The sequence below is a fragment of the Dendrobates tinctorius genome, unplaced genomic scaffold (genome assembly GCF_039654945.1).
Source record: "Dendrobates tinctorius isolate UK_male_01 unplaced genomic scaffold, ASM3965494v1 ptg000143l, whole genome shotgun sequence".
Taxonomy (NCBI): Eukaryota; Metazoa; Chordata; class Amphibia; order Anura; family Dendrobatidae; genus Dendrobates; species Dendrobates tinctorius.
In genome coordinates this window covers 44505739-44649917 of record NW_027361810.1, presented here as the reverse complement: position 1 = coordinate 44649917, position 144179 = coordinate 44505739, and the positions used below count along the sequence as shown (strand labels likewise).

Genomic DNA, 144179 nt, shown 5'->3' with positions numbered 1-144179 from the left:
TTTGTTTACTATTCTGCAGATACCGATCATTACTGATCTATTCCAATTTTCTACAATTACTTCATTCTGGACTGTCAGATTGAAGGAGGGTCCCGTCTCATTTTTTTTTTCCTTAATCACTTGTAAATGCATGTGATGTATTTAATTTGTAGTTGCATATATTTTTGTTTTCTTATCATCAGATTTATTGAACACAGAAGAACCTTGAAATATCAGCCAACTACAGTCTTCCATGGTTAATATACAGTGTGCAACCTTTCTTTGTGATTGACAGAACTTTAATTGAAGGTTAAATTAGTTACATTTCTAGAGACCCATTAACCAAAGACAGCTAGTCTATTAGAGTAATGGAATGAAGGCTTAGTTTATTGGAAAGCCATGAATAACATTAGATTATCTGTCTTGTTAATGCTGTTTTATGTCAAGGATATCCATGAATCCCCATGAAAAGAACCATGTGTTTGCAATATATGTTATGTTTGTATCCATAAAATGGCTATTCCCATCTCGTACATTTATGACATATTCGCAAGATGCAGGTACACATAGTAGATGCAGGTCACACTAATACACTAATGGGATTCATTCCACTTTTTGAACATGGGGCCCCATTGCATGCTGCTGTCAGTGGAGAGGCGGTCAGAATTCCCTGTCATTTGAGTTCCCATACAAATGATTAATAATTCCGGTCATCTCTCCATTGGCATTGTGCGCCATGACCCCATCAGTCAGATATATACGGGTCCCATCTTTGGAACACGCACCTATTGCAAATTTATGACATATTCGATGGATACAGAACATCTCTCACCCTGGAGGACCCATGATATCAGACAGATCACTGTTGCAGAGCTATATTCACTTCTTCCTTGGTGCAAGCGTTCTCCATACAATCATCTAAATAAAAAATAATTTTGACTTCAGTAAAATGCTGTTAGCACTGCAGCCTTTCAGCGCTGGAGTCCTGGGTTCAAATGCCACCAAGGACAACATCTGCAAGGCGTTTGTATGTTCTTCCCGTGTTCGCGTGGGTTTCCTCGGGGGACTCTGGTTTCCCCCCACATTATAAAGACATACTGATAGGGGATTTAGATTGTGAGCCCCATTGGGGACTGCGATGAAAATGTGTGCAAACTGTAAAGCGCTGCGGAATATGTTGGCGTTATATAAATAGATTATTATTAAAAGCGGGTAAACATCACAGTCTCAGATAAGTCGGACTACATTTTTATTCATGTATATTTTATAAAATTTCTGGGTTCACTCTTTATGACAAACTGCATTTCATTCACTGCTGCCCTAATTGCATCATTGTTTCTCTACCCATCTGCTCTGTAGGATGTCTGCTCTTTATGACAAATGGCTGACTTCTCTATAAAGGCAGCTGGCTTGTGGTCTGCTTACCAGACCAGTAAACAATGGCAATAAATACACCAACCACTGTAATAATCACGTTTCTCACAGCTGTGAATATGAAACGCAGAAAAAATTCTTAACGTAAAACTGCTAACAATGGCAACAGCGATTTAAAGTGTAAATGGGGTTCCTTTAGACAACCTCAATATTGCTCACATATCTTGGCTCACTTTTTAAGGTTGCCATAGACAATAAGGACCCCAAATACATTAAAATGAAGTCTTCTAAATTTGGTGATTTTTGGCAGGACTGGTGAACTATCCTACGGTATGTCTATGGTAATGTCCTAACTCCCCCCTGACAAATGATGTCAAGGAAAAGAAGTATTGGGTATGTTGAATTTCATCATCTCTTGTTTTTGTTCTCAGGGAAGACAAGCCATCTCCAAAAGTGTCTGGGAGCAGCTTACTCTCCTCACCCCATTAATAAAACAAATCCATGCTCAGAAGAACCAAACATGCAAGTGTATGACAGAGAATAGCTGAAGAGATTAACTAGCAATCTAAAGCGCTTTAATTCAAGTTATTTGAAGTCTAACTGTCATTTTATAAAGGCACCCTCTCTCTGTTGGAATCCCTCAAGACTCAGTCCTAGAACCCCTACTCTTCTCCATCTATACTCTTGGCCTCGGACAACTTGGGTCGCCCTCCCAGGGCTGTGGGGTACTCGGTACCGGGCCGGTCTCTCAGAGGCAATTGTCACAGCAGCGGTGACCCGGTCCGTGGCCCTGGGCGCCCATGTAAAAGGGATTGAGTTGGGAATAAAGTTTATAAGTGATTCGTGACGCCACCTGTGGTGTTCGGCAAGGGAGGTGTTAAGCCGACGCTGCAGACAGATCCTCTGGGACTGATGGTATGGCGCAGCAAAGATGTTATAGCTCCCCACAGGTGAAGCTGTAGTCCCAGGGCAGTGTAGATAAGCGTTGCAGGAATGGTGCAGTGTAGGCACAGAGATGTAGTGGTGCCAGGTGTGTGGCGCAGGAATGAGTGGAGGACACCAGAGCATGTAGTTCCAAAGCTTTACTCACAGTGTGTTGTACAAACAGGTGCCTGCTTCCGTGCCATGTCCTCCGGGTTAGGGACTCAGTCAACCTCCAGGCCAGATGGAATACTCCTCGCCAACACTCCGCAAACATGTGCCTTTCTGAACGTCTCCTCTTATAGCGCCTTTAAATGAAGTACTCCTAGTACTGAGTTACACTGGAGTTCCTCCTGTCCGATGTTCTTATGAACTCTACTTGTACGGCAGACAGCTGTAACCTGCTTCGGGGACTCCTTGCTACTAAGTCCCGGCTCACTATCCAGTTGCTGTTGTGCCCCCAAGTCTTGTGTGGGAATAAAGTGGTCACTACTTCTATTCCTCCGGTGTCTGCTGCAGGACCATTAGTATCCAAACAACCTCGGAGACCGGGCCCCGGCCTTGTGCTTAGAACTTCTAGGAAGGATTCTCTTCTAACCCACATCCTCTGTTCTCTTTTACTCCTCACGTTCCGTACTAATATTTCTTTCTATGGAGAATCAGACTTTCAGTCTATGTCGCTCTCTCTCTCTTCCATTCCTGTGCCAGCAGACCCAGGTCACTGGGCTCTGCTGCAGCACTTCCATCCATCTATCCCTCTCTCTGGGGATCTTCTTCTCTCTCCAACTCAACAACAATTGTGACTCAGTCAGACTGACTAAATCCTCAACTCTTCCCGCTCTCTTTAATGTAACTAAGCTCCACCCACCACCCAGCACGTTTCGTGTTCCAAGCAGGGAGCCACCAAGGGGTGCTACGCTACACTCCAAGCAGGGAGCCGCCGAAGGTGCTTTGCTACACTACTTTGTGGTGTGTGGTGCAGGTGTTGGAGTGTGGTCAGGAGCCTCCACCTTACCTGGATGGTGGGGCACCACACCTCAGGAGGAGGTGTAGTACTTCTGTGGCGACTGAGCCTCAGGGGCGCCACAAACTTATAAAGTCCCATGGCTTCCAGTACCACTTATATGCTGATGACACTCAGATCTATCTCTCTGGCCCAGATATCACCTCTCTGCTGTTTAGAATCCCGAGTGTCTATCAGCTATATCCTCCTTCTTCTCCTCTCGCTTCAACAAGCTCAATATGGACAAATCTGAACTCATTATCTTTCCTCCATCTTAAGTATCTTCCCTACCTGTTCTACCTATCATTATAAATGACATCACACTTTCCCCATACCGGAAATCCGCTGCCTCAGAGTAACCTTTGACTCTGTTTTGTCCTTCAAACCACACATCCAAGTTCTTGCCACCTCCTGTCATCTACAGATCAAAAATAATTCCAGAATCCATCCTTTCCTCAACCCTCAATCTACTAAAATGTGTCATGATACTAATGCTAGTGGACCTGCACTTCTGAGGTTAATGTTTTGATCTCAGTGCAGACTCTTACCTGCACACCTGGGACTTATTATGGTGGCCTCTCATTGGTTCTGGGAAAGCTTCTTAAAGCCTCAGGAAGCTCCCATCCTTGTCAGTTATACTTTCGCCCTTGGCATAGTGTGGTGACCCCTGAGTGTGTTTGTGCTGTGTTCTGGTTGCTTGATACTCTGTGTATGACTCGGTCTGTTCTCTGGATATTGCTTGTTGGATTCTGCTTGGTACCTTCTATGTCTGTTTGGTTTTGACCCCTGCTTGGCCCCGACTATCCGTTCTGTCTTGTCCCTGGTACTTTTCTGCTATCTCTGTGTATGACCTTCGTTTTGCCTGACTGAGTATTTCTGTTTAGTGTCCTGCCATCTCTGGAAGCAGGATGCTAAGCCCCGCCCCCTGCAGTCACATGACCGTAGGTCCTTCACTGCTTGCTAAACTTCAGCGTCCCCAGGTCCTGTTTGTACTTTCCGGCTGTACCTGACCCTGGGCCCCCCTACAGTGCGGGTGAGTCCCTGCTCAGTGGAGGCTGCACGCCGGCGTTGACAGGACCCTGACAAAATGCTTGTGCATGCCCTAATCATCTCCCACCTCAACTACTACAATATCCACCTCTGTGGCCTACCTGCTAACACTCTCACACCTTTCCAGTCCATCCTTAACTGCTGCCCGACTAATTAATCTCTCTCCTCTGCTTCTCCCCTCTACAAATTCCTTCACTTGCTCCCTTCAAAGCTGTCCATAATTGTCTCCTTTGCACATCTCCGAACTAATCTCCCAATATCTTCTCTCATGTAATCTCCGGTTCTCCCAAGACCTCCTTCTCTCCTCCACACTTATTTGTTTGTCGCTCAATCGCCACCAAGACTCCTCCCGAATATCCCCCATCTCTGGAATTCTGTGTCCCAACACGTCCGATTATCCACCACATTCAGATCCTTTAGACGGAACCTGAAATCTCATCTCTTCAAGAAAGCTTACAGCCTACAATGACCCTGCAACTGCAACCCCCATCCTACTGTCTCCTTCCCCACCATCCTGTAGAATATAAGTCCGCAAGGGCAGGGTCCTCTTCCCTCTGTACCAGTCTATCATTGTTAGTATGTTTACTGTAAGTTATATCTGTATTTTGTATGTAACCCCTTCTCATGTACAGCACCAAGGAATCAATGCTACATGTATATAAAATAATAATAATAATAATAATGTATTTTAACGGCGCTGCATGGTGTTGCTGATCAATAGAGTCCGAGTCCTAAGACCCCCAACAAGTGGTCAAAACACCAATTTGAAGTGAACAGCTCCTGCTTGAGCTAAACGCACAGAGCGGTGAACGGGTATAAGTCTATAGGTCCGTACACTAGTCTGTGAGAATGAATGTGCAGACCCATAGACCCCATTGCTCTTAGGAACATTGAGTACTGCAGAAATTGTTTTGCAACCTTGGCCAGATCTGTGCCTTGCCACAATTCTGTCTCTGAGCTCCTTGGCCAGTTCCTTTGACCTCATGATACTCATTTGGTCTGACACGCACTGTGAGCTGTGAGGTCTTATACAGACAGGTGTCGCCTTTACAAATCAAGTCCTATCAGTTTAATTAAACACAGCTGGACTCCAGTGAAGGAGTAGAACCATCTCAAGGAGGATCACAAGGAAATGGATAGCATGTGACTTAAATATGAGTGTCTGAGCATAGAGTCTGAATACTTATGACCATGTGATATTTCAGTTTTTCTTTTTTAATAAATTTGCAAAAATTTCTACGTTTCTGGGGTTTTTTTCAGTAAGATGGGGTGCAGAGTGTACATTAATGAAAAAAATGAACTTTTTTTAATTTACCAAATGGCTGCAATGAAACAAAGAGTGAAAAATTTAAAGGGGTCTGAAAACTTTCCATATCCACTGTAAGGAAGGTTTCAGATTTTCAAGAAAAAATAAATAAATTACTCAATGTCAGAAGTGTATACGAAATTAATGGCAATAAAGTAACCTGGTTGTGTGAAACTTTGCATAAAAAGAAGCCTGAAGTTATGATAAAAGCTACGCTATGAGTCATCGGGGTGGGGTCCTATGCACGTAGATACCTTAGCTGGGAGGAGTAAGAAACAAGTGTTCTTACAAGGAATCCATGCCCTGACAGACACAAGCAAGGCTCACTCTGACACATAACAATATGCGTGTGCTTGCAGGCTCACGTCAAAGCAATAGACCTATCAAACATTAAGTCTCCCGTCAGCCAGTTCCTGTCCAGGATATGTACGGCATGTGGATGCATGATTACCGAGACCACAGCCCTGTCAACTGTGACTAATGATTGCAAACGCTGGGGAAGAAATGATATAACATAGATCAGCACTTCTATGACCATGATTTTAACCCTAAAAACTGGATTTTAAAACATGTTGAATTTATTCGAAAATATTAAACTAAAAAGAAAGGGATTCAGTAAAAGACCTACCAACATTAGCATACACCCTGTCCCCTGCCTGTATTTTTCATAATTTTGTACAAATAGTGTTTAAAATGTATTTAAGGGGAAACCCCATTATACATGCTTACTAGAGCAGATGGTTGAAATGAAGGAGAATCTTCCTCTAATAATGAAGCGCTATCGGTATGGTAGACGTACTGTGGGTCGCTTGTAATATTACATTTATAGCTGTGCATTTAGAGCTATTTGTCCTGGGTTTTTGAAGTTATACCCACTTACAGTCAAGCTTACTGTAATTTAAAAGAGGAGATCAACATGAGAAAACCCCTTTAAGTGGCAGTAGTAGTAGTCCTGGGATGTGCATTTGCTAAACCATAGGTCACGGTTAGCAGCCAAGACTAAAGCAGAGGTGGAATCACTAGGTGGCACATGGAACTGCGATGAACAGCAGAGATGAATATGTTGAACAGCAGGTGGAAGAGACAGCTGGAACTTTTAGATGAAGCAGAGCCGCATCTACAGATAGCAGAATTGAGCAAGCCATCAAGTACCTTCTTGCAGGACTGCAGTATCACCAATGGTGGACGTATCCTTGATGCAACAATGGTCCAAGAAGGAAAGGGGGCCCACATCCAACTCCAGAGCAGGTGAAATTTTGCATTCTGATAAATTATTGGACTGCAAAAGGCCCATATGTTGTTCTTGCACAGAGGCCCTCTTCTGTCCTTGTCCACCAGTGAGCAGCACACAGAAATAGCAGAGACAAGTATTTTGGCAAATACCTTGAATCAGCAGAGTTACAGATGCAGACAGCACTAGGTATAGCTGAAATTAGTTGGTAATCAGGTATCTGGAGTCTGCAGAGTTGCAGGTGCAGACAGCACCGTAAATAGAAGCGCTGAGCTGGTAATAGATGCTGATTGCTGCATAGTATCAAGATCAGCTGAAACAATAAGGCATCTGGATGAAACATAGTCAATTAGGAAGTGTTGCTTAACTCCTGGAAAGCCCATGGTGTCTGGCGCAACAGCAGAGGTTGCGGCAACCTGTGGTCCCAATATCCAGAAGATATCCCGCATCCAGCAAGGCCCGAACCCAGGCTGTATCCTTTACCACTGGGGTTCTTGCGGACTGCAGACTGGAAAGCCAGGATTCAGGAATTGGTGAGTGAGTGCAAATCCCCTTCTGGAGCTGTTGAGGGGAGTACCCTTGTGTGCCAAAAACAGGAACATACAGTGGGGAAAGCATCAAGAGGAAGCATTCCTAGCCCTGAAGAAGGCTTTGACGGAGGCCCCTGTGCTGGCTTATGCTGACTTCTTGCAGCCGTTGATCTTACACACTGATGAGAGTCTACAGGAACTCAGAGCAGTGATATCCCAGATGCAGGACGGAAAAGAGAGCGTCATAACATATGCCAGTCAGTCTTTACATGACTCGGAGAAAAATCCAGAAAACTACAGTTCATTCAAGCTGGAGCTGTTGGCGCTGGTGTGGGCAATGACTGAGGTTTGCGGAGTATCTTGCTGGTTCAGAAGTTCATGTACTTACGGATAACAATCCGTTGGCTCATCTAGAGACTGCCAAGTTAGGGGCTCTACTTTCGGTAGCCTGGATGGCCAAGTTCCGATACAGAATCTCCTACAAGAGAGGAGCTGAGAATGTTCATGCTGATGCCCTTTCTCGATTGAATTATCGCAAACCAGCGCCCAGTCAGGATGAAGAGCTGGAGGCCGTGGAAGTCCTGGATTTTGGAGAGACTGCCAGGACAGTGGCAGCTATGCGGGAAACTGGTCAGGAAGAGGCCCGTGTGAATTTGCTGGAACAGCTCTGCGATGAGTGGGTCCGAATACAGCAGGAAGATCAGGAGATAGCCCAGTTGAGATGGTGGGCTGTGTCTAGACAGGGGCCTAGCCAAAGCGAGAGGAGATCTGCCTCCCCTGAGATGCTGAAGATGCTGCGTCAGTGGGAAAGTGTCACGAAGTGACTTGCCCTGTGTGACGCGACCAGCCGGCCGGTAAATAAAACAACAAGACAATCAAGGTGACACCGGGGACACAATTACAACGGTGGGCCCTACAATAGGGAACGGGGACTTGGACACCTCCTGCCCTCTCCTGAGGCTGTGTCCCTGAACACTCCTCACGTTCAGTATACAGGTTCTTTCAACCTGTCGCCGACCAGGATACCTCAGTCCCTCACTAGCCCTGCACCTATCCCTTGCTAGGGAACTGGCTAGTGCGGACACTGGTCCCACCGCTGTACTAATATAACACCAGGGAAAATAACGAACAGGGAAAAACAAACAACTTAGCTTTCTCTGTTGCCAATGCTCCTGAGGCAACAGAGTAAGGATCCGATCAGCATCCAGCAGCAACTCCACTGCTCCAGATAAGCTGAACCCCCTCTCCACCAGGTAGGTCCAGTAACAGCTTTCTCTGTTGCCAATGCTCCTAAGGCAACAGAGTAAGGATCCGATCAGCAACCAGCAGCAACTCCACTGCTCCAGATAAGCTGAACACTCCTCACCACCAGGTAGGTCCAGTCTTCAGCAAGGTTGGTTAGCAAATGAACAATATCACCAACAGTGATCCAGAGCACCTGACAACCTTTTATAGGAAAGAGAGGGGGTGGTAACACCTGATGGCTAATTTAAACGTGTAGTAACCCCAGCGGCCACCGGGGGCAAAACCCATTAGCAGAGCAACTAAGGTTGCAGTAACACCGGCAGCCACCGGGGGCAAAAACTAATATTAAGCCAGAGGCTTGAAAGAAAAAAAAGGTTATATATATGAGCCCAATCTGCCACAGATCCAAAATGGATCGTGACAGAAAGACTACGGTTGCGGGATGGTATCCTGTACGGAAAATTGTTCCTCCAATCAGAACTCAGCCTTGCATGGCAGATGGTTATTTCCTCATCCCTGGTAGACCAGGTGGCTACAGAAGCGCTTGAAAAAGGAGCGCACTTTGGGCGCAAAACACCTTCCAGTGGTTGCAGTACCTGGTTTATCATCCCAATCTGAGGAACGTCATGGAAAGGGTCTGTCAGCAGTGCCGGAGTTGTGAACTGGTCAAACCACTGTAACAACAGGCCCCCATAGAGACGGTGAAGTCTTCTGGCCCTATGGACCTACTGGCCATAGATTACCTGACAATTGGACCAGCGCACAAAGGCTATGAGCACTGTTTAGTGATGAAAGACCAATTTAATAAGTTTGCCATAGTGACACCAACACGGGACCAGACTGCCGCATCTGCTGCTCACGCAATCTGCAAATACTTCATTCAGGTGTACGGGTGCCCCAAATGCATCCATTCCGATCAGGTGGCCTGCTTCCTCGGAAAGGTGATGGAGGAGCTGCACCACCTGTACAAGATCAATAAGTCCCGGACAACTCCTTATCATCCACAGGGAAATGAGCTTGTGAGAGATTTAACCGCACCTTGATCCAAATGCTGAGGACTCTGGAAGAGGAACAGAAGGTCTGTTGGACTGAGTATGTCCCTGAATTGGTGTGGGTATATAACAATCGGAAACACAGCACCACTGGTTTCACACTCTACTCTCTGTTCTTTGGGCGGTACAGGAAGGAGTTGGCAGAGTTGGAGTTGGAGCCCAAGGAGGACTACCCACGGACGGGGGCGTACTCCTGGGTTCGAGAACACCGTCGTCAGCTGCGAACTATCCATCGGCTAGTGCAGAATCGGCTGCGGGAGTTGGAACATCCTCAAGTCACTCCTCAAAGGGGGACAGCTCTGCGGCTTGGAGACCGAATCCTGGTGAGGGAAAAGCACCCACACACCAAATTGGAGTGCCGGTGGGAGAAAAGGCCATACAGGGTGAAACAGTGACTTGGCAGCAAGGGTCCCGTCTACGAGGTCCAGCCGGAAATGGACGAAGGGGCCCCTACTTGCACGCTGCATCGGAATATGCTGCATCCTTGATTGTCTCGAGATCCTGAACCAGTTCTATTGGTCCCAGTGCCTCCACCAGCCGTACCAGTGGTTAATGTTGATGTTGAAGACAAGGAAGACATCCAATTTCCCCCAGTGAACCCGGAAGCAGGGCTGGTGCCTGAAACTACGGAGTCACCCTCCCAGGGCTGTGGGAGGACTCAGTACCGGGCCGGTGTCAGGGGAATGTTTCACAGCAGCGGTGACCCGGTCCGTGGCCCTGGGCGCCCAAGTAATGGGGGAATGTAGTTAATGGAATGGAATAGTTCGTGACGCCACCTGTGGTGCTCGGCAAGGGAGATGTTAAGCCGACGCTGCAGACAGATCCGCTGGGACTGATGGTATGGTGCAGCAAAAATGTATTAGCTCCCCACAGGTGAAGCTATAGCCCCAGGGCAGTGTAGATGTGGTTGGCACGGGGATGTAGCAGTGCCGGGAATGTAGGAAGCAGACAAGACACAGCGGGGTGCAATTTCTGTACCTTTACTTGATAACTGCAGTCCAGGGTCCTGATTACAGATGGTAACGGAGCAGGCTAGCCTGGACACAACTCAGAGATTCCCTCTCAGCAGACGGGCTGTGCAGTCTCCTTCCCTAGCACTTATTTGAATGAAGTACTCCAATTACAGAGTTACACTGATGTTCCTCCTGTCAGATGTTCCCAAGAACCTAACTTGCATGGTAGACAGCTGTAGCCTCTCTCATGGACTCCTCGCTCTTGAGTCCTGGCTCACTATCCAAACTGCTGTTGTGCCTCAAGTCTTAGATGGGAGTAGGGCATTTACAGCCTCCTACTCCTCTGGTATCTGTTGTAGGACCATTAGTATCCGTACAACCGTGGAGACCAGGCACCAGTTCATGCCCTCACTGTGAGGGAGCTCTCCTTTCCCAGCTCAGCCTCCAGCTTCTCTCTCCATGTCTGCACACTTCACCCTCCGCAGACTAACTGATCACTCCTTCTTCTTGGCCCTCAGAGAGCACTCCTCCCCTTAATCCCGGTTCGGAGTTCCCCCTGCTGGCCTGGAGTGGAATTGCGTTGCATGCATAGATTGACTGCGAGAGAGACCCATCATTGCCTCCAAGCCTGGCATTACCCTCCCCTGGAGGAAGGCAAAGCCACTGTGGCGGCCATACTCCTGGGGGCGCCACATTCCCCCCTAGTGCAAGTCACCACTCCTGGGCTGAACAAAACATGAATAACATATAAACAGTTACAATAATAATTGTACAAGATTTAAAAAATGGAAAAGTTACAAAAACCAAGTGCTCTAAAAATTGTCCTATGATGACAAGTCCAAGCATCAATGTCCATGGTCCATTCCTGGGCAAATGGTGAAATATTTACAAGGAAAGTTTTTGACCACACACAAGTCCTGTGGTTCAGTGTCCATAAAACAAATTCCAAAGGAAACTCTTACAGGTTACCTGTAGGCACAAAACTTAAGAACAGTTACATATATACATACACAATTTCAACATTTACATTTATTTTGCTATATGCGATATCTAAGGGGTGGTATACCTTGTGTACTGCGGGTAGACCTGCGTAAGACTGGCATAGTGGGTAATGTACTAGATACACTACTGGGGGTTCTATGTAACACAGGGATACTAGATTGTCTGTGAACTCTGGCAGGGCGAGGGTTCTCTGACTCCACTGCTGGTGTGGCATCTGCTACCCTATTTTCCTGATTCTCTTGAGTCACATCTTCCTGTGCTACCAATTGGGGAAACAGCAACACTGGCACCACTATAGCATCGTTCACTTTAGTCCAATTTGCAGGGAATTCCCCAAGCACTGTGCTGACCTTCTCTTCTTCCACTATGGGCTGGATGTTATCTGGTTCTTCTTTTCTTTCTTTTAACTGGTCAGGGGATAACTTCAAATGATCCCTCGATACCGCTGCTGAGGTCTCTCCTCCATCTTTACTTACAAGGCATACCTTAGCATTATCAAAATTTGAGGGCAGAATGGTATAAGGTTCAGCTTCCCACTGATCATCTAATTTGTGCAATCTTCTCTTTCTTTTCAAGACTTGCTCTCCCGGCGACAAAGGAACGGCAGGTGCATTTTGATTGTAAAGCTTCTCCTGCTTTTGTCTTGCCTGGGCCAAACTCCTCTCCACACATTCTTGAACTCTTCTGTACTGTTGCTGCCTCTCCATGTCCCAATCAGCCTCTGGGGACGCCACTTCAGGTGTCAGGACTCCCATGTCTAAGTCAATAGGCAGCTTACCAGGTCTTGCTCTAATTAAATAGGCTGGGGTACAGTTGGTAGAGTTCACGGGAATATGGTTGTAGAGGTCTACCAGATCGGGCAACTTCTCTGGCCACAGATTCCTCTCCTCCAAGGGCAAAGTCTTCAGGAGATCCATCACTACCTGGTTCATCTTCTCGCACATGCCATTGGTCTGTGGGTGATACGGCGTTGTCCGGATCTTCTTACAACCATACAGGTTACAGAATTCTTGGAACACTTCTGCCTCGAAAGCGGGACCTTGATCTGTAAGCACTCTCTCTGGGTACCCATGTGGTCTACAGAAGTGCTGCTGGAACGCTCTGGCTGCTGTCCTGGCGGTCTGATCTTTGACAGACACAACTACCAGGAATCTTGAGTAGTGGTCCACAATGGTAAGAGCCTGACTGGCTTGGAACCAGCTTCACATGGTCCAAGGCTACCAACTCAAGGGGCTGTTTGGTGATGATTGGCTGTAGAGGAGCTCTCTGGCTGTCCCGATCCTTTCTGCACAGGTTACATTGTCCACATTCCCGGCACCACCTCTCAATGGCTTTCGTCATACCAGCCCAGTAGAACCTCTCTCGGAGCAATACTTCCAACTTCTTCCATCCGAAGTGTCCAGCTCCATTGTGGTATGCTTCCAGGACCATTGATGCCTCTCTCTTTGGGACTTTCCCCTGCCAAACCAGCTCATGAGTGCGGGCATTGATACTCCTCCGACACAGCTTCCCTCCATAAATGAACAGCCCGCCTCTCTCCTTCCACAACTGCTGAGTTTCTTCAGGAGCATTCGACTCTGGACGTGAGTCAGCTCGTGTCAGCAGCTCCTTCACCAGGCAGACTGCAGGGTCACTATCTTGCGTTTCTGCCCAATCATGATGGGGCAATGGGTTCAGGGTGACCTCCTTCAAGCCAAACCGTCTGTTTCTCACTCTTTGAGCACACTGGGCCGCAAGTGGCTGGTGGAAGGGAGGTAGCTCTATCTCTTCAAGAGCCTCAGGGTCTTCTCCGGCATCTGGTAGGTTAGGCATTCTGGACAGCGCATCAACATTGGCATTCTTGTGACCTGCCCGGTACTTGATGGCAAACTCATAGTTCGATAGCCGAGCCATCCATCGCTGTTCCAGTGCACCTAGTTTTGCAGTATCCAAATGCGTCAACAGGTTGTTGTCCGTGAAGGTAGTGAACTTGGCAGAGGCTAGGTAATGTTTGAACCGTTCGGTAACAGCCCAGACTATGGCAAGGAACTCCAGCTTGAAAGAACTGTAATTATCAGGGTTCCTTTCAGTGGGGCGCAGCTTCCTGCTGGCATAGGAGATCACTCTTTCTTTCCCATTCTGTACCTGCGACAGTACTGCTCCTAGTCCCACGTTGCTGGCATCTGTGTACAGCACAAAGGGTTTGCCATAATCTGGGTAGGCCAGAACTTTGTCTCGTGTGAGAGCCATCTTCAATCTGGTGAAGGACCTTTCCAACTCTTCAGTCCACTCAAAGGTGGAATTTTTCTGTTTGGTCTTCTTGGACTGCCCCAGCAGGAGATTTTGCATAGGGGTGGCTATTTCAGTAAAGCCCTTGATGAATCTTCGGTAGTAGCCTACCAGTCCAAGGAATTGGCGTACTTCATGAAGGTTGCTGGGCTTCAGCCAGTCCCGGATGACTGTGACCTTGTCAGGATCTGGTGCCACACCTTCTGCACTGACCACATGACCGAGGTACTGCACCTTGGGCTTCAGGAGGTGATACTTGGAGGGCTTCACCTTCAGGTCAAAATTGGACAAAGCTTCAAACACTTCAGCCAGGTGTTCCAGATGATCTTCATAGGTTTTGGAGAAAACAATGACATCATCCAGGTACAACAGGACCGTCTCAAAGTTCATGTGTCCCAGGCAGCACTCCATCAGCCGTTGAAATGTTCCTGGGGCAGTGCAGAGCCCAAATGGCATATAATTGAACTCACAGAGACCCATTGGAGTGGTAAATGCTGTTTTTTCCTTATCTGCCTCTGCCACGGGAACCTGCCAATACCCACTGGTGAGATCCAAGGTGGAAAAGTTATTAGCAGTTTTAAGTGCAGCTAAGGACTCTTCAATTCTAGGTAATGGGTAGGCATCTTTATGTGTAATGCTGTTAATTTTCCTGTAATCAACACACATTCTCATGGTACCATCCTTTTTCTTTACAAACACTATTGGAGCTGCCCAGGGGCTACAACTGTCTCTGATGACCCCTGCCTCCTTCACCTCAACATACTCTAAGCACACTGGTATTGTGTTGGGGGTATAGGTCTGTACCTCTCCTTTATGGGTGGATGGTCTCCCGTGGGGATATGATGTTGAACCCCCTTTGCCTGCCCAAAATCTAGTGGGTGTTTGCTGAATAGCCGCTCATACTATTGTGCCACTCTGTAAACCCCATTTTTCTGGTATGAAGGTGTAGAGTCAGTTCCCACCTGCAGTTGCTGACACCACTCCTCTGGCTGCTTCACAGAGCCATTGTCCTCCACCTGATCGGATGAGACCAAGGGTTCTGCTGCCTGTAAAGAGTTGTTATTAACGGTGAGCGGCTTAGCAACTGTGGCGTACCGAGGTATTGTGGCTTCCTCTTCCCCACAATTCAAAAGGCGTACAGGTACTCTCCCCTTTCGTACGTCAACCACCCCTCTGGCTGTCAGGACAGTGGGCCTGCTCTCGGAGTATACTGATTCTACCAACGCCTGGTAATCTCTCCCTCTAAAACCTATAGCTACCCGACATCAAACCAACATTTCACATCTGGGGGGTATTGCAATGGGGAAAGCATCACTCACTCTGACGCTGCCAATCTCTCCACCAGAGAGTTCTACCTGTTGCCTTTGCATCAGGGCTCGGATCTCCTTCTGCAGGACTCGTTGTTCTCCGGAACCAGCAGTCTCAGCCACCTGTTGCAACAAGACAATAACCTCGGACAGACAGTTTTCAATTACATTTGTACCAAGAGTCATCATGGGATTACATTCACGTCAGTCAATATCAACAACTATTAAACCTTGTGACTTTAGCTCTACCCGCCCCACTTTGACAGTAATTTCTTTACATCCTATCTGCGGTAAAGACTGACCATTACTAGCAACTACTGTCAGTTCATCAGTTGGGCCACGGGTAAGCTCTGAATCAGCCCAATATCTCTAGTACAGAATGTACGGCATCGTGGTCACCTGGGAGCCAGTGTCCAGCAAAGCGTTCATGGGGCTGCCGTCAATCACCACAGGAAGGATCGGTCTCCCTCCCACATACTTGGCTCTCCAGTTCCTTGGGCCTGGGCATCCTATTCCTGGGGGTTGGCCCTCTGCCCCAGGGGTTGCTCGTTTAAAGGACAATATCTTGCAAGATGACCGGCCTTGTAGCAGCGACGACAGATGGGATGTCCGTCCTGGTCATAGCGATCGTTGTTCCTTCCTCGAAGTGGCGGGGCTCTCCTCCTCCGGAGCCACGGGACATCGTCTGGACTGGAAGCAAGCTGGATCTTTTCTTTGGAGGACACTTGCAGGGACTGCATGGTTTTCGTAAGTGCAGCCATCCCTTTGGTCAACTCCTGGACCTGAAGACGCAGCTCCTCAGTTGGATCTTTATCCAGAGTCTGTGCATCAGCCTCCACAGAGATGGAAGGGAAAGATGTTGCTTCCTGATGGTAGGTGATCGCTGGGCGCCTAGGGGGCGCTGGACGGCTGTCAGTGGACTCCTGCAGTACCCGAATAGCCCTGTCCTTAAAATCAGCAAAGTCCAGATCAGTGTTTTGCAGGGTTATAATACGCAACTGTCCTCTGTGGGTACTGGATAGGAGTCCTTCAAGTAACTGCTCCTTTAACAGTTTATCTTCCTCCTTTACACTGTCAGGATCAACTTGCTTAACTGCTCGCAGCGCCTCCTGCAGGTTGAGAGCGTAATCCCTGATACTGTCCTGCGCCTTCTGTTTACAGCCAAAGAACCTCATCTTGATTTCAGTTGCAGTGCGAGTGTCAAAGGTGCTTCTCAGCTTGGCCAGGATCTTTGCAACAGTCTCTTTATTAGTGTCCTGCCAGGCTTTCACCTCTCTCTGTGCTGCACCCGTTAGCTGTCCAATCAGGATATTCACTTTCTGGCTTTCAGACAGAGGGTATACTTTAAAAAAACGGCACAGTCTCTCTTTAAATTCACTCAGGGTATGCGACTCACCCGAGTACTGCGGTAGCCAGGTCGCTCCCGGTATGTAGGGCATAGACAGCGGCATTATGGAGACGCTGCGGCGGGCGCTCCTCCTGGAGGTGCTGCGGGGTTGGCAACGGTGCCTGCCACTGCATCGCCATTTGGCGCAGACATCTTCTCCCCCCCTAGTTAATGTTAGCCAGGGCCGGGGGTTATGTGAGCTCACCGGCGGCCGCTTCACAGGCCCGACGCTCCGGGCTGTAGGCCTCAGCTCCTCCTCCTCTCACGCGCTGTCCTCTCTTCCCGCGCGGCACTTCACTTCTTCGCGCTCTGTGGCAGGCTCCGCCCACGAAGGCCTGCCCCTTCTTCCCAAAGCGCGCCAAGCAGCGCGGCAATGGCGGCAATTGGCGCCAATCTTGACACACAGTCGATGGCACACAGGACCCGGTGGTACCGGGCTCCGTAATCCTGTTCGTGACGCCAAGTTGGGTCGACCCTCCCAGGGCTGTGGGGTACTCGGTACCGGGACGGTGTCAGGGGAATGTGTCACAGCAGCGGTGACCCGGTCTGTGGCCCTGGGCGCCCAAGTAATGGGGGAATGTAGTTAATGGAATGGAATAGTTCGTGATGCCACCTGTGGTGCTCGGCAAGGGAGTTGTTAAACCGACGCTGCAGACAGATCCGCTGTGACTGATGGTATGGTGCAGCAAAGATGTAATAGCTCCCCACAGGTGAAGCTATAGTCCCAGGGCAGTGTAGATGTAGTTGGCACGGGGATGTAGCAGTGCCGGGAGCGTAGGAAGCAGACAAGACACAGCGGGGTGCAATTTCTGTACCTTTACTTGATAACTGCAGTCCAGGGTCCTGATTACAGATGGTAATGGAGCAGGCTAGCCTGAAAGCAACTCAGGGATTCTCTCTCAGCAGACGGGCTGTGCAGTCTCCTTCCCTAGCGCTTATTTGAATGAAGTACTCCAAGTACAGAGTTACACTGAAGTTCCTCCTGTCAGATGTTCCCAAGAACCTTACTTGCACAGCAGACAGCTGTAGCCTCTCTCATGGACTCCTCGCTCTTGAGTCCTGGCTCACTATCCAAACTGCTGTTGTGCCTCAAGTCTTAGACGGGAGTAGGGCATTTACAGCCTCCTACTCCTCTGGTATCTGTTGTAGGACAGTTAGTATCCGTACAACCATGGAGACCAGGCTCCAGTTCATGCGCTCACTGTGAAGGAGCTCTCCTTTCCCAGCTCAACCTCCAGCTTCTCTCTCCACGTCTGCACACTTCACCCTCCGCAGACTAACTGATCACTCCTTCCTCTTGGCTCTCAGAGAGCACTCCTCCCCTTAATCCTGGTTCGGAGTTCCCCCTGCTGGCCTGGAGTGGAACTGTGTTGCATGCATAGATTGACTGCGAGAGAGACCCATCATTGCCTCCAAGCCTGGCATTACCCTCCCCTGGAGGAAGGCAAAGCCACTGTGGCGGCCATACTCCTGGGGTCGCCACACTACCAATATGCCAGGAGTGGCCCTGACTCCTGTTCTCCCCACAGAAGCTGACACCGCTGCCCCTGCTGAATTGAGATGCTCTGAATGCTCAACGGCTGGTGTACCCCCCCGTTCGATACAATCAGAATGAGTTCATCTGGCAGCTTGTGCAGGGATTGGGAGATTGTCAACAGGAACTTCAGAAACTCTCGCCCGTGGAATGGCGAGCGAAAAGAGAGGGGGAATGTAAGGGGGAGAAGCACAGAAAGAGTCGGAGGGGGGTTGCCTCCTCTGCTCTGTGTCCAGAACCATTGAGCTGTACAGCAGGTTTCCCGGGAGGAAGACTTTCAGAACGGGACAGAAAACTAGATGGGCTGAGAGCGGGAAAGCCGCGCACGCAGCGCTCAGATCAGTGTGTGCAGGAGACAGAGCAGGACGAGGCTGCACGCAGGAGTGGAGAGAAAACTCCCAGCCAGAGATCTAAGACAGGAGGACAGGACATAGATATTGCTGCCCATGAGTACGTGGAAGTGGAGTCCTCAGTGAGTAGCGAAGTGTGCCCTACAGACCGTGCAGAGACAGCTACCTGCGCGCGCAGCCCCGGTACCCGCGGTGGTAGCACAGAGCCCCTGATTCCTGCTGAAAGACTTATAGAGACACTGAGCACCGTACCTACAGAGAGACTGTTAGTTTTGAAGCAAAGACTCAGAGCAGGGGAGACCCAGGCTGCCTTGTGTTCCCCCTGCCTTTCCTATAACCCGCGAGACCCCTGATGTGGGTCAATAGAGACTGCAGAGCCTACAAAGACTAGAGAGATGACAAGTGCCGCTGCTGACGGCGCCGGCGTTGGAGAAGATGGCTCTACAAGCAAGCTCTCATCAGATCAGACTGATAAGTTCCAAGAACATCCGTTCATGACTGTTATTCTTTTTGACTGTCTGATATACTGCTTTAAAACCAGTTTAACCCCCACTACTTTTCTCCTTGCGAGGAGTATCTAATCCCTGTAAATATAACCCTTTAACTTTTTGATCTGTCTCAGTTCCTTGGTAACATACTCATTACCTGCACGTGTATTACAGGTAGATAAATACACCTTGAAGGTGCTTGATGGGCAGACATTATTTGGCCAAATTTTGTGCAAAGCGTCTCATTAATTTTTTCCTAATATTCAAAAGCAGTATTGCTAGTCATATTTCATATATTTCACATTGACATGCTTTAGCACAATAGAGTGCAATCCTTTTTTGTATATTGTATATGGTGGTAGCTGCTCCCGGTATGCACCTATTCAGACTACATTAGTTTGATTGTGCCAGTCAGTTTTTTGTTGTTTGTGTGTTTTAATATATTCACCTGCCACCACTTATTTTGGGATCCAGTGCCATTCTGCTCCTCGTCTCAGTGACCTTATTGTAATTCCAACTAGCCGGCTCCTCAGAAGTGGCTTTTACAATGTAACCCAATGGAGCCTAGTACTAACGCTACTTGGGCTTGCATTGTAAAAGCCACTTCAAAGTGCAGTGCCTTTATGAGATGTTTTTCCTAAAGGTATGTGGCCGTGATTTTTTATCACCATGCAAACTAAAGAGCCAACGTAGACTAAGGGCCCCATCACACACAGCGATATCGCCAGCGAGATTGCTGATTTTGTGACGCCACAGCGATCTCGCCAGTGATATCGCTGTGTGTGACATGTATCAGCGACCGGCCCCCCTGCCGGGTATCGTTGATCGTGCAGGATCGTCCTGGGCCGTTCTTTGATCGTTGGTTTCCCGCTGGCCAGCGCGCATCGCTGCGTGTGGCAGCGGGAGAGCAACGATCAGCGACGTTGCACGCTGGTTTCCAATGTAAAGAGCGGGTATCTAGGAGCCACGCGGTCACCAACGATCAGCTAACAATGTCCCAGTGATCCCATCCACGTTGGATTATTGGTGGGATCGCTAGGACATTGTTACATGTAACGGGGCCCTAAGAGTGGTCACCACTGGACACACACCATGGTACAGCAAGGGCTAGCAATTTGTCCTTCCAGTTATGTGTGTACTCATTGCTTAGGTAATGTCAGAGTCCAATTCACCTCATTTTATACCTTCTTAGGCTAGTTTCACACTAGCGTATTTGCTCGCAGCGCACGGCGCCGAAAAGCCCCACCCCCTGTCGCGCCCCCTCCGGTCATCTCCTCCTACTATCGCACATCGCTGCATGCGATCTGCGCACCCTATCTTTAGCATAGGGTGCGCAGACCGTGCGCTGGCCGTGCACTAGTAGGATTTTGTGTGCGCTGCGCCCTTTTGGTGGTGCGCCGAGCGCACCAAAATGCAACATGGTGCGTTCGGCGCACATCGGTGCACCGTCAAAAGGGAGCAGGAACTTTTTCCTGAAGGTATGTGGCACTTAGATTAGTCGCCAAGCAATATGAAGAGCCAATTTAGACCAAGAGTGGCCACCACTGGACACTTACCATGGTGAATGGAGGACTAGCAATTTCTCCCTCCAGTTGTGTGAGTGTGGCGCCCCTGAGGGTTCAGTCGCCACAGAGGTACTGCACCTCCTCCTGAGGTGTGGTGCCCCACCATCCAGGTAAGGTGGAGACTCCTGACCATGCTCCAACACCTGCACCCCACACCACAAAGTAGTGTAGCAAAGCACCTTCGGCGGCTTCCTGCTTGGAGTATAGCATAGCACCCCTTGGTGGCTCCCTGCTTGGAACACGAAACGTGCTGGGAGGTGGGTGGAGTTTAGCTCACCTAAAAGAGCGGGAAGAGTTGAGTTCAGGCAGTCAATCCTTGCACTCAGTCAGAGAGTGAGGATGTAGACAGACGGAGTGTGAGACAGAGAAGATCCCCGGGAGAGGGATGGAAGGAGGAAGTGCTGCAGCAGACCACAGTGATCTGGGTCTGCTGGCACAGGAAAGAGACAGAGAAAGGAAGCTTGATTCTCCATTGGTAAGAAGGATTAGCACGGAACGTGAGGAGAATAAGAGAACAAGGACCAGGGTTAGAGGAGAACCCTTTTCAAGTTCTAAGCGCAAGGCCGGGGTCCGGTCCCCGAGGTTGTACGGATACTAATGGTCCTGCAGCAGACACCGGAGGAATAGAAGTAGTGACCACTTTATTCCCACACAAGACTTGGGGGCACAACAGCAACATATTAGTGAGCCGGGACTTTGTAGCAAGGAGTCCCCGAAGCAAGGCTACAGCTGTCTGCCGTACAAGTAGAGTTCATAGGAACTTCTGACAGGAGGCACTCCAGTGTAACTCAGTACTGAGAGTACTTCATTCTTAGGTGCTATAAGAGGAGATGTTCAGAAAAGGCACATATGTTGGCGGAGTGTTGGAAAGGAGTACTTCATCTTGTCTGGAAGTTGGCTGAGCTCCTGACCCGGAGGACACGGCACGGATGCGGGCACCTGTACCTGCAACACACTGTGAGTAAAGCTTTGGAACTACATGCCCTGGTGTCCTCCACTTATTCCAACACCAACCTGCCCAGCACTGCTACATCTCTTGCGCCTGACACTACACCATCTAAGTGTCACTTCACCTACACTGCTCTGGGACTACAGCCCTGCCTGTGGAGGGCTATAACATCACTGCTGCACCACACCATCTGTCCCAGAGGATCTGTCTGTAGCGTCGGCTTACATCTCTATTGCCAAACACCACAGGTGGCGTCACAAATCACTTATAAACTTTCACCACCATCAGCACACTGAAACAACAACCCCCCTTTGCAATGGAGCCCCATGGCCATGGACCGGGTCACTGCTGCCGTGACGACCCCCGTTGAGAAGATCAACCGGCCCGGTACCGAGTACCCCACGGCCCTGGTGAGTGAGGGCGCTCCATGAGTACTCATTGCTTAGGGAGTGTCAGAGTCCAATTCTCCTTTCTAAGAAGGTTCGCTGCATGTCATCTCTGTGACCAAAGAATATTAATCTGGTGTTACTGTATTACTGCTGTTCCAAGTTGCAAGCATGTGGTACCTACTGTATGTGTCTGTGTATAGTCAGAAAAGAATTTCAGTCGTGGTCTAATAACTGCAAGGACTGACGGAGGAGTTGGACAAAGGTAAACAAGTGGCTGCAGAACGGTTGGTAAATGTCGGCCACTGATGACTGAGGCCTCACTCCTGGTTTGGTCCTTGTTGAACATCTTTCATCTGTTTTTACTTTTACACAAGACCCTGTGTCTTCTGTATTCTGTGGCTCTGTGTCCCGGTCTTCAGTCTTCTCTCTACAGTATGTTGTGTAGGACGTACTGTATACAATGCTAGTGCCCCCATCACAGAATGAGCCCTATAACAATTGTAATGTATTTGGGTACCGGAGCTGACATTATGACCTCTGCTCTCTGTGTATGGAGGCCCCTATACTTCCCGGTCTAGTTGTGGAATATTCAGGGTAGTAGTGATCACTCCCATCATCGTCACAGTGTAAAGTGAAATCCAGGAATAAAACACTCAATACAATATATATATATCGAATTTTTTTTTTTTATTGGAATAGCAATAAACAACATTGTAATGAAAATATTACTGGCCCTTTAAAAAATTAAACTATGGTCACAATGACTCTCAGATTGGCCCCGATGGAGACCACAGAACGAGCTGCGGTCATTGGGGACCACCTGAGAGTCACTGGGACCTAAAGATCCAGAGGAAGGCAAAGAAAACCCCCCAAAGAGTTCTGCTTCAGGGGGGAAAAAAATTCCTTCCTGACCCCATTGCTGGCGATCGGATATTTCCCTGGATCTCGTGTCCTGCTGCATATTGCTGTATATAACATCGGCTTACGTCATGTGAATAGCGGCCAAATAGCTGTTGGCTGAGCGCTCGTCCTATATGATAAGATCTGTGATGGAGGCTCCTAATAGGGCTTCCAACGAAGAGGTGAAATCGGCCAAATGTGTATAAGAACTGGCGAGTGATGAAGGAGACAACGGCTGGTAGGTAATAAATTATTATCTGTCTTTACAGGAAGGTTTTAATTAACTCTATAGGATGTTACCATTGGTAGAAAAAAACACAGAGCTTCACTTTTTCCTTGCCGCTCCAGCTCTGGATCTTCAGCACTTCCTATGGTCTATTTTGACAGGCGGCAGCGGTGACGGCTCAACTACAGCACAATTAATTGCTGCAGCCAATCACTGAGCTTCGAAGCTCTGCCGGCATGGGCCACTGAGCCAAGTGATTGGATGCAGAACTGCAGTCATGACGTCACCCCTGATGCCAGTGAATAAAGATCAGAGGCAGCAGTGAAGAGTCAGAACTGGAGCTGCAGGAGGTAGTGAAGCTTCATGTGTTATTATCACACATTACAGTAAAACCCCTTTAACCTCTTCAGGACCAGGCAATTTTTTCGTTTTTGCGCTTCCGCGTTTTCCTTCCCTTATTCCAATGGCCATAAGGGCTTGTCTTTTGCACCCGAACCGATGTTTATACTGATATTATTTTGGGATATATACAATGTTTTAATCATCTGTCATCACGTTTTTTTCTCTTGTTGCAATGGCGCAAAGACTGTAGTTCTGGAATTTTATTTTATTTTCTAGTTAGGCTGTTTACCGATATAACTAATTTATATTGTGATAGATCTGACTTTTACAAACGCAGCAATATCACATATGTGTATTTTTTATTTTTTAGATTTATAAATTTTAAATGGGGGAAAACGGGTGATTTGAGCTTTTATTTTTCTCATATTTTTTAAAAATTTTTTTTACTTTTCACTGTATTTGTTAGTCCCCTTAGGGGACTTTTACCTGCGAAGATCTGATTGCTTGTGCTACATACAGCATTGCTATATATAGCAGAAATCACGATCTCCAATAAACAGCAGCCACAGGCAACATTCACAGTAGTACGGTGGTGACAGTCACAGGGAACCCTGCGATCACGTCACAGGTGCGCCAATGAGGCGATAGAATGGTGCGTCCCCCTGCCAGCGAGCATTAAATGCAGCTGTCAAAAATTGACTGTGGCATTTAACAGGTTAACACCGGTGTGTGACCCGCCGCTGTTAGAGGCACATGATGGCTGAATAACACAGCCATCATCTGCCCATAAAGATGGGGTTCGGCGTGCGAGCCTGCGTGAAAGGTGGGGAGCCAAGTTATGACGGACATAGTCCAGCATAAGATGTTAGGGGATAAGATGCTTTTCTTAGATAAAGCGTGATTGTCACTAACTGTACTTTCTAGACTACAGGACACAATTTTTAACAACAGAAATCTTGCTAAATACTGTGTGTGTCTTATAGACCAGAGGCAGCGGCCGATCATGTATGCTTATCATGTATCTGCAACTGCCGCAGCAGATTTCAGCTGTAGGTGTGCCAGATGTCGGACCCCACCGATCTCATACTGACGATCAATCTTACAGATAGGTAATCGATTCAAGTCCCATATATCCCCATTAAGGGAACTGGTAATTAAAGGGATGGGAGGCACCGGACCCGGATCTACGACGCCCATTGGACCAGACCGCAACCAGGTGAGTATAATACAACTTGTTTTTCTTATGTTACAGGTTAGATCGGGGCTTATATACAGCATTCTAGAATGCTGTAGATAAGCCCAAATGGCAGTGGCCGCAGCTTATAGCTGAAAAACGAGGTGACAGGTTCCCTTTAAGTCACCACCAAGGTGGCGGGAGATTAGGGGCCTGAAATTAAGTGACAGGTTACCTTTAATACATACATGAACACTCACATACATATACACACAAACGCGCACACATGCAGACTCACCTCAACACACAACATACATACACACACACAACATACATAAACAAACAACATACACACAGAACATATACACACACCTCAACACACAACATACATACATACACACAGCACACAGCTTACATACATAGACATACAACACACAACAAACACACAGACATACATACACACACAACATACTCACAGACACACACACTCACCTTAACACATAAACACAGGTGCACACACCCCTTCAGTGCTGCAGTGCTTGGCACACAAACACACACCCCATTTTGTGCACAAAACAGCCCTTCAGTGCAGGGGTCACACACACAGCCCTTCAGTGCAGGGGTCACACACACAGCCCTTCAGTGCCGCATTTCAGGGGACATGTACACCTCAACACACACACACACAAACATATACCAGTATACTCACTTCAACACACACTCACCTCAACACACACACGCATAAACACACGCGTACACACCCCTTCAGTGCTGCAGTGTTGGAGACACAAACACACACCCCATTAGTGCAGAGACACACAAAGTGTTACATAGCCACTTATTGCTGGAGTCACAGACACACCCCTTCAGTCCTAGGGCCATACACACTGCTCTTTAATGCTGCATTTCAGGGGACATGTACACGTGTGCCCACATGCACACATGCACGCCCACCACACGCACGCACACAAAGGCACAGACACATGCACGCCCTCCTACCCCCTATGTTGGACCAAAAAAAGTCTTCTCACTTGATACTTACAGGTCCTATGATTCTTACTCCACCAATCTCAGACCAGCCTGGGGAAGGTCATGAAGAAGGAAAAAATGCAGATAATAATCATCTGGAGAAATCATGATGCTGATGAGGACGCCGTCCATACAGCGCACACTGCAGATCTCTTCTGGCCCTGCTGTGCTGTCTGTGCTGTGCATAATGCTGTGCAGCGAGTCCTCCTCCCTCTCCTCTGTGACCGGATCCTCAGCGTTCAGGGAAGCGTTCATACCTGGACAATCTGACACAATGCTGGGGATGTCTGCATATAAGCAGAACATACATTTCCCAATCATGACTTATGGATATGGGACGGACCCCCACTCCATCTTAAAACCACCATAACTACAGTAAACCTAGGCACTAGAATAATTACACAACACATTATTTTGGTTGTAAAAATGGCTACAGCTTTATTTAAATCACAGGATTAAAACAATCACAGTAGGAGTCAGGTGAAGTGCTAGTACATTGGGATTCACAAGTTCTGTGATATCCTAGCTGTCTGACATACAGAACCAGGACAGACAGCCATAAAGGGGCGGCACGCACTGGCTTGCCATTCAATCAGAGCCAGTAAACTTTCAGGGCACCAATGACCCTATTATCCTCACTCCTGTGCTTAACCACTGTGCCCGCCCCTGATTGACTTTACCATTACAACGTCCTTGAGGCTGGCCACCAAAGCTGAGCCTGTTCACCACCATGAGGTTTTACATCCTCTATTAGTTAAAATGAGTCCACCTTAACTTGTCTGCAACTTCCACCTGACTCCTAAAACGCAAAGCTGTGACGGGTTATAAATTCACATTTGACACCTTTTTTTTTTTTTAATAAATCACTTTAGTAAACTTATAAACTAGAAGTCCCTGCAAAAGCATTAAGGGGACTAACTTGGCAAACCTCCGACTCACAAAGAGTCATCATACAGCGCCCAGGAGAGGAAAAACCCCCTGTGGAGGAAACCTCTAGGGAACCATGGCTGAAGTATGGCCCTTCCCTTGGGCTTAGAAGGTTAATGATGTTAACTCTTTATAGCCATGATAAAATTGAACCTGGAACAAAATATACAATGGTAAGTTCAAAAATACAATAAAACATTCATCATACAAGCAATAATTAAAACAAATCATTACAATGTAGCAATAAAGTGTTGCCCACGTCAGGTATCAGCATTCGGGGGGATTGTGTATTGTAAGATATAGATAATTTGGTCTGTGGGAAAAAAGTAATCTGTCGCTGGTGAATAAAATCTATTGTGAAGTCCACTTTTTGTGTATGCATTGCTCAAGTCTTTAATGTACTGCAGAGAATTCCCATGACACATTGTGAAATGTTAAACCCTAGTGTGAAATCAGTGCTCAGGCCCCTGCAGGTGTTATCCGTCACACAATATCCAAAACACAGCTCTGTGTAAAGCAGAAGGGAAAACTATCTGTTCTCAGGAGACGAAAAATGTGTTGTGTCTTTTTTTTTGTTATTATGTTTGCTATAATGGAAATGTAATATTACAATATTGTAAATTATTAGCTCATATTTTCATTTCTGACATGCAGGTAGAAAAAAAATAACCTTATGAGCATGCTTATTTTGAACTGATATTACGGTAAGTGGTTACTAGTTAAGGCTAAATGTAAAGCCATGACTATATCGATTCAAGATGCGTAGGCTCATAAGGCTATATTTTCTGTGATTAAAAATCGCTATTACACAAAATATTGATTTCAGAACTCTTCCTGAGTTAAAACATTAGTGTTGTTTTTTTCAAAATGATTATAAACTTGTTTTCTTAGCATTATTTGAGGTCTGAAATCACTGGGTTTTTTTTAATTTTGACCATTTTTGTTTGTCAGAAAAAAAATACAAAATTTATTGCTTGGAAATTCGGAGACATGTTGTCAAAAGTTTATAGACTAAAAGAACAATTTACATTTTACCCAAAAATATACCTGAAGAGAAAAATCAGACAAACTGAACATTTGAAAGTGGTCTCTTAATTTTTACCTGCGCTGTATATGTACAGTTGTGGCCAAAAGTATTGACACCCCTGCAATTCTGTCAGATAATACTCAGTTTCTTCCTGAAAATGATTGCAAACACAAATTCTTTGGTATTATTATCTTCATTTAATTTGTCTTAAATGAAAAAACACAAAAAGAATTGTCCTAAAGCCAAATTGGATATAATTCCACACCAAACATAAAAAAGAGGGTGGACAAAAGTATTGGCACTGTTCGAAAAATCATGTGCTGCTTCTCTAATTTGTGTAATTAACAGCACCTGTAACTTACCTGTGGCACCTAACAGGTGTTGGCAATAACTAAATCACACTTGCAGCCAGTTGACATGGATTAAAGTTGACTCAACCTCTGTCCTGTGTCCTTGTGTGCACCACATTGAGCATGGAGAAAAGAAAGAAGACCAAAGAATTGTCTGAGGACTTGAGAAACCAAATTGTGAGGAAGCATGAGCAATCTGTCCATCTCCAAAGACCTGAATGTTCCTGTGTCTACCGTGCGCAGTGTCATCAAGAAGTTTAAAGCCCATGGCACTGTGGCTAATCTCCCTAGATGTGGACGGAAAAGAAAAATTGACAAGAGATTTCAACGCAAGATTGTGCGGATGTTGGATAAAGAACCTCGACTAACATCCAAACAAGTTCAAGCTGCCCTGCAGTCCGAGGGTACAACAGTGTCAACCCGTACTATCCGTCGGCATCTGAATTAAAAGGGACTGCATGGTAGGAGACCCAGGAAGACCCCACTTCTTACCCCGAGACATAAAAAAGCCAGGCTGGAGTTTGCCAAAACTTACCTGAAAAAGCCTAAAACGTTTTGGAGGAATGTTCTCTGGTCAGATGAGACAAAAGTAGAGCTTTTTGGGCAAAGGCATCAACATAGAGTTTACAGGAGAAAAAAGAGGCATTCAAAGAAAAGAACACGGTCCCTACTGTCAAACATGGCGGAGGTTCCCTGATGTTTTGGGGTTGCTTTGCTGCCTCTGGCACTGGACTGCTTGACCATGTGCATGGCATTATGAAGTCTGAAGACTACTAACAAATTTTGCAGCATAATGTAGGGCCCAGTGTGAGAAAGTTGAGTCTCCCTCAGAGGTCATGGGTCTTCCAGCAGGACAATGACCCAAAACACACTTCAAAAAGCACTAGAAAATGGTTTGAGAGAAAGCACTGGAGACTTCTAAGGTGGCCAGCAATGAGTCCAGACCTGAATCCCATAGAACACTTGTGGAGAGATCTAAAAATGGCAGTTTGGAGAAGGCACCCTTCTAATATCAGGGACCTGGAGCAGTTTGCCAAAGAAGAATGGTCTAAAATTCCAGCAGAGCATTGTAAGAAACTCATTGATGGTTACTGGAAGCGGTTGGTCGCAGTTATTTTGGCTAAAGGTTGTGCAACCAAGTATTAGGCTGAGGGTGCGAATACTTTTCTCTGGCCCATTTTTGGAGTTTTGTGTGAAATGATCAATGTTTTGCTTTTTGCTTCATTCTCTTTTGTGTTTTTTTCATTTAAGACAAATTAAATGAAGATAATAATACCAAAGAATTTGTGTTTGCAATCATTTTCAGGAAGAAACTGAGTTTTATCTGACAGAATTGCAGGGGTGTCAATACTTTTGGCCACAACTGTATATATATATATGTAAAAGAAGGAAAAAGATGCGGCACTCACCCAGATTTGCAGTGCAGTGTTTCTTTAATCAACCATTAAAGGTCACACAATAAAGGATGGGCAGATAACATGAGGCATGCGGGGAAAAGACGGACAACAGCCGTTTCGCGTACACAGACGCTTCAACAGGTCCAGGTGTGCAATTACGTGATGTCATTTCCTTAAATAGGTCTATGACTAACAACAGGTGAACATTTAAAAAAAAAAACATGAATGGACATTTTCAATTAAAAACAAGTAACATAATTACATCTTTATGCTGACTGCACGAACAATTACAAGAAATTTTTTCAAAAGAAGTGTATAAAGATCCTTACAAAAAATTCTTTTCTTTGCAGAAAAATTTTTTCACAAAAGGAATTTTTTTACAAAAAATATTTTTCTCTTTACAAAAAAATAGACAGATCCAACCTATCATTCAGTCCTAAAGGACCCTGCGCTTTAGATTTAATTATCCATTTGACTTCGTGTCTCATCAACAATTTATTATGATTACCACCTTGTGGTGGAAATGTTACAATTTCTAAACCAGCAAAGCGTAATAATTCAGGGTTGGAATTGTGTTTTTCTTGCATATGTTTTATTAAGCGCAAAGACCCTTTTCCTGTACTAATCGAATGATAATGTTCACGAAATCTTGCTGCAAGTGATCTAATAGTTTTTCCTATGTAAAAAAATATATAAATAATATAATATATATAAATAATAAATATACATGTACACACACACGGCTCTTGGTTTGCACTGAGGAGGGGCAGCAACCCAAAATACTTCACTGCAAACTGAGATTTTGGTTTAGCTTTTATCCAATAAGATATATAATAAATGTGCTGAAATAGAAGACTTTTTTTTTAGCAATTGTGGCATAATTCTCATAAATATAACATAATAAATCTCTCGCACTGCGTAAAAGGGGTTTGTCAAATTAATTTCTTTTGCTACAAATGTTTTAAAGCAAAAATAAACTATACTCCCCTTTTCTTAGCGCTGGAGATCCAACGCTGACACCCCAGTGATGCTCCCAGTCTTTACAAGGCAGTCAGCATGTAACAACTACAACCAATCAATGGCCGCAGCGATCCCTTGCCGTACTGGTGACATCATGACTCCCATCATTGAGCAGTGATGCCTGTAGTATGGAACACGAATACTGTGCTCACATATCGACAGCAGCAGTCACATCAACTGGGAAAATGGCCAAACAGCATTGCCAGTGAAAAAGAGTATAGTAATGTGTCCTATATTCACAGCTGTTTAATAATGTGACTCTCCAGTCCCGGGGCTTGTCACTCTTTATGAACCTCCCATAGGGTGGGTTATGTGATGTTGAGGAGAAAGGTAATTTTATAATATGTGCCATGTCGGCTCGATTCGCTTAAATTGTGCTGATTCCTAATTACAGATCACTGGATGCAAGAAGCAGTGTCAGCAACTTCAGGCACCATGACTGCTGCCTCGACCGGACTAGTGGCCGATGGTACAGCTGAATACAACTATTTTTAAGCTTTATTTTCAGGAAATAATTACCGGTAAAAGGAAAATTACACTTTTGCAACCATTTTTGTATAATTTATATTATTCCATCTAAAATGAAAACTAAAGCTACTTGGTAAATAAACTTAAAATCTTCCAAAAATGTTTTTTTTTTATCATGATTTGCAGTGGCTGTGCTGCTCTGGTTTTTGTTTTTAAGTATTGCAGTGTTTGATAAATTTAGTGCGTTTCCACATATACAGTGACCCTTCTGTCCAGTGGTGATTTTACACTTTGTATGCCAACCACTCTCTACACTTCCTACTGTAGGGAGTTTACGACTTTTTAAAAAAGTTGCAATTCATAAATTATATATTGGAGACTGTCAAATTCAAGTCACGTGCGTTGTGGTCCGTGCTTGGATCATGATGTAGGAAAGTCTGAATTCGGCCTTATTTGCATCATTAACCATTGTTTATTGCTAACTCCAACCCTTTTCCCCACATTACTCCCATTTTTTAAATGTGGCCAGAGGTGTATAAATTAACAAAACATTTTATGATTAAAAAAGAAGTGCACCAAAATGTGAAACTTTTAATGGAAAACAATGGCCATAAAGGCATTGATAAGCTAACTAATATGTCTCTATGGTTACAGACTACAAGCAAACTGTCACAGGTTTAACCGACCGAGAGGGGGCAGAAGACCGCAGTGTTTGGTTTCATGTACTCCTGCACTGATTAGAAGTACTTAACCTTCATATTAAACAGGGCAGGTTTCTGCTAGCAGTGCAGGGGTTAATCTGTTCGGTTGAGAGCTAATGGATTTTTACTGCTTTGATGGTCTCAGCTGTTCAATGTTTGTCACTCCCCTCTGCTATATATACTCACCTCTGACAATCAAGGATTGCCAGTGTTAGTTTCATACTGCCTGGTTCTGTAGTTGGAGCTGTTGATTGTTTGAGTGGGCGTTTGGAGTGTTGCTCAAAAGACTGTTTATTGGTGATTTGTATATTTACATATCCTCATCCTCTCCTATTTGTTTTTTCCTTCTTTTACTTCCCAGTGTTTCACTCTGTTGTTTGTGAGTGCATATTTGTATGATTATTACTTTCATTTATCTCTGTACATCTTGTTTGTCTAGTTTGTGAATTCTTATACACTGCAACTCACCACTTCCTTGGGTTAGGGCGGGGACAGATAAGGGCTGATTTAGGACCTCAGCAAGGTACGTGGCCCCAGCATCTTTACCATCAGAAGAAATCCGGGGAGCAGGGATAGCTATGTCGCCCCTAGATTTAAGGAACTGAAGGAGCTCTTAGCCCTGGGATATCCTGTAACAGTGATGTGATACAAACTGTACTGTAGTCAGCTACTGTAGTCAGGCTTAACATCTTACTGGAATGTTATGGCACACAGAATTATTGAATGTTCCAGTCTAGGTTACTCAAATTTGGAACCCTGGACTATACAGCTGCAATACTGTTGTGAATGGTAAGTTTACATCAAGTTGGTAAAAAAAAATAGAAAAGCAGAGAGAAGGTTAAGTAACATTACATCTTATCTGTTAAATATCAATCAAGTGATGTAATGACATTACTCTCTGTTCAATCTGATGCTTTACAACCTTGTACTTGAGAGTCATTAACAGGATATGTTTTGAGAATGGCGAAGGACAAGTAAGTCAGACATTAGATCAGCTGTCCTCCTGATCCTATCACTAATGTCTATGCTGAGAGAAGAAAAGGAGGATTATTACAAAGTTCTAGATTGTGAAGATATGAGAATATTCCTAGGCAGATCGGTGAATCAGCATTGCTTAGACATTTAAACTTGGAATTGATATACATCAATGACCTCAACTTATAGCAGTCTATCATACAGAATTTTTAAAAACATTCTCTATGGAAAATGTCCTAAACTACCACATCTAGAATATGGTGTATATGGGCCACGAAATTCACAAATGTGCCACAAACCAATGCAACAAACAATTATTTATAAAGAGTTAGAGAAAGAGGGATAAAAGCGATGTGAAGTTTCTGAGCATGATTTATGAGTCTTGACTCCTTTTTTAGAATATATGATTAATCTGCGTAAAATTTCAATCGCTGCTTCACTTTAACCACCTACTATAAACGACCCACGGGAAGTGTGGACTCTAAATCCGCAGAAACATCAATATAGCAGTACCAGTTCAGATCTTCCATAGTAACTGTTCCCTGAGAAGTCAAGTTGCTTTGTTGCAGCTTCCGTCTTATCTTTTCCAGGCTACATGGCACTCAGTGAGAAGTAATGGGTAGGTGATGCTAGACAGGATTATTCTGAGTCTGGCTAGAAAGTTCTAAAGTATTTTACTCCAACATTCCAATCCCGTTCTATTCTATGTTGACCTAAAGGTAGGTACATATTGGCCATCATAGATTTTGCTAGGACCAGCCCAAAGAGAGAGATCTAGTCTAAGTAGAGTTGGATATGTTGGATTTTCCACTCTGTATCCTTGTCTAGCAAAGATCACTCTGCTGTCAGAGGATCTGGCAGTAGCCATCTCCTTCCACCCTCTGAAAAAAACATGTACGTTGGGCCAAGTATGCATTTGAGCAATTGTTGCATTTGAAAGACAGCTATCGTACCTGCACAAGGGTGTTAAATGGGATGTCTGGTCACAAAATATAGATTACCTATCCATGTGATAAGTCTTCAATATCAGATCTGCTCTAATCCAACTCCTTGCACCCACAACGACCAGTTACTACAAGTCCAGTGGTGGAAAGATATAAAAACATTGAATGGAGCTGCAATACCCAGCTTCATTCAATGTGTAGTTGCCACAGCTAAGAACTGCAAAGCAGCTCCTATTATCGAGGCAGCCACATTTAGTGTGTGTACATGCAGCCATTGCTGGACCTTGTAACAACCGATCAGTGGATCTCCACTAATCTGATATTCTAACTATGGGTCGTTGTTATCTTGTGACTAGTGATGAGCAAGTATATTCGTTGATCAGGTTTTCCCGAGTATGCTCTGGTGTCCTCCGAGTATTTTGGCGTGCTCAGAGATTTCGTTTTTGTGGACGTAGCTGCATAATTTGCAGCTGCTAGACAGCCTGAATACATGTGGACATGTGGAGATTGCCTGTTTATTAGGGAATCCCCACATGTATTCAGGCTGTCTAGCAGCTGCAAATTATGCAGCTACGTCCACAAAAACTAAATCTCCGAGCATGCAAAAATACTCGGCGGACACCTGAGCATGTGTAATAACGTGCAGGAGGGATATATGTCACCACGGAGCAGACAGACCAACAGTGAAAGGGGAGGTTTATTTACAGGGAGTAAAACTGGTAAACATACAGTATAACAGAGAAAATGCTGTAGCAGGTTATATCAGGAATTGGAGAAGTATAAGTGGTGCAAACAACAAGAAGTTTTTCTCTTATGGGGAAGAAACTTATCAGTTCCTGGAGATCTTGATTGCAGAGATCACTCTTCTCCCACGTAGGCACCGAGGCACAAGCGGTGCTTGATGTCCTCTGTCTCTGGTGTCCTGGGTATAGTCCAACTGTAGTATGGGGGGGTTAACGTGGGAGCCCAAGGGGTATGAGGATGCCGCTATCCTCCTGTGCTTAAGGTCCTTGTCTCTGCTGTTAGGATTGAGTCACCGTAGGAGGCAAAAACAGAAATGCTAGCTAAGTCCAGAAAACCAGAGAAGTTGGCAGCTATCGGATTGCAGACCCCTGAACCCATCAACACAACTAACAGTAGCCGTGGGGGGTTCCTACGATGCCCTAGACCCCTCGATCACAGCCGGAGAATTAAATAGGCCTAAAGAAAGAAAGGAGAAATCTAAACTGCCCCAGAGCAGACCCCAAAGCAATAGGCAGCCCCCAACATATAATGACGGTGAAGCAAGATGAAAATACTAACACAGACAGAAAGACAGACTGAGCAAAGAGGGGCCCAAGCTAACTAAATAGAAAAGGACAGGAAGGCTGCTGTCTGCAATCCGTGAAAAACCCTATGAAAATAAGAGCCAACAGACTGACAGTGAAAAAGGCCCTGAAGATGCTAGGCTTCAAAAAAGCTATGTCAGTACTCAGGAATATACTGAAGACAGAGCTACAGGCAAAAGGAGATTCAGCTCACCCCAGCAGGGAATGGCAGAATACTGAAAAGCAAGGAAAACAAAAAACAAAACAAAAAGCTAACAGGCAAAACAGAAACGTAGCTTTAGAGGAGCAGGAATCAGACTGGTGTCCCAGAAGTCCACAGAGAAACCACCCGCATGGCAGAAGGGCGTCGGCAGCCTTATATCCAGTCCGTGACTCCACTCAGCCAGTCATCCTCATTAGACTCAGGTGCCTGATAATCAGGCTCATTACCTTCCTTTACCAGAATAGGGAGTTCACCAGATCCCAGTGATGAAGGGGAAAATGAACTCACAACACTCTGCTATGACAGCGTTGTTCTCCTGCCTGGGTCAGGTATTCTGCCTCCCACAGTCTCTCCTTGCAGGTCAGCGTCTCGTTACTGAAATCCCCTTGGTCACAGGGGAGCATCTCAGCATATGTTCCAGTCTCTCTGCTGGGGGGGCGTCTTGTCGAGGGACGCGGTCTGTCGGTGGGGAAGGGTCTCCTCAAGAAGGGGGGTCAACAGAGTCCCTGGCAGTGTGGTGCCAGGCTTCAAGTACTCACTGCCCTTTACCCGTGTCTGCGGTCTCTCAGTCTCCAGACACTGCACCCGTCTCCTCTCTGCCCTGCGTCAGCATCCTCCTGCTTCACCTCTCTGCGCTGCTCCGCTGGAAGTGCGCGCAGATCTCCCGCTCTCAGTCCTGACCTCTTCCTGTTCCTGAACACTGAGCCGTCTCCTAAAGCATCCCCCGGGGAACCTAATGCCCTGCTCGATGGTACCGGGCATGGAGCCAGGAAGGCAACTTCCCCTCGGCTCCCTCGGTGCTTCACCCCCTTACACATGCTCGGCAAAACCCGAGCATACCCGCTCATTAGACTTGTCACCAAACAACATGTGCAAGATGATACTGATAGGATTTAAGATGGATCCACTTTTCAAATGATTTCTTGTGCTAGAAAAATCCCAAAATAAACAGTAGATGCTCAATACACAATGCTCCATCAGGTACTATGTGCCTGAACTATTCTTTTGTAGAAGCATTGTTCATATACACACAGTGCAATGGAGTATGTCAAGGTTTTTTTTCCCTTACGAATTTAGGAAAAATGCTTTCGGAGGTTCTCTTCATCAGGTATATGATATATAAAATAGTGATCATGAGGGCAGACATTTTTCTGGACTATCTCCTTACTTACCATTGAAGTCCGCCCATGAAGGAGGCGCTACGATGTTCTGAGCTGTACTGTGATTGGCTTAAAGGCAACAAAGTCAACATAAATGTTAAATATTAGTAGAATTTACATAATAAACATGACCGTGATAACAGCGCCAGGAGCGAGCATGGCTTCTGCATGCGGTACTACCGCAATGTTTATTTTGCTTATATGATATGAACTACAGTACATACAACCAATAGTATCACAAATATCACATAGCATAAGCACAAAGAGGGCAGTTGGGTCATACAAATGCAAAAAAAAGTTTCTAAGGCAATCTGCTAGGTGTTGTGCTGTTGCAAATTCAAGATCGAATGTTCTATTAATTTCACTAGATGGATCACTTCTTATTTTATATGCTGATGTTGCATCCATATGTGGTGCCCCTGAGGGTTCAGTCGCCACAGAGGTACTGCACCTCCTCCTGAGGTGTGGTACCCCACCATCCAGGTAAGGTGGAGACACCTGACCACGCTCCAACACCTGCACTCCACACAACAAAGTAGTGTAGCAAAGCACCTTCGGCGGCTCCCTGCTTGGAGTATAGCATAGCACCCCTTGGTGGCTCCCTGCTTAGAACACGAAACTTGCTGGGAGGTGGGTGGAGTTTAGTTTACACAAAAGATCGGGAAGAGTTGAGTGAGTCATTCAGTTCAGTCAGCCATTCATTCAGTCAGTGAGTGAGGATGTAGAAGGACAGAGAGTGAGACAGAGAAGATCCCTGGAAGAGGGATGGAAAAAGGAAGTGCTGCAGCAGGCCACAGTGATTTGGGTCTGCTGGCACAGGAAAGAGACAGAGAAAGGAAGCTTGATTCTCCATTGGGAAGAAGGATTAGAACGGAACGTAAGGAGAATAGGAGAACTAAGGAACAGGGTTGGAAGAGAGAACCCTTCCCAAGTTCACAGCGCAAGGCCGGGGTCCGGTCCCCGAGGTTGTATGGATACTAATGGTCCTGCAGCAGACACCGGAGGAATAGAAGTAGTGACCACTTTATTCCCACACAAGACTTAGGGGCACAACAGCAACATAAGAGTGAGCCGGGACTTAGTAGCAAGGAGTCCCCGAAGCAGGCTACAGATGTCTGCCGTACAAGTAGAGTTCATAGGAACATCTGACAGGAGGAACTCCAGTGTAACTCAGTACTAGGAGTACTTCATTCAAAGGCGCTATAAGAGGAGACGTTCAGAAAAGGCACATATGTTGGCGGAGTGATGGAAAGGAGTACTTCATCTTGCCTGGAGGTTGGCTGAGCTCCTCACCCGGAGGACACGGCACGGATACAGGCACCTGTACCTGCAACAGACTGTGAGTAAAGCTTTGGAACTGCATGCCCTGGTGTCCTCCACTTATTCCTGCGCCAAACCGCCCAGCACTGCTACATCCCTTGCGCCTGACACTACACTGTTATGATTGAGTCACCGTAGGAGGCAAAAATAGAAATGCTAGCTAAGTCCAGAAAACCAGAGAAGTTGGCAGCTATCGGATTGCAGACCCCTGAACCTATCAACACAACTAGCAGTAGCCGTGGGGGGCTCCTACGATGCCCTAGGCCCCTCGATCACAGCCGGAGGACTACATAGCCTAAAGACAGAAAGGGAAATCTAAACTGCCCCAGAGCAGACCCCAAAGCAAAAGGCAGCCCCCCACATATAATGACGGTGAAGCAAGAAGAAAGAACAAAACACAGACAGAAAGATAGACAGAGCAAAGATGGGGCCCAAGCTAGCTTAGATAGGAAAGGACAGGAAGGCTGCTGTCTGCAATCCGTAAAAAACCCTATGAAAATAAGAGCCAACAAACTGACAGTAAAAAAGGCCCTGAAGACGCTAGGCTTCAAAAAGGCTATGTCAGTACTCAGGAATATTCTGAAGATAGAGCAACAGGCAAAAGGAGATTCAGCTCACCCCAGCAGGGAATGGCAGAATCCAGAAAAACAAGGAAAAACAAAACACTAATGCAAAAAGGCAAAGCAGAAATCTTAGCTTTAGATGAGCAGGAATCAGACTGGTTTCCTAGAAGTCCACAGAGAAATCACCCGCAGGCTAGAAGGGCGTCGGCAGCCTTATAGCCAGTCATTAACTCCACTCAGCCAGTCATCATCATCAGCCCCAGGTGTTTGACAATCAGGCTCACTACCTTTCTTCACCAGAAGAGGGAGTTCCTCGGGCCTCAGTAGTGAAGGGGAAAATGAACTCACAACAGTACCTCCCCCTTAAGGAGGGGTCACCGAACCCTCAACCACGCCACTAGGGCGATCAGGGTGAGCCCGATGAAAGGCACGCACCAATCTTTTGGCATGAATATCAGAGGCAGAGACCCAGGAATTATCCTCCTGACCATAACCCTTCCACTTAACCAAATACTGGAGTCTCCGTCTAGCCAGACGGGAATCCAGTACTTTCTCTACCTCATATTCCATGTTACCTTCAACCAATACAGGGTCTGGAGGTGCAACCCCCGGAACAACAGGTTCAACAAACCTCTTCAGCAAAGATTTATGGAACACATTATGGATTTTAAATGTGACAGGAAGAGCCAAACGAAAAGAGACCGGATTAATAATCTCCAAAATCTTGTAAGGTCCAATAAATCTAGGCTTAAACTTAGGAGAAGCAATATTTTTTGATGATAACCACACCATATCACCAACCTTAAACTGGGGACCAATGGTCCTATGTCGGTTGGAAAACCGCTGGGCCTTTTCCTGGGAGAGAGATAACTTATCCACCACTTGGTCCCATATCTGGTGCATTCTCTCCACCACAGTGTCAACACCTGGGCAGGCAGAGGGCTCCACCTGCCCTGAAGAAAATCGAGGATGAAACCCAAAGTTACAAAAAAAAGGTGACATCAAAGTGGCAGAACTAGCTCTATTATTTAAAGCAAATTCGGCCAAGGGCAAAAATGAAACCCAATCATCCTGATCAGCAGAAATAAAACATCTCAAATATGACTCCAAGGTCTGGTTTGTTCTCTCTGTCTGCCCATTGGTCTGAGGGTGAAAAGCAGAGGAGAAGGACAACTGAATTCCCAGCTTGGAACAGAAAGTTCTCCAAAATCTAGACACAAACTGGACTCCTCTGTCAGATACAATGTTCTCAGGAATCCCGTGCAAGCGATCCACCTGTTGTAAAAACAGGGGCACCAATTCAGAGGAAGACGGCAACTTAGGGAGTGGTACAAGATGAACCATCTTAGAGAACCAATCACAAATCACCCAAATAAACGTCATCCTTTGAGAGACAGGCATATCAGAGATGAAATCCATTGAAATATGGGTCCATGGCCTCTTGGGGACAGGCAAAGGCATCAACAACCCACTAGAGCGAGAACACGATTTAGACCGGGAGCACGTCCCACAGGACTGCACAAAATTCCTGACATCACGAGACAAGGAGGGCCACCAAAAAGACCAACTCACCAGATCCCTAGTACCAAAAATACCTGGATGACCAGCCAAAGCAGAGCAATGAACTTCAGACATCACTCTCTTCTTCCACTGGTCAGGAACATACAACTTTCCACTGGGACAACGCTCAGGTTTGTCCTCCTGGAACTCTTCCAGAGCACGTCTCAAATCGGGCAAGATGGCAGAAAGAACTACCCCTTCGCCTAAGATGGTAGCAGGCTTGGTCACCACAGGAGAATCAGCAAAGAAGCTCCTAGAGAGGGCATCAGCCTTGATATTCTTAGTTCCAGGAAGAAAAGAAACCACAAAATCAAAACGTGTAAAAAACAAGGCCCACCTAGCCTGTCTAGGGTTCAAGCGCTTAGCCGACTCTAGATAAATCAAATTCTTGTGGTCAGTGAGGACCACGACTTGATGCTTAGCTCCCTCCAACCAATGTCTCCACTCCTCAAATGCCCATTTCATGGCTAACAGTTCCCGATTCCCCACATCATAGTTACGTTCAGATGGGGAGAACTTTCGGGAAAAGAAAGCACAGGGATTCATTTTAGATGTTACAGGATCCTTTTGGGACAAAACAGCTCCTGCACCAATCTCAGAAGCATCCACCTCTACCTGGAACGGAAGTGAGACATCAGGTTGCCGCAAAACCGGGGCGGAGGTGAATCTTCGCTTCAGCTCCTGAAAGGAAGAAACAGCCTCCGGAGACCAATTTAACACATCAGCACCCTTCTTAGTCAAATCAGTCAATGGCTTGGTAATACTAGAAAATTTTGCTATAAATTTCCGATAAAAATTAGCAAAACCCAAAAACTTCTGGAGGGCCTTCAAAGAAGTGGGCTGAACCCAATCGTAAATGGCCTGTACCTTGGCCGGGTCCATTTCAATAGTTGACGGGGACAAAATAAATCCCAAAAAAGAAATCCTCTGTACTCCAAAAAGGCATTTAGATCCTTTGACATACAGGGAATTCTCCCTCAAGATCCGGAACACAGTCCGAATATGTTCCACATGAGAATCCCAATCCTTGGAGAAGATCAAAATATCATCCAGATAGATAATCAAAAATTTATCGACAAAATCTTGGAAAATATCGTTCATGAAGCACTGGAAGACAGAAGGGGCATTAGTGAGCCCAAAGGCATCACCAGGTACTCAAAATGTCCCTCCGGAGTATTAAACGCCGTCTTCCATTCATCCCCATGCTTAATGCGAATAAAATTATACACCCCCCTGAGGTCAAGCTTGGTAAACCAGCAAGCACCTTTAACTCTGGAGAATAGATCAGAAATCAGGGGTAACGGATACTGATATTTAACAGTAATTTTGTTGAGAGCACGATAATCAATACAAGGTCTTAATGATCCATCCTTTTTGGCTACAAAAAAAAAAAGGCACCTAAGGGTGACGAGGATGGTCTAATATGACCCTTCTCCAACGCCTCCTTAATATCGGATCGCATAGCCTCGTGCTCGGGTACAGATAAATTGAAGAGCCGACCCTTGGGAAATTTACACCCCGGGCTCAGTTCAATTGCACAGTCATAACTCCTATGAGGAGGCAGAGACGCAGACTCATTCCCATTAAATACATCATAAAAGTCCGCCAAATAATCAGGAACATCATGCGACTGAGGAGAGGTGGAAAACACCGGAGCCTCACTAAAGGCACACCGACAACCCCAACTCACCACAGACACAGATTTCCAATCCAAAACTGGATTATGAATTTGTAGCCAGGGAAACCCCAGAACAATAGTATCATGCAGATTATGTAACACCAAAAACCTGCAATTTTCTTGATGGTCTGGGGCGACCCGCATTACCACCTGGGTCCAAAACTGAGGTTTATTTTTAGCCAAAGGAGTAGCATCAATCCCCCTCAAAGGAATAGGCGTCTGCAGAGGTGTCATCGGAAACCCACAACGTTTAGCAAAATCCAAGTCCATTAGGTTTAGAGCTGCTCCCGAATCCACAAAAGCCTTGGCGAAAAATGTGGACAGGGAGCAGATCAGAGTAATAGCCAGAAGAAACTTAGGTTGAACACCACCAACAGAAAACATGTGTGCAATGCGCTTCTCGCGTTTAGGACAGACAGAAATAATATGCGAGGCATCTCCACAGAAAAAACACAACTTATTACGCCTTCTGAACTCCTGACGCTGCTCTCTGGAAAAAACTCTATCATATTGCATAGGTTCAGACATCTGTTCAACAGGTGGCAACACCTCTCGTGCAGCTCTGCGTTCGCGCAAACGCCGATCAACCTGAATGGCTAAAGACATAGAATCGTCAAGACCAGATGGAACAGGAAATCCCACCATAGTATCTTTTACGGCTTCTGACAACCCCTTCCGAAAAAGAGCAGCCAAGGCATTATCATTCCAGGTAGTAAGTACTGCCCACTTTCGGAATTTTTGACAGTACAATTCTGCAGAATCACGACCCTGGTTCAATGCCAGCAGGGTCTTTTCAGCCTGATCAATGGCATTAGGTTCGTCATACAACAACCCCAAGGCCTGAAAAAATGCGTTCACATTAGTCAGAATAGGATCATCTGGTTTCAAAGAAAACGCCCAATCCTGGGGATCGCCACGCAGCAAAGAGATGACAATTTTAACCTGCTGCGCGGAGCTCCCTGACGAGTTAGGCCTCTTTCACACATCCGGTTTTTGTCATCCGGCACGATGCGGCGAAATTTTTAATAACCGGATCCAGCACCGGATCCGGTTTTGTCCCATAAGCTTTCATGGGCGCCGCATCGTGCCGGATGGTTATGCGTCGTGTCCGGTTGTTGCCGGACACGGCATAAATTAGCCATCCGGCATCTGCAAAAAACGTTCCCTGCAACGTTTTTTGTCAGCGCCGGACCGGCTTTTTCCACAGCGCATGCCCGGACTCTGTGAATGTTAACCCCACAAGTGCCCGGCGAGAGAGAGATCTCTCTCTGTCACCCGGACACTTGTGAGAGATCTCTCTCGCCGGGCACTTGTGGGGTTAACACTCACAGTGTCTGGGTGAGAGAGAGAGATCTCTCTGTGGGGTTAACCCCACAAGTGCCCGGCAAGAGAGAGAGATTCTCTTGCCTGGACACTAAGTGTTAACCCCCCATGTCTCTCTCTCTCCACCCCCCTCCCCTCTCCTCCCCTCCCCTCTCCTATCCTCTCCTCCCCTCACCTCCCTTTCAGCAGCTGTCTCATTGGCTGCCTCTGTCCACCTCGTCCTGCGGCTCCTTTAATAATGTCCGAGCCGTATCGTCTCGCCGCACACACATCCGGTGTCACGGCTGCAGGCCGGATCTGGCGGCCCGGCTTTTCGTCGCACGCCGCCGGACCCCACACACCGGATGTGTGAAAGTAGCCTTAGGCTTCAAGGCAAAAAATAATTTACAATTATTTTTGAAATTCAAAAATTTAGACCAATCCCCAAAAAATACATCAGGTGTAGGAATCTTTGGTTCAGCAGCATGTGAATGAGCAAGGTAGGCGGAAATTCCCCGCACTTCCGCAGCGAGCTGCTCCACACTATCAGACAATTGCTTTATCTCCATTGAGAGAAAAAAAAAAATTCCCCCTACGGCCTCAGAGATATAGAGGAAAAAATACACTCACTGGCCACTTTATTAGGTACACCATGCTAGTAACGGGTTGGACCCCCTTTTGCCTTCAGAACTGCCTCAATTCTTCGTGGCAGAGATTCAACAAGGTGCTGGAAGCATTCCTCAGAGATTTTGGACCATATTGACATGATGGCATCACACAGTTGGCGCAGATTTGTCGGCTGCACATCCCTGATGCGAATCTCCCGTTCCACCACATCCCAAAGATGCTCTATTGGATTGAGATCTGGTGACTGAGGAGGCCATTTGAGTACAGTGAACTCATTGTCATGTTCAAGAAACCAATCTGAGATGATTCGAGCTTTATGACATGGCGCATTATCCTGCTGAAAGTAGCCATCAGATGCCTGTTCTTAGCTGAGAGGAGTGGTACCCAGTGTGGTCTTCTGCTGCTGTAGCCCATCTGCCTCAAAGTTCGACGCACTGTGCGTTCAGAGATGCTCTTCTGCCTACCTTGGTTGTAACGGGTGGCAATTTGAGTCACTGTTGCCTTTCTATCAGCTCGAACCAGTATGCCCATTCTCCTCTGACCTCTGGCATCAACAAGGCATTTCCGGCCACAGAACTGCCGCTCACTGGATTTTTTTTCTTTTTCGGACCATTCTCTGTAAACCCTAGAGATGGTTGTGCGTGAAAATCCCAGTAGATCAGCAGTTTCTGAAATACTCAGACCAGCCCTTCTGGCACCAACAATCATGCCACGTTCAAAGGCACTCAAATCACCTTTCTTCCCCATACTGATGCTCGGTTTGAACTGCAGGAGATTGTCTTGACCATGTCTACATGCCTAAATGCACTGAGTTGCCGCCATGTGATTGGCTGATTAGAAATTAAGTCTTAACACACAGTTGGACAGGTGTACCTAATAAAGTGGCCAGTGAGTGTATACACACCCTTCTTTTTTTTTTTTTTTTTTTTTTTTTTTTATACAATTTTTTCCTGCAATTGAGTACCCTAGGATCTGCGGTATGGCGGGTGATTCTGTTATGATTGAGTCACCGTAGGAGGCAAAAATAGAAATGCTAGCTAAGTCCAGAAAACCAGAGAAGTTGGCAGCTATCGGTTTGCAGACCCCTGAACCTATCAACACAACTAGCAGTAGCCGTGGGGGGCTCCTACGATGCCCTAGGCCCCTCGATCACAGCCGGAGGACTACATAGCCTAAAGACAGAAAGGGAAATCTAAACTGCCCCAGAGCAGACCCCAAAGCAAAAGGCAGCCCCCCACATATAATGACGGTGAAGCAAGAAGAAAGAACAAAACACAGACAGAAAGATAGACAGAGCAAAGATGGGGCCCAAGCTAGCTTAGATAGGAAAGGACAGGAAGGCTGCTGTCTGCAATCCGTAAAAAACCCTATGAAAATAAGAGCCAACAAACTGACAGTAAAAAAGGCCCTGAAGACGCTAGGCTTCAAAAAGGCTATGTCAGTACTCAGGAATATTCTGAAGACAGAGCAACGGGCAAAAGGAGATTCAGCTCACCCCAGCAGGGAATGGCAGAATCCAGAAAAACAAGGAAAAACAAAACACTAATGCAAAAAGGCAAAGCAGAAATCTTAGCTTTAGATGAGCAGGAATCAGACTGGTTTCCTAGAAGTCCACAGAGAAATCACCCGCAGGCCAGAAGGGCATCGGCAGCCTTATATCCAGTTATTAACTCCACTCAGCCAGTCATCATCATCAGCCCCAGGTGTTTGACAATCAGGCTCACTACCTTTCTTCACCAGAAGAGGGAGTTCCTCGGGCCTCAGTAGTGAAGGGGAAAATGAACTCACAACACTACACCATTTAAGTGTCACTTCATCTACACTGCCCTGGGACTACAGCCCTGCCTGTGGAGGGCTATAACATCATTGCTGCACCACACCATCTGTCCCAGAGTATCTGTCTGCAGCGTCGGCTTACATCTCCATTGCCGAACACCACAGGTTACGTCACGAATCATTCATAAACTTTCCCCTTTTACAATGGGCGCCCAGGGCCACGGGCCGGGTTCCAGCTACTGTGACATCTCCCATTGAAGCTCATCGGGCCCGGTACCGAGTACCCCCACAGCCCTGGGAGGGCGACCCATTTTTGGCGTCACGAACAGGATGATGAATCCCGGTGCCACCAGGTTCTGTGTGCCGACGATTTATTGGACTTAAAAGTTTGTGGAAATGTGCAGAAGACCCAATTTGATAGACTGTAAAATGAATGCTAAAAATGGCCGCCAGCGCGGAGAAGAGGGGCGTTATAATAATATGGGTGGTCCTAAGAAAAGACCGCAAACTGTCCTGGGCCTCCCCTGTCTGAACTTCTATGCGACTGCAACATGGCCCACCCCCCGAGGGGTTCGTATACTGGCATGGTATGGAGGAGTAGGAAAAAGACGCCCCCCCCAGAAGGAGGGGCGGGAGTTGGTGGCGGGAAAAGAGGCCAGACAGGAAGAGAAAGGAGAGAACGGCATGATGGAAGGAGAGAGGAGGCCTGAAGAGCGAAGGGAGGTTAAGTTGAATCTCCCAGGCGCAATGGCTGAAGGCTCCAATGTGGCTTCCCATCTAGACTGTCAACAGCTGGAGGATGAGATTGCCTGGCTGACTCATGAACTGCGGCTGAAGCAGGAGGCGCTCTGGAGGAAGAAGTGGCAGCCCGCCCTGTAGGGGCCTACACCCGCGGTACCCCAGTCACCGGTACCCACCATTGCTGCACCGGATCTCCCCCAGGCAAACCCTGTGGAGCCTGCAGCCGCTGCAATACCACCGGCAGCATCCATCACCACCGCCCCGCTGTCACCGCCGCTGTGTGAGGCCCGTCCGGAGGAGTTATCTGAGGGCCTGTGGCCTGAAGCGGAGGAAGCTGAGCCCCAACCTGGACCTAGCGCGGCCGCGCAGGTCCCACCGGAGATCCCCGCGGACCTGGAGCCGCCATCTGCTCCACCACCACCGGCATCCGGTCCGGCTACCCCTCTGGATACCCCTGCAGCTGCCCACCGTCTCAGGCCTGCACCGGAACCACAACACCACCAGGTGGCACCAGGTATGCCCGTTGCCCCAGAAGCCAGGGAAGCCACTGGGTGCCCGCCAGCTACAGCGGCCGGACAGGTAGTGCTGGACTTGGTCTGGGACTGGGATACTAGTTTACGGGGGGAAACACCTGAACCCCTAACAGTGGTGCCGCGGTCCACGGTGAGCAGGGGCCGTCGCGGGAAGAGGTGGAGGAGGAAAAGGAGTCCTATTGCCAGCAGACCCTCTGTCAGCTGGCAGCGGAGCATAGGGAGAGAGAACAGAAGAGGCTGGCAGCGCTGGGGCCTGACCTGGACCGTAAGGAGAAGGTCCGTGCGGGACATTATGGTCCCCGGGATTCAGCAGGATGGGGTCGGGTCCTCAATGTTAATCAAGAACGGTGGTTTGGGTTCATAGCAGACCCCCAGAGGATCTCTGACCTATTTTTAAGCCGGAGGGATGTTGAGTCTCACCTCCGGAGGGGACACCCAGCGTGTGACCTCCAGCCAGGGGAATATGTCACCTTTACCCGGCATGAGGGGCTACGCGGCTGGTACGCCCTACATATACGGCATATACCGGAAGACTTATTGGCAACTTATCGGAGGGAGAAAGCATGTGTTCCCCCGGCAGAAAAACCTCCCACAGTAGGTACCAAAACTGTGTTTGTGCCCACACCAGTGGCTCAGGCTACGTCGGTACCAATCCAGCATCCCTTGGTACAAGTCACCACCCCTGCTGTCCCTCAGGCAGCAGCCATGTCAGCTGAATACAGGCAGTTCATCAACCCACCAGGAGGTGGACACCCAGAGCATCTTCCCTGGAAGCAGCCTAAACAATCAGCCTTCAGTACCCCAGGAGGGGCCCACCAACATTAAAGATGAATAACTAACTTTGTTACCCAGGAAGGTATTTGCACCGTTGTGCCCCATTGTTTACAATTATGTTCCAGTTTTCTTCAGTTTGCCTAGTTACGTTGGCAGCATTTATTATGAAAATCTGAACTATGGTGATCATGAACTTGGAGTGAATCACAAACTGTCATTGTAAATAGTTTGCACCTCTTTAGGTGCCCTCTCTTGGTTTTACATAGCTCTTTTATGGATAAGAACTACCTCATCGTGGAGCCTGGCTCCTACCAAAAGGACACTGCAAGAGATCCCGGCTGGGAGTGGTGTCCAGCACTTACAAGAATTATTGAAGTTTTGATGTGAAGTATTTTATAATGTGCTTTATGAAAGTATTAATAGAGAATAGCTTTTATAGAGAATCTAATTAATGTTTTAATAAAGAAATGTGAATAAAGATGAAGATTTGAAAAATGCAGGTGACGAACCAGGCATCAACGGTTGTCACTTAAGATTAATAAAAGAAAGTAGAAAATGTGTAAGAAAAAGTGATAATGCTTGAAATAGCACTTTAAATTAGGTAGCATCACTTTAAAGATAGTTAAAATTGCTTGCGAAGTTCAAGAGACAGTGACTCTCATATTCAGAAGATTAGATAAGAACTGTTTGTTTTGCATTACAAAAATTTTGCATGTTCCTGTATTTGTCAACTTCTGTTTTCTTGCAGCCCGCGGACTTGCTGTGTTTAACGGGGGAGTATGTGGTGCCCCTGAGGGTTCAGTCGCCACAGAGGAACTGCACCTCCTCCTGAGGTGTGGTACCCCACCATCCAGGTAAGGTGGAGACACCTGACCATGCTCCAACACCTGCACCCCACACCACAAAGTTGTGTAGCAAAGCACCTTCGGCGGCTCCCTGCTTGGAGTATAGCATAGCACCCCTTGGTGGCTCCCTGCTTAGAACACGAAACGTGCTGGGAGGTGGGTGGATTTTAGTTTACACATAAGAGCGGGAAGAGTTGAGTGAGTCATTCAGTTCAGTCAGTCATTCATTCAGTCAGTGAGTGAGGATGTAGAAGGACAGAGAGTGAGACAAAGAAGATCCCCGGGAGAGGGATGGAAGAAGGAAGTGCTGCAGCAGGCCACAGTGATCTGGGTCTGCTGGCACAAGAAAGAGACAGAGAAAGGAAGCTTGATTCTCCATTGGGAAGAAGGATTAGAACGGAACGTAAGGAGAATAGGAGAACTAAGGAACAGGGTTGGAAGAGAGAACCCTTCCCAAGTTCACAGAGCAAGGCCGGGGTCCGGTCCCCGAGGTTGTATGGATACTAATGGTCCTGCAGCAGACACCGGAGGAATAGAAGTAGTGACCACTTTATTCCCACACGAGACTTGGGGGCACAACAGCAACATAAGAGTGAGCCGGAGTCCCCGAAGCAGGCTACAGCTGTCTGCCGTACAAGTAGAGTTCATAGGAACATCTGACAGGAGGAACTCCAGTGTAACTCAGTACTAGGAGTACTTCATTCAAAGGCGCTATAAGAGGAGACATTCAGAAAAGGCACATATGTTGGCGGAGTGATGGAAAGGAGTACTTCATCTTGCCTGGAAGTTGGCTGAGCTCCTGACCCGGAGGACATGGCACGGATACAGGCACCTGTACCTGCAACAGACTGTGAGTAAAGCTTTGGAACTGCATGCCCTGGTGTCCTCCACTTATTCCTGTGCCAAACCACCCAGCACTGCTACATCCCTTGCGCCTGACACTACACCATCTAAGTGTCACTTCATCTACACTGCCCTGGGACTACAGCCCTGCCTGTGGAGGGCTATAACATCATTGCTGCACCACACCATCTGTCCCAGAGTATCTGTCTGCAGCGTCGGCTTACATCTCCATTGCCGAACACCACAGTTGGCGTCACGAATCATTCATAAACTTTCCCATTTTACAATGGGCGCCCAGGGCCACGGGCCGGGTCCCAGCTACCGTGACATCTCCTATTGAAGCTCATCGGGCCCGGTACCGAGTACCCCCACAGCCCTGGGAGGGCGACCCACATACATAGGTCAATATAACCAGATGTCATACAGAAGTCTTCAGTGCATTTCATTCTCTAAAAGCTTTTCTACTAGGAGAGGCCAGATTAACACATGCCGATGTTGAAATAAATGTCTTATTCTGAGCCAAGCCAAAAGATTAAGGCCAGTTCAGGATCTTCTTTATACACATTTTGAAAAGAATTGTAAAAAAAAACAGTGCCATGAATCTAAAACATTTTAGGTGTTTTTTTTTATTTTGGAAAGTTTTGTGCACTAATTTTTTACTAGTGTTTTGACGTTACAGTGGGTACAGAAAGTATTCAGACCCCTTTAAATTTTTCACTCTTTGTTTCATTGCAACCATTTGGTAAATTCAAAAAAGTTCATTATTTTCTCGTTAATATACACTCTGCACCCCATCTTGACAGGAAAAAAAACAGAACTGTAGAAATTTTCGCAAATTTATTAAAAAAGAAAAACCGAAATATCACATGGTCATAAGTATTCAGAACCTTTGCTCAGACACTCATATTTAAGTCACACGCTGTCCATTTCCTTGTGATCCTCCTTGAGATGGTTCTACTCCTTCATTGGAGTCCAGCTGTGTTTAATTAAACTGATAGGACTTGATTTGTAAAGGCACACACCTGTCTATAAAAGACCACACAGCTCACAGTGCATGTCAGACCAAATGAGAATCATGAGGTCAAAGGAACTGGCCAAGGAGCTCAGAGACAAAATTGTGGCAAGGCACAGATCTGGCCAAGATTACAAAAGAATTTCTGCAGTACTCAAGGTTCATAAGAGCACAGTGACCTCCATAATCCTTAAATGGAAGAAGTTTGGGACCACCAGAAGTCTTCCTAGACCTGGCCATCCAGCCAAACTGAGAAATCGTGGGAGAAGAGCCTTGGTGAGAGAGGTAAAGAAGAACCCCAAGATCACTGTGGCTGAGCTCCACAGATGCACTAGAGAGATGGGAGAAAGTTCCACAAAGTCAACTATCACTGCAGCCCTCGACCAGTCTGGTCTTTATGGCAGAGTCGATCGACGGAAGCCTCTCAGTGCAAGACATATGAAAGCCCGCATAGAGTTTGCTAAAAAAACACATGAAGGACTCTCAGACTATGAGAAATAAGATTCTCTGGTCTGATGAGACGAAGATAGAACTTTTTGGTGATAATTCTAAGCGGTATGTGTGGAGAATACCAGACACTGCTCATCACCTGCGCAATACAATCCCAACAGTGAAACATGGTGGTGGCAGCATCATGCTATGGGGGTGTTTTTCAGCTGCAGAGACAGGACGACTGGTTGCCATTAAAAGAAACATGAATGCGGCCAAGTACAGAGATATCCTGGATGAAAACCTCTTCCAGAGGGCTCTGGACCTCAGACTTGGCCAAAGGTTCACCTTCCAACAAGACAATGACCCTAAGCACACAGCTAAAATAACAAAGGGGTGGCTTCAGAACAGCTCTGTGACCATTCTTGACTGGACCAGCCAGAGCCCTGACATAAACCCAATTGAGCATCTCTGGAGAGACCTGAAAATGGCTGTCCACCAGCGGTCACCATCCAACCTGACGGAATTGGAGAGGATCTGCAAGGAAGAATGGCAGAGGATCCCCAAATCCAGGTGTGAAAAACTTGTTGCATCATTCCCAAGAAGACTCATGGCTGTACTAGCTCAAAAGGTGCTTCTACTCAATACTGAGCAAAGGGTCTGAATACTTATGGCCATGTGATATTTCAGTTTTTCTTTTTTAATAAATTTGCAAAAATTTCTACATTTCTATTTTTTGTCAGTCAAGATGGGGTGCAGAGTGTACATTAATAAGAAAGAAATTATCCTTTTTGAATTTACCAAATGGCTGCAACGAAACAAAGAGTGAAAAATTTAAAGGGGTCTGAATACTTTCCGCACCCACTGTATATAGAGAAAACTATAAGAAAAAATTGCCATATCTGAGGCCTGCTGTGTTTAGAAAAAAAATACAACTGACTAAAAAAAAAAAATACAATCCAAAACTTGTAAAACCACAAAAGCCTTAAAAGCGCCTTGAAGAAAGTCCCATTCTTCTACAAAATGCTCTGTGAGAAACCAATATACAACAATAGGGCTCTGGGCAACAAGCCAAGTAGAGCTCAAGTTGCTTGCCATTTTAGACATATTTTCATTCAAATTCAACCCACACTATAACGTAATGCTGCCATCTAGTACCGATGTAAACCTACTATATATGATCCTCAAAAAATCCCCATTTAGTGCCCAAATAATATGCAAATAATACACCATTTAACCCTTCTCTACGCAGCCAATTTTTATTTTTGTGTTTTCTTCCTCCCCTTCTTCCAAGAACCATATTTAAAAAAAAAAAAAAAAAAAAAGAATTTGTACACATAGCAGTGTCACAGCTTGTTTTTTTGCAAGATGAGTTGTAGTTTTTTATGCCACCATTCATTTTACTTTGAAATGTACTGATAAACAGGGAATAAAAATAACAATGTGGTGAAATTGGAGAAAATACTGTATGTAAGTACCATCATGTTTTTTTTGTGTTTTATTTTTACGGCGTACATTCTGTGATGAAAGTTACTGTGAATTATGATCCTCTGCCGGTACGATTACAGTGATTCCAAATTTGTATAGATTTTTATTATTATTTGTATTATTTAAGTGGAGACAAAAAAATCAGAAATTAGTAAAAAAAAAAATAAAAAATGTTTTCTGAGACCCATAAAGTTTTTGTTTTTCCATTGATGAGCTAGGTGAGGGATTTTTGTTTTTTGAGTGATAAGCTATAAGCTAACTGTTTTATTGGTACCATTTTTGGCTGTATACAACAGCTTCATCTGTTTTTATTGTATTTTTTTATTGAGGAGTAGTGCCAAAACAAAACCCACATGTCCGGCATTTTGATTCATTTTCTCAAAATGACGTTTACCAATCAGGTCAATTAATTTTATATTTTGATAGATCAGACTTTTATGATCATAGAGATACCGAATATGTTCCCTTTTTCTTTTCTCTATTTTCAATGGGGGGGGAGAGGGTGATTTGAACTAAGAATTTTTTAATATTTTTATTAACTTTTATAAGTCCCCTAAGGGGACTTTAACCTGTGATCGTATGATCGCTTATCTAATATATAAAGCGCAATGTGGGTGTGTATGTATGTATGTGTGTATGTCCGGGATTAGCATCCGCACCGTCGCAGCTACAGCCACAAAATTTGGCACAGTCACATGTCTGGACCCCGAGAGCATCATAGGCTATGTTGTGAGGCAAAATTTTAACCCCGTGCGTTCCAATTCATCAAACAATTTTGCCCCTATCTACATAATGGGGAAAAAGTGTATGTATTGGCATCTGCACCGTCGCAGCTACAGCCACAAAATTTTGCACAGTCACACGTCTGGACCCCGAGAGCGTAATAGGCTATGTTGTGAGGCGAAATTTTAACCCTGCGCATTCCAATTCACCAAACAATTTTGCCCCTATCTACATAATAGGGAAAAAGTGAAAGGAAAAGTGCTGGAGGCAAATTGACAGCTGCTAGATGTGAACAAGGGGGACTTAAAGAATGAGAGCGATGGCGCCAAAGAGTATATACCGTACAGTTGCTAAGGTGGGGCCCTGACATGGGATACTCACCACACACGGGGATATTAACACACACAAAAAATGCGCCACACACTACCACGTGCTTCAAGACATATACCACCCTCAGCACACATTTCACCACACATACACCAACCTCGCCACATAAAAGTCGAAGCACAAAAGTCGCCACTAAAAACTCGCCACGCTGTCCCAGAGCTGTTTAAAAGATGAAAAATGAGCTGTGATTGGTTGCTATCAGCAACAGTTTTCTTTGTAGACAGTTGTGGTAACTGAGACCTATTATTCTTATCATTTCTATGGTGTTATCGTCCTTCTCTAAAGCTGGAAATATCACAATTTATTACTGTGCCAACACAGATCACCCTCTGACACAGACTGCAGGGGGAGCCCAGTATCACACAGGATAGGAATAGATACACGGCTCAGCAGACAGTGTCACACAGGATAGGAATAGATACACGGCTCAGCAGACAGTGTCACACAGGATAGGATTAGATACACGGCTCAGCAGTCAGTATCACACAGGATAGGATTAGATACACAGCTCAGCAGTCAGTATCACACAGAATAGTATTAGATACATGGCTCATCAGACAGTATCACACAGAATAGGATTAGATACACGGCTCAGCAGTCAGTATCACACAGGATAGGATTAGATGCACGGCTTTTATGTGCAATATAATCACTATAATTTGTTATAACTAACCACAGTTGGTTACTATGCCCAGGCAATGCCGGGCTCTTCAGCTAGTTATATATATGCAAATATGCAAATAAAAGGAAAAAAAAACAGACAATGTGATTTTCTGGATTTTTTTTCTCAGTTTGTCTCCCATAGTTGAGGTCTACCTATGATGTAAATTACAGACGCCTCTCATCTTTTTAAGTGGTGGAACTTGCACTATTGCTGACTGACTAAATACTTTTTTGCCCCACTGTATATATATACTAGCTGAAGAGCCCGGCGCTGCCCGGGCATAGTAACTAACTGTGGTTAGTTATAACAAATTATAATAATCCTCCATCCCATAGTCCCGTGCCCATATACCCATCACACATCCACGATCCCATAGGCCCGTGCCCATATACCCATCATACATATCCTCCATCCCATAGTCGAGTGCCCATATACCCATCCTCCATCCAATAGTCCCATGCCCATATACCCATCATACATATCCTCCATCCCATAGTCCCATGCCCATATACCCATCATACATATCCTCCATCCCATAGTCGAGTGCCCATATACCCATCACACATCCTCCATCCCATAGTCGAGTGCCCATATACCCATCACACATCCTCCATCCCATAGTACCGTGCCCATATACCTACCCATCATACATAGCCTCCATCCCATAGTCCCGTGCCCATATACTCGTCATACATATCCTCCATCCCACAGTCCTGTGCCCATATACCCGTCATACATATCCTCCATCCCACAATCCCGTGCCCATATACCCATCATACATATCCTCCATCCCATAGTCCCGTGCCCATATACCCGTCATACATATCCTCCATACCATAGTCCCGTGCCCATATACCCATCATACATATCCTCCATCCCATAGTCCCGTGCCCATATACCCGTCATACATATCCTCCATCCCATAGTCCCGTGCCCATATACCCATCATACATATCCTCCATCCCATAGTCCAGTGCCCATATACCCGTCATACACATCTGCCATACCATAGTCCCGAGCCCATATACCCGTCATACATATCCTCCATCCCATAGTCCAGTGCCCATATACCCATCACACATCCTCCATCTCATAGTCAACCATTATGACATCATAATGAGCGGCGGCAGGGCTTGCAACCTATGATGACATCAGCGTCGCCATGGCAACCATTGTGACATCATAATGAGGGGCGGGGCTTGATATGCACACACTGCTTCCCCAGTATGCAAATAGGGGCATTATGACATCATAATGAGGGGCGGGGCTTGACGCGCACACACTTTTTCCCCAGTATGTAGACGGGGGCAAAATTGTTTGGTGAATTGGAACGCGCAGGGTTAAAATTTCGCCTCACAACATAGCTTAGGACGCTCTCGGGGTCCAGACGTGCGACTGTGCCAAATTTTGTGGCTGTAGCTGCGACGGTGCGGATGCCTATCCCGGATATACACACATACACACACACACATACATACATACATACATACATACATACACACTTTGAGCTTTATATATTAGATATATATATATATATATATATATATATATACACACACACACACGTACAGTTGTGGCCAAAAGTATTGACACCCCTGCAATTCTGTCAGATAATACTCAGTTTCTTCCTGAAAATGATTGCAAACACAAATTCTTTGGTATTATTATCTTCATTTAATTTGTCTCAAATGAAAAAACACAAAAAGAATTGTCCTAAAGCCAAATTGGATATAATTCCACACCAAGCATAAAAAAGAGGGTGGACAAAAGTATTGGCACTGTTCGAAAAATCATGTGATGCTTCTCTAATTTGTGTAATTAACAGCACCTGTAACTTACCTGTGGCACCTAACAGGTGTTGGCAATAACTAAATCACACTTGCAGCCAGTTGACATGGATTAAAGTTGACTCAACCTCTGTCCTGTGTCCTTGTGTGTACCACATTGAGCATGGAGAAAAGAAAGAAGACCAAAGAACTGTCTGAGGACTTGAGAAACCAAATTGTGAGGAAGCATGAGCAATCTCAAGGCTACAAGTCCATCTCCAAAGACCTGAATGTTCCGGGGTCTACCGTGCACAGTGTCATCAAGAAGTTTAAAGCCCATGGCACTGTGGCTAACCTCCCTAGATGTGGACGGAAAAGAAAAATTGACAAGAGATTTCAACGCAAGATTGTGTGGATGTTGGATAAAAAACCTCGACTATCATTCAAACAAGTTCAAGCTTCCCTGCAGTCCGAGGGTACAACAGTGTCAACCCGTACTATCCATCAGCGTCTGAATGAAAAGGGACTGTATGGTAGGACACCCAGGAAGACCCCACTTCTTACGCCGAGACATAAAAAAGCCAGGCTGGAGTTTGCCAAAACTTACCTGAAAAAGCCTAAAACGTTTTGGAAGAATGTTCTCTGGTCAGATGAGAGAAAAGTAGAGCTTTTTGGGCAAAGGGATCAACATAGAGTTTACGGGAGAAAAAAAAAGAGGCATTCAAAGAAAAGAACACGATCCCTACAGTCAAACATGGCGGAGGTTCCCTGATGTTTTGGGGTTGCTTTGCTGCCTCTGGCACTGGACTGCTTGACCGTGTTCATGGCATTATGAAGTCAGAAGACTACCAACAAATTTTGAAAAACAGGAGAACAACCAGAGTATAGCATAAAAAATCAATGAATTTTATTAACATGTACAAATACTAAAAACAGCATAAAAAACATAGACATTGTAAGGACACCAATAGATCCGGAAAAATAACACAATGCTGTGAAAGTAATACCATAAGAAGTCCCTCTATTAACACATCAATGTCCCATAAGGATTAGTATAAATCACAACAGGTTAAATCCTGACTATGTATAATTTAGAGCCACCAAACAAATGGATGCGGCTCGACCGACCATACAGCCTGTATATCTACCATATGGCTATAAAACCCCGCAGTGGACAAATTATAGGAACAATGAAGGGAGAGCAAACAATTACTCACTTGATAGACACAGCAGAGGTAAACCGGAAAAACCCCGACGCGCGTTTCGCTATACAACCATAGCTTTATCGAGGGGAAGTGTAGTGAGACGCTCCGCAGGATCTTATGTACCTAGGTAAGTAATCATGTGATCATCAGCTGGCCCGCCTCCATGATGCTGTGTATTCTCGGCGCATGCGCCGGTCCCCAGCATCCCCAAGCCCGGACACCCGGCGGCGCCCCGTCAGCAAGCGAGCGGGGACAAAAGAGTCCCCAGTCACAAGCCCACCAAGGCCGTGCCAGATAATCGGGGCCAGAGGAGGAACGGACAATCGACACAGGCGCACTACAACAGCGGCAGGCGTATAATAACGGTACAGGGTCCAAGCAAGAGCAAACAACAATATACAAAGTGCACAAACAATAAAATGTGAAAGAGTTCTCACTATAGATGTGTGCCATTACATGAAATGAATATGACACCTAAATCCATAGGGGGTCTGGAAAAGCTAATCTCACAGCCCGAAAATACATATAGAGTTATATAATAACAGAGAAGATCCCTAAACATAATACGTATGAATCAATTCACCATAAACACAAAAATCAGTATTATGAATAGATATAAATATAGATATAAATAAATCCAATTAATCCATGGATCGAGACGGGCATATAAACGATGTGTAGAGATGATTATTTCCATGATCCCCAAGTCTTCCGATCCTGCTGAAGACCGTTCATAAATATGAAGAATCTAATCATATATATATAGTGAGAACGCTAAATAATGAAAAGAAACAACAATTAATAAAAAGAAAAAAGGAAAAAGCCCCACCCACACATAAAAACCATAAAAGAATAGGAGAAAGAATATAAATAAAATGACTTATTACAAGAAAGGGCCAAAATTCAAAGAGTCATTAAGACCAGCGGGCTTCATGGTACCCAATTGCACAATACATTTTAATTCCCGCTGTGCAAGTAATTTTTTAATGTTGCCACCTCTTATCCCTGTATGTACAACCTCAATCCCCCTCACCATAAACTCAGATGGATCGCAGTTATGTACTGCTTTAAAGTGTCGGGGGATCGTTTTGAGATCAATATCTTCCTTGACTTTTTTGGCAGCGATGATATCACGGATGTGCTCCCTTACACGTACGCGTAACTCCCTCGAGGTTAATCCTACATAAATCAAAGGGCACCCACATGTTGCATAATAAACTACATTGGTACTATTACATGAGATATACTCATTGATTGTATAGTTTTTGGTCCCATCAGCAGAGGAAAATGAAGTGGTACGAATAATATTGTTACACGCCAGACAATGTCCACATTTAAAACAACCCCTCAGATGTCTACTATATCCAAAGAGGCTCTCTCTAGGTGGCACATAATGATGTTTATCGTAAGAGTACATCTGTTAATGCGTTATTATATGCACAGTCTGCGCATAGCCATGCCACGGTGAGGGCCGTCCCGATCGGACAGTTTCTGAGGATTCAGCGTATTTGTTCCACAGATCAGAAACTTGAGGCACAAGCTCTGGACATGGGGGAGAGGTTCAGACAATGGGGTTACAGCGGGAGGAGCATAAAAAATGGGTATAGCAGGGCTAAACGTATAGGACGTGATCAATTGTTGTACTCCAAAAAAGCGCCAAAAAAAGAGGACACAATTGTACGGTTCATTTCTGAGTTTAATCACGAATGGGATAGCATGAGGGGTATCCTCCATAAACATTGGCCTATATTATATACAGAGCCTTCCCTTAGATCCTTTCTAAATGCTCGACCACAAATGACCCCGCGGCGGTCGAAAAATCTTAGAGACTTGCTCACAAGGAGTCATTATGTGCCACCTAGAGAGAGCCTCTTTGGATATAGTAGACATCTGAGGGGTTGTTTTAAATGTGGACATTGTCTGGCGTGTAACAATATTATTCGTACCACTTCATTTTCCTCTGCTGATGGGACCAAAAACTATACAATCAATGAGTATATCTCATGTAATAGTAGCAATGTAGTTTATTATGCAACATGTGGGTGCCCTTTGATTTATGTAGGATTAACCTCGAGGGAGTTACGCGTACGTGTAAGGGAGCACATACGTGATATCATCGCTGCCAAAAAAGTCAAGGAAGATATTGATCTCAAAACGATCCCCCGACACTTTAAAGCAGTACATACTGTAACTGCGATCCATCTGAGTTTATGGTGAGGGGGATTGAGGTTGTACATACAGGGATAAGAGGTGGCAACATTAAAAAATTTCTTGCACAGCGGGAATTAAAATGTATTGTGCAATTGGGTACCATGAAGCCCGCTGGTCTTAATGACTCTTTGAATTTTGGCCCTTTCTTGTAATAAGTCATTTTATTTATATTCTTTCTCCTATTCTTTTATGGTTTTTATGTGTGGGTGGGGCTTTTTCCTTTTTTCTTTTTATTAATTGTTGTTTCTTTTCGTTATTTAGCGTTCTCACTATATATATATGATTAGATTCTTCATATTTATGAACGGTCTTCAGCAGGATCGGAAGACTTGGGGATCATGGAAATAATCATCTCTACACATCGTTTATATGCCCGTCTCGATCCATGGATTAATTGGATTTATTTATATCTATATTTATATCTATTCATAATACTGATTTTTGTGTTTATGGTGAATTGATTCATACGTATTATGTTTAGGGATCTTCTCTGTTATTATATAACTCTATATGTACTTTCGGGCTGTGAGATTAGCTTTTCCAGACCCCCTATGGATTTAGGTGTCATATTCATTTCATGTAATGGCACACATCTATAGTGAGAACTCTTTCACATTTTATTGTTTGTGCACTTTGTATATTGTTGTTTGCTCTTGCTTGGACCCTGTACCGTTATTATACGCCTGCCGCTGTTGTAGTGCGCCTGTGTCGATTGTCCGTTCCTCCTCTGGCCCCGATTATCCGGCACGGCCTTGGTGGGCTTGTGACTGGGGACTCTTTTGTCCCCGCTCGCTTGCTGACGGGGCGCCGCCGGGTGTCCGGGCTTGGGGATGCCGGGGACCGGCGCATGCGCCGAGAATACACAGCATCATGGAAGCGGGCCAGCTGATGATCACATGATTACTTACCTAGGTACATAAGGTCCTGCGGAGCGTCTCACTACACTTCCCCTCGATAAAGCTATGGTTGTATAGCGAAACGCGCGTCGGGGTTTTTCCGGTTTACCTCTGCTGTGTCTATCAAGTGAGTAATTGTTTGCTCTCCCTTCATTGTTCCTATAATTTGTCCACTGCGGGGTTTTATAGCCATATGGTAGATATACAGGCCGTATGGTCGGTCGAGCCGCATCCATTTGTTTGGTGGCTCTAAATTATACATAGTCAGGATTTAACCTGTTGTGCTTTATACTAATCCTTATGGGACATTGATGTGTTAATAGAGGGACTTCTTATGGTATTACTTTCACAGCATTGTGTTATTTTTCCGGATCTATTGGTGTCCTTACAATGTCTATGTTTTTTATGCTGTTTTTAGTATTTGTACATGTTAATAAAATTCATTGATTTTTTATGCTATACTCTGGTTGTTCTCCTGTTTTTCATGATCCTTTAGCAGAGTGGCTAATTGCACTCACTTGGGTGTGTGCACACCCAGTGCAAGTTTATGATGAGTCTGGTTTTTGTGGTGCTACCAACAAATTTTGCAGCATAATGTAGGGCTCAGTGTGAGAAAGCTGGGTCTCCCTCAGAGGTCATGGGTCTTCCAGCAGGACAATGACCCAAAACACACTTCAAAAAGCACTAGAAAATGGTTTGAGAGAAAGCACTGGAGACTTCTAAGGTGGCCAGCAATGAGTCCAGACCTGAATCCCATCGAACACCTGTGGAGAGATCTAAAAATGGCAGTTTGGAGAAGGAACCCTTCAAATATCAGGGACCTGGAGCAGTTTGCCAAAGAATAATGGTCTAAAATTCCAGCAGCGCATTGTAAGAAACTCATTGATGGTTACCGGAAGCGGTTGGTCGCAGTTATTTTGGCTAAAGGTTGTGCAACCAAGTATTAGGCTGAGGGTGCCAATACTTTTGTCTGGCCCATTTTTGGAGTTTTGTGTGAAATAATCAATGTTTTGCTTTTTGCTTCATTCTCTTTTGTGTTTTTTCATTTAAGACAAAGTAAATGAAGATAATAATACCAAAGAATTTGTGTTTGCAATTATTTTCAGGAAGAAACTGAGTATTATCTGACAGAATTGCAGGGGTGTCAATACTTTTGGCCACAACTGTATATATATATATATATATATATATATATAATATATATTGCAATACCACAGTTTCAGAAACGTGCAGATACAATACCAAAATGGTGTAGGGGAATTGTGAAGGGTGTGGGAGTGAACAGATGTCCCAAGTGGAGGAATAAAATCCACCTTTTGAGCTTTTTATAATTAACAACGTTGGTTCCTTGTCCATTAGGAACATGCCCGAACATATGTCCAGTTGGGGAGCATGAACTGTATAGTAAGGGTGTTAGGAATGGCGGTACGCACTAAATAAAATAATTAATAAAGTGCGTTCGCCGCTCGGGGTCCACCGTGCAGAAGGTGTTATAACTGCTGCTGAGTAATGGCAGACGTGCTATATGGCGATATAATGCGCACGGGGTTAAACGTCACCCAGGTGCGCAGAGCAATAACTGTTTAATCGCAGAGATGCCAGTAGGAGTAAACACAAAAGGCTGAGCCTGTTAGCGTCACAGGTCTCAGATATATGCACACACGGTATCAGGTCACACATGCAGGACCAAAGGCAGAAGGAACTGCGTCCGTCTAGACCTACCGTGTGTGCGGCGTCGCAACTGCGGGCGCCAAAGAGAGCTGCAACTGCAGTGCGGCGTAGGACACTGCCGCGAGACGATAGTGCTGTGTGAAGTAGCACAATCGGACGCTAGTGTAGAGGCGCGGTGTGCACAGTGGCCTAAGGCTTGCCACTGACTGGCGCTGACTGCTGAACTAATTCCCTATCCACATGCGTAATATCAGAGGGAAGGGGTTTCAAATGAGTAAGTCACCAGAATCATACATCCGTCACCATTCACACATCTAGCAAGTAAAGTCTATACTAGCGCATGGCCGAATGACCATGCGGTCCTTTTATAGCCGTGCGCTGCCGGGACCTTCCAGATCTCTGAGATGGACCAATCAGATCAGGGGAAGGACCTGAGCACGTGACTCCCGAGCTCCAATGGGAGATCATCTCATGAGCATGCTCAGTGGAGCGGCAGCGGGACTTAGCCTCAGGAATGACTTGCTGCAAAGCAGTATGTGAGGTTCTGGACTCCTGCTGTGTAGCTACAGGAATCCGACGCCTAAAATTACCCCCCCTCCTAGGGCCCCCCCTCCTGAGCCCTCCAATCCACCACCTTATGCCCATCAGAGGCATAGGCCTCAGACTCGTCTGAAGGCAAGTCTGATGTCCTAGCAGGTGACACAGAAAACCGGGACACGTGGAGGGCATCAGAGGCGGCAAAATCTCCAGGTTTGAGAAGGGACACCTGAGAGACAACGGGAGCGGCACAAAGACCAGAAACCGAAGTTGGAGTAGAACGCCGCAGAATATCGGCAGGCATCTTCACTCTCTGTGTAGGGGAGGCATTCCGAGCCCAAGAGGCGCATGCCCGAATATATTTTTTAGTGTCCCGAGCCCTGTGCGGCCACCAATAAGACCTTGCCAGGAGTTTTGTGGTGTGCATGTAGCCACAATGGCCACCCACCCTGGACGCATGTGCCCACGCGAGAACCTTCGGCCGAAGGCGAGGGGGAACAAAGGTCTTGCCTAGCGGCATAGAGGTTGATCACTGCGGGGCCCTGTTATCGTGGGGAACAGGGTGTTGACATAATCGGACGCTAGTGTAGAAGCGCGGTGTGCACAGTGGCCTAAGGCTTGCCACTGACTGGCGCTGACTTCTGAACTAATTCCCTATCCACATGCGTAATATCAGAGGGAAGGGGTTTCAAATGAGTCAGTCACCAGAATCATACATCCATCATCATTCACACATCTAGCAAGTAATGTCTGTTCGGCCATGCGGTCCTTTTATAGCCATGCGCTGCCGGGACCTTCCAGATCTCTGAGATGGAACAATCAGATCAGGGGAAGGACCTGAGCACGTGACTCCCGAGCTCCAATAGGAGATCATCTCATGAGCATGCTCAGTGAAGCGGCAGCGGGACTTAGGCTCAGTAATGACTTGCTGCTAAGCAGTATGTGAGGCTCTGGACTCCTGCTGTGTAGTTACAGGAATCCGACGCCTAACAAAGGGGTCCGGCCAATTCATCTACTTCTTCCTGGAGCAGAGGCCCATTAACAAGTGGCGACTCTCACTCCAGTAGATATAAGCCATTTGTTTATTTTATATTAACCATTATTATGGCAATGTTTTTTACCTTTATATCTCAATCATTATTAAAAATAGAAATTAAAACTTGCCATTCTCACCCTGGGGCTTTTGTTTCAGGCATTTCAGGAAACACCACATGTACATTAGCCACAATGAACAGATTCAAACATTTGAATTATATTGAAGCGTCTAATGTGTGTGTACAAAGATCATTATGAAGGAAGGGGGAGCAGTGTCAGCTGTGACATCACCTACTGTGAACAGTGGATCCTGTCTTATCAGCTGTGTAGAGAGGTGTTATTTCTCATTGTAGTCCTGCCTCTGATGATAATGAGTCTGTTGAAAAGTCTTCCTAGAAAAAATGCAAGATTACTAATTTTGTTTTATAGAAATTACAAACGATATGAAAAAAAATTACAACATTTAAAAAAAAAATACATGTAACACAAAAACCTGATCTAAACAATAGGTAATTTTCAGAAGATGCGTTCCCTTTAAAGGAAAAAAAAAACAAAAACATAATACATTGAAACTCTTATTGTACTCTAAATGGGCTATTGTTCAATAAGTGATTCTCAAAAATAAGGTTTTATTAATTTTATTAAATTACTTCAGCTTCCAGTAGCTTTTTTAATCGAATGCCAAATAAGATGGACAATATTGTAGTCTATACATTAAGATCCCAGAAGATTTTAAACTCTAGAAAATGCCGGGTTTTGAGTGTTCAACAGTGATTTGAAAGTCTAATATCGATTCACATAAATAACATAAAATCTGCTATTACATACATTGCAATAGAAAATGATAATTGTTTCAAGGCAATTGTAATAGGAGGCAGGATGCAACCTACAAGGAGAAAGGTAGCAAGACATTAGTCAACTTTCAATCTATATCAATCCCCTCTCTTTACAGGATATATTAATCTTATGAGTTAAGACAAGATGTCACATTAATCTAAGATGTTGCTTCTTAGGGAATCACTTCTGTAGGACGGCGTCTCTTATACACAGGAAGTAGTTAATCAGAGTTGGAAATGAAGGCGCCTTTGAATAACGCATTTGTATAAAACAGTGCCTTACATTTCTTTTGTGATCATCGCATAGATCATTGACCCCGAGCACTTCACGGATTATTTCATTTTGTAGCTTGGAAGAAAGGGGCTTGTGTAGACTAATGCCCTGTGAGTTATTTGCCGACAACTCTCTACAAAGCACCATGCCATGAATACTGGCTAATCTGTGGTAACACTTAATGAGAAAGGAATGTTGGCCGAGTTCTCCGTGGCGCACAGAAAACCACTTATGGGTCAGTGAAGACCTCCATGGCCTTTATCTAGATGACGTTGTTGTTAAGCTGTCCTCATTTGACAAACCAGCTGAAGATTAAATTTTACAAAAACTGAATGAAAAGGATTTTTCACCCAGACCGATGCAAAATACATGTAATATTTCATGTACAATGAATGTAAAACACATATTCAATGAAATAACAAAGCAGCAGAACAGACCATTGGTTTACACAAATAAATCTATTAAAAGTTTTTTCCCAAGTTATCCTCTATCAATTAAAGTTCAATAGAGCCCCAGAGTCTCTTCCTTGGGACACCAACGACAATCTTTAGGAGAATGGGGTTCCGTAGATGCCAGTCTTTAAAGGGGTTGTCCACTACTAGAACAGCCTCTTAAATACTATATTCTCTTTCCAAAAATAAATATATCCCACACTCACCTCCTGTGACAGTGTGGGGAAGGTGACTTGATGGACAGACGTGACTGGTAGTAGGAGGGGACGGTTTGTGCACCAGAGACGGAGATTGACAGGATAGAAGGGTGACAGCTGGGAAAGGTGGATAGGAGAGTGCAGTACCTAGAAATGACCACAAGATGGCAGGGGGGAGTAGCTTAGGACTTAACATCAGCTTACGGCTTGAGAAACGCTTAGTCATGGGGGGCGGGGAGATAGGAACCCAGGAGGGGAATTCCCGGTGAGAGAGGGGATAAATAGGACAGGGTAGGATTCCAGGCAGACTAGTCCCATTAGGAGCTCGGTAGAAGACGGTGAACAGAGAAGAGCTCGACCAGGGGACTGACAGCAAAGAGACAGTCAGGGGAGTGGTCCTGACCCGATGGACCGCAGGACAGACGAGGCCCCGGGGGTACCGACTGGACGACAACATTGGGCAGGTGAAGCGCTGGTGGTAGATTGGTCTAGGACAGCCCCAGCGAAAGATCCGCGAGGGACGTTACTTCGACTGGAAGGAAGGTGCAGGTACTTGGGCCTGGAGACGGAGAATTGTAAAGAGACTGCGGTGCATGGTTGTGGTCGTCAGGAGGACGACGAATAAAATCCAGAACTGTTACAACTGAACTCTGCCTCCACCTCGTCCTTGCATCGCCTGGTGTCTGTGTCATCCAGACGGGGTAAGCAGTGGACCACCCCCCAATCCAGCCCCCTACCACAACTACGCCATCCCAGAGATATCAATACTGAGTCTCCCAAGGTTTGTGTACCATTGTTATACCATATGAACTCTGAAGCCAATCATTGGCCGCGATTGATCTCTTACTCTCTCAATTCCTTGGGTCAAACCCTGCAGTCCAGTAGCGGGTGCTGATTGGCTGCAGGGCTTATATACTATAACAATGTCACGTGAGCTTCGGCACCGTCATCATGGCGCCAGTACATGAGGTAGATGCAAGGCATTTTTATTTTACAAGAGGGGAGTACAGTATTTAATAAGGCGTTGATCTAGTAGAAGAGACAACCCCTTTAATGGAGCTGAGTTGCACATATCCTCCTCCTCTCCATTCATTGTCACTCGGTCTATTGGAAATAGCTCATTTCTGTACTCCTCTGTTTCCTGCAGTCCAATAGACAATGAATGGAGTAGAAGCTGAGCATGTACACCTCCTTTCTATTCAAGACGGAGCGCTAGAGATCCACATTCTAGTGGTTCCTGAACTCCATTCTTGGCATCCCTGGGGGGGCCTAGTGATTGGGCTCCCACAATCAGTAAGTTATCCCCTATTCCAAGGATTTGGGGAAAACATTTTTAATCAGATTTCAAGCCATTTGTAATTTAAAAAATTTTTTTCTCCATTTAATGAAAAGCAATAAAATAATAAATTCTTTATTAATTTGCAAAATATAATAGCTATGAAATAAGGAGTTGGTCCTATATACAATCACAGATACTTAAAATCCAAATGAATGAGGCTTTCCACACCATATCTGCCGTCTGTCCGTGCTTACAATTTTTCGGTTAGGATTGTTCTCGGTGGTCAACATCCGAATCATCTCATGCAATATTTACACTGGAGATGTGCGCGGCTAGGGAGGTATTGTAAGGTGCCCATACACATTGGATTTAATTCAGCAGAACATGCTGATTTCTCAAGGACTAAACATGTTGGATTTTAAACAAGAGTGTCAGACAGCGACATTTCCCATGTTTGGAATTTCTGAGTCGATGCAGCCATGTTTTAGTAGACAGTTCACAGTTCATTTACGGTACATCTGCATCCATATGCGTCCAGCCATACACCTTGAAAATATTAAAATATGTGACCTTCTTATGGACAATTTTTAAGTAGGATTTAGTCCAAATTTAAGTCCAAATTCATGAATACAGATTGATATAATAAAAAAATGTTTTTTTTGTTTGCTAACGTCAATAAAGAATCCAGTGATAATTGTAATTAACAGAACGTGATTTAAAGCAACTGTTGCAAGGATATCTCTGCATCCCCCATTAATGCTCGAAGCAGTGAAGGGGTTAAAAAATATCTTCCAAGCATTTCAGTCAAGAATTAACTTGCAAAATCTATAGCCTGAAAGACAAGTTGCAGCGTGAATAGTCAGTCAAAGCAAAACTAGCCCCGCAGCTTGAAATAACTTGAGAAAATGAGATGGCAAACAGCCAGTCCGGAGTAAATCATGGCTCTTAGGTGAAATTCAACCTTGTAAGGATTTTTGCACTTAAGGATTTCCTTATGATTTACATAGAGAATAAAGAGATCTCTGTGGCAAGGGGGCGAGCTGTGTTGTCTACTGTATGTGATGCATGTTGTGTGCCTGTATCTTCAGCCATGTAAGTTATAGCGCAACACTCCCTCTATTGATGCGGAGTAGAGAGCATGCTTCCCACCAAACAGACCATGAATGGACAACTGTCTTCTGCTGCACAGCATGTTGTTACCCTTACATTTGTATAGGATGATGGACAATGAGTTTACCCTTCTTTGAAAAATCTACAGACATGGGTAAATAGTTTATAACTTACCGGCAAACAAAAATATTGAACCCCACAGATATTTAGATTTAGAATATGTGACATTTACACTGTTGTCTCTTATTGAATGTGTAATGTCTCCCCCTATTGTGCAATCACTAAAAGCACTGAAAAGGTACTGAGCAGAAAAATAGAGATACACCCTCTAAGTGTCCTACAGGTGATGTCAAAAATTAGAAAAACAGTCGTGCCTTTTGTCTATCCATCATAAGGCAAGAATAGAATGTAATTCATTGGGAGAAAAATGGAGGTCCAAGAAGTCTTGGAAGTGATGATATGGTCCAAACAGAGCCCTGACCTAAACATGATCGAAGTGGTAAGGCTACTTTCACACATCAGGTTTTCGGCGTCAGGCGCGATCCGGCGTCGTGCCGGAACGCCGGATCCGGCAAATGTTTAGTAAAACCGGATGTGACGGATCCGGTTTTCTGCCGGATCCGTCTTTTTCTTGACAGACAAAACCGGATCCGTCTCATCCGGTTCATCCGTTTTTCTATCCGTTTTTCGACGGATTACGCCGGATCCGGTTTTTAAAATTGACCCTTGTGGCCTTCCGAACGGGATTGGCTACTGGAAAACTATATATAGCATGTTCCTACAGCCCTTCTTTGACAGGTTGTAGAGGAGAAAGTGCAGGTTGGAGAGAAGAGCAAGTTTACTGGCGAAGATGGATGTTATCATTGGAAATATTTTGAAGAATTTGGCGGATTTTACAGCGGAGGCAAATCGTTTGAGGGTGATTGTTCTGGAGAAGGAGAGAGCGAGACAGCAGCGCATCAGGCATCGTAGACGACGTTTGTGGATCCACCCCATCACAGCCAAGAGAATGACGCGTGGGGTCTATTCTACACTATGCATGGACCTTCGACGAAACCCGGATAAATTTTTTGGATATGTTAGGATGAAAATGGAGAATTTTGATTACTTGGTGGAGCGCATTGCACACCTCATAAGAAAAGCGGACACCTATTGCCGCTTCTCCGTTTCACCCGCAGAGCGTCTGATGGTGACTTTAAGGTAAGCCACATTTATTGGATATGATCGCATCAGAGCACACTTTCACTGCAATTTTGTTGGTGGTAATTTGTATCTCCAAGTGTTAGGTCAGTTTTGGTATGTAATGCTGTGATTTAAAACTAATTTATTGTTTGTTAATTCCCCACAGATTTCTTGCAACTGGAGAATCCCTTTCGTCACTGCATTTCCAGTACAGACTCGGGATTTCCACCATATCTGGAATTGTGAAGTACACATGCCGTGCACTGTGGGACTCCTTAGCTGAAGAGTTTTTACCAGAGCCCACAACAGAGAGGTGGATTGAAATTGCTGACAATTTTCAACAGATATGTCAGTTTCCAAACTGCTTGGGCGCTGTGGACGGGAAACATATCCGCATTGTAAAGCCAGCTGGATCTGGATCGGAATATTTCAATTACAAGAAATATTTTTCAATTGTCCTCATGGCCATCGCTGACGCGGAATACAAATTTATTGCGGTTGATATTGGGGCCTATGGCCGCTCCAATGACTCTCAAGTTTTCAAACTGTCTGCCATGGGGCGTAAACTGTATGGAAACACCTTCCAGTTCCCACCACCTAGACCGCTGCCGCAAACATCTGGTCCACCTATGCCATTTGTCTGTGTAGGGGATGAAGCCTTCCAGCTGTCAGAACACCTTTTGAAACCGTACTCTAGCAGAGGATTGACAAAGACCAAAACGCATTTTTAATTACCGCCTCACAAGAGCAAGAAGAATGGTTGAATGTACCTTTGGTATTCTGACAGCCAAATGGCGGGTCCTATTGACTGCGATCAACCTCAAGACAGAAACTGTGGACGAGGTGATCAAAGCGTGCGTGGTACTCCACAATTTTGTTATATGCAAGGAACCCATTTCCATTGAGGACACCTCTGAAGAAACCACCTTGCAAGATTACCATGACATTACCACTAGAAGTTCTGTGACGGTTTCAGTAATGAGGGACAATTTTGCACTATACTTTATGTCACCTCAAGGCAGAGTACACTGGCAGGATGACAGAGTGTGAAAGATTTGTGCCCTAACCAAACTTGTGTACCTTCTGTACCAACAGTATATACCTTTGCCAACCAAAGTTGGCTATCTTGTCATGGTCTCTATTTTTAGCTTTAGGCCACAGGTGTGTACCTGGTTGTGTTTTATGCAAAGTATTTCACCTTTTAACAAAAGTTGTGTACATTGTTCGGAAATCACCAACAATAAACACAACTTTTTAGGTGAAATACTTTGCTTCAAACACAACCAGGAACACAACTGTGGCAAAAAGCTAAAATTTACCCACAGTTATATACCTAGTTTTGAATACCATTTCACCTTTTAAATACCCTGTATTTAACCTTTTTCGCCGCAGAAAGAAATGACAGACAACCAGTGTAAAATAATTTAACTTTTATTGAAAAATGTTTTTTTTAGTAAACTTTTTTAAAATTTTAATAAACATGTTTAATAAAAATTTGAAACTATAAAACTGAAACCATAAAACTGGTCATTTTTATTTAAATACACACATTATAATTCTGTGTAGTGTGTGGTGGAAATACTGCTGTAGGGGCTGCGGGACACTTCGACACTGGGAGTGTGGAGAGAGGACTGGGATCGTTGTGGGGAAGGAACAGTTAGAGGTGAAGGTGTGGAAAAAACTACTGAATGGGTGGACATGTGGGAAGCAGAAGAGGTGGTGGGTGGTGGAGTGGAGGGTTGGGCAGGGACTGTAGGAGCAGATGATGTTGATGGCAAGTTGTATGGGGAAGGAGTTTGGTACGGGGCAGGTTGCTGGAAGTGGGGAGATGTCTGGTACGGGGCAGGTTGCTGGAAGTGGGGAGATGTCTGGTACGGGGCAGGTTGCTGGAAGTGGGGAGATGTCTGGTACGGGGCAGGTTGCTGGAAGTGGGGAGATGTCTGGTACGGGGCAGGTTTCTGGAAGTGGGGAGATGTCTGGTACTGGGGAGGTTGCTGGTACTGGGGAGTTTGCAGGTACTGTGGAGGTTGCTGGTACTGGTGAGGTTGCTGGTGCTGGGGAGGTTGCTGGTGCTGGGGAGGTGGCTGGTGCTGGGGAGGTGGATGGTGCTGGGGAGGTGGATGGTGCTGGGGAGGTGGATGGTGCTGGGGAGGTGGATGGTATGTAATAGGAGGGGGAGGATGGAAAGTGGCTGGAGGTGGATGGTATGTAATAGGAGGGGGAGGATGGAAAGTGGCTGGAGGGTGTGTAGATGTAATAGGAGGGGGAGGATGGAAAGTGGCTGGAGGGGGTGTAGATGTAATAGGAGGGGGAGGATGGAAAGTGGCTGGAGGGGGTGTAGATGTAATAGGAGGGGGAGGATGGAAAGTGGCTGGAGGGGGTGCAGGTGGAGGAACTACTGTGGTGGGAGGAGGAGGAGGAGGTTGGGAGGTAACTTGCTGGAGAGCAGCGTGGCATGAATGCATTACATGCATCTGCTGGGCAGGAGAGAGCGTTTCCATGCGCTCCACAACAGACCTGAAAAAGGTGTGGTTTGGCGAAGATCTTGCTTCTGAATGCATGGTTTGCAGAAGTGTCTTCACCTCCAGAATGCTGGAGTTGATCTGCTGATAGCCTGCGGAGATTTGCTCTGACAAGACTTTTAGACAATTCTGGAAAGATGCATTCAGATGCAAGAACTCTGGCGCATAAGTCTTTTCCTGACCCCTCTGCCGCTGCCGCCCAGTACCCGCAGGTGTACTAGAGGCGGCAGGGGCAGAAGGGTGGGGTAAAGGGAAAGCGATCTCCTCACCAGCAGCTTCATGTAATGTAGGCGGCCACGATGCTCCTGTGCTGGTGGATGGGACAGATGGGTCGAATGTGTGGGAAGGCTGGGAAGGTGCAGATGTACCGGGGCGGTCGAAGTGTCCCTCGGTGCCGGTCTCCTCAGGGATCGCCTCAGAAGGGTCCAATCGTGCCGGCTCCCGAGTGCTGCTCACCGTGCTGTGGAATAAAGAGAAAAAAAAACAATTAAAATACTGACATGGTATGGCCCTGGCTGAAAAAAAAATTTACATCTAACATTTTTTTTCACATGTGGTGTGTAATATTTACCTTCTGGTGACCATTGGAACGACAGGGCTTCTGCGTACTTGTACTTGCTCCTGCGTCCTCCAGATCCACTCGGGGCCCGCATCTCTTTATTGAACTCCTTCTTGAAACGATCTCTCACAGACCGCCACCGATTCACAATTCTGTTCCCTGAAACGAGAAAGGAGTGGTTAGTATACAACATCAGTGTTTCCCAAACTCCAGTCCTCATGGTCCCCAGGAGTCATGTTTTCAGGATTTCCATAGTAAATAGAAATCCTGAACACATGATCCGTGGGGACCACGAGGACTGGAGTTCGGGAAACACTGGTTTAAATCAAGCAACCGGTACTGTATATACTTACGCTCTGTAATCTGGGCCCGAACATCGAGGTCCTCCCAGCGGCCCACAAGGAGCGAACAGCTTTCCTCCCAGAGTCGTCGGGTAACGATCAGGTCAGCGTGGCGGCGGTCAGCCATATTCCAGAGCGGCTCCCTTTCTCTGACGAGATCGATGAGGCGGTCCACATCGATCCCTCCATCCTCAACGTCAGAGTCGGGAGCACGCTGTGAAGGCTGTTAAAGAAAAAGACAAAAATAACATAATTAGCCTCCACAAAAGAAATGAAATAAAAAGTGCAAAAAAACAAAGCAAAAATATTTATACTTACACGCTGGTGACCGCCGCGTTGCTGTCGCCGACGACCCTGGGAGGCACTGCGAGCACCTCTTGGCCAAGCACCAGATTGGGAAGACTAGAGAAGAAAACAAAAAAAGTTATGTCTTTGGATGTAGGCATTTGTTTGCTGTGTGTGGTCTGCAGAACATTGTTTTCTATGTGTTGTGTGTAGTGTGATGTTGTGTTTCTGCGTTTGATGCAAAAAACTTACGAATTGTGAGCCCACTCCAGGTGTCTGTCCACCCCTTCCTTCTTCTTCTGGGAGCTCCTCTTCATCTTGTGATTCCTGTTTTGAAATAAAAGGCCATGAAAAGACATATATTACAGAGAAGATGGATTTTGGAAATAAAAACTTACCGTCAAACGCTGACGATGCGAGGGAGGGCTCCCAGAAGATGATGTGCTGTCTTCCTGGTGGCCACACTCCATGCCTGTGGGTGGTGTTCCAGCTGCTGCCATTGCTGCTGCTGCTGCTGCATCTATTGGGCGGCTGTTGAATAAAGAGAAACAAAGGGCCAATGAATATCTTGATATTCAATAGCCCTAGTTTGGAGGAATGGGTGATTTGATAATTACCGTCTCTCATCTGCTGCTGGACTCCCCTCCCGTTGTTCAGCATGCTGCTCCAATTGGGGTGGTGCTGATGGTGCTGCTGCAGATGTCTCCTGCCTTCTCCTGCGCCTGGTTGCTGTCTTGGGTGGCATGTTGGGTGTGGCTGTGGGTCCCACTGTCTTGCTTTTATATATGTCTTGTGGGCAGAGCTACTGAGCATGCTCAGACCAAAAAACCGGATCCGGCCGCCGGATCAGGCTTTCGCCGGATCCGGCGCATTGCGGCGCTCATAGGCTTTCATTGTGTGAAAAAGCCGGACGCGCCGGATCCGGCGTGTCCGGCTTTTTCGCCGGAGACAAAAAACGTTACAGTAGACGTTTTTTCCAGACGCCGGATCGCGACACATTGCGACACATTGCCGGAGCCGGCGAAAACCGGATGAAACGCATGGCCATCCGGCGCGATCCGGTGCAAATGCAAGTCAATGGGGGGGGGAAACCGGATCCGGCATTGCATTTCGCCGGATCCGGTTTCTGTCAAAAGCGCCGGATCGCGCCTGACGGCGAAAACCTGATGTGTGAAAGAGGCCTTAGTACTGCAGTTTTGCAGTGCTGGAGTCATGTGTTCAAATCCCACAAACAACAACTGCAAGGAGTTTGTATGCTCTCCCCGTGTTTTCTTGGGTTTCCTCTAGGTTCCCCGGTTTCCTCCCACACTCCAAAGACATACTGGTAGGAAATCTAGATTGTGAGGCCCAATGAGAAAAGGGATGACAATATCTGTAAAGTGCTGCAGAATATGATGGCGCTATATAAGTAGGCATAATAAATATATGACTGGACGTACCCTTATGTATGTCCTTGCACAAGGACATATATAGTTTTATGGGAAATTATGAAGTATAACTTTTATTTTATTCATATTTAAATCTCTGCTCATTCTATGATTTAGGAGTCCAGTGGGTGGTCCTAATGAGTAATTGCCAGCCCTCCCTTATAACTGTGTATACAGAGACAGCTGTCAGCCACTAGATACTAGACAATCACTAGAGAGCCCACTGGTCCCCTAAGAGTAGGAGTGCATAAGTAAATAGAACTATATATATATATATATATATATATCTAATATATAAAGCTCAAAGTGTGTATGTATGTATGTGTGTATGTGTGTGTGTATGTATGTATGTGTGTATGTGTGTGTGTATGTATGTATGTGTGTATGTGTGTGTGTATGTATGTATGTGTGTATGTGTGTGTGTGTGTGTATGTCCGGGATTGGCATCCGCACCGTCGCAGCTACAGCCACAAAATTTGGCACAGTCACTCGTCTGGACCCCGAGAGCGTCCTAAGCTATGTTGTGAGGCGAAATTTTAACCCCGCGCGCTCCAATTCACCAAACAATTTTGCCCCTATCTACATACTGGGGGAAAAAGTGTGTGTGCGTCAAGCCCCGCCCCTCATTATGATGTCACAATGGTTGCCATGGCGACGCTGATGTCATCAAAGGTTGCAAGCCCTGCCGCCGCTCATTATGATGTCATAATGGTTGACTATAGGATGGAGGATGTGTGATGGGTATATGGGCACTGGACTATGGGATGGAGGATATGTATGACGGGGATATGTATGACGGGTATATGGGCACAGGACTATGGGATGGCGGATATGTATGATGGGTATATGGGAACTGGACTATGGGATGGAGGATATGTATGACGGGTATATGGGCACGGGACTATGGGATGGAGGATATGTATGACGGGTATATGGGCACTGGACTATGAGATGAAGGATGTGTGATGGGTATATGGGTACTCGACTATGGGATGGAGGATATGTATGATGGGTATATGGGCACAGGACTATGGGATGGAGGATATGTATGATGGGTATGGGCACAGGACTATGGGATGGAGGATATGTATGATGGGTATGGGCATGGGACTATGAGATGAAGGATGTGTGATGAGTATATGGGCACGGGACTATGGGATGGAGAATGCGTGACGGGTATATGGGCATGGGACTATGGGATGGAGGATGTGTGATGAGTATATGGGCACTCGACTATGGGATGGAGGATATGTATGATGGGTATATGGACACGGGACTATGGGATGGAGGATGTGTGATGGGTATATGGGCACTGGACTATGGGACGGAGGATATGTATGATGGGTATATGGGCATGGGACTATGGGATGGAGAATGTGTGATGGGTATATGGACACTCGACTATGGGATGGAGGATATGTATGATGGGTATATGAGCACGGGCCTATGGGATGGTGGATATGTATGATGGGTATATGGGCACGGGACTATGGGATGGAGGATAATTATAATTTGCTGTAACTAACCACAGTTAGTTACTATGCCCGGGCAGCGCCGGGCTCTTCAGCTAGTATATATATAAATACATAATTTGTATCAATCTGCCCAAATCTATCTGCTACATACAATGATAAAAAAATACTTATTTTGAACTAGTTGACTCATGAAAACAACACATACCTATATGTTGCATATAGATGACATAAATGGCGTCTCCATCTTGGGACTCTCTTCTGCGAGTCAGAGAATTGGGCTACGCTGACAGGTTATAGCCATTCACAATATCCCCTTCATCTGATACTATATCTTGGGATTAGGGGGTGCTTGGTTGTGCGGTGCGCCACTGAGGGTGTCCGATGCTGTGGGTGTCCGCCGCTGCTGGTGTCATTTCCTGAGATCTTGGTGCCGAGATCTCCACCTGCGCATGCGCCACCCCCGGCATCCATTTTCCTGGAGTCCACCGCATAGGAACTGCAGTGGCTCTGGCCTTTCACAAAATGTTGGCAGAGCCCCCGCAGGACTGGACACCCGCAGTGGCGGACACCTGCAGCACTGGACACCCGCAGTGGCAGACACCTGCAGCGGCGCGACGCACATCCAAACACTCCCTCATCCCAGCCAGCGGCCTGCAGCAATGCTCCACTCTTTGCTGCTCCAGCAGCGACCCTGAGACCCTGCTCCACTGCGACCGGTAAGGTATACCCACATTATAAGATGCACCCCCATTTTCCCCCCACATTTGGGTGAAAAAAAGTGCGTCTTATAATCTGAAAAATACAGTTCTTTATAATACCAGCTTGAAAAATGATTTTCAAATCTGAAATGTTGGCCTACTGAAATGTATGTTCAGTAAATACACTTAATACTTGGCCGGGGCTCCTGTTGCATCAATTACTGCATCAATGCAACGTGGCATGGAGGCGATCAGCCTGTGGCACTGCTGAGATGTTATGGAAGCCCAGGTTGGTTTGATAGCAGCCTTCAGCTCGTCTGCATTGTTGGGTCTGGTGTCTCTCATCTTCCTCTTGACAATACCCCATAGATTCTCTATGGGGTTAAGGTCAATCAAGCACAGTGATCCTGTTGTCTTTAAACCAGGTATTGGTACTTTTGGCAGTGTGGACAGGTTCCAAGTCCTGCTGGAGAATTAAATTTCCATCTTCAAAAAGTTTGTCGACAGAGGGAAGCATGAAGGGCTCTAAAATTTCCTGGTAGATGACTGAGCTGACTTTGGTCTTGATATAACACAGTGGACCTACACTAGCAGATGACATGGCTCCCCAAACCATCACTGATTGTGGAAACTTCACACTAGACCTCAAGCAGCCTGGATTGTGGCATCTCCACTCTTCCTCCAGACTCTGAGACCTTGATTTCCAAAAGAAACGCAAAATTTACTTTCATCTGAAAACAACACCTCTTTGCCAGAGGTCCATGCGGCAGGCAGCTCTGCAAAGGGCTAATAGAGAGCGAGGGCTCAGGGAAGGGGCGGGACTGAACTAGTCTGAAGCAATACACTGGCTGCAGGCAGGGAGGCGGGTCCAATATGTGCTTCGCTCCGCACAGCAGGCACAGAAATGCAGTGTAGGCTGCGAAATCATAGTGTACATTTTTTTCCGGATCCCCTACACTACACACACCGGGCCGGCGGGCCCCCAAGACAGCGTTGGCCACAGCACTCGCCGGAGCGCCGCAGTAATGTACCGTATATACTCGTGTATAAGCCGACCCTCCTAATTTTGTCACAAAAAACTGGGAAAACTTACTGACTCGCGTATAAGCCTAGGGTGGAAAATGCCGAAGCTACTGGTAAATTTCAAAAATAAAATGGGCCCCATAAGATGCTCCATAAAGTTTATGGTGGATTTCATAAGATGCTCCATAAAAAAATATGCCTAATAATGCTGCACAGTGAATAATGGTGGCCCTATAACATACTCCATAATAACATATGCCCTATATAATGCTGCAGTGATTGGTGGCCCCTTATAATGCTGCACAGTGATTGGTGGCCCCTTGTAATGCTGCACAGTGATTAGTGGCCCCTTGTAATGCTGCAGTGATTGGTGGCCCCTTATAATGCTGCACAGTGATTAGTGGCCCCTTGTAATGCTGCACAGTGATTACTGGCCCCTTGTAATGCTGCACAGTGATTAGTGGCCCCTTGTAATGCTGCACAGTGATTAGTGGCCCCTTGTAATGCTGCAGTGATTGGTGGCCCCTTATAATGCTCCACAGTGATTAGTGGCCCCTTATAATGCTGCACAGTGATTAGTGGCCCCTTGTAATGCTTCACAGTGATTAGTGGCCCCTTGTAATGCTGCACAGTGATTGGTGGCCCCTTGTAATGCTGCACAGTGATTATTGGCCCCTTGTAATGCTGCAGTGATTAGTGGCCCCTTGTAATGCTGCACAGTGATTGGTGGCCCCTTGTAATGCTGCAGTGATTAGTGGCCCCTTGTAATGCTGCAGTGATTAGTGGCCCCTTGTAATGCTGCACAGTGATTGGTGGCCCCTTGTAATGCTGCAGTAATTAGTGGCCCCTTGTAATGCTGCACAGTGATTACTGGCCCCATGTAATGCTGCACAGTGATTAGTGGCCCTTGTAATGCTGCAGTGATTAGTGGCCCCTTGTAATGCTGCACAGTGATTGGTGGCCCCTTGTAATGCTGCAGTGATTAGTGGCCCCTTGTAATGCTGCACAGTGATTACTGGCCCCATGTAATGCTCCACAGTGATTAGTGGCCCCTTGTAATGCTGCACAGTGATTAGTGGCCCCTTGTAATGCTGCACAGTGATTAGTGGCCCCTTGTAATGCTGCAGTGATTGGTGGCCCCTTATAATGCTGCACAGTGATTAGTGGCCCCTTGTAATGCTGCACAGTGATTACTGGCCCCTTGTAATGCTGCACAGTGATTAGTGGCCCCTTGTAATGCTGCACAGTGATTAGTGGCCCCTTGTAATGCTGCAGTGATTGGTGGCCCCTTATAATGCTGCACAGTGATTAGTGGCCCCTTATAATGCTGCACAGTGATTAGTGGCCCCTTGTAATGCTTCACAGTGATTAGTGGCCCCTTGTAATGCTGCACAGTGATTGGTGGCCCCTTGTAATGCTGCACAGTGATTATTGGCCCCTTGTAATGCTGCAGTGATTAGTGGCCCCTTGTAATGCTGCACAGTGATTGGTGGCCCCTTGTAATGCTGCAGTGATTAGTGGCCCCTTGTAATGCTGCAGTGATTAGTGGCCCCTTGTAATGCTGCACAGTGATTGGTGGCCCCTTGTAATGCTGCAGTAATTAGTGGCCCCTTGTAATGCTGCACAGTGATTACTGGCCCCATGTAATGCTGCACAGTGATTAGTGGCCCTTGTAATGCTGCAGTGATTAGTGGCCCCTTGTAATGCTGCACAGTGATTGGTGGCCCCTTGTAATGCTGCAGTGATTAGTGGCCCCTTGTAATGCTGCACAGTGATTACTGGCCCCATGTAATGCTCCACAGTGATTAGTGGCCCCTTGTAATGCTGCACAGTGATTAGTGGCCCCTTGTAATGCTGCACAGTGATTAGTGGCCCCTTGTAATGCTGCAGTGATCGGTGGCCCCTTATAATGCTGCACAGTGATTAGTGGCCCCTTGTAATGCTGCACAGTGATTACTGGCCCCTTGTAATGCTGCACAGTGATTAGTGGCCCCTTGTAATGCTGCACAGTGATTAGTGGCCCCTTGTAATGCTGCAGTGATTGGTGGCCCCTTATAATGCTGCACAGTGATTAGTGGCCCCTTGTAATGCTTCACAGTGATTAGTGGCCCCTTGTAATGCTGAACAGTGATTGGTGGCCCCTTGTAATGCTGCACAGTGATTATTGGCCCCTTGTAATGCTGCACAGTGATTAGTGGCCCCTTGTAATGCTGCACAGTGATTACTGGCCCCTTGTAATGCTGCACAGTGATTACTGGTCCCTTGTAATGCTGCACAGTGATTAGTGGCCCCTTACAATGCTGCACGGTCATCAGTGGCCCCTTACAATGCTGCTGCTACTGTCTCAATTAAAGAAAAAAAAAAACCTATATACTCACCTTGTCTCTGCTGCTGCAGCTGCTGCTCCTCAGCGTTGCCGGACCTGCACAGTGACTGTTCAGGCAGAGGGCGCCTGCTAACTACGTCATGGCGCCCTCTGACCTGGACGTCACTGCCAGAGGAAGCAAGACAGCAGAGCGATGCGCAGCGGTGGAACGGGGGACAGGTAAATATGGCTCCCTCCGTTATACTCACCTCTCCTGCATGCCTCTTGCAGCCTCCCCCGTGCTTATTCCATCTCAGCGCTGTTCTTCCTGCTTTCAGTGTCCATGTGGTGCCGCTTATTACATATGTGCATATGTAATGAGCCGCTCATTACATATGCGCATATGTAATGAGCGGTCGCTGAAAGCAGGACGAACAGTGCTGAGAAGATGGAATAAGCAGGGGGGGAGGCTGCAAGAGACATGCAGGAGAGGTGAGTATGTACTTAATTGCACTACCCGGGTAGCGCCGATCGGAGCCGGGGCCCCTATATAGGCCGGGCCCCAAAGCAACCGCTTCGGCTGCTATCCCGGTAGTTACGCCAGTGTGCTTCTGGCATTGTCTATTGGTCATGAGTGGCTTGACACAAGGAATGCGACACTTGTAGCCCATGTCCTGGATACGTCTGTGTGTGGTGGCTCTTGAAGAAATGACTCCACCAGCTGTCCACTCCTTGTGAATCTCTCCCAAATTTTTGAATGGCCTTTTCTTAACAATCCTTTCAAGGCTGCGGTTATCCCGGTTGCTTGTGCACCTTTTTCTACCACACTTTTTCCTTCCACTCAACTTTCCATTAATATGCTTGGATACAGCACTCTGTGAACAGCCACCTTCTTTAGCAATGACCTTTTGTGGCTTACCCTTCTTGTGGAGTGTGTCAGTGACTGCCTTCTGGACATCAGTCAGGTCAGCAGTCTTCCCCATGATTGTGGAGCCTGTTGAAACAGACTAAGGGACCTTTTTAAACTCTTAGGAAGCCTTTGCAGGTGTTTTTTGTTAATTATTCTAATTTGCTGAGATAATGACTTTTGGATTTTCATTGGCTGTAAACCATAATCATCAGCATTAACAGAAATAAACTCTTGAAATACGATGTGTCCGTAAAGTCATGGCACACTTTTGACCAGTCACAGGAAAGCAACAAAAGACGATAGAAATGAGAAATCTGCACCAAATAAATGGAAAACCCTCCCAGTTTTCAGTTTTTCAGAATCTGTGACGAAAATGCTACGTGAATATCAGCGCGTTTATAATGAAGCGCCACCACATAGGACTAACATTACTAGGTGGGAAAAGCAGTTGAAAGAAACCGGCAGTTTAGTGGAGAAAGCCCATTCTGGTAGGCCATCAGTCACTGGAAAACTGGGAGGGTTTTCCTTTTATTTGTAGCAGATTTCACATTTCTATCGTCTTTTGTTGCTTTCCTGTGACTGGTCAAAAGTGCACCATGAGTTTAATGACTCTATATGATATATGAGTTTCACTTTTTTGTATTGAAGAACTGAAATAAATTAACATTTTGATGATATTCTAATTTTGGGAGAAGCACCTGTATGTTATTACGGTAATATTGTCCTTTTTAAAACAAGAGGAAGAACAGGGGGATTTTCTAGCGGATATCCTGTGCTCATGTGATCATATTTATAAATTTTTCTTTTGATGAGTCACATTGACGCTCATCTAAACTATGACTCTGTCAGTGGTAACATTGTTTTTGTTGTCAGCCTCTACCATTGTATGCTGCTTCCGCTATGCTGGCAGGTATAATGATCTGCACACTGCCAAGTTCCACACTAAACCGTCAGTGCATTGTGAATCACGCTTCCATCTTGGGGTGATTCATAATATCCAGGTCTGCTTCCTACCATTTTATTAAACAATTAGAACAATTACATGCACAGTTCTCCATAGTGAATGTCAGTCTTTTTCATTTCTGCATGACATTCCACCGAACGTAAAGTGCCTGACCTGCAGATGGCTGCTGTTTTACATGGGGGAATATAGCAATTTTAAATAGGTTGTCCTTTCACAACATACTGATGATCTATCCAGGCTTGGACTGGCCCACAGGAGAACAGGAGAATCCTCCGGTAGGCTCCTCTGAAAGAACGTTGGTGGTAGGATGTAAACACTCTGAACATAGCTACCAAACTTCTATTGAAGAATAGAAGTTATCCTCTTGCACCCATCAGAGACTGCTACAGATTAGGTGGATCAACAATGAACAGAAAGCCCCTTTAAGGAAGTAACGTCCTATGACCATAATGAAAAACTTTTTTTTCCAGTTTTTTTCAATGTTCGACAAACTGTGCATATGTTTCAGAAAACAAAGAGTACTGAGCAATTATCAGCCAATTAAGCAATAAGATATGAACATCATGTGATTGACATCCATGCGCTATCCGTTTTTTCATGGGGCCATTGACTGATATTAGCAAGTTCGATCTGCAAAAAATAAGGACATTAATTGGAATGGGTCCGTGATCTGTCCATAAAAGTAACGGATAGCACACGTAGCAAAAAAAGCTGAAGTGTGAAAGAGCCCTTAAGTGTAATTGTTTTGTAGCATTTTTCAAGAATTTTTGGTGGAAATTATTATTTTGCAACATTTTTATCAGGCATGTGTACTTCACGTCAGACATTTGAATTTGTTTGATCGGACCAAACAGGGTAAACCCGCACTCGATAGGCATCAGTGATCCTTAGACGCCTTTTTCCAAATTCGCTGTTGCAGCCATTTTTATTATTATTATGCATTTATATAGCGCCATTTATTCCATGGCGCTTTACATGTGAAAAGGGGAAATATAGACAAGTATAATAAACATGTGTAAGACAAGGGATACACAAGTACATAAGGAGAGGGGACCCTGCCCGCGAGGGCTCACAGTCTACAGGGATGGGTGAGGATACAGTAGGAGAGGGTAGAGCAGGTCGGGCGGTGGTTCAGTAGACCGAGGATCATTGCAGGCTGTAGGCTTGTCGGAACAGGTGGGTCTTCAGGTTCTTCTTGAAGGTTTCAATTGATGGTGAGAGTCTGATGTGTTGTGGCAGAGAGTTCCAGAATATGGGGGAAGCACGGGAGAAGTCTTGTATGCGGTTGTGGGAAGAAGAGATAAGGGGAGAGTAGAGAAGGAGATCTTGAGATGATCGAAGGTTTTGTGCGGGTAGGTACCTGGAGACAGGTTGTGGATGGCTTTGTATGTCATGGTTAGGGTTTTGAATTGGAGCCTCTGGGCAATAGGAAGCCAGAGAAGGGCCTGGCATAGGGGGGAGGCTGGGGAATAGTGGGGAGACAGATGGATTAGTTGGGCAGCAGAGTGTAGGATGGACTGGAGTAGTGCCAGAGTGCTAGAGGGGAGGCCAGAGAGTAGGAGGTTGCAGTAGTCAAGATGGGAGATGATAAGAGCATGCACTAGTGTTTTTGTGGTTTCGTGGTTAAGGAATGAGCGGATCCGGGAAATATTTTTGAGTTTGAGGTGGCAGGAGGAGGCGAGGGCTTGGATATGTGGTTTGAAAGAGAGCGCAGAGTCGAGGATCACCCCAAGGCACCGAGCGTGCGGGACTGGAGAAAGCGAGCAGCCATTGACATTGATGGATATGTCTGGTGGAGGGGTAGAGTGAGATGAGGGAAAGATGATGAATTCTGTTCAGCTTGCTAAAGCGAGCAGAGAAGAAGGCTGAGATAGCAGACAGACATTGTGGGATTTTGGTCAGTAAGGAGGTGAGGTCGGGTCCAGATAGGTAGATCTGCGTGTCATTGGCGTAGAGGTGATTCTGCGAACCATGGGATTTTATGAGCTGTCCCAAGCCGAAGGTGTAGATGGAGAATAGTAGGGGTCCCAGGACTGAACCTTGAGGAACACCGACAGACAGGGGGCGAGGTGAGGAGGTGGTGTGTGAGAGGGAGACACTAAATGTTTGGTCTGTTAGGTATGATGAGATCCAGGATAGGGCCAAGTCTGTGATGCCAAGAGATGAGAGAATCTGTAGCAGGAGGGAATGGTCCATGGTGTCGAAGGCAGAGGACAGGTCCAGGAGAAGGAGGACAGAGTAGTGTCGCTTGCTCTTGGCGGTTAGTAAGTCGTTAGTGACTTTAGTTAGGGCAGTTTCAGTTGAGTGATGCGGTCGGAAGCCAGATTGTAACCGGTCAAAGAGGGAACAGGAGGAGAGGTGGGAGGACAGTTCAAGATATACATGCTGTTCCAGTAGTTTTGAGGTGTAAGGGAGAAGAGATATTGGGCGATAGTTAGACACAGAGGATGGGTCAAGGGAGGGCTTTTTGAGGATGGGTGTGATTGAGGCATGTTTGAAGGATGAGGGAAAGACACCATTTGTAAGTGAAAGGTTGAAGAGGTGTGTTAGAGTTGGGATGAAGACTGTGGCCAAGTTAGGGATGAGGTGGGACGGGAGCGGGTCGAATGGTGGAGAGCTGATCTTCTGTCATGGTGGAGAAGCTGGCTTTTGCAGGACAGGGCTGAGCGGCTAAGAGGGGCATTGAGGGCTGCGGGCCAAAGTTTTGTCTGATCGTGTCGATCTTCTGCTTAAAGAAGGAGGCAAAGTCTTCAGCAGAAATGAGAGGAGAGGTAGGAGGTGCTGTGGGACGGAGTAGAGAATTGAAAGTGTTGAAGAGCTGTTTAGGGTTGTGAGAAGGAGGATATGAGAGATGCGAAGTAAGTTTGTTTTGCAGCAGAGAGCATGGACTTAAAGCTGGCAAGGGACTGCTTGTATGCATTGAAGTGCTCAGTAGAGTGGGTTCTCTTCTATCTCCGCTCACCAGCCCATTTAGTGAAAATCACAACAGAGAGTTTACAAATGATACAAAGTGATGCTTAAATTGCCATTCTGTTAACACTCATAGCTAATGATAAGCATTTTGATTATTATTTTGTCTGTATTGCATTCTTCTTTTCTAGGTGATAGACAGCAAACGTGGCTGTCATATTAGTTTGGACAGATCGCCATCTAGTGCAGAAAAATGAGATCAATTAAAAATTGGACTAAAGTTGTAAAATAGTTTTATAATTTCTTAGACTGGGTGAGCTAAGCATTGTCACACACATTACTCGTCATGCACATGTAGATCAAGATTAAATTAACCAACTCCAATTTTTTGTAAGATCTTACTGCAACAAATCTTCACTTTGACACCTAAATTCTGGAATATGTTGGTGATTTGTATGCTCAAAGAAGAGTCAGGTTATAGAGTCGCCATACACGGCATGTGCCTAATGGCGTAACTTGAAGCTCATGGGCCCCAATGCAAAAGCTCCAATGGGTCCATCAATTATTGCAAGTATTTAATAGTATTGTCCTTTTCATATAAACCAAAGGGACTTTTTGGGCTCCCCTAGGCTCCAGGGCCCAGGTGCAATTGCAACCCCTGCAACTATTGTGCCCCAACTAGGGGTTGCATTAAGCACATACTTATTCTTGCTGTTGGTATAATTATAACATGTCAAACCATTGTCCCATTCCTGTAAATTATATGCACCGCATATTGTATTTTATTGCCTATATTTATTATCTCAGCCATGTTGTCTCTTTGCTCATTGTGGTTCTGTTTTTAAATTCCCGTGTTTTTAATTTAATCGTATTGTTGATCTAATGAAAAAATATATTTCTCATTTAAGCGCTTTTGTTCTCCTGAGTTTGCACCTGTTGGTACAGATTCCATCTCCGCTATTTCAGTGCCAGTATTTCATTATACACGTATGATAGAATATAGATAATATTATTCCTTTTTAGATGCACTAATTTGTGCATGCTTCCTTCTGCACATCTCACACCACCTCTCAAAGGGCTCGCTCACACGAGAGAATAAATCACACGAGTGCAATCTGATAAAAAAAATCGGGAAGCACTCAGCCCAGTGTTATACTATGGGGCAGTGCACATCTGTGTTTATTTTCTCATGCCGATTCGGCATGCAAAAACAATTGCAGCTTGCTATGAATGGCTGCGAAAATCAGATCATATGCACCCATACAAGTCTATGGGTGCATGTGAAACATTGCACTGCACTCTGATATCACCCGAGTGCAGTGTGATCCCTGCCTACGCCGGCAATGGAGGAGACGGAGAAATTAATTTCTCCGTCTACTCCATACCTGTGCTGCGATTCTCTTATGAGAGGATCGGAGCACAAAGCAGTGACACTCGGCTCACGCGTGCAGCAGAGCGGGAGCCAAGTGGCATTAGCATATCACATCTTATGCTCTCGCATCATACCATCCGCTAATGGGAGCCCGGCCTAAGAATGATGCAAACCATGGCACACTGAAACCTGGTTAACACATTCTGGTGATCGCCAGCACTTATGATCTTCCAGCACATCTCACAGAAGGTAGATATTAGGTTGGTGAACTTATTACTCCAACATCACATTTCTCTGCAGCCCCTTCCCTACCAGAATTCTCCCCTTTAGCAAGTCCTTTATTTCAGAGAACTTCCATACCTGAAGTCTGTTCCTTTCTCTTCTAAGAACAAAGAACCACTGCTTCTCAAGTGGTCTCAGCCTGAGCCACCTACTGACCCTATTCCAGCTTAGTCTTAATTTCTAGTCTTAGTACTGCAGAGCCAGCCAGTGGGTAGCAAAGAAAAATTGCAGGGATATTTTCAGTTTATTGAAGCATATACAGTTGCAAGAAGAACTAAGCTAACCCTTGATTTTCACATCCTATGGGTCACTAAACACCTCCTGTGATTACAAATAAGATCTGCAAGTTGAGATGGAATTTTGGACAATTACTCTCTGCAAATGTATTCCAGTTTATCAATCTTTCTGGGCTGTCTTGAATACACAGTCAATTTTAGGTTATGTCTAGCCATTACATACAACAGACTTTTTATTTTCAACTATCACTTGGTCGATTTTCCTGTGGCTTTAGTTCAATGTCTTGTTAACTTGTGTCTCTGGAACAGTTCTTCTGAGGTCTCCTAAAAAAGACTTGTCTGGTGTCAGTGTGAGGGAGGGACAGGACTGTAGTCGTGACCTGAATAACTGCTATATCCATGTCCAGTCCTTCCCCAACAGAAAAATGTACTCTTCTCTGCTGCATACCTGCATCTCCAGAGTCAGCATCTTCTGGGCACTTCCCAGGCGATAACGGTCCCTCTTCCAGGCGACCCCCAGCAATGGAGACACAGTCCGAGTCAACTTTAACACTTTCTTTTCTGAGTATTTCACACGTTACATCCACAGTTGGTACATCAAGACATATACTTGTTTCCTCATCTTTCCCTTTCTGGATGTCGCTTCTATGCAGTACACATCTGGACTGAACTGTCCTAGACCGCTCCCCAGTTCCTTCCTGGCCTGACCTTGCCATGATGACACTTCCTTCTGCCTGTTTCACTCTAGACTCAAAATCATTAGTCATCAAGTTTGGTTGCCGCTGGTAAAGCATCTGTACCAATCTCGTCGAAGCTCCAACTTCCTTCATCTCAGCTGTCCAACCGATTCCTGCCCTAAAAACATCAGCCCAGGCAATGAGTCGCCACATTCTTCCTTTGCTGCACTGGCCCACTGCTAGGAGACACAGTGGCCGTGGGTAACGTGGGTTGCAGCTGGAGTGCCCATCAGGGCAGTAGTGATACTCGGTACCAGGCCGTTTCTTAAAGGGGCAGTGTCACAGCAGCAATGACCCGGTCCGTGGCCATGGGCGTCCAATAAAAAGAGTATATTTACAAAGGATGAAAGTAAAGAGTTTTTGTAATGGGTGTTCATGACACCACCTGTGGTGTCTGATCAGAGGGGACCAGCGCTGCAGTGCAGATCCTCTGGGACTGATGGTGTGATGCAGCAGAGTTGGTATAGCTCCCCACAGGCAGAGCTTTGTCCCAGGGCAGAGGAAAGATGTTAAGGAAGATAGTGATGTAGTATTTAGCAAGAGATGTAGCAGTGCTGAAAGAATTCAAAGGACACAACAGAGTGAAGTTTCTTTTACCTTTTACTGTGTTGTGTAGGTACAGTCCAGAGCTCAGCTTACAGATGGTTCTGGAGTCAGTCAGCCTGAAAGCAATTTGGGAATCTCCTTATGTTGGTACGTTGTGAGGTCTCCTCTCTAGCACTATTCTCTAAAGTACTTGCTGCGGTGAACTCTCTCTCTGTCTGTTACTTAGGTAGAACTCGCATGACAGACAGCTGTAGCCTCCTTCAGGAAACGCTCCTATATGGCATCTCCGGCTCACACGTGCTGCTATATCGTCGAGTCTCAGTTGGGAACAGGGGATTTGTGGCCTCCTGTCCTCCGGATTCTACTGTGGGGCCTTTAGCACACACACAGCCTCGGACTCCGGCGTCCGATCTCTGGCGCTCAAGTCTGGGGATGAGCTCTGCTATGCTCCAATCCCCCAGCTCCTTTTCCACACGTCCTCTCATCTTCCTGTTCAGGCTCTAACTAACTAGTAACTTCCTCCTCCCGACCAGAGAGAGCTGCTCCCCTGAAGTCGGGTTTAGAGCCCCCTCTGCTGGCCTGGAGCAGGAACTGTGTTGTATGCTGGAAGTACCTGAAAGAGAGATTCCTTCCTTGCTTCCAGGCATGACATCACTCCCCCTTGGAGGGAGGTAAGGCCATTGTGGCAACCAAACTCCTGGCGTGCCACACAGCACTTAAACGTTATGGGACTGCCAAGCTGTCCGGGCCTATAGCCCATGTGGACGCTAGGGCACCCTGACCCCATCTGACCTAACTTTCTAACCAACCTTCCTCTTACTACCCGGCAGCCCCTCCTACAATTAACCCTCTATAACAGGGTTTCCCAAACTCCAGTCCTCACTGCCCCCACGGGTCATGTTTTCAGGATTTCCATAGTATTGTACAGGTGAGAGAATTCCTGATGCCTTGATGATACTTCCACCATCTGTGCAATACTATGGAAATCCTGAAAACATGACCCGCGGGGGCCAATAGGACTGGCGTTTGGGAAATACTGCTCTATAACTATCCTATAGCTAAACCTATCAGGGCCACTAGTATGCCCCCATCTAGTGGCCCTCAACAGAACTACACTTATCCGAGTCTATAGGAACTATATACTAAAAGTGCCCTCCTCTATTGTCCCCAAAAGGATGCCCTAACTTACCCTAACTGTAAATGCACAACAGACACATAATATTATGCAATAATATGATACAAGAACACAAGACAACATATTACAGCTTTCTACAAAATGGTAACACATACATGTGGCAATACCATTAAAGATGAGTGATAATACATAATTTATATGTAGCAGCACCGCAGGCATTTATCATAGACACATTTGTAAACATTAACAATCGGAAGCCAATCAGAGGGAAGGGAAGCATGAAAGACATCGAATCTCACCCCCTTACATCAGGACTCAACACCAATTTTTCTTGAGAAAAAAACAGATTTGTTCGTAACCAGGTACAGCCTTTATTTAGTCAATTAAGCACATGTGAAATCTACACTACCATAGTTATCTCTTTATTCAACACATTTTCCCAAAAAGTTCCTGGATAAATCATAATCATAGAAATTTGATTACTTTTTATCCCTGCACTGTGGATGCTGACTCCATGTGTTCATGAAAAGACAAGAACATCACAACTGTTAGTGTGTTATTAGTGCAGATAGATTGTTTATCTATAATTGGGACCGATACCTAACTGAATTCACTATAACGATCTATTCAATGTGAAAAAACACAAAAACTAAGCACTTTTCTAATATACATCAAATCCATTACCCTTCCCTCTCTACTCTAACTTACCATCTGTGCTTTTTCTTTTGTTCTTACATCCGATGACCTTTCCATTAAGTCTCCCAGTATGCACTGGGGATTCTCAAATGAGATGTCATCTAAGGACTGGAGCTACAGTCACTGCTGTTTCCACCCTGAAACAGTACGTCATCAGAGACCACCCTTTCGGGAGCGGGGTTATTCTCTGCTTTAATGGAGCATGGAACGGTTGTCAATACCGACACATGTTCAGTATGCTGTCCCCTGCTCACCACTGTGTTACTTTGTTGCGTACAGTGTGCTCCCTTGACGACCCTAAAAAGAAGTTACCAGCTGGCAGGAGAGCACTCTCTTGTTGGCATGTCATTGACAGTGTGCTCCTTCCTGACAACCACCTCACTATTGATGTTTGAAAGCCACTTGTAACATGGTGCGGGGAGGTAGCCATAGGCGAGGTACGTGTCTCTTGCGCCCCAGCATGTTACATGAAGGTGGAGGTCCTGGCTGGGTGTGTGGACTTGTGTCGTAGTGGCACTACACCCGTGCAGGCTACATGACGCTGTTGACTTCGGCTGGCCACAACCTGATGTTAGCCAGTTCATGAAAGGAGACTACCAGTTCCTAACAAATAATGCTTTATTAAACACCTATTGCGTGGCAACTATGTACACAGGGTAGCGGGTACACAAATTCTTGCATTTTTCCTTATTAATACAGAGCATCTCAATACATAGTCTCATTATTTCCTCGACTTCACGCATTCCTGCCTCCACTGGTCTCATTTCCTTCACCATCACCCAGCTTAGCACCACAGTAGGTCCGTGAAAGAGGGTTTGCCAATGTGGCCGGACTTGGCTTCAAGCTCTCTGACACTTAGGGAACTCCCACCAGGGCACTTTCTTTGTCTCATGTTCTATTCCGTCCTGGCCCATTACTGTTAAGTAAGAGCTGTAAGCTACTTGGGGGGGGGCATGCTGCTAGATGTACGTTCTCTGGACCCCTCTCACTTGGTCACTCTGCTCCCTATGAAAATTTCCGCTTCCTACTGTCCCATGTCTGTGTGGGGAAGGTGACTTGACAGACAGACTTGACTGGATGTAGGAGGGAATGGTTGGTGCACTATGGACGGAGATTGACAAGGACAGCAGGGTGATAGCTGGGAGACAGACAAGAGAGTGCAGTACCTAGAAATGACCACAAGATGGCAGGGGGAGTAGTTCAGGACTCAGCAGCAGCTTAGGGCTTGAGAAACGCTTAGTCATGGGGGGAGGGGAGATAGGAACCCAGGAGGGGAATTCCCGGTGAGAGAGGGGATAAATAGGACTGGTTGGGGTTCCAGGCAGGCTAGTCCTGGGAGGTGTTCGGCAGAACATGGAGAACAGCGAAGAGCTCAACTAGGGGACTGACTGGAAAGAGACAGTCCGGAGGATGGGCCTGACCCGATGGACCGCAGGACAGACGAGGCCCCGGGGGTACCAATTGGATGACAACCTCGGGCAGGTGAAGCGCTGGCGGTAGATTGGTCTAGGACAGCCCCAGCAAAAGATCCGCGAGAGACGTTACTTCGACTGGAGTAAAGGTACAGGTACCCGGGCCTGGAGACGGAAAACTGTAAAGAGGCTGCGGTGCGTGGTTGTGGTCGTCAGGAGGACGACGAATAAAATCCAGAACTGTTACATCTGAACTCTGCCTCCGTCTTGTCCTTGCTTCGCCTGGTGTCTGTGTTGTCCGGACGTGGTAAGCAGTGGACCACCCCCCAATCTGGCCCCCTACCACATTTGGCGTAGTCGGCAGGATCGCTGCCGCTAATACGACATCTTCCGCGACAGGCCTGCGCCAGGAGGACTCCAAAAGAACTGTTCAACTGTGGATTACAAATACCTGTGGATTACAAGACTGCTCACCTGTGGATTATAATTTGGAGACTTTGATCCAGATCATCGCTTGTCATCAGAGGATCCGGGGTGGTACCAGAAGCCGACCAACATGGCTGTGCTACTCCAACGCCAGGAAGAGGTCCTGACATTTGCAGTTATTCTGGACGGACAGGAGGAGCGACTGCGGGCCCTGCGGGAGCAGCCGCCGAAGACATCGCCTGGGAGCCTCCCTGCGGGACCCACGAGCCTGGAGGCTAGCCCTGCCGGACGGCGGGGTGAAGATCGGAGGTTGCGGGAGGAGTCGCGAGGTGGTCTGTCGGAGGCCGCGGTGCCAGGGAAGGTGAGAGATCCCCCGGGCCAGCCGGCGGCTCCGCGGCCAGCCCCCACCACTCGGCCTCTCCGCGTGGCCTCCTGCATTGCTGTAGACTTGGCTGCGGAGGGCTCTGCGGCCTCCGCCGGGCTGAGCGACGCCTCTGCCCACATCCCCGAGCCACCCTGCCCGGCGGCGCCACGTCCGGTGTCGCCGGTGCAGGACCAGCCCGCGACCGACGCTGCTGCGTTCCACCTGCCAGCAGTGGCCTATCCCCTGAAGCCGGCCGCCACTCCGACCCCATCCACGACTCCGGTTGCGGCCTGCCCCGCGGCCGCATCTACGTCACCCCCGGAGTCGGCCGCGGCCTGCTTGTCGGGCCCTGCGGCCTATCCACTGGGACCCAGGGCTGCCCCTGTGCGCCGCCCGGCCCCAGCGGTTGCTGGGTTGCCGGAATCTGCGGCCGCATCTGCCCCGCTCTCAACCCTGGCCGTGTCCCGCCCACCGGGGCCTACACCGGACCCTCCGTCTGGGTCGCGGAGGTCATACGGAAGAAAAAGGCCAGGGAGGAGGAGGTCTGAAACCTGCTCCATGAGAGAGGGGAGGCTGGCATGGCGGCTTCACGATCTACGAGGCGGCTTGTGTACACCAACCTGGAGAAGGGATACGGGTTCATTCGGGACCTCGCAACCGGCCAGAAGGTATACATCAATGTGACTTCCATCCGTCATGGCCGGGCTTTGCAGGAGGGGGACTTGGTGTTGTACTACAAGGAGTACTGTCCCCGTGGCTACTACGCGGTAGCCGTAATCGCTGAACCCGAAGGTCACGAGCCTCCATATAAAGGACCCCTAGAGACACTCTCTGCATCCTGGGAGCTCCACGGCTGTGGGGCCCCTTGCTACCGGCTATCAGGAGATGGCCCGGACTGTCGGGATTCCGCTGCACCGTTGTTCAGGCCACGAGGACAGTTTTTCGTCCAGGTTAAAAAGAATGTTTTTATTGTTTGACCTTTTTCTCCTGACATAGCGGGGATGTGGGGGAGAAGATACTAATGCTAAAGGGAGGGGAGCATTTATATTCCGTTTTAAACAAAGATGTTGTGTTGTGAGAAAATGTTGTGTTGGAAAAAAAAACAAAAAAAAAAGGAAAAAAAAAGGTTACTCCAGTTGAGTAACTCCTGTTGTTATTAAAGTAAAAGTAACAGTATGTTAAAGTTGATTTAATAAGTAGTGTGTTTAACCAAAAAAAAAAATGTGTGTGTAACAGGTCCCAGGTACGAGGTAGATGTGACGAAGACGCCGACCATGACTCTTTTTAAGTGAAGGACGAAGAGACGAAGAACATTGAACCAGACAGTGGTCCGTCAGTCAGGTCCCCGACACCACGGACACCCCAAAAGGACGGGCGGGCGCCAGTGATGACCTGGTAGGCAACAGGCCTCGGTCCTGGCGTTCCGGACAGCTGAAGGTAGTAGAAGGGGAGAGAAGTGGGGGGTACATGCCGTAGAGTAGTCCGGGTGGACCTCGCCAACCTGAAAGGAGTTGTCACGTGGCGTGCGCGCCGGCGAGTAGCAGCAGGCTACTCGGAGCATGATGCTCCCGGTTTGGTTCAGCCCCCGTGGGCAGCGGGTTTGGCCCAACAACCGGTCCGACAACAGACCGTGGACAAGCTTCAGGACGACATAGGTAGGGAGAACAATTGTCGGGACGACAATGGACAAAGGAAGGAGGAGTGTGGGTAAGGTGACTTGACGGACAGACTTGACTGGAAGTAGGAGGGAACGGTTGGTGCACTATGGATGGATTGACAAGGACAGCAGGGTGATAGCTGGGAAAGACAGACAAGAGAGTGCAGTACCTAGAAATGACCACAAGATGGCAGGAGGGAGTAGTTCAGGACTCAACAGCAGCTTAGGGCTTGAGAAACGCTTAGTCATGGGGGGCGGGGAGATAGGAACCCAGGAGGGGAATTCCCGGTGAGAGAGGGAATACATAGGACTGGTTGGGGTTCCAGGCAGGCTAGTCCCGGGAGGAGCTAGGCAGAAGACGGAGAACAGCGAAGAGCTCGACTAGGGGACTGACAGGAAAGAGACAGTCAGACGAGGCCCCGGGGGTACCGATTGGACGACGACATCGGGCAGGTGAAGCGCTGGTGGTAGATTGGTCTAGGACAGCCCCATCGGAAGATCTGCGAGGAACGTTACTTCGACTGGAGGAAAGGTGCAGGTACCCGGGCCTGGAGACGGAGAACTGTAAAGAGGCTGCGGTGCGTGGTTGTGGTCGTCAGAAGGATGACAAATAAAATCCGGAACTGTTATAACTGAACTCTGCCTCCATCTTGTCCTTGCTTCATCTGGTGTCTGTGTCGTCCGGACGTGGTAAGCAGTGGACCACCCCCCAATCCGGCCCCCTACCACATCTGCTTCTCCTCGTAGTGGGGAGGGTTTGCTAACATAGCCATAATCACTCATACCAAATGTCTGCTATAGCTGAAAGCTAGGCCCTGTCTGAGATTTTAGCTTTTAGAAAGAAACTGTATCTGTCCCTAGAACTTATCCCTTTCCCACTATGGGCTGGTCCAAATAATTTGTGCTATCTTTCCCTACTCACTGTCTGTTGCTGGGCAAAACTCAGCTTCCTCACACTACAGTGCAAAATATTACAATAAAACATATCACAATTCACATTGCACATCATAATAACGCATGATATTATAAACACTACATTTTACAATATACACAGCACTGATGTCTTCAAGGGCGAGCAGAGCACTATGTCCATCTCCTTACAGACTGACTTTGTGTTTCTGTGACACCTTGCCTATTCTGGAGTCTTAGGCTGGGTTCACATCATTTTTGCCCCTATGTTCTGCAGCTCTTTTGAGGCGTATGTCCGAAACCCCCATAAAACGGGATTCAGACGTATGCACTGATGGGGCAATTGACTATAATAATGCAGACGTAGTCACATTGTGCGCTATCGTGCATCATTTTCAGACACGAAAAAAGACTTAGAGGGAACAGTCACTTCTCTAGCTTGTTTCACCTCCGATGCAACCCCATTTGGGATGATGACACAACCTTTTCTGTTGTCTTAACTGTCTCACAACATGTGATGTAAACTGACCCTGGCTCGCATATTGATCCCACATCTTTCCCCTTTCTCTGACAGCGGCATTTAACACGTGCTGACAGGGGCGTATGTCGTTCCCCACTCCCATCAGCACGCCCATGACGTGATCACGGGGCACTGATGGGTTATTTAGTGGTCTGCTGAAGACCCCTTGCCTGTCATTACGATTTTCCTGTGAAAGTAAATCCATGGCTGGCATTCATAGAAAGAAGATCATGATTTTAGGTATAAAGAGCACTGCTGAAGCACTACTATGTATAACACGAGCGATCGGATGATAGCAGCTTCAAGTCACCTAAGGGGACTATTAAATTTAGTAAAAAGTGAAAAAAAAAGTTTTAAAAATATGAAAAACAAGAAAAAAGCAAAAAAGGGCAAAAGATCAAATCACCCCCTTTTACCTCATTAAAAATAAAACAATGAAAAAATACTCATTTTTGGTATCGCTGCATTCGTAAAAGTCTGATCTATCAAAATATAAAATAAATTATTCAGATTCAAAAACAGTTTAGCAGAAAAAAATCAAAACGCCAGAATTACGTTTTCAGCCACCACAACATTGCAATAAAATGCAATAAAATACAAAACATTGTATCTACCCCGAAATGGTGTAAGTAGAAAACGTCAGCTCAGGGCACATAAAACAAGCCTTGACAGGCCCCATCATATCCCCAAAAATTAAAACGTTACGGGTTTTGCAAAATGGAGACAAAAGCAAAATTTGTTTTCTTACAAAATTCCGAATTTGTTTTCACTACTTAAATAAAAAAATATATATATAAATGTTTGGTATCTGGGTACTCATATTGACCTGGAGAATCATATTGCCAGGTCAGTTTCACCACATAGTAAACATGGTAAATAACAAAAAAAGATTAAAAAAAATTGTGAAATTGCACTGTTTTTGAAATTTCAGTGCACTTTAAATTTTTTTCCCGTTTTTCCAGTACACAATGCTGTAGAATGAATGGTGTCATTCAAAAGTAGAACTCGTCTCACAAAAAAATAAAATGCTGTCATATGGCTTTATTGGCGGAACAATAAAAAAGTTTCGGCTCTTGGAAAAAGGGGAGGAATAAACGAAAGCGAAAAACAAAAGGAAAATGGCTATGGTGTGAAGGGATTAAATGAGATGCATGTCTGTCACTGATATTAGCCGTTATATCATCAGTACCGCTATGATGTTATCAATCAGATCCATTCACCATTGGCATGTTAGATAACAAATGAGAAAGAACTGGATTTACTGAGTCTCTCGCACATGAGCTGCCAGGCGCTCCCAATGAACACAATATGGTACAACTGCTACCTTCGATTCCATTGAAACTCTGCACCGTATTAAAAAATTTGGTATTACATGACTTACAATGGCCCAGGATGGATTCCGGGTTGATAGCAGGAGATCCACGACTAGCAACAATGGAAGTAAAATCTAAACAGAACTGTAAATAAGTTGCTTATATGTTTATTTCCACAAGGTGGAGCATGGAGCACAACTAACCGTTCTGTGCTTGTCCTTTCTAACCTGTTGCTAATAGGGCAGTACTCATGCCAGTACCACATACTGTCTAGTTATTACTTTTATGTTAGACCTTGTTCACGTCAATGTGTTTTTTTTAATGTCCGCGAAAAGTGTGTTGGAACAGTTTTTTGACCCATATTAGCCATCGTTTACCATCCATGTGTCATCTGTTTTTCTCATATGCCAATAGAAAACTGATGAAGGTTTCCCAAGCTTTTCCTAAAAGCTAGTCAGTAAATATCGCACAACACATGGATGCCAAAAGTGTCAGCACGTTTTATTTTTTATGGATCCATTCACTTGAATAGACAGAACAGAGCAGAGTAGGACATTTCCTCTTTAATGTGGACTATTGGTGTATAATCTCATAGAATATAATGTGCCATAAACACTGACGTAAATAAAATCTTAGGCTCAGTTTAGACGGATGAAAAAAATCAGACAAAAACCGGATGATTTTTCGTACATATGATGTTCCGTATGTCTGTTCTTCACATCTGCATGGCATCCATGTGTCTGTTTTTGACACCTGCATGACATCTCTTTCTTACCTTGACAAAAAGTAAGAAAAGTTCATATTCATTTTCCCGTCTTTCCAGTAGAATTGGTCACAATGGATGCCATAAGGATGTCAATGTGTACTGTGTCAGTATGGAATTCTTTTTTTCTTTTTAAACTCTTTGCATGCAATGGCCACGTGTCATCAGATAAATTCTGAGATAGGGTCAGCGGGGAAAAATGTTCATGTAAACTAGCACATTGACTAAATAGATTGTCCAGTCACACCGTGTGATCACACCATATCCAACACCGTGCACCCTATCGATCAGTTGAAAGCAGCTCTAGGCAGCAGCTGGATGTAAACATGTGGAACAGCAGAGATACGAAGTGCATCTCCATTCAATATGTAGTAGCTGCTGCCAGGTACTGCAGAGCAGCTCTTATTCAAAAGAATATTCAGAAGTGACCGCAAAGGATAGGATGAGACGCAGGCTGTGAGTGATGTCGTTTTCTAAAACAGTATGTGCTGCTGCTCTTACACATCTCCCACAGTTTTTATCTCCTTCTGTCCGTCCTCTTCACTTCTTAGAACTTTCAACCTAGCCGCCTGTGCTTCAGCTGAAATTTATCCCAGCTATGGTATACACACACACATTCCCTCCTGTCTCTCCTGTGACAAAGTCACTGGCAAAGTGCTGAAGGGGAGATACCTTTCACTGAGACTATTAGCTTCAGTGATTTGAAACCCAGAAGTTTGCTCCAGTTTGTGTTGAGGGGGGTTAATCAGCCATTTTAAGAGCTAGGTTTTTGTGGACAACCGTAGAGCAAATGGGAGGTTGTCCACCTTATCTTCACCCCAGGGTGTAGTCTGGGGTTTAAATAGTAGGCCTCGAGAGACATTCAGTGTCTCTGGAGAGGTTAACTCCAGAGAAGTGGTTGTGTTTGTGCTAACCTGAACCGTGTGTTTTGCTAACCCTGGGAGGGCGGACTCCCGCTGCCACAAGAACTGTGCTTTGTGTTACGACAAAGAAAACCATTTTGTAACAAATAACCTTTATTAGGTAAATATTAAAGTAGTTTAGTCACAAGACCTAAATATACAAAAATAAGGTAAAAAAGTGGAAATAAATATAATAGACTAGGTATCAGAAAGGTGCTCTCACCCTGAGATAATGGCCAACCCATCACCTTCCTAACTGCGGGGATTGGCACCCCAGAAGATACGAAAGATGGCGCCCCTGCTCAAATGTCATCTGTCCCTAAGCTTATCCTCATATTCCTGGACAGAAATGAACGATTCCTATTATATTATAAATTTGTGATCATTATAAAATCCAAACTGCAGGATATGCACAGAAGGCATATATAATGTAGTGTAATTTCCTTCCCCCGCCACAAGAGGCACGGCCCCAGCAGTTCCGGACCCGATGCTCTGTCAGCACCCACAGCTCGGTCTTCCTCCTTAGGCCCCTTTCACATATCAGTTTTTTTCCATCAGTCGCAATCTGTCGTTGGCTATAATCCAGGGACGGATTCCGTTTTTTTTAAACTGAGCATGCTCCAATATTATCAGGTAGGGCAGTCGGATCCAGCAAAAAAACGGATCCGTCGCATCAGTTTTTCACAATCTGCAACTGATCAGTTTTTTTCCAAAACTTGTGGATTGCGACTGACGCCAAAAAACTGACGTGTGAAAGAGGCCTTTCACCATGGTGAGAAGAGGTACTCATATTGCTATACTCCTATCAGTATGTCTTTGGAGTGTGTGGAGAACATATAAACTCCTTGCAGATGTTGTCCTTGGAGGGATTTGAACCCAGGACCTCAGCACTGCAAGGCTGCAGTGCTAACCACTGAGCAACCGTGCTGCCCCTACATGGTATAGATTACCTCCAGGTCACAGCAGCACAGCTCCTTACTGCACATGCTTATAGGGGCTTGTCCGATTAGCATATTTCAGTCTAAGATGGCAGCTCTTTTACTTCTATAGTGATTACCTCTCTAGACAAAAAGGTTATTTTTTCAGAATTAAATGTATTTAGGACTTTTTATAATTGCATTTATTTTAGTTATAGTTATTTTTTTCTATTCCCAGAGAACCCCTTTAAGTTGCAATACCCCAGGAATAAACTTTGAAATTGAACATTTTATAACTTGAGTCTATTTGAACTTGAGTGACGATGATAATAGGACAACATATCGTACAATCTTAATCTCCCCTTAGCGGTAGCTACAAGCAGCCAAAATAATGTGTTAACTTTCTATGACGGGAATTTGGATTTCTGGAGCTTTGCAACAGAATAGTGTTCAAGGCTACATATTCACATTAAGCTGTAGAACACCTTAGAAATAGTATTTATACTTAATCCTAATACAGTGGCCTGAGATCAATGGAGATCACATTGAAATTAATCTATGAAATACATGTGGAGCCTGTTCTTTATTTTCACACATTTTGCTGGCTTGTATTTGCATTTGCTCACCTATGTAGCAATGCAACAATGAAGCTCAAAGTCCCCTTTTATCCAGGTTTTCTTCTGCACTACATCAGCCTAAACTATCAACTTTACTTTCTTTCATGATGCCTTGGAGACAAAGCAAAGAGCCTCATGGAGGTTTTCATAGCCAATGTCTTAAGGTTCTAATTGCACAGTATGTATAAAAGTCATCCTATGATTCACTCCTACCCAAAAGGCCAAGGGTAATGCATGCGAGGCACCCGTTGTCTCGGTTCAATGGTCTTCTCGATAAAATAGCAAGTTGAATCTGTTAAGCTGCAGAAATTTCTTAGTATAATGGGTATTGAATTTTTTTTTGAGAACTGGTTCAATAGAGACAGAGAATAAAAAAAACGACAATTTATTTTAATCAATGCACTCACATTATAGACTTAAAGGAGAGTAAAAAAAAAAAAGCAATATTATAAATACGTGTTACAGAACAAATGTTTATGAACAACAAGGTACTGAAAAACATGTTGCAATCTGAAATGCGAACTACTGTTTCCAAAAGTCTAGTCCAAATTTTACAAGCATTAAAAGGGTGTTCCGAAATACAAATTAATTTTCATCCTAATTGCCTATCTATTTAATACCATAATCTAAATTATTTTCTAATATACTTTAATTAAAAATTCCCTATCCTTCGCCAACTATACTAAGTCATTTTCTTTTTTTTTCCTACTTTCTTTTTGATGACACTTGGTTTGAGAATTACATTGATGGAATACTCAAACGAAGCTTTATCAGGGACAGACATGGCCTCTGCCCCCTCCCCCTCCCTGCATCATTGGAGACCTTCATTTCATGAGCTGGGCTAGTCCTTGCTCGGTCATTGCAATGTGCACAAAGTGCGCTCTCTTGCCGGCTCAGATCAGTAGTAAAAAGTAGGCAACAGGGCACGTTGTAAGATGAATACCTGGCTTCCAGAGATCAGCCTCACTCTCATAAGAGACATATGTGCAAGCCAGGTATTTGTCTTACAACACACTCTGTTGCCACCTCGTTACTACTGATCTGGGCCTGTGAGAGAGCGCACTGTTGCTGTGGGGAGAGACGAAGCACACAACAATGATGTAACAAACTCTTTCAACAGGGATCTATGGAACACATTTGGGATGTGAAGAGTTGGAGGAAGTCTTAATCTAAAGGCCACTGGAGCAGCTACCTCCAGAAACTAATATGGGCCAATACATTTAGGACCCAACTTTGTTGATGGTACTTTTAGCTTAATATTTTTGGAAACCTTATCACCTACATTGAAGATGGGACCTGCTGAAAGTTTCCTATTGGCCTTCTGTTTTTGGCGAAGCTGAGCCACCCCAATATTTTTCTGAACCTCCCTCCAGACATCCTCAAGTTTCTGTGTGGCAACCTCTACTCCAGTTCACCGAGAGCTCATCCCACAAAATTCACCAATCAATAACAGGATTATGAATATGCAGCCATATAAACCCCAATACCAACCCAGCAGGTAAATTGTCTAAAGCATAGCAATAGCAGGAGATGAACTCAGAAGTGTTCCCACCTTAAGTGTAAGCTTCACCATTACCAGCTGGACAAGGTTCAGAAGTAACAATGTCCTGTCAATGGCAACAATTTGAATGGGTCCTTCCAACCTGACTGTCCATAATCTTAATCTCCAAACCAGTCCTGAATTGATTAAGTTGGCTGCAGACCCACAATCAGTGAAAGCTAATGCTGATAATGACCAGTTTTGGAAAACTAGTTCCACGTTCAATAGTACTTTATCTGAGGAATGAAAAGGTACCTGGATGTCTGGGTGACCCCCTCGACAATCACCTAGACTAAGGTATTTCCCAACGGCTTGCTTGCTTGTGACATATTGAGCAGTCCTTAAACAAATGACCAGTAGAGGCAGAGTCCGAGATCGCACTGACATCTCCTCTCATCGGTCTGAGGGCTGGCAGCTCCAACTTCCATCAGTTCTGCCTCAGATACTTGGACAGATTCGGGGGGATGATGGAAACCCCCTGTCGCTCATCACACCTCTTCCAAATCCTGCGGTCCATCTGTATGGCCTAAGTCATGGCTTCCCCCAATGAACAGGATGGGTTATGCAGAGCCAGTGCATCCTAAAGTTTATCTGAAAGGCCTCGGCGAAACTGACACCTGAGAGCTGCGTCATTACACAGAACTTCAGTTCCATTGCCGGAACTCAGTACTGTAATCCTCAGCTGTGCAGCCCAGTTTCAGGTTTTTGATCTTTGCCTCAGAGACCATGATTCTGTCAACTTCATCGTAAATTAACCCTAATGCATCAAAAAAGTGTGAACAGATGGCTGTTTCAGGGCTTGTGGGGACAAAGAAAGTGCCCAGTCTGAGGACCCCCTCACAGTAAGGACATGATTATACCCACCCACTGGGACACATTCCCTGATGACTGGCTTTTCAGGGTAAAACATAGCCTACAGCTCTCCCTGAGCACTCTAAACTGTTTTTTCCTCAAAAAAAAATTATCAGGGAGGGCCATTACTGGTTCAGATGAAACCAACTGCACATCAGAAGATGCTTGCGTCAAAGCTACTGCCAACATCAGAGGGCTCTGAATTGCTCTCATCACACTAGGAAACTGACCCTGCCAATAAGAGTGGAACTTTGCTATTTTCTGGTGCTCCCTGGTCAGATCCTAAACCACCTGAGTTAGATTCATCATCAGGTTGCACAGTGTCCGAATAGGATCCATGCTGGTGGGAGAAAAGTTTCAGGCTAGTTGTTATGTGACGCTAGTTGCTACTCACGGACAAGCCATGAGGCAGGGTAGCCAAGAGTTTTCGAGTCAGATACCAAGAGAGCTCGTCGTAAACTAAGGGCTAAGGCAAAGGCGTAGTCAGGTCACAGTCAGAATTCCGTGAAGATAGAGGATCAATACAAAAGGTCAAGGCAAATGAATGGTCACAGGCAAGTTCTAAGGCTGGGCAACAAATATGAAATACAGGAACACAGAAAACAGAGCAAGTGCACACAACTTGAGTTAAGCTACAATTTGCATTAATTGAAGGCAGAGAGCAAGCTAAAGAAGCAGGCAATCACTTGAATAGGAGACATATAGAGATAACGCCAGCATGCCTCAGCCCTGATTGGATGGCTGAGCTGTCACTCAACACACTGACAGTTTAGCATGCCCCAACCTCTGATTGGACAGCTGAGCTGTCCACCACCATACTGGCAGCTCAGCATGCCCCTGTCCTATATTGGATGGCTGAACTATTACTCACTACTCCCAGAGTCCAGACAAACCATTAGGCGGATTGGTGACAGAAGGATAGGGAATTTTTGATTAAAGTATATTAGAAAATAGTTGTGATTATGGCATTAAATAAAAAGGAATTTAGGATGAAAACTAGTTTGTATTTCGGACAACTCCTTTAATCTGCTGTATAACTCCATAAGTTGCTTGTTTTTACAAGCTCTTTGCATTTTTACCCATCTCGAAAGTTGAGAGACACTCTTTAAATTCAGCCATGGATATTTTTTTAAGAGAATTTGTGAAAACATCCCTAGCTGGTGTTCTGCTGATGGATGAATTTCCTTTTACAAAGTTACAGTATATTTCTTTAATAAAAAATGGAAGCTAAAAAAAAAAGGATTCCAGCTTCCATTGTCCTATTTGTAAAAAAGTTCTAATGTTCACAACCAATATGGGCAAAATTGGCAAAAATGAATAACTATGTAGTGCTCCCGATGATGATGAAGAGACAGAAAAATGCATATGGACAACTTTAGGCATCAGAGTATACTAAATAAAAAAAATTGATCCCCATGAAATCTTACGGATTTCAAGGGGATCAGTGAATAATTGTATGTCTAGCCGACAAGAACATGTCAGTTCTTGTGTTTCCTTGGAGATAAGTGTTAAATGACGAACCTGACAGCTGCTGTTATCCTCAACTGTAATAAAATGGGGCAATGAGTGAAGATAGCTGTCAGCTAAATGATCAGTCAGCTGACCACTACCCGATATCAATAGTCAATGTAAAGGACACCTACCAGAAAATCATTTAAAATAGTCCTTTAGTGTACAAGTATGTTTGCATCTCTTGTTCTGATTTCATCTTGAAAAGTTATGAAATTTGACATCAGTTTTGAATAAGTTTTTTTCTCTGTATGTATGTCTGGTTTAGGTCTGTATGTCCTTCATTAGTTCTGTTTTTTCGTCCTTATTACATGCATTACTACATGCATTTCAGATGATGCTTTTCTCTATTATTCCAACTCAATGATTACCTTAAAATCAGATCTGTTAAACAGATCACAATCATTTTTTGGGTGATCTTTTTAACTGATCTTTTTTTTTTATTTTGTCTCCACTTCCACCGATAACTTTCCATCCAGAGATTGGAGTTCAATTGTGTAAGTTGTTATTTTTTCTATTGGATTTTAACCGCATCCACTCATCTGAATGGTATCATTGACTACAAATGGATCAGTGTTTAGGTTGATTTTCAGATGCTGCTTACAGTGGGTACGGAAAGTATTCAGACCCCTTTAAATTTTTCACTCTGTTTCATTGCAGCCATTTGGTAAATTCAAAAAAGTTCATTTTTTTCTCATTAATGTACACTCTGCACCCCATCTTGACTGACAAAAACAGAAATGTAGACATTTTTGCAAATTTATTAAAAAAAGAAAAACAGAAATATCATATGGTCATAAGTATTCAGACCCTTTATTCAGACACTCATATTTAATTCACATGCTGTCCATTTCCTTATAATCCTCCTTGAGATGGTTCTACTCCTTCATTGGAGTCCAGCTGTGTTTAATTAAACTGATAGGAGTTGATTTGTAAATTCACACACCTGTGTATATAAGGCCTCACAGCCCACAGTGCATGTCAGACCAAAAGAGAATCATGAGGTCAAAGGAACTGGCCAAGGAGCTCAGAGACAGAATTGTGGCAAGGCACAGATGTGGCCAAGGTTACAAAAGAATTTCTGCAGTGCTAAGGTTCCTAAGAGCACAGTAGCCTCCATAATCCTTAAATGGAACAAGTTTGGGACCACCAGAAGTCTTCCTCAACCTGGCCGTCCAGCCAAACTGAGCAATCATGGGAGAAGAGCCTTGGTGAGAGAGGTAAAGAAGAACCCCAAGATCACTGTGGCTGAGCTCCACAGATGCAGTAGGGAGATGGGAGAAAGTTACACAAAGTCAACTATCACTGCAGCCCTCCACCAGTCGGGCCTTTATGGCAGAGTGGCGCGACGGAAGCCTCTCCTCAGTGCCAGACATATGAAAGCCCACATAGAATTTGCTAAAAAACACATGAAGGACTCCCAGACTATGAGAAATAAGATTCATTGGTCTGATGAGATGAAGATAGAACTTTTTGGTGGTAATTCTAAGCGGTATGTGTGGAGAAAACAAGGCCACACTCATCACCTGCCCAATACAATCCCAACAGTGAAACATGGTGGTGGCCGCATCATGCTATGGGGTGTTGTTCAGCTGCAGGGACAGGACGATTGGTTACAATTAAAGGAAACATGAATGCGGCCAAGTACAGAGATATCCTGGATGAAACCCTCTTCCACAGTGCTCTGGACCTCAAACTTGGCCGAAGGTTCACCTTCCATCAAGACAATGACCCTAAGCACACAGCTAAAATAACAAAGAAGTGGCTTCAGAACAACCATTCTTGACTGGCCCAGCCAGAGCCCTGACATAAACCCAAATGAGCATCTCTGGAGAGACCTGAAAATGGCTGACCACCAACGTTCACATCCAACTTGATGGAACTGGAGAGGATCTGCAAGGAAGAATGGCAGAGGATCCCCAAATCCAGGTGTGAAAAACTTGTTGTATCATTCCCAAGAAGACCCATGGTTGTACCAGCTCAAAAGGTGCTTCTACTCAATACTGAGCAAAGGGTCTGAATACTTATGACCATGTGATATTTTAGTTTTTCTTTTTTAGTACATTTGCAAAAATTTCTACATTTCTGTTTTTTTTCAGTCAAGATGGGGTGCAGAGTGCACATTAATAAGAAAGAAATTAACTTTTTTGAATTTACCAAATGGCTGCAAGGAAACAAAGAGTGAAACATTTAAAGGGATCTGAATACTTTCCGTACCCACTGTATACAAACCAAATGGAGATGTAAAAAATAGATATGTGAATAAGGAGTATGATTGGAAACTTTTTTGTGGCAGTTTTTAAGGGAAATGGCAGGAGTTGGTCCAAAAGAAAGGAAAAGCATTAAGGAAAGGTGGATACTTCTCCCTCTTGTTCTGTGTTTCGCTAAAAAGAACTACAACAAAAACTCCACGTGTTATTCCAGCCTAAAGGAAAGGACACATGTAGCCTCTGTAATACTGATATACTCTTTTAAGAGAAATTGGTGCATTTTCAAAATCCTGCTAATGCCCATGCACACTTTTATTGAAACTCTTGTCAATTTGCAATAAAACCTCATGTTGGTATGGAGTTTGACCAACCCTCAGGCCAATCAGCAGCCAATACGTATCAAGATAAATGTACACATCATGTAACAAACACACCATGAGGGCAGAATTCAGATGGCCGGGAAACATGGTCAAAGGATGAGCTGGGATATGTGGACCAGCAGCGGATCTCCCAACCAGAACTCAACACTGTCATAGGCATTTATGAAGCTGTTGAGATGGGATCAGGAGACCTGCGACACTATTCCTTCTGTAAGGAGCAGACTGTGAAAAATGAGGATGAATGAACTCATGGAGATCAGCATCCAACACTGTGATGGTGTCTCCGCAGTGTTGGATGCTGATCTCCATGAGTTCATTCATCCTCATTTTTCAGTCTTCTACTAGGCATTGCTCCTACTGGCCAGTTTCCTACTCCACACTGATGAGGGGCAATGCCCCGAAACAGCTGTCTGTGGATGGATACCATGTTTTGGCATAGGTGGTTTCCTTCATTGGAGACTGCCCTTCCCGTGATTGTTTCTTCCCGGGGAAAGACCTGGCTAGTCATTGCTTGCGTTGAGAAATATGTGATGGTGTCTCCGCGGCTTGGGTTTTGTATCTTTGTACGTAAGAGAAACTAACATGCACGGATGAACGTATTGTTTGCCTGCTGCCATAGCTGTTCCTAGTAAAGATCCTGTGCATAGAGGTTCTCAGAACCAGGGACCAAGTTTCCACACCATCAGCCACTTTTCCCATAACAATCCTGTCCCAGCAAGTAAAGTTCCAATGAATTGCTATCAGACAGTATCAGGAAAACAGTTCTGTGGTTTATAATTATTATTTTGGAAAGTCGGTAATGTGAAGAGACTGGCGCCTCAGTCAGATTAAATACCGTGTCTTCATAGATGTAGGATTATATTGTGGTTTGCCACTAGGTGGTGCTGGTGGGCAATCGCTGCAATGTCTGATGTGAAATAGAATACAAGTGCAAATTGCAGACAAGTAAATATTTATGTTTTAGAAAAAGATTTTTTTTTTTCTTTTGAATTCATCCTTGTAATTTCCAGGGAGACAATGGTGATTTGGACAGAAACATAACTATATCTATACCCGAGTGTAGAAAGAAAACAGTAGAAGGTTTTTATGCGGATAAAAAAAAACAAAACAAAACAACTACATAGTCGAGAACTGTTGAATCACTCAACTTGAGCACTAGTCTTTATATATAACCAGGGGTGTAATTATAGTAGGGGCAGGGGTTGAACCTGGACCCGGGCCCTTGAGCCTTAGGAAACCCAAAAGTCCCTTTAGCCCATATGTGAAGATCAATTCAATTAAAGATCCATCATAGTTATTATAGTTGGAGCCTTTGGTGGAGATTTTGCATTGGTGACCCATGAGAATCAAGTTATGCGGCTGATCATAACCTACACTAGGTAATCAATGTATACCTAGTTCTGGGATAGAGGTGCACATTCTGGAGGAGCTGTAGCCAGAGTTTCACATTTAGTATCAAAACTGACAAAGACTAGTGCAAATTATTAAAATACAATTACAAGTTTAAAGTGTAAAAATGTTCATGAAAGAACTATATGCAAGATCTACTCACACCTATGCAAGTGCAAGATCCACTGCACACCTATGCAAATGCAAGATCCACTGCACACCTATGCAAATGCAAGATCCACTGCACACCTATGCAAGTGCAAGATCCACTGCACACCTATGCAAGTACAATAAGGGGGTACATCAACTTCAGATCCAGTTTTTCCACAATTTTAGGTACAGAATATTCAATGAATAAGTTGGTATGAGAATCATTGTTTCCACCAGATCACTTACTCATAAGGGCTGGTGCACCCAACCGTTTAAATCCCACGAGTGCTATCCATGGTTTTGCCGTATAGCACTTGTACCCATGTTATTCCTTGGTGCTGTGCAAGTCTGATTTTTTACTCCTCTGGCCAAGCGGTCCGAGAAATAAAAAAACGCAATATGCATGATTTGCCCCAAGAATCGGATAGCGCGTGCTCATTTATCTCTATGAGTTTGATTAAAAAAAATCAAACCGCACCTAGAGGACATCCAAGTGTGTTCTGATTTTCATGGACTGAGATAACAGAGCAGGTGGAAAAACTTTTTTTTTTCTCTCCACCTCTGAGAAAATTGGATCCTGCTCTGGTCAAATTCTTATCAGAGTCTGATTCGCCCTAATTGGACCGCTTTTCTCTTTTCTGGGATGGAGAGAAAAGCAAACTTCTGCACATGCCCATAGTGTAAGGCTACTTTCACAAAAGCGTTTCCTGGAGCTGCGGAGGGATGGCCACGGCCGCCGTGAAGCTCCGTCCATGGCCACACCTCCTCCGGTCAGCTCCGCCTATGGGCGCATGATGCAGCATACGACCTGCGTACCCTATCTTTAGCATTGGGTACGCAGGCCATGCACAGGTATGCGTTTATCGGCGCATGCGTCCTTTTGACGGTGCACCGGGCGCATCAAAAAGCAACACGGTGCGTTTGGCGCCGGTCGGTGCACCGTCAAAAGGATGTATGCGCTGGTAAACGCATACCTGCACACGGCCTGCGTACCCAATGCTAAAGATAAGGTACGCACGTCGCATGCAGCGTCATGCGCCCGTAGGCAGAGCTGACCGGAGGAGGTGCGGCCATGGGCGGAGCTTCACGGCCGCCATGAGCATCCCTACGCAGCTCCAGGAAATGGTAGTGTGAAAGTAGCCTAAGTGAAAAGATCTCTGATGCAGTCCCCTTTAACCTTGTCCACCATGATAATAAGGGGTAATCAGAAAGTAGCATGCCCAATAGAAGTGAGGCACTAAAACTACTGGAAACCATGTATGTAAATATTAATCTCCGTATAAAACTATGGTTTAGCCATTCACACATCTGTATGCTTTGTGTCTCCCAGTAGAAGGCTCCAGTCAACATCTATTTTCTTTTGTCTCTGTTATACTTTTTCTATCCTATGTCTTTGATGGGACGTAACAGCTCCTATTGGCATAATGCTTCCTTCTTGTTTGAAGCCACCAGGATGGGAGCTATAAGAACAAGATGCAACAGATTGGGAGCGTAGTGACATTGCACAATTTCTCAAAATGTTGAATGTGCCGTCTATCCGTTATTGCCTTTCCAGTCTTCTCCCTTTGTATATGTCCAGACTGTTGTTATGTAAAGTATTTCTCTGTACCCATCACATTTATATCAAGTTGAGGGCAAAGGCATTTTGTGAGTTTGGGAAAAAAAATAAAAAATAAATGTCTGATTTATCGCCGACACAGCGTCATTTTTGTTTTTGGACTGTTTCTAGTATTGTGACTCAGTACTACTCAAGTCAATGGGGCAACAGTTCAATACCACACATAGCCAATGGACAAGAGAAGCACCGTTCATACAAGAAAGCAGCCATGTTTGTTATAGATTGTAAGCTCATATGGGTAGGGCTCTCTCCTAATGTATCTTGTAAACACCACTTCCCAGTCTTTTTTTTACCATTACAATTTGTTTTTTTTCCAATACTGTGCAATTCAAAGTGCTATGGAAATTGATGTTGTTATAAAAATAAATGACAATAACCTGAAATATCTAAATTCAATGATTTATTAGTGGTTAAGGAGCAATGGTGGACACAAACAGAAGAGGGTCCCTTTACAAGAACAGCATATGGGCTCATCATAATGTACAGTTCCATCTGCTTCGGAAGTCGAAATGGCCCCCCTTTAACTCTTGGGTTCTGTGCAGCTACACAGGTTGTGTTAATGATATATTCACTTCTGGTAAGAAGCACTGATGATATTAAGACATGGCTGAAAATGAAAAAAGCACAAAAATATTGTAAAAGTGTTGACCACTACTTAGAAACTCAAGAATTATCCTTAGGATAGGTCATCAATAACAGAATGTGGTGGTCTGAGACCCAGCACCTTAACCCATCAGCTGGTTGGATGCAGACAACGTGGGAAGCTCTAATAACATGGCTCCATACACAGTGTATCCTACTGGGGGTCTGTATGTAGGGGAGACCGGGCAAAAGCTTAGAACAAGGATGAATTCTCACCGCCACACAATAAGAGAAAAAGAATGGCCAAACATTTTTGTATGCCTGATCACAGCACCATGGACCTGACATTATTTGTATTTGAAAGGTAACTTCAAATCTCAGAGAGACAGGAGAGTCTGGGAGTATAAACTCATGACGACCTTTGACACACTCAATGCAGGAATGAATGTTTTGCATGGATTTATGTCTTTTTACATCAATTAAGTAATTTGCTCCTAAGACCTTGTGGGGTCATCACAACACAGAACCATACCCCAATCAGAGGGCAATAAAACTTTCACTCCTTATCTACGAACTGTTCCAATATTTATGGACACAACTGTTTATCACTCTCAGCTAATGACAGTTCTGTGCTGTCTTGTGTATAAATATGTGATTCTTCAGATTTTGTATTAGTCTATGCCTGTGAAGAGACCTGAGTAGTCTTGAAAGCTCTCAATTTGTTACAATCTTTTCAGTTAGCCATTAAAAGGTATCAACCACCGAGGACTCTCAATTCCAAATATTTTTCTATCTACTGGCTAACACGGCACCAAGATATATATATATATATATATATATATATATATATCTTTCCTGTACACAGTGTAGTAATTGCAAGGAAAAAAAATGAGGGGAAAAAAACACTATGGTGGGCTCTGTCAAGATGAAGACACGGACAAGAAATGAAGAAAAACACCAAATATTTATTAACTCATGTTAAAACTGATATTATTATTTCTTCAGGCTATCATGATATCAGATCAGATCAATTTTAAAATGGGTTGCTGTCTTTTAATACGTTTGTTGTTTTGTTTTTTTACACCTTCTCATCCTTGTCTTCATAGTGACAGCGCCCATCACAATGTTTTATTTTTCTAAATTTTTGCCTCTCAATTGTTTTAATGAGCAGCTTTGTCGGCTTCAATGGGTGGAGCAGCGTTCTGTACGAGGGATACCACTTTACTACTACTCTCATCAGAGTTGTGCCTGACTTGCACAACTCCACCAGGTGAGCAGATTCCATCTACTCTTCCCTGTCTCTTATCCCCAGGACATCGCAAGGACTTGATTATAATTAGTGATGAGCGAACGTGCTCGGATAACGTGCAAGGTCGGGTGTTATCCGAGTGTCGTGGGCATGCTCGGATAATGTATTCGAGTCTCTGCGGCTGCATGCTTTGCGGCTGTAGACAGCCGCAACCCGTGCAGGGATTGCCTGCTTTGTATCTGATCACGCCCAAGATACTCGGATAACACCCGAGCATGCTCAGATAACACGGTATACGAGAGCGCTCATTCATCACTAATTAGAATTTAATACTTTGCTGTTAATTGTTAATTTCCAGTCTTTTTGGTGCCACAGAAGTAGCAATTGTTAATGGCAGAGTGTTTTTACATGGACATTCCCTCTATATAAAATGGGTGACATGACGACTACATAATCCCAAGATGTCCCAATGGGAGTAGCAGACGAGGATGAGAAATTGCCTCTGCATCATAATTTGAAGCCCACCAAAATAGTATCGACACTCAACCAACCAGAACCAGTGGCCATTGATACCCACAATTTATCAGCCAGAAATTACCTGAAACTGCATATAAAATGAGAAAAGCTCCTGACATATTATGACGTTGCCATAGGGTCCCAATCATCCGATGGAGGACAAAATAATGTTCTTTTGGCCTTGTTCTTTTGGCAGGTATGCCTCTTCGTACTGTTTACTCTGCGCTTTCCTATACAGTATACTTTTTTGGTGATGAACCCCGATGGTGCTTGGATGCTCCAGGTTTCATACAGACAGTGGCCAATGGCCACTGTTGGTCACATACCTTTTTGGCATATAGACCTGACAGTAGCCATAGATTCAGTGTGCATTTATTTTGTAGAGATGTGTATTGGGGTAATAAAATAAGGACAAATGTACATTACCATATTATGGAAGAATTATTCCCTATTGTTCTGTAATTTAGGATTCTAAGTGCCACTGTGCAGGGTATATGTGCATAGCCACTCAAGACAGAAGTGACTGGGCTGGAGTGGATATATCATTGGCGCAACCGGGGCAGGGGTAAGGGGGCCACTACCAACTCCAAAGCAGGTGGATTTGTATATTTTGATTAGTTACTAGACTACAAAGAGCCAATGTACTGTTCTTGCAGAGGGGCCCTCTTCTGTCTGGGTCTGCCACTGGGACTGGGATTTTGTTTTCCTCCTGATGGGCCAATTTTACTACCTCCTACTGGAGTCCTGGGTTCATATCCCACCAAGGACAAACATCTGCAAGGAGTTTGTACATTCTCCCCGTGTTTGCGTGGGTTTCCTCCGGGTTCTCCGGTTTCCTCCCACATTCCAAAGACATACTGATGGGGAATTTAGATTGTGAGCCCCATCAGGGACAGCGATGATAATGTGTGCAAACTAAAGCGCTGCGGAATATGTTAGTCCTATCTAAAAATAAAGATTATTAAGTGATAGGACCAACCAGAGTTGGGCCCATCTCTCTATGGAAGCCGTAGTAGAAACTAGGACTTCTTTTATGGTAGCTATTGACCATACACTGGCCACACCTAGCTCTGTATTCCAACAGTCAATAATCAACTATGGCTCAAAAATGCTCTTTATGTTGACCATAGGGGTGAAGACAAACCAATGGTGCAACCAGTGCAACCTCACAGATAGCCAAAAAGTAAAGGGGCCACTACCACCTCCATAAAGGGGAGCAGTATGATGATCTATTCTATTGGATTGGAAAGACCCCAGATACTGATCTTGCACAGGGTCATCTACTGCCTGTATTTGCCCCAATAGATGTAACAATATTTATAATAATCTTTATTTTTATATAGCGCTAACATATTCTGCAGCGCTTTACAGTTTATTTTTTTTTAATATTTACTAACAATCAGAACAAACATAGAACAATTAATGAAAACCACTGATTCTAGTTCGCATTTCTGTATCCTCCATATAGCAGGTTTGGAAACCACTAGCACTTGTTTTTCTTACAGGGTCATGATAGAAGAAGGCTTGCAGCTACTAGCTCTCTTCTTTTTCTTCTGGGACCTGGAGTGAGTTTCCTTCCCCTCCCCCTGCCCTGCTGTGTAGGAGTCAGTGGAGCTCACATAGGAGGGAGGGAGGGAGAAGCTCCTGTCCTGGGGCAGAACCCTGGGAACCTTGAGCCAGCAGTGGGGGGCTGTGATTGGCTGTTGCTAGGTGACGTGGTTGACAGTCACATGACTGGAGTTAAATGCCTGGCGCTGAAGCAGAGTGCAGCAGACAGTCTGTAGTGATCTGCAGCAGCGCTCCAGCCAGGTCTCCTCCTGTGTGTGGATCATCATGATTTCTGCATCCTGATCGCTGCTGCTGCTCAGCTTTTCCTCCCTGACCGAGTTACTTTGGCTGCACTGATTTCTGCTCCACCTCATCCCAAGCTCTTTAGCTTGCCATCCACAATGACTGGAGTGTTTGACAGCTTAGTGTCAGATATGCATTCGAACCAAATGACCTCAAACAGTTATCACAGCCTGCACAAGTCCCAGGAGTCCCCCACCCTGCCTGTGTCCACCGCCACTGACAGCAGCTACTATACCAACCAGCAGCAGCAGCAGCACTGTGGAGGGGGCTCTCCCTATGGACAGATGGGATCCTACCCCTTTCACAGCAGTGGCATCAATGGGATCTCCTACTCTGCCAAGTCCTATGATCTGACCTCCTATAATGGCACTTACAGCTCCTATGGACCCTATGGAACAAGCCCTTCCCCTACACACAACGACCAAGGTAAAAAAAAAAGTATTCTTACTATGCCAAACTTGTTGCACTCTCTTCTTGCCTGTGCATGCAATGTGGGTTAATCTATGGCTACTGCTGCTTAGATAATGTGCAAAAATAAAACCTGACCCCCCCCCCAGCTATGTGCTGCGACTGACAGATAAGGGTTAAGTGTCATTATGTTGGCCCCCTGACCTAATCTCGCATTATATGGAATATGTTCTGCCTTATAACTAACGTCTCCCCCTATGTTTCACAGAAAAAGAGGAGTGTGAGCCCGAGGTCAGGATAGTAAACGGAAAACCCAAAAAAGTTCGAAAACCCAGGACCATCTACTCCAGTTTCCAACTTTCAGCCCTGCAGAAGAGGTTTCAGAAAACCCAATACCTGGCACTGCCCGAGAGAGCTGAGCTGGCAGCAGTGCTGGGCCTGACCCAGACCCAGGTCAGGGCTGAGATCGGATGGCTTCTCACATGCTTTATCATGGGCAGGAAATATAAAGGCTGCTGTGCATATTGTAAAGGAGAGACACATCTAGTACTAATATTGTTATGTTAAGTGTGTGTATCTAGGTCTGCACAGTGTGTGTGTTCTCCTGATATTTATATTATTCACTCATTACAATTGAGGGATACATAATAGATAACATTGCTCATAGTATGTTACACACTAATGATTATACAAATTGCACAGATTATATATATATTGTAAAAATAATAAGCTATATGCATTCTGTGGATAATTCCTAATTAATGTAACTTTCATTATATCTAGTATTTATGTGATTTCCGATCTCTACAGTGTGCACATACAGCCATTCATATTGCTGCCATTAAAATTATATATGTTACAGCTACCATTAATGTTTTATTACTATGTAGAACTGCATTCTATGATTCTATGATCATTAGCTGCTGCTTTAAAAAAAATATATGTGTATATATATATATATTTATTTCTGGAGTGAATCAGATTAATATTCGGCATCATCCGGAGTCGAACCTTGTAACACTATATTGATATTTCAGTGTATGTATATCTATCTATATAACCAGGTCTTAGTAAAATTGTTGCTGCTCTTTCTATCTCATTGTTCTGGGAGGTATAATGTACATACATATATTATAGAAGTCTATTTCTATTTTACATTTATATATTATATAGTTATGTATGATCTAGATGTCTATATATTATATCTAGATATAACTATATCAATATATATTTTTGTTCCATATATTTCACTATAGTTTAAATATAATGACAGCAATTTTTAGTTCCTTTATGATTCTATTCTAATTTACTTTGCAGAGCGATCTAACATACGCGGGATGTAGGATTATTCTAGATTGTCCACATTTATATACTATGCTTTCTTTGTAAAGTATAATCATTGACTGTAACCCTTATTTTAAATCATCAGGTTAAAATCTGGTTTCAGAATCGGAGATCAAAGTTTAAGAAGATGTGGAAAAGTGGAGAGCTGCCCTCCGACCAGATCCCAACAGGCAACGAATCCCCAACCTGCAATTCTCCCCCTTCTGCAGTCTCTTGGGACTTTGGGTCACATCAAAGATTGCAGGGGCCTAACCCAACCCCCAGCATCCAGCCCCCCAACTCTGGCTCTAGCCCCAGTGCCTTTCTAGGCAGCTATTCCTCCTGGTACCAAACCGCAAATCCTGCCACCCACCTTCAGTCCAGTCCATTACTGCACCAGCAGCACCACCTCCACCATCACAGCAGTGCAGCTGTCACCGCAGGGACTATCTTCTAAGGGACCCCCAATATGGGGTGGTGGGAATGAACACTAGGCAATGACTGGGAGAGGTCTCCTTTCTGTGTCACTGATCACAGGTGGCTTCATGGCTTATAGACTGGTGGTGATCTGACCAAGGAAACCCTGGACTCACTGATGACTGGAGATAATGCTGTCTGCCGTTTCAGTAGACATGAATTGGATCGATGTAAAAAAAAAAAATAGTGGAATAGGAATAATTAATTGCAGCAATTAGGGCTAAATTGTGATAACAAATCCTGATTGGATTTAAAAAAAAAACAACAAGTATTCGTTTTAAAATCCTTCTTCAGTCTGAATTAGCTTTACAGGCTTAGGTTAACCTATATAAGTGTTGTCATTTGTGGAACTACAAGTCTCAGCATGCTCTGAGATCAGCTAGCCTCCCTACCTCTGTTATTATGCCACTACAATTTCCACAAATGAATGGCAGAGACAATCAGTGCTTATTTTTCTACGTGTTACAAAGTTTTTTTGTTTGTTTGTTTTTGCCAAATAAACCTTCTCATTGTTTGTATCATTTGTTACAATGTAACAGGTCAGAACTAGTCCACAGTTGCCCCCCTCTAGTTTGTGACTCACCAGTGCAGTTTGGGTTGTTTGTTTTTTTTTTTCTATACAGGATTTGGTGCCTTTTTGGATAACCTCATTTTTAATGGATAAAAGATGATTTTTTTATATGTAGATATAAGAAAACCCGTGTCTAAATTATCTTTTTTAATGAAATCTGCATAGAACCCTTGTAAATTGCTGCATCCTTTTATGTACAGTTTCCCTTTTCTTTGTATTAACTGCAAAAAAAAAAAAAAAAAAAAAAAAAAGAGTATCTTCTGGTCAAACATTCCCAATGTCCAGTGCAAAAAAAAAAGTTGTTATCCGTCCATCTTCTTTTTTTTTTGCTCTTTTTTTCTGCCTCCACACCAGGCTACTACTGATGTATTTCATGGACAAAGGTTATTTATTTTGGATACAATTTATCCATGTTGTTTGTTTATTATTTTTTTTTTTCTTTTATGAAAAACAAAAAATATTTAAAATAAAATATTTGATTTGATGACATGATCCCAGTTCTGAATATTCTTGTTATTTTTATAGTGTCATGACATTTATTTCACCATTGTTATGTGATTTCTGGATGACAAGGAGAAGAACATGAGGCTGTTCTATGAAAAATAATTTTTTTTCTTTCCATCTCAGCTTTATGAGCTTTTTGATTGATCTGTGCAATGATCATAAATTGTGGCTTAGGAAGTAGGAGGGTTCTGGTAGTGAATCAATCATAAGAAGACTCAGGTTTGCAGACGGAGTCACTCCCATCTCAAGGAGCTGGCGCCAGGGCCTCGGTGTCTGCTGGTGTCGTCACTCGCACACGCCCTCTCACACCCACCAGGGCTGAGGTCTTGGCACACAGGAGCCAGTTCATCTTGCTGAGCAGCTCTCCCAGGTGCTTTAGGATTTGTATCTTGTCTGAATTCTATATACTCTGGGTTCTTTTTATTTTATCCTCTCTGACCCAAATGTTTGCACCTTCTATGTGCCATGCCATTCCTCCCTTTATCTTTACAAATCATCTACACAGAAAAAAGCAAAATTGCAATTGTTTTAGGTAATAGACAATAGCATCATTCAATAATATATCATAAGGTACGAGTATTTAAAAACTACTATGCTGTATATAATTTGTAAAACACTAGAAAAATACATTTAGCAGACACAAGATGGTTTAGGGCAGAGCCTGTATTATGGAGTACATGAACAAAAATTAGGTCATTGTAAATGGCACTATGTATGCTGCTGGGCAATGTGAAATTGCTCCTGCTACATTCCCACCTGGAGTTTTTGGACCTTTTTTTTAATGCAGGTAACCTTCAGGCTAGGTTCACAGGATGAGCTTTTGTTTTGTTTTTTTGTTTTTTACCCAATTTACTTAGTGGGTGCAGAAAATCTGCAACATCTACAGCTAATTTGTAGGAACTTAGCCTAATGGGTTTGAGAAAATCTGCATAATCAAAAGCTCATTGTTGGGAACATAGCCAAATGGGTGGAGAAATTTTACAACATCAAAATTTAACCGAAAACTCATTTTTTTTTTAACATAGCCTTCTAAGCGTATTTCAATAAAGCTAGGCACTTGACCCTTGTTTAAAAAAAAAAAAAAATCAATGTTCTTTTAAGCAGCTTTAAAATATGGAGAAATTTAAAGGTTAGACATTTTTATATATAATATATATATTTGATTGCTGGATATGCTGCCTACTTCTCATCCATAAACTTCCTGATGCGGAGTTTGTCAAAAGATGTACTGAAAAATTATCTCATTAGTGACAAAAAAAAAAATTGTATTTCGCTTCTGGAACTACAGGATAGTCTCATTGGTCGCTGCCAAAGTGTTGAACAACTGATCAAAAAATTTCTCTTGGTGCAACAATGCAAATATTCAATCAAGTTGGAAGGATTCTCCATGTGCCATCTGCATGAATGTCTTTTGAGTATTCTCATGCACAAAATATTTTCATCATTTTTAAGTTTTACTTTTTAATAACACTAGTTTATCACCATCTCTTAAAAATCCTTTTTTTTATTGAATTTTTATATATAAAGAAAAAGCCTGCAATTTCTTTTTTTTTAGTTTGTTTTTATTACGTGCATTTTTTTGTTTTACCGTAATTAGTTTTTTTTTTTTTGTTTGTTTGTTTGTTTTTAAACTACAGTGTATGTGATTCCTTGATCATGTGATTCCAAGATTTCATAGGCTAGTTTCACATGTTGTATATTTGGTGTGGATTTTACATACAGATTTATAAACAGAAATCCACGGCGTTTCAACATCCATGCATATTTTCAGCACTTATTCAAGCGTTTTTTTTATTTGTTGCAACAAAAAAGTCAACAAAGCTAAGCCATCGGATTAACCTGCAGATTTATGGTCCCCATCAAAATGAATGCTTAAAATATGTACCAAAAAAATTTCCGCAACCGATGCAATGTATATTTGAAAAACACAACAATAGCTAATTTATGTAAATGCTAATACCAGCACCAAATATGCAACATGTGAACCTAGCCTTATGGAATCACAGCCTAAGGGCAGTTTCACACGTCAGTGTCTCCGGTACGTGTAGTGACAGTTTTCTCAAGTACCGGAGACACTGACACACGTAGACACATTCGAATGAATGTGTCTATGCAGATGTCAGCGTGTTTTCACGGACCATGTGTCCATGTGCAAAACACGCTGACATGTCCATTTTTGTGCAACAGCATGGATCACACGGACCCATACAAGTCAATGGGTCCGTGTAAACACGTACCGCACACGGATGCTGTCCGTGTGCGGTCCATGTGCATTTTTAAAAGTCAAAGGGTTAACATTGAAAATAATTTTTCAAAAACACGGACAGCACACGGATGACCTCTGTATGCACACGGATAGCTCCGGTACCGATTTTTCCGGTACCGGAATTATCTGGACGTGTGAAACTGCTCTAAGGCCGGGATCACACACAGCGCGATACGGCCGAGTCTCTCCGGAGTGGAGCGTGCAGCCGCACATCAATACATGGAGCTGCACGCTCCGCTCCGGAGTGACGGTGCCAGAGCTTGGTTTTAACCTGCGAGACTCGGCCGTATCTCTCTGTAGTGTGACTCCGGCCTCACTGTAATGTTAAAACCAGTACAAAAACACACTAGTCACATTCATATGTGTGTTTTATTTGCTTTTTTTTTTAAGGGAAGAGAAACACTGAGAACAACACCACAAAAAGACATAAAAAGCACCATACCTAGAGCATAATTATTGTAATTAAAGGGGGAAAAAGACGCAATCTGAAAGCATAGTGTGTACAGTACATTTCATCATTTCCTAGTGACTTGCAGCAAACATTTGTTTTTTGTTTATTTGTTTTTTTAACTATGAAGCCAATCAACCTTACAGATTCAAGTTCTCCAAAAAAACAAAATAATAAAAAATTGACTATACGGAATGATATAGTGCTACACAGTCGCAAATTTTGAGCACCACCGTTTGGTACTGAAAAGGCTGTGAGCCCTTCAGAGTTTTCCACACTTCTGCATACATTTTTCCTTACATAGAGCAGATTTTCACTCAGATCCTGAAAGTAGATAAAGAGAACCAAATCACACAAGAGAGTCAAAAATTATTAGCCTTTGTCATTTTTAAAACGAGAAAAATAATGCAATATTACATGTCTGTGAGTAGCAAAAGTATGCTGACGTTTTGCATTCAGTATCTGGAGTGACCCTTTTTTTTGCGGCAATAACTGCATCTAAGGGCTCATGCAGATGAGCGTATAAATCGGACGTGTGCCTATATTGCCGTTCAGATTTTTTTTTTTTTTTTTTTTTTCCTCGGTCGAAGTGTTTGTGAGAGAAATAATCGAAGCATGCATTACTTTCATCTGAGACTTGGATGAGAATTACACATTCAAGTCTATGGGTGTGAGAAGAAAAATCTGATCCCACACGGACCATCAGCGTGGCATCTGATTTTTTTTTTATAGATCGATTTCTATTATAAACCTAGGAAATTGTATGTGATCATGTACATGTATTAATGCAGTTGTATGAAGGTATCGCACATGGACATCACACAGACATAAAAAAAAACAGACACACGGATGGCACATGGATGAAAATCTGCTGAAAATTAGAAAAAAATTGTCCTAGTTTTCTGGCTGAAACTTGGATGATTTTTTTAATATGCTCATCTGCAGGCATCTTAAAAGTTTCTGGTAATTGCTGGTTAGTCCTTCACATCGGATTGGAGTAACTTTAGCCCATTCCTGCCTCTAAAATAACTTCAGCTCTGTTATAAACTACTCGCTTTCAGCTCCTTCCACAACATTTCTCTAGGATTAAGGTTAAGATTATAACTTGTCCAATCAAACTTTAACTTTATTTTTCTTTAACCATTTTTTTGTAATAACTTGAGTGCATCTCTATTTTAGTTTTCATCTAACATTGTTCAAGTAGCCATGAACAACATTGCTGTTCAGTGTTCTCCTGATGGTGGACTCATGAACATTAACATTAGGTTTTGTGAGAGAGGCCTTTAGTTTCTTAAAGGTTACCTTAGGTTCCTTTATGATTTTGCTGACTATTATACACCTTGCTCTTGGAGTGATCTTTATTGGCCAACCACTCATGGGGAGGGAAACAATGGTTTTGAATTTTATCCATGAGTATAAAATCTGTATGACTGAATTGGTGGAGTCCAAACTCTTTAGAAATATTTTTGCAATCTTGTCCAGCCTGATGAGCATCAACGACTCTTTTTAGGTCCTCAGTTATCTCCCATGTTCATGCCGTAATACACTTCCAGAAACATGTGCTGCAAAGATCAGACTTTGATAGATACCTGTTCTTTAAATAAAACAAGTCACCCACTCGCACCTGATTGTCATCCCATTCATTGAAAACACCTTACTCTAATTTCAGCTTCACTTTATCTGCTAATCCTTAAAGGTTCACATACTTTTGCCTCTCAAAGATATGATATTGGATCATTTTGCTTAATAAAAAAAAAAAAAATTACAACGTGTAATTTTTATTTTTTATTACTAATTTATTTGATTTGGTTCTCTTAATATACTTTCAGGATTTGCGTGAAAATATGATGTAGCTTTGTCAACATTATGCGGAAATATGGAAACTTTGGAAGTTTTCACAAACTCCAGGCACCACTGCAGTTCTGTACACATAGCACTCGTGACCTTTGTATGGGACTTAAAGATGGACATTTCCAAAAATATTCCGTTACCACACCCTTCATACACAGCACTCATGACATGCTGACACAGGAAAAGCTGTTCTATGTCCATAACAAGTCGGAAGTGGACCAAACTCAGGACAAGAGAAGGTAACTTGCGATTGGGACGCTTTACATGGTGTACATTACAACGCAGTAATTTGTATAACTTGATGTTTTTTGCACTTTTACGCATTTGCGTAATGTTGTAATAATATTAAGAAAAAGGCGAAAACTGTACAATAGTAATCTAGAAAACCCCAACCCGGGCCTTCACCATTAGTTATCATCTAACATCCTCAAAAGATTCATTGCTACTATATCTGAATTCTATGATACAGCAATTTGTTTAGTGTCCAGGTCCCTATTGCATCTGTTTGTTCTCTGCGGTAATTACATATTGTGCAATCACGGTAAAGATGTCAGTGATGACACATCATAGCAGCGGGCTAGGATGTGATTTGCTGCAACAATCATGACATGACAATTCTGTAGACGACATATGTAAAATAATGGATTTGCTGTGGACTGAAACAGAATTATAATGATCAGCATATGCAACACTGTATGACTTTTGCACCTTATGCTACATATAATAATAGTAATGATAATCACTTTAATCAAAGTAATCACTTTATCACTTTTAAAACAAAATACAATCAAATCTGCTTAATTTGGCATCATCATGAAACTAAAAGTGCCAGATTATCAATTCTTTTGTACTCCATACTCTATTATTACACAGCTATAGGTAAGTAAATAATCTCATTCAGAGCCGAAACGTCGCCCAGACATGTGGGTTGAATAAATCCTGCACATTTTTTTCACTAAGAATATGGAGTGCTGCCTTCATTTTTGAATTTGTGTGTATTTGGGGCAATCATTGGACAGTTTGCCTGGGGGGTCTTGCACCTGAAGATAAGTAATTGTGCTGTTCCTTTTTCATATTGCTATCTATAGATAGAAAAAATCTGCATTAGGCCGGGACCACACTTGCGAGAAACTCGCACTGGTCTCGCACCTCAGTACTCGGCACTGCCGCTGGAACTCAGACCGGAGAATTCAGCTGCATAGAAATACATGCAGCCGTACACTCCGGTCCCGAGTGCCGGCGGCAGTGCCTGGTATTGAGGTGCAAGACTCGTGCAAGTTTCTCGTAAATGTGACCCCGGCCTAACGCAATATCTTTTCAATTGAAAAAACAATGGCGTGGGCTCCTGCTCAATTTTCTGCGCAAGAGATGGAAAGCCCAAGACTGGAGGCCGATGTTTACAGCCTGGGAAGGGGTTAATACCCATGGATCTTCCCAGGCTATGAATATCAGCCTGCAGTTGTCTGCATAGCCTTTACTGGCTATTAATATAGGGGGACCCCCCCAAAAAAAATGATGTGGGGTCCCCCTATAATAGCCAGAAAGGCTATGCAGACAGCTGCGGGCTGATATTCACAGCCTGGGAAGGGGCCATGGATATTGCGCCCCCCCCCCCCGGCTACAAACACCAGCTCCCAGCCACCCCAGAAACGGCGCATCTGTAAGATGCGCCAATCCCGGCACTTAGCCCCTCTCTTCCCACTGCCGAGTAGCAGTGGCATATGGGGTAATAAGGGGTTAATGTCACCTTTGTAAGGTAACATTAAGCCCGTTTAATAATGGAGAGGCATCAATAAGACGCCTATCCATTACTAATCCTATAGTTATTAATGGGTTAAAAAAAAGACCCGGCCAGAAAAAAAGTATTTTAATGAAGTAAAACACTACACAATTTTCCATCTTTTTATTGCACACCTAATTCCCCAAAGCCATCGATCTCCTGTAAAAAAAAAAAATAAATAAATAAAAAAAAATAAAAATAAAAAAAAATAATAAATACAAATACTCCCTGGTCCGACGTAATCCCTTTAATGACGAGTGTCTACGTCGATCTCCCCTATACAGCACTCTATTCAGCAGATATGAACGATCTATAGGGACTCTGATGACACACTGTGGGAAGGTTATCTCCGGTCAGTGTATCATCTGAGTTAAGCCTCTCACTTTACGGCACTACAGCGTGAGAAAATTCTCACGCTGCGGTGCCGCAAGTGATGGAATGAACTCAGATGACCTGTCGGTGGCAGAGTGATGCAGTGCGGAGGATTATCTCCGCCACTGTATCACCGGAGCCCCTGAAGAGCGGTTGCTTTGCCGATGTTACAGCTCTCCACGGGAGATCGTTGTAGGACAATCGTTATTAATTGGATTACATTGGACACAGGGAGTATACTGTTTGTTTGTTTTAATTTTATTTGCAGATGATCCATGGCTTCGGGGATTAGGTGTATATGGTAAGTATGTACTGTATGTGTTTTGTTTTGTTTTTTAACATTCAACACATTGGCCAGATGATGGAACTACTACTTTCCCATCATTGGCTAATGGTGTCACTGTAGCAGGTATAGCCAGATGGGACTAGTAGTCCTTACACACACCCCCGCACACAGAACAGATTTACGCAGACACCGATATCCACGGAGAACCCCGCACACAGACACGCACACAGTCTCCGCCCACACACTTTCCTTCTCCCGATCTGCAGCATTTCTCGCACCCACATCTGCAGATCTTTTTCACATCTCCGGTTTTGCTGCGGATATGCCTGACTCAATGGAAGTCAATGGGTGCAGAAACGCTGCATATCCGCAATAAGAATTGACATGCTGCGGAAAAAAAAACCGCTGCAAATCTGTGGGGATTTTTCCGCAGCATGTGCACAACAAATTTCCATTTCCCATAGATTAACATTGGCTGTGCACTACACTGCGGATTTGATGCGAACCCCTGCGGCCAAAACTGCTGCAGATCCACATCTAAATCTGCGACTTGTGCCCACAGCCTTAAGGACTGGTTTTCACACTGCATATGTATTACATTGCAGAAACGGTCCTCATAGCTTTTATCAATATCTACACATTTTACATGTAATACACTTGTTTTTTTTCAATGTAATCTGCTAGTGTACTTTGGAATAATAACATTTCACGCTAATTCATATCCCGAGATAGTTTGGCCCTTTTTTCTATCAGAATTTCTGAACTCTTTGATGTTGTATTAAGTAATGTTTACTTTATACAACACAAAAGAATATCCCATTGATGCTATTTTCTTTCTTCTGGATGATCACAGTAATATAAAACTTTGTGAAAGGTATCAAGAAAAATACCTGCGCTCTTAGGAAATACATAGTAATGCAACAGAAACAACATTTCATTGAGACGTACATGCCATACCATGAATGTACGTCTCTCGGCATTGTGTGCCAGCGTTTTATTAGTATGCAAATGTGAAATAGTTTCTGAGCATTGTAACGCTGACGTAGCCTTAATATGTCAGTTAAGTAGTAGAAAGTAATATCTGATGTGTATCGAAACCTAGTTGTTTTGGGTTGCCTTGCCCAGAATATTACAGTGTGTTTGTTTGTTTTTTTTTGTACCAGCTATAATGACCTCAAAGCTATGTTTCATAATGTCTGGTGAAAGGCATGTGTTATACAACGCTTTGGCCATGAACTGCAACTGAATTTGATTTCTCTCTGTAACAATCGTGCACCTTATTGAGTGTTTCATGCAGACGCTTAACCCTAAAGATAGCCAGTTGTCTGACAATGCTTGGCTCTGTTTTTGCCATTGTTTGTGTGTAAAAAAAAAAAAAAAAAAAAAAAAAAAAAAAATGATTTACCTCTATCTTCTCAGTTAGAGTTTATTATATTTTTGTTAAGGCCTAATTCACACATCAGTATTTCATCTGTTTCTATGCCAAAACCAAGAGTGTATCCAAAACACAGAACTGATATCTATCTTTGAATTATAAATTTCTTTGTAAGTTACACTCCTGGCTTTGTTAGTTTGGTTTCACATTAGCATTTCAGGGCACATCGACGGCCTGCGCACGGCCGCCGCTAAGCCCCGCCCCCTGTCGCGCCTCCTCCGGTAGCTCCGCCTATTGGCGCATGACGCTGCATGCGTCCTGCATCCCCTATCCTTATCACTGGGGATGCAGGCCGTGCGCAGTATGCATTTGGCAGCGCATGTGTCCTTTTGACGGTGCGCCAAGCGCAATCAAATTGCAACAGGTTGCGTTTGGCGCTGGTCGGCGCACCGTCAAAAGGACGCATGCGCCGCCAAACTCATACTGCACACGGCCTGTGTCCCCAGTGATAAAGATAGGGGACGCAGGACACATGCAGTGTCATGCGACGGTAGGCGGAGCTACCGGAGGAGGCGCAGCAGGGGGCGGGGCTTAGCGGCGGCCGTGCACAGGCCGTCGCTGTGCCCTGAAACGCTAATGTGAAACCACCCTTATACAGACACAGATGCAAAAATATTGGTGTAAATGAGGCCTAACAATGTTGCGTCATAAAGACATTCCTTTTTTATTTTTTAAACCTCTTTGGGTTTAAAATGTGCTCTCTCACTCTGGATCCCCATCTATGAACCAGAGCAGGTCTCTATGTGATTTACTAATCCAATGTATATTACATGGTTGACCATTTATTAAATTGTTGGTTATATGTAACCTCTCCTAGTATTAACAGCTGATTGCCAGGCGATAGAAAAGCCAAATCTGTTAGTATCAGTCTTGCTGTGATGGTCTTCGGTACGGTAGAGGGACCTCAAACTGTCCCTGGAACTGGGTCACTATCCCTGTCCCAGGGGTACTCTTGAAGGTTGAAAGGCCCGGGTGTCTGACCTTGCTATGCTCCTGTTAAACCCTAATGTGTCTCCTCCCCTACCCTATGAGGCATGGGACACAAATGTAAAGTAAATAAGACACAAAGACAAAACAGGGATAACAGAAAACCTCTATCATACAAAAGCACAAACCAACAATGGGGAGGAGGATAGGGGCAGGGAGGAATAAACTAAATGCGAACAGGGACCAGGCTATAAACACACCTGCACATCTTCACTCCAAACACTTAGCTTTAGCGCTCAGCGCAGGAAGACAAATCTTTCACTGGCAGGGATTATCCGCCCAGATCCAGTATATATAGAGGAAGTAAAGGGTAAGCAGTTGCAGCTGAGAACAACTAGGTTGTATGGTCTCAGCCACCTTGGAAAGAATCTTAACCCTCTCAGCACTGAAGGAAACCAAATCCATTTAAAAAAGGACATGAATCATATCTCTAAAGAAGACCTGTGGTTCATTACCTGATGTGACAGGCTAACTTTAGGTCTTCCAGGGGGACATGACACCCTCATGACATTATCATTCAGTTTCTCTTTAAAGAGGACTTTTTACCAATTTGAGCATCTTACTCTTACTATATCATGGAATAGTGGTTGCAGAGCTGAGTAAAATGTAGATTTTATTTTTATTCTGTTGCAGAGAAAATAGCCATTATGATTTATGTTAAGTTCAAGGGGTGTTATCACAGATTTTTCACTGTGGGTGTATACTTATTCCCCTCTATGACAATGAATAATTCTAAGCAGGTAGCAAAATACTGGAAAAGAACATGCCCCACAATAGCTTATAGCAGGTTTCTTAGGGCTCTCTGTCATTATATGTCTCACACTATCAGATTTCTCCGCAGGGCAATAACACCTTTCAGCTTTCATCTTTGTAAGGATTCTGGACTTTCCTTTGTGCCTGTTTTGCCCTGATCCAAGAGGGAGTCTTGTATCTCGCCTTGTCATGGAACTTCCTGTCTGTCCTGATTATTTAAGTCAGGGTTGTGTGCTCCTCTTTGCCTGAGTATTTTGTTGCTGTTGACTCCTGAATTCCTCCCTGTCTTCTGGTGGACTCGCTGCTGCTCCTCGTTACTCGGTTGCTCTGCCTTTCCGTGTTCTGCCGCCTACAGTCCTCTGGGCGTCTCCCTGATGCTGTCTGTGCTTAACTACTGTCTGGACTGCTAGTTGGAGCTATTCGCCCCTGGAACAGCTGTGGCCAGTAAGGAATCCTGACATCATCTCCTCTATGTCTGTCTTGTCTGAGCTGCGATGATGGACTTGTGTGGGATTTTCAGCCCAAAAGGTACACATAGTGACCTTCTCTGGTTAATGCCACTTCTATATAATTTTGGGCTTCTACATTTAAGTGCCAAGTGCATTTCCACCCTTATGATTGCTGCACTTCTACACTTTAGTACTGTGTGCGTGCTCATTCTTAAATATCGCTGGACTGCCTCATTAAATGTGGTGTGCTTGCTAACATACTTTTTGCTAGACTTCTACGTTTATTGCCTTGTACAGACCTGCGTTGCATTACTGTTGGACTGGTTATATTAAGTGTCAGATAACATGACCTAACAAACACCACACATTAAAGGCAATGTACCAATGATTACTATATGGCATAACATCCTTAGCCAAGGATATAGCAATGTAACAAACTACTACAGTTTAAATATGTTATAACTAAATACCACTATATCACTTGGTTACAAATAGACTAGAGCTGCCAAAAGGTTGGAAAGTGCCAGAGCGCATGTAAACTAGGTAAAGTATTCACCAGGTCCATTTACTCTATTGAGAAAGCGCATTGAATTTAACCATAAGGCCTCATACTCACTGACGATAAAATCGGACGATTGCAATCCGATTTTTAATCGGATTGCACTCTGACCCATGTTAGTGAATGGGTGACATCTCACTTGCAATTTTTTTTTTTTCTCAGCCAAAATCGGTCTGAGAAAAAAATCGCAGCATTCTGCGATTTGCAGCGATTTTTGACAATAGAAGTCAATGGGTGCGATTAAAAAAAAACAGACCATCCGTTTTCCATGGATGCATCACCATTCTGTGGTATAGAACACTATAAATGGTCCTGTAAATAACTGTAGAAAAAGAGTGGCTGGGGAAAAAAAACAGATGGAAAACGGATGGAAAAAAAATCACAAATCGCATGACACTGACATAACACTCCACCCTTTTTTCCAGTCCAGAAATCGGACCTTTTTTAAATCGCCAATGGGTATGAGGCCTAAGAGTAAAGTGCATGCAGTGTCATTTTGTACCTCAATTGTGTGTCAAGGCTGCTGCATCTCACCCCGATTCTTCTTCATGGCCCCGGAAGAAGAATCAGCGAAACGCACGTCGGGGTTGTGCCATATAGTAATCATTGGTACATTGCCTTTAATGGGTGATATTTGTTAGGTCATGTTATATGATACTTTATGTATTCCTCATTTTACTTTTCATTGAGGATTGTTGTAAATTATTTAGTTTAATATGTATGTAACCTCTGTGAATCAATGCTGCTGTTAGTCTTCTAGCCTGATAAGAGGCATCCATTATATACTTATGTTGTTTCCAATAAACTTTTTGCATTTTTTTTTTTCATAAACCCCTTGTGCCCTACATCTTTTTGGGTTCTGGTTTAATGAGTAGTACATGGGGTATGGCCTTTGTTGTTTAGGGACTAACATGTATATATGTTTGTAATGAGACAAAGCTAAGCTCTGCTGTGCTACCTCTTCCCCCTCCACATTGACTGTCATAAGATGAAATGTGTTGGTAATCTCTACTCTATTTAAGGTACTAGTAATTGCTCTGTAGTGAGATCAGTGAGGAGATCAGAGCTATTGGTCATTCAATGATCACATTGAGAAACTTGCTATTTTGGGGGCATGTCCTGTTTTTTCCCCTGCATGTTGTGCCTTCATATCATTAGTTAACAAATTACTTTCTGTAGGGAAGTCAAATTCTAAAAGGACAAACAGTCCATCTGACAGCTTCATTCACAAACTGCATTCTCAGAAAGGAGAGGCAGGAATCATAGAATCGTAGAGTTGGAAGGGACCTCCTGGGCCATCTGGTCCAACCCCCTGCTCAAAGCAGGATTCGCTAAATCATCCCAGTCAGATGTCTGTCCAGCCTCTGTTTGAAGACTTCCATTGAAGGAGAACTCGCCACTTCTCGTGGCAGCCTGTTCCACTCATTGATCACTCTAACTGTCAAAAAGTTTTTTCTAATATCTAATCTGTGTCTCCTCCCATTCAGTTTCATCCCATTGCTTCTAGTCTTTCCTTGTGCAAATGAGAATAAAGTTGATCCTTCTACAATGTGACAGCCCTTTAGATATTTGTAGACAGCTATTAAGTCTCCTCTCAGTCTTCTCTTTTGCAAACTAAACATTCCCAAATCCTGCAACCTTTCCTCATAAGACAGGGTTTGCAGACCGGTCACCATTCTGGTCGCTCTTTTCTGAACTTGCTCCAGTTTGTTGATGTCTTTTTTAAAATGTGGTGCCCAAAACTGGACACAATATTCCAGATGAGGTCTGACCAAAGAGGAGTAGAGGGAAATAATGACTTCACGTGATCTAGACTGTATGCTTCTGTTAATACATCCTAGAATTGCATTTGCCTTTTTTGCTGCTGCATCACACTGTTGACTCATATTCAGTCTGTGATCTATTAGTATACCCAAGTCTTTTTCACATGTGCTGTCACTTAGCCCTATTCCTCCCATTCTATATATGCTTTTTCCATTTTTATTGCCCAGATGTAGTACTTTGCATTTCTCCCTGTTAAAAACCATTCTGTTAGTTGCTGCCCACTTCTCCAGTTTATTTAAATCTTTTTGAATCCTCTCTCTCTCTTCTCTAGTATTAGCTATCCCTCCTAGCTTTGTGTCATCAGCAAATTTAATCAGTTTACCCTCAATTCCTTCATCTAAATCGTTGATAAAGATGTTGAACAATACAGGGCCCAGGACAGAGCCCTGTGGTACCCCACTTGAGACATTCTTCCAACTGGATGTGCAGCCATTTACGACCACTCTTTGGGTCCGATCACTAAGCCAGTTATGAATCCACCTAACAGTTGCCTTGTCCATTCCATACTTAATCATTTTTTCAATAAGGATTGTATGAGAGACTTTGTCAAATGCTTTGCTGAAGTCAAGATATACTATATCTACAGCATTTCCTTGATCCACCCAATCAGTGATACCGTCATAGAAGGAAATTAAGTTAGTCTGACATGACTTATTAGTTACAAACCCATGCTGACTCTGTTTAATCACTTCATTCTTATCCAGGTATTGACATACATGTTGTTTAATAATTTGTTCAAAGATCTTTCCTGGTATAGAAGTCAGACTCACCGGCCTATAGTTACCTGGGTCCACCTTCTTCCCCTTTTTGAAGATAGGAACAACATTTGCTCTTCTCCAGTCTTCTGGCACTTCTCCTGTTCTCCAAGAATTTTCAAAGATTATAGAGAGGGGTTCAAAAATTTCTTCTGCTATCTCCTTCAGTACTCTGGGGTGTAATTCATCTGGACCTGGAGACTTGAATTCATTTAGGCTAGCTAAGTGTTTCCTCACTATCTTTCTGTTTATAGATATCCTGGATTCTTCTATTCCCTTAATAGGACAGTGAATAACAGTTGATGTTACATTTCCTTTCTGAGAGAAAACAGATGCAAAATAGGAATTTAAAAGTTCAGCCTTCTCAACATCCTGTCTTACCAATTCATCATTTTCATCCTGTAAAAATCCTATAGCATCTTTGACTTTTCTTTTACTTTTGACATATCCCCAAAATCCTTTATTATTGCTTTTGACATCTCTTGCAAGCCTCAATTCATTTTCAGCTTTAGATAATCTGATTTGTGCCCTGCAGGTTCTGCAGACAGCATTATATTCTTCTTTAGATATGCCTCCCTCTTTCCATTTTATAAACATTTTTTTCTTCCTTTTTAGCATGTGCTTAAGTTCTGTGTTCATCCATCCTGGTTTCCTTAAATGCTTCCTATTCTTCTCTCTTTTCGGAATTGTTAACAACTGTGCTTTGAGAATTTCATTTTTCAAGATTTCCCATCCTTCCTGGACATTTTTGTCTTTAAGGATATCCAGCCATTGGATCCCTCCAATTCTCTTTCTGAATCCCTTAAAATCTGCCTTTCTGAAATCTAACCTTGACGTCTGAGTCTTCACAGGTCTTCCGCCTCTAGTTATCCAAAATTCTAAAATAGCATGGTCGCTACCTCCTAGGGTCCCAGCCACTTTTACCTCCTCAACCATTTCCTCCCTGTTTATAAGGATTAGATCCAAGGTAGCAGTTCCCCTTGTTTTCTCCCTTACCTTTTGGAAGATAAAGTTGTCAGCAAGAGAGGATAAGAATTTCCTTGACCTGTTAGTTTTGCCTGAGAGAGATTCCCAACAAATGTCTGGATAGTTAAAATCTCCCATGACAACTATGTCATATTTTTTGGAGAACTTGGCCATTTGATGCATAAAGAGTTCATCCATAGCTTCAGCTTGCACAGGCGGCCTGTAGTAAATGCCTACAATGGTGTCCTTTCCATTGTTCTGTCCTTGTATTCTTACCCAAACAGTTTCCACAGAACTCCCAGTCTCTGAAGCTTCAATCTCTGTGCAGATATACGCGTTTCTAACATACAATGCGACACCCCCTCCTCGTTTATCAAGTCTGTTTCTTGCAAATAAGTTGTATCCTTCTAGTCTTGTATTCCAATCATGTGTATTGTCCCACCAAGTTTCAGTGATTCCAATGACATCATATTTCTTTTCCTGTGTTAGTAGTTCCAATTCTCCTTGTTTGTTGCCCATGCTTTGTGCATTAGTATAGAAACATTTTAGTTTGTGATTGGTTTCTCTTTCTCCAATATTTTTATTAATTAGATTCTTTCGTCTTTGTTCTTCCTTTCCACTTCTAATAGCAGAGTTCTCAATAGCATTTGTCAGGTGTATGGCTTTTTCTGGTCTTTTGCTTCCCTTCCCATGTTGTTCTAGTTTAAAGCTCTCCTTACAAGTGTAGCAAGGCGACTTCCAAATACATGCTTACCAGTCTTCGTAAGGTGCACCCCATCTCTAGCAAGTAGTCCATCGTATAAGTAGTTCACTCCGTGATCCAGAAATCCAAATCGTTGCTGACGGCACCATCGACGTAGCCAGTTGTTCACCTGCAGAATCTTATTCCACCTCCTTGTTCCATGGCCATCCACTGGGAGGATGGAAGAGAAGACCACCTGCGCTCCCAGTTCTTTCACTTTCTTGCCTAAGTCTTCAAAGTCTCTGCAGATGGTTTCCAGGTCGTTTCTTGCAGTGTCATTTGTCCCCACATGTAGTAGCAGGAATGGGTAGTCATCTGTAGGTCTGAAGAGTCCTGATATCCTGTCAGACACATCTTTAATTTTTGCACCTGGAAAACAACACATTTCTCTTGAAGTTATATCCGGTCTGCAGATAGCGGCCTCAGTTCCTCTCAACAGGGAATCCCCCATGACCACCACTCTCCGTTTCTTCTTCACAACATTTTTCTTTCTCCATCCAGGAGGACTCTGAAGGCGTACAAGGTTGCTGCTTGTTGGCAAAGTCTTATCCTGATGTATTTCTTCATTGTTTTCCTGCGTGAGAGCCTGGTACTGGTTTCTGAGCAGTATGGGTGCTGACTGCCTCCTGATCCTCCTGCTTCTCTGGGTCACATGTCTCCATTCCTCTGTTTCTTCAGGTGCACTTCGAATTTCTTCTCTTTCTGTAACATGAAGAGATAATTCTGCTCTGTCCAAGAACACTTCACCTTCCTTAATGATCTTCAACGTAGCTAACCTCTCTTCGAGATTTTGCAACTTTTCCTCCAACAGGGACACAAGCTTGCATTTGTGGCATGTGAAGTTTGGCTTTTCCACTGGTAAGTCTGTGAACATGTAGCAAGAAATGCAGCTCACCAAATGGCTCCTGGCCTCTTCCATCTTGAGATTTCTTAAAAACGATGAAAGATGAGCCCAAATTCGCGCGCCGATAGGCACGCGGTTTTTCCGATTTCCTCTTTTCAGCTGCAACGGCCAAAACCCAGTGATCGTTGAGCTCGCAGAGACTCTTCACTTATCCCAGAAGGCACTGGGAATAGACACTTAGGGCTCATACCCATATGTGAGAAAAAAAGTTCTGATATCTTCACCGAAAAAAAGGACAAGTGGCATGCGATAATTTTATTTTTTCTCCGATTTCAGCTGAGAAAAAAAAATTGCAGATGAGATGTAACCCATTGAATAACATTGGTCAGAGTGCAATCCAGTTTTTTTTTTCTCTTTCTCGGATTGCACTTGTCCGTTTTTCCTGTAAATGAGTATGAGCCCTTAAGGTATCTCTGACAACACTTCTCCTAGATTTTCACGCTGGGCTTCCACCTATGGTACTGACTTATTTCCTACAGAAACAACAGAAATTGAATTTCTAATTACGGTAATTCAATTCAATATGCCTGAGTTTTCTCTCCCCCAGAGGTGGATAGTTGTAAGGCCCCCATCCACATTAGATGGTCATCTGTTTCTGTAGAAAACAGCAGATTTGGTGACATACACCTAACTTCATTTTTTGCAACTATTTTATATTTTGGTATCGCAAAAGCTTAGATATGGTAATCATATTCACACCAAATACATAGTAATCAATACAGAAGAATCATTCTTATTTAAGTATCAACCAAATTGACACGACTGTATTTTTGGTCAAAGTGCTGTTCATGGAAAAACTGACCTAAGACGGATCAATGTTAGTCAATTGTGCTGTTCATATGACATCTGAAAGGAGAAAATGAAGTGGCAACTTCTACTGCAGGACAAGAGAATATAATTGAGCAGAGCCTGGAAAGCTCATCTAGTTGTTTCATGTCTTGATGAACTTATCATGGGTCCCTTTAAGAGATGTAAGGTCTTACAACATGAACCTAATGTGTATGGGAGCCAACAGACCTTTTAAGTATAATTGTAGTATTTGTTAGGATAATACAGATGCCAACCAGAACTTTAACCTATTGTTCAATAAAACTTCTACAACCACAGAAGCAAACATGGTGTTCATCATTGTTTTGGATCCAATTTTCACACATTTTTGGTCAATTTTTCAGTTTTTACCAGTAGTGTTTCATCAGTGATTTTTCACGCAGGAAAAACTTTGCAGTTTTCTTTCCCTGTCTATTACAATGTTAATCACGGACAGGACACGGATGGCACAATGATGCTGTCTGTAATTTTCACAAAGCCATAGACTTGTATGGGTAATTTTGATAAATGATTAGAATCCAAAATGGACATGTCTCCATGATTTTTTTTTTTTTTAGCAGACATAGTGGTATGCAAAAAAACACGGACAAGAGAACACCTCCTTAGATTATAATGGGTGCATGTTCTATCCATGAAAAACACGGATAGACATGTACATAATCCACGGACATCTGAATGAGGCCTCAAGGTCTCAGCATTGATAATGCCTGATTTACAATCCATAAAATAACAATAATGGCCTATTCACAGCCGCTGGGAGATACTGAATGGAGCTTAATGGATCACGTTACAGGTGAGAGTAAACCCATACTTACTGGTAAACAGCAGTAACTGGAAGCTGTAGGATCAATGTGGAGGGTAAATATATATTATCATAATCAGGATACACTGATTTTGCCTTTACACATGGCCTGTTTTCGAGAATCTACATGAGGGCTTCCAATCACCTGCACGTTTACCACCGTGAATGGAAGATTGCACTCAGCAGTGAGTATTGCCATTAATCATCCGCACAGATGTAAGTGTGGTGTAAACCATGCAAAATGCCTTGTTGTAGTTCCATATATATCACATCCACAATTGCAGTGTATGCATAAAGCGATTACCTGGACAATCTAAAAAACAATATTTATTTCTGAAAATGTGTGTGTGTGTGTACGTGTGTATGTGTGTGTATATATATATATATATATATATATATATATATATATATATCTCTAATATATAACGCTCAATGTGGGTGTGTATGTATGTGTGTATGTCTGGGATTGGCATCCGCACCGTCGCAGATACAGCCACAAAATTTGGCACAGTCACACGTCTGGACCCCGAGAGCGTCATAGGCCACATTTCACCACACATACACCAACCTCGCCACATAAAAGTCGAAACACAAAAGTCGCCACTCAAAACTCGCCACGCTGTCCCAGAGCTGTTTAAAAGATGAAAAATGAGCTGTGGTTGGTTGCTATCGGCAACAGTTTTCTTTGTAGACAGTTGTGGTACCTGAGGCCTATTATTCTTATCATTTCTGTGGTGTTATCGTCCTTCTGTAAAGCTGGAAATAACACAATTTATTACCGTGCCAACACAGACCACCCTCTGACACAGACAGCAGGGGGAGCCCAGTATCACACAGAATAGTATTAGATACACAGCTCAGCAGTCAGTATCACACAGGATAGGATTAGATACACAGCTCAGCAGTCAGTATCACACAGGATACAATTAGGTGCACGGTCTTTATGTGCAATATAATCATTATAATTTGTTATAACTAACCACAGTTGGTTACTAAGCCCAGGCAACGCTGGGCTCTTCAGCTAGTATATATATAAAATCTAGACCCAAACTATTTTCAACACTATGTGCAATGGTTCCAAAGGAATAACCTTAGTAATAAAAAAAAAAAAGTGGTGTCTGCGTCCAGATGAATAATTGTAACCAGGAGATTGGAAAGATGGGAATTTTATTGACAACGCGTTTCGGGGTTCTGTTTTATCAGCTACTCCGTTACTCAGTTTTATCCAACCAATTTCACACATGGAGCACCTCTGCTTCTTAGGGCTCTTTCAGACATCCATGATCATCGGCCGATCTTGCATGGACTGGCCGTGTGTTTCCCAACCCCGAGCATGATGGCTTTATCCATTTCTATATTTCGATGATCACTGATGTCTAAAATAGCCCTTATTATTTCATTCAAATAAATTCCTTGAAGCTCCTGGGGCAAAAATTAAAATGTTAACAGGGACCCTCATCTATCATGCACCATATATAATACTACTGTATTCTTACACATCGGGGGATCATAAGGCCACTACGGGCTTGGAAGCGGGTATACTACTAAAGACAAAATGGAATCAGATCACTTCCTTTTGGTAGTTACCGTATTCCACTTTACATCTGCAACAGATTTCATAAATAAGGTGGTGTAAGGTCCTGGTACATACTGTGAGGGTCAATAGACACCTATGCAGCAAACAGATGCCATAAAGAGTGTCTATCAAGCCAGTCAAATCTTTGCTTTATACATTTGATTACACATTGAGAATAAATGCAACTAGGCAGCGTAAAGTTGTGTACTATATTGCTTTACATTGAGAAACATATGGCAGATTTATCAGAAGTGTCTAAAGGAAAACAGTCCTTGTTGCTCCGGGCAACCAATCACAGCACAGCTTTCATTTTACCTGAGCAGTTTCAAAAATGACATCTGAGCTCTCATTGGTTGCTATGGGCTACAAATACAATTTTTCTTATCACAGTTGATAAATGAGGCCTAGTGTTATTGTCACATAATTCACACTGGGCCCAGTATTTACAGTGTAGTCAGAATATTCTTCGACAAAGAAATAACATTTTGGTATTATATTCACCTTTGTGTTACACCCAGTTTTAGTGTACTTATTTGCTTGTAAGGAATTTTTTGGGAGGGAAGAAAACTTGTCATGTAGTAAAATAATATCTATAGCTGGTGATAAAGCTATACGGGTGCTGGGTAAAACTCCATTTTTACCTCAGGTTTCTGCCTGAAATCAACAGAGAAATAGACTCAAAGCTTTAAGCCACGTTCACACTATCAGTATTTGGTCAGTATTTTACCTCAGTATTTATAAGCCAAAACCAGGAGTGGAACAATTAGAGGAAAAGTATAATAGAAACACGTCCCCACTTCTGGATTTATCACCCACTCCTGGTTTTTGCATACAAATACTGATGTAAAATACTGAACTTATGACCGTGGCCATAGATGGAAAAACAGCAAAAGATTTTCTAGCACACCTATTAAACGTGAAGAAAATGTTAGCAGAGCGCTAAATATACCAAAAATGTAGTGAGAAAAGAAATTAATTTACAGAAACTGATTAATACAATGTTCTTAGGAATGTCTAAGCAAATCATTTCTATAAGTTCTCAAAAGTATCTCCATTTAAAACATTGCTCCGATGTTGATCCAGAAAAGTAGGATGTGTCATATGACTACAATGTGATTTTTCTCACATAGCATCCATATGACACCGGTATGACATGATTATGCAATGCGTCTTTTTCTCTGCAACCATATTTCTACAATCATTTACAGTGTTCTATGCTACAAAATGGTAACGTATCCATAAAAATATGGCATACGGATGGTCCGTCTGGCGTCCTTTTTTTTTATTTTATTTTTTTTTTCTTGCTCCCATTGACTTGGCATTGGTGAGCCTCGTCCGATATACGCGGCCACTCGCACCATGCTGCAACTTTTTCTTACTGTGTGTGTGTGTGTGTGTGTGTGTGTGTGTGTGTGTGTGTGTGTATATATATATATATATATATATATACACTAGCTGAAGAGCCTGGCATTGCCTGGGCTTAGTAACTAACTGTGGTCAGTTATAGCAAATTATATTGCACATAAAAACCGTGCATCTAATCATATCCTGTGTGATACTGACTGCTGAGCCGTGTATCTAATCCTATCCTGTGTGATACTGGGCTCCCCCTGCAGTCTGTGTCAGAGGGTGGTCTGTGTTGGCACGGTAATAAATTGTGTTATTTCCAGCTTTACAGAAGGACGATAACACCACAGAAATGATAAGAATAATAGGCCTCAGTTACCACAACTGTCTACAAAGAAAACTGTTGCTGATAGCAACCAATCACAGCTCATTTTTCATCTTTTAAACAGCTCTGGGACAGCGTGGCGAGTTTTGAGTGGCGACTTTTGTGTTTCGACTTTTATGTGGCGAGGTTGGTGTATGTGTGGTGAAATGTGTGCTGAGGGTGGTATATGCGTTGAAGCATGTGGTAGTGTGTTGCGCATTTTGGGTGTGTTCTTATCCCTGTGTGTGGTGAGTATCCCATATCAAGGCCCCACCTTAGCAACTGCACGGTATATACTCTTTGGCGCCATCGCTCTCATTCTTTAAGTCCCCCTTGTTCACATCTGGCAGCTGTCAATTTGCCTCCAACACTTTTCCTTTCACTTTTTCCCCATTATGTAGATAGGGGCAAAATTGTTTGGTGAATTGGAACGCGTGGGGTTAAAATTTTGCCTCACAACATAGCCTATGACGCTCTCGGGGTCCAGACATGTGACTGTGCAAAATTTTGTGGCTGTAGCTGCGACGGTGCGGATGCCAATCCCGGACATACATACATACATACATACACACCCACTTTGAGCTTTATATATTATACTAGCCATGAACCCGTTCTACGCCCGGGTGGCGGGCTTTTTTTATTTGTATATGGTCTCCCATCCTGGTATGTGCTGCACCCCTCATCCCTATCCTGGTATGCATGGCCCTCTCATCCCTATTATGGTATGCGTGGCCCCCTCATCCTTATCCTTGTATGCATGGTCTCCTCACCCCCCAATCCTGGTATGCATGGTCCCTTCACTCCCCTATCCTAATATGCATGGTCCCCTCACCCTCCAATCCTGATATGAATGGTCCCCCTCACCCCTATTAAACTGCACAGATTAAAAAAAAAACAAAAAAAAAAAACATTATACTCACCTTTCTTCCCCGTTTCCAGCGCTGTCCTGTTCTGCGCGTGTTGTGGTGCCGGACTGGGCGCCTGCGCAGTCCTCGATATCCGCCACCATGTTCTTGAAGACACTGCAGTGTGTCTTCAAGAACATGGCGGTGAAAAGCGAGGACTGCGCAGGCGCCCAGTCCGGCACCACAACACGCCTACTGCAGACATGAATCGGCGCCTGCGCAGTCCGCGCTTACCGCTGCCATTTTCTTGAAGACACACAGTATGTCTTCAAGAAAATGGTGGCGGTAAGCGCAGACTGCGGAGGCGCCGATTCATGTCTGCAGTGGGCGTGTTGTGGTGCCGGACTCGGCGCCTGCGCAGTTCTCGCTTTCCGCCGCCATTTTGTAGAAGACACACTGCAGTGTGTCTTCTACAAAATGGCGGCGGTAAGCGCGGACTGCACATGCGCCGATTCCGGCGCCATAACCCTCCCTCTTCTGACGTCACATGAAGGCGCAAGACCCCGCGGCAACAACAACACCGGCTCGGTAAGGTGTTGCAGAGATCGCGGTATGCGTTCAGTGCTTACGCATACCGCGATCTCTTGGGGGTCTGCATCACTCTGTGGGGGGATGCAACACTGTCTGGAGCAAGACTGCGCAGGCGCGTCGCGCTTGCGCAGTCTATAGAGGCTTCAGACAGAGTGACTCTTAGCCCGTTATATTATAGATAATTTATCATTCCGATTCCAGCGGAGAAAAAAAATCGCAGATGAGCACTAAGTCAGTGACTACTGTTAGTCAGCGTGCAACCCAATTGATTTTTATTTATTTATTTTTTTTATTTGATTGCGCTCATCCGATATATACGCAGATGAGTATGAACACATACATGTAAACCCTGCATTTATTTTACATGCTAATAAAATCAATATGGAGAATATCACCAGAAATCATACCTAATCTAGAGCATAATATTCTTTAAAAAATACAAAAACCTAAAAAGGCTGCAGGGAAAAGAAAATTGCAATGGAAAATTCATAAAATGGCAATTTGTCTGGCTGCCGTGATATTTTACCTTTAAATAACCTCGAGCACAAATGCCCTGTCGGAAACCTGCCACACTCCCAACAGCTTAGCTCCAACAATTGAGAAGGACTTGGGGTGTCTTTAAACACTGAAATACAGCAAGTCAAGGAGCAGGGTGTTCCAGTTGGTGTTTCTATTATGATGTTTAATATAAAGGTTAGAAAATGTAACAAAGTGATTGTTTCCAACAGGCGTTGGGGGGCATAATTTTTTTTTTTTTTTTATCTTTAATAGAATGAGTACTTACAGTTGAAGCCAGAAGTTTACATACACTATATAAAAAGACACATATGCATGTTTTTCCTCAATATCTTACATGAAATCAGAATAAACGTTTTCTGTCTTGGGTCAATTAGGATTACCATAATTATTATTTGCCAAATGCCAGAATAATGAGAGAGGGAGAAAGAGAGAGAGAATGTTTTAAGGCATTTGTATTACTTACAGCAAAGTCCAAAAGTTTACCTACACTAAGATTACTATGCCATTAAACAATTCTGGACTGCCCATATGATGAGGTAATGTGTTTGGAATCTTCTAGGTTTTTTTTTTGGTTTTTTTTGGCAACAACTGAGTTAATTAGAGACACACCTGTGCATGTATTTTAATGCACACCTGAAACACACTGTTTCTTTATGTTGCATACAGAAATCAGCCAGGATATTACCAAGAGAATTGTGGACTTGCACAAGTCTGGCTCACCCTTTGGTACAATTTCAAGATACCTGAATGTGCCTCGTTCATCTGTACAAACAATTATATGCAAGAATAAATGAGATGGGAATGTCCAGTCATCATACCGCTCAGGAAGGAGATGGGTTCTGTGTCCCAGAGATGAGTGTGCTTTGGTCCAATAAGCACATATCAACCCAAGGACAAAAGCAAAAGACCTTGTGAAGATGATGGCAGAAGCTGGTAAGATTGTGTCAATATCCACAGTGAAACGAGTACTGTGTCAAGTACTGTATCAAGCCATTACTCCAAAAGAAACATAAAAAAACAAGAGTACTGTTTGCAAATGCGCACAGGAACAAAGATCTTAGTTTTTGGAGACATCCTGTGGTCTGATGAAACTAAAATTGAACTTTTTGTGCATAATTACCATTGTTACGTTTGGAGGAAAAAGGGAGAAGCTTGGAAGCCTAAGAACACCATCCCAACTGTGAAATATGGGGATGGCAGCATCATGTTGTGGGATTGTTTTCATGCAGGAGGGACTGTTGGACTTCACAAAATAGATGGCACCATGAGAAAAGAAGATTATGTGGCAATACTGAAGCAACATCTCAAGACATCAGCCAGGAAGTTAAAGCATGGGAGGAAATGGGTCTTCCAAATGGACAAAGACCAGAAGCATACTGGCAAAATGGTAACAAAGTGGCTTCAGGATACCAAAGTCAATGTTTTGGAGTGGCCATGACAAAGCCCTGATCTCAATCCTATTGAAAATTTATGGGCAAAGCTGAAAAGGCTGATGCAAGCAAGGCGACCTACAAACCTGGATCAGTTACACCAGTTATGTCAGGAGGAATGGGGCCAAATTCCAACCAACTATTGTGAGAAGCTTGTGGAAGGATATCCCAAATGTTTAACCCAAGTCATACAGGTAAGTGCAATGGTTCCAAATACTAATGAAATGCATGTAAACTTTTCACTTTGTAGCAAATAATAAAAATGCCTTAAAACATTCTCTCTCTCTCTCTCTCTCTCTCTCTCTCTCTCTCTCTCTCTCTCTCTCTCTCTCTCTCTCTCTCTCTCTCTCATTACTCTTGCATTTGGCAAATATTAATAATTATGGTAGTCCTAATTTACTTGAAATGGGAAAGGTTTATTCTGATTTCATGTCAGACATTGAGAGAAAAACATGCAGAGGTGTCTTTTTATATAGTATATGTCAACTTCCGGTTTCGACTATACATACTCTTTGTATTGCAATATACAGTATATACTCATAGATGAGTTTTTCAGCACATTCTTTTGTGCTGAAAATGCCCCCCGTCTGCTTATATACAAGTCAATTGTACCAGAACGTCAATGGGAGAGGAGGAGCAGCGGGTCACAGGAGGCAGTAGCCAGAGGCTGTGGCTAAAGCCTGTGACACTGCTACAGAGAAATGAATATTCATTTCTCTTATAGCGCGCACAGTGACAGCAGTAGCCGCAACCACCAGCTTCCAGAAGACATCAAACACACCCTCCAGCTTGCCCGCATCTAGTTGGTCCTGGCGCCCTTGCAGCATCTCGGTGCCGGCTTCCGACAGCACTTCCTGTACTGAGCGATCATGTAGCACCGCTCATTAAGGTAATGAATATGCACTGCTCTCCACTACCATAGGCGTGGAGGGAATATTCATTACCTTAATGGCGGTGCCTCGTGATTGCTCAGCACAGAAAGAGCAGCTGGAAGCCGGAACGAGGTGCTGCTGGAGGGTGAGTAGGATTTTTGTTTTTTTTGTAATAAAAGGCATACTAGTACGGGAAGGGGGGAAGCCACGCATACCAATACGGGAGGGGGGGAAGCCACGCATACCAATACGGGAGGAGGGGAAGCCACGCATACCAATACGGGAGGAGGGGAAGCCACGCATACCAATACGGGAGGAGGGGAAGCCACGCATACCAATACGGGAGGAGGGGAAGCCACGCATACCAATACGGGAGGAGGGGAAGCCACGCATACCAATACGGGAGGAGGGGAAGCCACGCATACCAATACGGGAGGAGGGGAAGCCACGCATACCAATACGGGAGGGGGGGGAGCCACGCATACCAGTACGGGAGGGGGGGGACAATGTATACCCACCTCATGGTCGAGTCAATAAGCTTACCCAAAATTAGGTGCATCAGCTTATACTCGAGTATATACGACATGTATCCACATACACACTTTTTTTTTCTCCATCTTCTCCTCATCCGAGAGAATTGGCATACACTGTGCTCACACTCTGATCAAACTCTGCTGAGAGTCTCATCAGAGTGTGATTTGCATAATTGTCCCTGTTCTCTCTGATGAGTGAATACACGGTTGTTTGCACCTGCCCTTACAGAACACCACTACTTCCTGAAACGCTTGTCAATAAGTTGGGCTTGGTATTGCAGCTCAGTACCACTGGAATGAAAAAGGTCTCATTCAGACACCAGTTTTGTTTTATGATACATGATATGTAATGGGGTGTTAGGCGTCGGATTTCTGCCCCTGCATAGAAAGAATCTCGAGCCTTGCCTTCTGAAGTCTCCCATTCAGTCCCAGCTGCAGGGGAGCCTGCTCAGCAAAGAAATCATTCCCAGCGTCTTGCTCAGGATAGTGCTGCCAGGTTGGTTGCTGCTGCCACGTCTGGGTCAGCTTTGGCAATCTGCACTAGCTAGCAGTGAGCAGCTCCAGAGGCTGTCCTTTTTGCAGCCTTTTGAGCATGCCCATGGGACGACCTCTCATTGGAGGTCGGGGGTCACACACACAGGTCCTTCTCCAGCTCGGATTGGACCATCAGGAAGGTCCTGCTATAAAAGGTTCACATGGCCGCTCGGCCATGCTGTAGTATAGTCTGTAATTTGTAGTGGTATGTGTGATGATGGATGCTTGTGAAACGCTGACTGACTCATTATGAAACCCCTTTCCTCTGATACGGATGTTGTTAGGGTTTAGAGTTCCAGTCAGCGCTGGTTTGTGGCACTGCCTAGCGCCGCAGTGCTCCCAGCTCCCATCACATGCTAGCGCCAGTGTGCGCCACACTACATTAGGCACTACGGTACCGCACGTTCAGCGACAGCAGCCTGAGCGGCGCCGTGCGCCACTTGTGCGCTTTCCAGCCCAAAGCTTAGGCTGGTTAGTGGCGTCCGCCAGAGCTGCACTGTACGTATCTCATGCGGTATTGAGCTATCAGCTGTGCCCTGTGCTGTTAACAGGACACAGCTTTTAGTAAGGGTCTCTCCCTGGAGTCACAGTTGCGGCGCCGAACGCTGGTGGGTCTAGAGGGACTCTAACCCTGTGTCCTTGGGGCAGGGTCCTGTGACCAAAACACTAGTGTTCTTTGCGGTATCGCGGCCCTGTGAAGCAACAGCGTTCGCCTCCTATTCACCGGGTGAAGTTAACCCGTGTGTGTCTGCTATACCGCCAGTTTCTGTCCGCCATTACCGAGCAGCAGTCTATCATCGCTGCACGGCAGACCCCGGGCTGCGAACGCACCACATTACCATCTTTTATTATTCAGTGCGTTCCGCCAGCCCTAACATAGGGCCATGCTGATTTATTTATTTTTCTCATACCAATTCAGCATGAGAAAAAAATTCACAGCATTCTGAGATTTGATATGTAAATCGGACGAGACTCGCAAATTCAAGTCTATGGGTGCATGGAAATCATTGGACTGCACTCGGATGACATTCTAGTGCAGTCCATTTTCTGCAGGCTCAAAAAATGGAGAAGATGGGGACATTTGGTTCTCTCTCTTTTCCTCACAGTGTTCTCCGATTCTTGCATCCAAGAGAATCGGATCGCACTATGCTGACACTCTCATCAAACTCTGATAAAAGTGTAATTAATTAACCCGATGCTCTCTGATGAGAGAATCTACGGTCGTGTGACCCTAGCCTTAGTGCGACATCTGTTTTTTCTCATGTAAAAAATAAACCTAAGCTTCTCTGACCCATTAGACAGTAAAAATGATGATATACAGATTGCATCAGTGCTCACCTTTTTTATGCACCCATTCACTTGAATTGGCATTTTAGATACAAAAAAACAGATCTAAAATGCATGTCTCTTTTATTTATTTTTTTCATCCCTGGACAAAAACTGTAAAGTGACTCCAAAAAGGACTGTCACTTTATTTTCTTTTTCTCTACTTTCTGAATAATGGTAGGTATTTTTTTTTTTATAAATTTGCTATACATTAATTGCAAATTATTTCTTAGTCGCTATAACCTAAATGCCAAACTGGTTAGCAATCTGGCACTAATACGTACACCAAAATACACCCATCCTGCTGCTCCGGTCAGTTGACCTACAAACTCTCAACCTAAAGTCATTCTCTATTGCTTTGTGATCATTTTAAATATTAAATACATTTCAGCAGGTTACATGATTCTTACCTGCTCAGTCCACTAGTAAAATGGACATATGCACTGTAGCCAGTTTTCAAGGTAGGTGCAGACTGAAGTGGGTTCTCTCATCTGAGAGAATGGGGCCGATTATGCAAATAACAATGACCAAACTGAGTTTGATCAGAGTGTCAACATATTGTGACCCAAGATGGAGAATAAAATGTGTCCATTGTGCCAGTATGCAAAAATTAGACTGCACTCAGATGTCATCCAAGTGCAATCCTAGGAATTCCACGCACATTGACTTGCATGACCGAGTTCAATCCGAATATCAATTCAAACTCAGACATGTGTGCTGCCCCATAGAATAACATTGGTCCGAGTGAGATCCCATGTTTTCTCAGATCGAACTCCAACAGAAAATATGGTGACGTGAGCGAGCCCTTAAAGGGACTCTCAGCACAGAATGACTGTTCAATTCAAGTACAGGTGCTCATTGCATCATGGTGTGGCCAAACATTTATATACAACTTCCCACTTGCTTGTTTCCCC

At 44.4% G+C, this 144179-nt stretch overlaps 1 protein-coding gene across 1 annotated transcript; it reads left to right on the top strand.

Annotated features, from left to right (window-relative positions):
• Positions 1-111937: 111937 nt before the first annotated feature.
• On the top strand, positions 111938-115309 carry DLX2 (distal-less homeobox 2). The gene is made up of 3 exons (XM_073545886.1): positions 111938-112464; positions 112715-112899; positions 113876-115309. Exons 1-3 carry the CDS (start codon positions 112137-112139, stop codon positions 114224-114226), a joined length of 864 nt encoding a protein of 287 aa, XP_073401987.1. The 5' UTR covers positions 111938-112136; the 3' UTR covers positions 114227-115309.
• Positions 115310-144179: the final 28870 nt, after the last annotated feature.

What these genes read in the sequence shown, in the direction of transcription:
- DLX2 (XM_073545886.1), top strand. Translation starts at nt 112,137, where the DNA reads ATGACTGGAGTGTTTGACAGCTTAGTGTCAGATATGCATTCGAACCAA. An exon ending in CCCTACACACAACGACCAAG is followed by an intron (nt 112,465 to 112,714) that starts GTAAAAAAAAAA and finishes TATGTTTCACAG; the next exon opens with AAAAAGAGGAGTGTGAGCCC. An exon ending in TGGGCCTGACCCAGACCCAG is followed by an intron (nt 112,900 to 113,875) that starts GTCAGGGCTGAG and finishes TTAAATCATCAG; the next exon opens with GTTAAAATCTGGTTTCAGAA.